The sequence below is a fragment of the Pipistrellus kuhlii genome, unplaced genomic scaffold (genome assembly GCF_014108245.1).
Source record: "Pipistrellus kuhlii isolate mPipKuh1 unplaced genomic scaffold, mPipKuh1.p scaffold_m20_p_2, whole genome shotgun sequence".
Taxonomy (NCBI): domain Eukaryota; kingdom Metazoa; phylum Chordata; class Mammalia; order Chiroptera; family Vespertilionidae; genus Pipistrellus; species Pipistrellus kuhlii.
The window spans coordinates 38,311,746-38,444,872 of NW_023425515.1; the positions used below are offsets into that span (position 1 = coordinate 38,311,746).

Sequence of the window (133,127 nt, forward strand, 5' to 3'; positions counted from 1 at the left end):
GTATCTAAAATTAAAAATTTCAATAAAAGCCTAATGAGGCAGGCAATCGAAGCTGCCTTGTTATTATAGCCGGTTGGTCCCTTAGCCTCTCTTTCACAGCAAATGTCTCAGAGTAATCCATTCATCTGTCATTCAAGCTCTGCTGGCCAACCATGGCAAGGTGGTGCCCTGTGTGAGGAGCTTCAGCAATTGTTATCTCAGGCCTTTCCCATTCTTTATCTGACCCGTAGACTTTCAAAGGTGTCCCTGAGATGGCGATGAGGAACCTAGTTTGAAAACCACTGTTGCAAAAATGGGAATGCCTCCTGAAATAGTTATTATAATAGATATACTCTGAATAGTGGTAATTCCTGACCAGCTATTTTTTTAATGAACATTCCTCCTGAACCTTCCTCTGTTTCTTCTTCACTGTAGGATCTCAAGGTGGCTCTGTGGCCAGGACTCTTTTGGAGAGCAAAAAGTTTGCTGTAAGAGCAGTGACCAGGAATGTGACTCAACCAAAAGCACTGGTGCTCCAGGAACTTGGTGCTGAGGTGGTAAAAGGGGACCTGAATGATAAAGCACTGGTGGAGGCTGCCTTAAAAGATGCCTATGGGGTCTTCCTAGTGACCAACTACTGGGAACATCACAGCAAGGAGGATGAAGTGTGTCAGGTGGGAACACCTTTGAGCCCTTTCCTCTTATCCTTCCTGGCTGCTCTGCCCTCCCTTGAAGGGGGTGGGCCTTAAGGCTGAGCAAAAAGAGCCTCCACAAAATCTCTCTGGTATTTATGAAATATATGCACTTGAAGTATTTCTTTGATTGTGAAGTCAGTGTTCTAAAGCACATGTCCACATCTCAAGATCGTGGACATCTGAGGATGACTGTGCAGTGGAGCCGGTCATTTGTCTGTAGATGACATGTGAAGGGTACCCCACAAATTAAGGTAACTCCAAAGTGAAAAGGAAAGAACAAAAATGTAATGAGTATATTTTTACTTCTGGCAGAGAATTTGGGGAGAAATGAATAATGGGTACATAGAAAAAAAAACTAAAGCAAATAAACCCAGAGAAAATAAAAGTTTGTAGAAAAAAAAATAAATTTAACCATAGAATATTTACTTGGTTCAACTTCAGCGGTGTTGTAGGCACTACTTTTTGATTTAGCCCAACATTATGATATTGGGAATACGAAAAAAGGGAATTGCATATATATGTATGGTGGTGTTTGGCTGTGTGTGCCTGTGTCAGAGAGAGAGAAAGGGGGGCGGGGAGAGAGAGAGAGTGAGAGAGAGAGAATATTAAAGATGAGGACTCATCTTTCAGAGTAAGAATTTAGTAGATGATATCTTAAACTGAAAAAAATAAAGCATTAGTAGTGCAAACCTGTTATTTAGAAATAGAGAAACAGCTAAAAGAGATGAAAGTGGTTACTTCTTGAGAGCAGTTATCAGCATGAGGGCTCAGGGAACATCTTCATCTTATAAGTTCAACTCCCCCCCACCCCCCCTCCTATTTGAAATGTGTATAAATTTGAAAAATGTGAAGATTAGATTTTTAAAGTGTAATTGATGTAATCAGTCTCTTGCAGAAATGGCATAATTCAAACAATTAAGAGCAGGAGTAAGCCATTTCAGCAATGTCTGTTAAATTAATTATACCATTTATAGCTTGTCTTTTAGTGATAAACTTTTGAATTTCTCATATTAGGAACTCTGGGTTCTAATTCTGATATCCACTTACTATGAAACCCATGGGTACAAAGTCACTTCTCTGCTCACTTTATGCCTCTACTAAACACAGATTAATTATGTCTTTTCTACTTGCTACATGGGGTTTTGTAAGAAAAAAAGAGAAGGAAACAGTGGAAAGAAAGAAAAAAGAGAGTGAGAGAAAGAGAAGAGAGAGAGAAAGAGAGAAGAGAGAGAGAGATGAAGGTGCTTTAGAAAATTTGGAGAGAGAGAGAGAGAGAGAGAGAGAGAGAGAGAGAGAGTCTTTATTATGCCCTCAATATCCAAATGATGTGCAGATATAATTAATTAGCAGAAAAAAATATTACACTGTATGAATATTGTTTACTCAGGTATCCCTGGGGCTCTTATATAAATAAATGTGGCAGTTGATCCAAAGATACTGATAGCCTAGACTTAAGGAAGAGACCAGGTGTTTCTGCCGGTTCCCACGAGGCTGCCTCTTAGCTTCTGATGAGGCTCAGTCTTGTGACATGGTGAAGCCTCTGCCCACGAACACTGGTGGCCTCTAAGTTGGTAACTTGAATGTGTTTTGATTCTGGAAGAGCTCCTTTTCTATGGAGGACAATATGAAAAGGAAGGGGGGAAGGGAAAGCTGTACCTGCCTTCCTGTCCATATGCGAATACAGCGATCTATATGAAGAATTTACTTTGTTCCTTAGGGGAAGCTGGTGGCAGATGTCACCAAGTGCCTGGGTCTGAAGCACGTGGTGTTCAGCGGCCTGGAGAACGTCAAGCGTCTGAGCGGAGGGAAGTTGGCGGTTGATCACTTTGATAGGAAGGGAGAGGTGGAGGAGTATTTCTGGTCCATTGGTGTTCCCATGACCAGCATCCACTTGGCAGCTTACTTTGAAAACTTCCTCACTATATGGAAGCCCAGGAAAGCCTCTGATGGAGATTACTACACCTTGGGTAAGTGTAATTTGCAGTGAAAGTTGGCCAGACACCTGCTGTCTTCCCTTCCTCCTCCTTTGTCCCTTTCCTCCCTCTTTTTAGTGGACGTAAATCATTTGAGTGCCTACTATGTGCTTACCTCTGTGTGAAGTGCTGAGAGGGATACAATATTGTTTTAAACTTCACAGAGAACTGGTTCTTGGACTGGAAACAAACACAAAGGACTTTACTTCCAGTCTGAACAATCGACAATCGGTTGCTCTTTATACAAACTGTCAGCTGTGCAACCTCAAGCCTTAGTTTCCTCAAGTGTAATGGAAAAGTTGGACAAGATGACCTTTTTTGTTTGTTTGTTTGTTTGTTTTGTTAATCCTCACTGGAGGATATTTTTCCATTGATTTTTAGAGAGAGTGGAAGGGAGGAGAGACACACAGAGAGAAACATCAATGTGAGAGAGACATATGGATTGGTTGCCTCTTGCAAGCACCCTGACCAGAACTGGGGATCAAGCCTGCATCAGAGGTATGTGTCCTTGACCTGAATCAAACCCAGGACCCTTCAGTCCGTGGGCTGCTGCTCTATCCACTGAGTCATAGTGGATAGTATAAGGTGACTTCTAAGGTTCCTTCTAGCTCATCCATCGGACCTATGATAGCAACAGGGAAAACATACTCCTCTTGACCTGAGTCCAATGGTCTGAATCCCTAGAGGGGCCCTGACTCTCTAGAGAAAGAATCTGATTCTGAAGGTCTGGACTGGGGCCAGGAGTGCTATAGTTTTAAGAAGGGTTCCTAATAAGTCTAATGCTCCAGTCCACTGGCTGGACTTCCTCTGCCCTTTGGAGACATTTTCTTTGTCCACAGTCCTAGGTGGCTCAGTGGCGAGGGGAGAGACCCAGGAGGCAGCCGAGGGAGCAGAGATGGGGGCATGAAGGCAAGGCTCCAGAGGCCGGATCAGCAGAAAGAGTACCCACCTACCCCAGTGTCAAGCTGACTCTAAGATTTTTGAGTTGAGAAACTGGAATGATAGACTTGAAATGGGGCAGTCTGTAGGAGGAGCAAGTTGTTGGGTGGAGGGGAGGTGGTGGCGCTATAGGAATTCATTTTGAAGCACATTGACATGTTTATTAAACAATCAAGTAAGGACGTTGAGCAGGAAATTGGTCAATAGACCCTGAAATTCAGCAGAGAAATCTGGATTATAGATTATAACTAATAATACTTTACACAAAGCAGATGCTTAGTAAATGGTGGCTTTTAAAAAATCAATACCCAGGCATTATGGTACTTGCTCAAACTAAACCTTGTAATGAATTGTGCATAGATTGTGGCCACTAGGTGTTATATTGGTTTTCTACCTTTTGTGTATGGTTAATTAATTCAAATTGGTAAGACCTACCCAGGATGTGATATAATTACCTCTCTCTCTCTCTCTCTCTCTCTCTCTCTCTCTCTCTCTCTTTTTTTTTTTTTTTTACTAGCACTGCCTATGGGGGACATTCCCTTGGATGGCATCTCTGTTGCTGATATTGGAGCAGTTGTCTCTAGAATTTTTGATTCTCCAGAAGAGTTCTTAGGCAAAGCTGTGGGCCTCAGTGCAGAAGCGCTAACAGTACAGCAATATGCTGATGTTTTGTCCAAGATTTTGGGAAAAGATATCCGAGATGCAAAGGTGAGTTCTTAGATGATATAAATGTGATAATAAGAGTCCACCTTGGCTCACACCCCACTGACTTAGACATTCTGATAGGCTCCCAATGAATTTAGGCAAGGGCTCAGCTTAGGCTGGCAGCAGAAATTGAAGAGGATTTCAGTTCCACCAATCTATCTGGTATTGGTGCATCTGAATCCCACTCTAATGGCTTTATTTCTTTAGCTTAAGGTTAATCAGCTTGTTAGAGTAAACTTACTTCTATGTGGCAAGAACTTAGAATCTGAAGACTGAGGTACAACTTTTTCATATACACTACCCAACTCTTCTCTCATAAGCATTCTTTGCTGATCATTCCAGTCTGCTAGAGCTCTTGGGTGTGGGCGAGGCACTTACCTCTCTGAGCCTCAGTTTCTTCCTCTGTGAAGTGGGGTAGAAGCATCTACCTCAGGGTGATCTTGTGGACATTAGAGAGAATATATTTAAGGGGCTTAGCACAGTGTGTAGTATGTACATACCTATTGGCATATAGCAAGTACCTAACTTTGAGGAGTTTACATTAGAGTGAAAATGTTAATGCACATGAAGTCACAGGGATCAGTACAGCTATCACACTGTAGGTGTTTAATTGTGTTGTCCACAGTCTCTGTGACCAAAGAAGGGCAGGAGAAGGCTTCATGGAAAAAGTGGCTTTGAGGTGGGCAAGACTGTGTTTAGGTGGAGGGAATGATGGGGCTGTCCTGACTAAATTCTAGAATTCTAATCTCTTGCCTAGCTAAACCCACATGGATGAACCAGAGGCAGTATAAGAAAGTGAGCAAATCCTGGCTCTGCCCTTACCTATCTGTGGAATCTTGGCAAGTTATTTAACCTCATTTGATAAAAGAAGTTATTCTCTCTCTCTCCCTCTCCCTCTCTCTCTCTCTCTCTCTCTATATATATATATATATATATATATATATATATATATATATATATATATATCTCCTAATATGCAAAGTGTCCCCTTGGGAGTTTGACAGATTGGGAGTTCGATCACTCACCATGATGCATGCTGACTACTATGGGGCAGCATGGAATGAAGGGAGGCCCCAGCTGGCAGCCATTAGGAGCCCTACCCATGCACAAATTTTGTGCACTGGGCCTCTAGTACCTAATAAGATTGATTAGAGGATGACATGATATATAAATAGCAGGCACCTGGCACTGGGTTGGCAAATAGTAAGTCCTTGATAATTGATCATGGTAAAAGTCAGGTGGGAATGGCCTAGACTAGAGCGTGGATAGGACAGACCTTATACAGAAAAGTGAGAGGAACTGATGATACCACATCACCAGCCATTTCTCCAAAGCAGGTGTTGATAAGAGGAAGGAGAACAGGGCTTCTGAGAAGGAAGTATGTGTGCCTTGCAGAGACACCCTCAGAGCTGAAAGGAGGCTCCATACCTTCTTTCAAGCTGGTAGGCATGGGCTAGCCTGCCTTTTTGCTTCCCTTGGCTGCATCCCACCATCTGTAAAATGAGTGTTTTCTGGATGATTTCTAAGGTCAGACCCAGCACATTCTCTCTATAGGAGGGGTCCACAATTAGGACCTGCCACCTGCTTTTTTAAAATAAAGATTTATTGGAACACAGCCACACCACTGTTTATATATTGTCTCTGGCTGTTATCGTGATACATTGGTAGAATTAAGTAGTTGTGACTTAGCCCATATAACCCACAAAGCTTTAAATATTTGTATCTAGCCTTCTAGGAAACATTTTGTTGACACCCACTCTAGAATGTTTCCTAGAGTTAGGCCCAGAAAGCTGATTTTTCTTTTCATCTGTAACTCTTGCTTCCAGTGAGTCTTGAGTCATGAAGGGTAACCTAGTTTCCCAATTCAGAGTCAGAAACAGGAGCTACAAGGAGGCTACGAAACCCTAAAACATTATTATAGGTGTCTTTAATGAAGAAAATAAGTTACCCCCAAACTCAGGATGACAGCCAATCACACAAAAGATGGACTCATGAGAGTACGTATCTGCAAAGTCACTTGTACCTGGTGTAAATATACTTCCCAGGACTGATCCCTCTCCAAGGGCATTTGCATTTGGGCCTTATATTTCTTTTGTTTCATGGGGTTTGAAGTCTGTACAGAAGAAGGAGAGAAAGGTGAAGGGGTGTGGGCATGTGGAGAGTGCTCATTCTCAGAGGGCCAGGTGAACGTGCTCAGGACTTTCCAAGCATCACTCAGTCGCATACTTGGTCCCCGACTCTTCTTGGTACATCAAGTTATTTCAAAATTCAGCAGAACTTCTCTAGCACCAAAAGTTCTAGGGCATTTGAAACTGGAAGTTCTACAGAATGGTTAATGCAGTGCTTAGTAACTAGTCTGACTAGAAGATGCTGCCTAGGATTCTAGAGTGGTGGGGGAAATGCTTAGGCAGCATGCTACTCTGGGGAAGGATGCATGTGGCCACAAGGTGGCGCTCCAGCACCGGCAGTCTGACTCCCCCTGCCAGTCTGGTCAGAAGGAGGCATAACTGCTTTAGTGAGTGCATGCCCTGGAACAGACTCCCATCAGGAACTCTGGTCTGCCTGAAACTGTCTGTCCAACCCCAAAAAGAACATGATCATCTCAGAAAGTGAGACACAAACAAAAATCTCTTTCCTTCAAAAATCTGCAGAAAAGAATCCCGTATTTCACTAGGAATATTAGTTGTCAAAGTTCTAGGATGAGGGAGTAACTCAAGGAGAGAGACATTTTCAAAGTCATCTTCCATGCTTTTCATGTAGTCTTCTTACTAAACATTTAAATTGTTTTCTTATTTCAAATACAAATGCTTATTTCAGAAAACACAGAAAATTATGAAAAAAACCCCAAAAATCACATACTCAGAGATAGCAACTAATAAGATCTGACACGTTATATTCTAGTCTTTCTCCAATATCTATATGTTTATATCTAGCTTTTTCATTTAATGTTATATTATGAGCATTTTTTAAAGTTCTTTAAAACATTAATTTTAATAACTACACAATATTCTTAGACTATATATAGACTAAAATTTATTCTGCCATTTCTTGTTTTTGCATAGGAACATTTTTCTTTTAAAAATATATATTTTGTTGATTTTAAAAAATATTTTATTGATTTTTTTTACAGAGAGGAAGAGATAGGGATAGAGAGTAAGAAACATTGATGAGAGAGAATCATCAATCAGCTGCCCCCTGCACACCCCCCATTGGGGTTGTGCCCACGACCAAGGCACATGCCCCCAACCGGAATTGAACCTGGGACCCTTCAGTCCACAGGCTGATGCTCTATCCACTGAGCCAAACTGGCCAGGGCAGGCACATTTTTCTTAATTTTCCATATTATAAATGTATATGACAATCATTTTTTATAAAAAAATATTTTCATTGATTTCAGAGAGGAAGGGAGATGGAGAGAGAGAGAGAAATATCAATGATTAGAGAGAATAATTGATTGGCTGCCTCCTGTACCCCGTATTGGGGATAGAGCCCATAGCCCAGGCATGTGCCCTTGATTGGAATTGTACCTTGGATCCTTCAGTCCCCAAGCCCATGCTCTATCCACTGAGCAAAAACAGCCAGGGTGACCATGAGTTGTTTGTGTGTCACAATTTCAAAGGCCAAGTGGAATAGAGTTTATTTGGGGGGCTAAAGACAGATTACACTGGATCCAATAGTTAGAAATGGTCTTAGGTAATTCAGGAGGGGAAACTATTGATGTAGTTAGTGGCAGAGGGACTGCAGGGGTGGGTTTTGTGGAAGGTGACCGAAGGCAGATCAGTAAGTGTGTGGTGAGTAGCATTTGTTTGAACCTGGGCCTGGCAGAGTCTGGGATGGTTGAAGTCAAGATGCTCACTTCTAATCAAGGATTGAAATGATGATGAAAGGACATCAGCCAGGAGGAAAGGATAGAGAGTCTGGTGCTGCATGGAGGCGGAGGGCCAGGTGGGTAGACTGTCTGAGATGGCTGCTGAGGGAATGTATATGAAAGCAGGTCAGAAAGAAACTCACTACAGATAGATTCATATGCCTTTCAGCTTAAAAAAAAGAAAAGAAAAGAAAAGAAAGATAGAAAGAAAAAAAAAACACAAACAAAGAAAGAAAGAAAAGAAAAGAAAGTAGGTCACATGAAGGGAGGACAGATCTATAGTTTTTTATCCAAAATGCTTGGGACCAGAAACAATTTGGCTTTCAGAAGCTGCAGCTTTTAGCTAGATTGTGTTCTAGATGTATTATGTAACATCACCATCAAGGGCAGGACAAGAACCTGTAATATCTCTGCAGAAAAATATATGACCATTTCCACTAAATGGCAGCATTAAAAAGCATAAATAGCTTCAAAGTTCAGCTCAGAATCAGTTCAGAAAAGTCAGTTGCTGTCAAATTGCTTATGAAAAAAACCCTCGAGAGCTTCTTGGGTTTTGGAGTTAGGCTGAAGAACGGTGGACCTATATCATCTTTAAGGTGAATCATTTATTAATCAAACTATTTTCAATGAGAGCTAAAACATTTCCTTTTTAAAAAATTTATAATAAAAAAACCCCCCAACTTGTTCTTAAAAGATCACGCCGGAAGCTTACGAGAAGCTGGGGTTTCCCGGAGCGGAGGAAATGGCCAACATGTTTCGTTTCTATCAGATGAAGCCAGACCGTGATATCAAGCTCACCCACCAACTAAACCCCGAAGTCAAAAGCTTCAGCCTGTTTGTCTCAGAGAACAAGGAAGCCTTGATGGGTATTTAACTGTTCACACAGGCCCCTCACAACTTTCTTTTCCCTGATTCTGGCCCTCTGTAGAGCACATCTTCATTTACAGAACAAATATGTTACAATGCAATTGATTGCAACTCCAAAGCTGTTCCTGAAATACTCTTAAGTAGGAAACATGGAAATTTGATTCACATATAACTTTACAGCTAGTGATCAGGATGGTACACCTGTTTGGTTAAGTAAGAAGCCCCAAACTGGCCCCTTCTGTAGCTCTGACCCCCCAACAGCCAAGTCGCCTCATCAGACTCTGGCCTGAAGAGCTTGGAGCTTCTTCCCTAACATGAATGGGGGGTGGCCACTCAGCTTTCTCCTGCCTAACTGATCCAGAGCCCTGGCTCTGAACCTCTCCTTGGCAGTTCCAGTTTTTAAACATTTTTTTTAGTTTTTCCCCCAAGTGTGTTGTCATATTCTCAGTGAACTAAGTAATTTTAATTTCTTTAAAATATATATTTTTATTAATTTCAGAGAGGAAGGGAGAGGGAGAAAGAGATAGAAACATCAATGATGAGAATCATCTATTGGCTGCCTCCTGCACATCCCCTATTGGGGACAGAGCCTGCAACCTGGGCATATGTCCTGGCCAGGAATTGAACTGTGACCTCCGGGTTCGTAGGTCAGTGCACAACCACTGAGCCACTCTTGTGGGGCTAATTTCTTTAAAAAAACAAAAACAAAAACAAAAAACGACAACAAACCAACACAACAGAAAACCTTTGTCGATAACTTTCTGGGGGAACATGGTGTTCAATGAACAAGCACAAGTATTAAAAACTCCAACATTCAGTTTTGCTTCAGGGTTGAAAGTTAACATTCTCTGTTTAATTCATTAAACCAACTATTGAATCATCATTCAATATCTGTATTCATCTATTCATTCTTCTGTCCTTCAATTAAGCCAAGGGCCTTTTTTTTTTTTTTTTTTTTTTCCCCCAAGGGCCTTTGGATATTTAGCACATCATCTGTGGGCCATACAAAATTAACAACTTAAAAATTAGCTGCTATTATATATTCGGTCAAACATTCAGTTAACTCGCTCCTAATGCCTTTGCAGGGCCAGACCAAATGACTTCATGGGCTATATATGGCCTGGGGGCTGGATGTTTCCCACCACTGATTTAGGCATTCCACAAACTTTATTTTGGGCACCAGTACTGATGGTGAATTTGGAACTTCTCTTTCCTATGTGCTTTCCTTTTTTAAAAAAAATTCTCATTCGAGGATATTTTTTTACATGGATTTCTAGAGTGAGTGAAAGGGTCAGAGGAATAGGGGAGAGAGAGGAGAAACATCAATGTGAGAGAGACACATCGATTGGCTGCCTCCCACACATGCCTCCACCGGGGCTGGGTAACTCTGCAACCTAGGTAGGTGCTCTTGACTGGGAATTGAACCCAGGATCCTTCAGTCGGTAGGCTGATGCTCTAACCAGTGTTTCCCAAAGTGTGGTACGCGTACCCTAAGGGGTACGGGAAGAGTTTGGTGGAGGTACACGTTGCAGCGGAGTTTGGTGGGCATATGCATTGCACCGTGTTTAGCTGCGCCTAATTCTACGTTCTCATGAGTATGAGGGGTACTCAACGTTACGAAAATTATAGAAGGGGTACACATATATCAAAAGTTTGGGAAACACTGAAAAATGGCCAGGGCCTATGTGCTTTCTTATCAGAGTGGTCTATGTTTTGAAAGCTACCATGGCTCCTTTTCAGTTTGTGGTTGGCTTTGTGTCATGCTAGGGCAAGGGAGTCTTCTAATCATGTAGCTCCAAGTCAAACCCAGAGGCTCTGCAATGGATGAAGGCAGGAGCTTGAGGCAAGGGTTGGAGAAAGGTAGGGAAGTGGAAAGAGGAAGTGAGGGAAGGGCCCCCATAGTATTGTTTATATCTCTGGCTTAGCATTTTCTATGCCTCATTTACTAATTTTCCTCTTGGCTGTGAGTGACTGGCACTCTTTTATATCCTGGTACTTGGCACATGATAGGTGATCAATAAATGTTGGTTATCTAAATGAGTGAATAAAGCCAATAGATCATATAATTGCAAGAAAGGGAAATTAAACAGGTGTCTAAGTTGGAGAGTGTTAAGAACCAGCAGGTAGTACTTAAAGGGCCAGAGATTGTCCACTTCTGGGGGAGGCAGGCAGGCAGTGACTGGTGTTGGGAGCCGCTGAGCGAAGATGGCGGTGCCTGTGGGTCTGACTCAGAGGAGAAGGAGCCTTGGAGATGCCAAATATCAGCCTTTTTGGTCTTTCAAGGCATCAAGTTGTATGTTTGTGTTGAAGGAAATATGTTGAAGTTATTGCATTTTGATTCTTGTGGGGAAATTGCAGTCCCAGTGCATTTGAAGACCACTCTCCTTTTCAGACTGCTCTCTGCTTACTCTCTGAGCAGTAAATTCACTGCAGCTCAAGCTCTCAACCCTAGGAAATGAGTCTGGATAAATTTCTAAAAAGGGAAAAGCAAAACAAAACCCTAACCTAAAAATAGGTGTTTTATTACTCATCTGGTGGGCCAGGCAGGAGGAATGGCTGCTGTCTCCTAAACAGGACTCAGTGTCCCCAAACTGGTGAGTGTCTGCAGGTCACATGGCTTCCTTGTGTGCTTGCTGGGTGGCTGGCTGGCTCTTTTGGCCTTTGGAACAAGGCTGGGGTAGCCCTCAGCCAGCCCTGCCATTGTTCCTACAAAGCACGAGAAGCTCTTTTGGGATTTGGAAGCGAACCTTACAGTATTTGGGTTTGGCTTGGAGCTACATGTTTTGAAGGCCCCCTTGCCTTAGCATGACACAAAGCCAACCACAAACTGAAGAGGAGCCATTGTAGCCTTTAGAGCGTAGACCACTCTGAAAAGAAAACACATAGAGCCAAAACCGGTTTGCTCAGTGGATAGAGCGTCGTCTCCAGACTGAAAGGTCTCAGGTTCAATTCTGGTCAAGAGCATGTACCTTGGTTGTGGGCACATCCCAGTAGGGGTGTCCCGCAAGAGGCAGCTGATCGATGTTTCTCTCTCATTGATGTTTCTAACTCTCTATCCCTCTGTCTTCCTCTCTGTAAAAAATCAATAAAATATATTAAAAAAAGAAAAAGAAAAGAAAGCACTTAGGCCCTGGCCATTTTTCTCAGTGGTTAGAGTATCAGCCTACAGACTGAAGGATCCTGGGTCCGATTCCCAGTCAAGGGCACCTACTTAGGTTGCAAGTTACCCACCCCGGGTGGAGACATTTGGGAGGCAGTCGATATGTCTCTCTCACATCGATGAGATGAGACGGTGTCTTTTAGGGCCCTGGTTTGCATCCCCATCACACTTGACCAATAAGAGGAAAGAAAGAACAGGAAATGTTAGCTTTAAACATTTTACATTTGTTGTCTGTAGACAAGGGACTTCCCCACCATCTTGTCGTCTCCCCCACAATCTCCAGGCCTAGAGAGAGGAAAGCTTCCTTTTGGAGTTGCTCAGAGTACACACTTGGAGACTCAAGAGGGGCACAGAGGATGGAAGTGAGGCTGTGATTCATTGCGGGGGAAAAAATCCCCACCCTCTGTTGACCACAGGGAATGGATTTGTGGAGGACAGGGGATGGCACAGAAGGGATGCAGGAGGAAATCTCTCCCTATGATTCTAGAAGTGTTCCTGGAAACGCAAGCCACAAAGTCAGATCATGCTGAATGCAATTCCTGACCTTCCACTGACTGGCTGGGTGAACTGGGGCCAGTCACTTAACTTTTCTGGGTTTCAGTTTTCTCATCCTCACAAGGGGCTGCTGGAAGGACTGAAAGATTGAAAGCATGGAAAGCTCTTTGGACAATCTTTGGTAGATAGCAAGTGCCCCATAAACGGTAACTGTAATTATCGAGACTAATTCCTGCCCTTGCAGCTTTTACACAGTACTGGAGTTCTGAGGTCCCCATGGGCTGCTCCAGGTCTCCCTCACCCACCTGCTCACCCACTGGCTTCCCCCTGCAAGTTCCTCGTGCCTTGACTGCCCTCTGCTGGTGGTCTGGTCCCTGCCCATTTTCCTTTGCTCGCCACTAGATGGCAGGACAAACCTAGCGTGAGAAAGGGTCACTCTAACCCAGTGGTTCCCAAACTGTTTTTGTACATGCCCCACCTAATCATCTCTAAATTCCTGATGGCGTGCCATATAATTCTTATTATTCGAAAAGCAAACTCCTTGGTGCATATTACAGACCCCTTTCTCTCTCAGGCTCTCTCATCACCTTCCTTGGTCATTTCAGTGAGTAAATGCTGGGCACTCCCCCTCCCCGCCATGCCTGGCAGTACAGCCCTGGCCTGACCCCTGGTAGATGGTGGGCCTCAGGTCAGAGGTGAGCCTTCCATTGAAACAGGGCCTTAGGCCCTGGCCCTGGGAGCATAGGAGCGAGGGCAGAACCTGGGTGTGCGCACTCTTACCCTGGCTTCTCCACCATCATCCTCTCTTACCTTCCAACTCTGGAGTCCCATCAGGACTGCACAAAGGGCAGAGGCAAATTTCTCAAAAGGAATTGGGGCACTGTTAGGAAAAGGAAGTGAATGCTGGACAGGTCCCAAGGTCTACTCTCCAAAGTAGCTGTTTTTTGGCAATGGAGTCAACTGCTGGACTCCTCGCAGAAGCGAACAGGAAGGCAATCGCATGAATTTAACACATCCCAGAGGATAGGTTTTTATAGCATTTCTGAAGGGCTACGCAGCAATCTGTTCCAAGAGGATTAAAAATGTGCACACTCTTACCTGGCGACGCTACCTCTAGGAAGCTATTTTAAGTAAATAAACACAAATATAAAAAAAATAAATAAAATTTCTAGGATTTTATATGGAAGTGTTATTCATGAGAGTAAAAAAAAGGAAGTAAGCTAACTGTTCAGCATTAAAGGGATGGATAATTAAATTGTTGAGTAGTTTAAAAACTACCTTAAATTTTGAAACTATTATTTGTAAAGAATTTTTACTAAAAAAAAAAAGCATTGTTTAATGTTTTAAGTGAAAAATGTTGGATGTCAAATAACATTATATCTGGCTTATTAATTCCAATTGTGTAAAGTATACATGTACATGGTAAAATATTGAGAGGAAAAGCACCAAGATGTTACTACTAGTGGTTTTCATTGAAAAATGAAATTTTGAAAAAGAAGAAGTTCTTACCATTTGCAACAGCATGAATGGAACTGGAGAGCATCATGCTAAGTGAAATAAGCCAGTCAGAGAAAGACAAATACCACATACCACATGATCTCACTCATCTGTGGAATATAATGAACAACATAAATTGATGAACAGGAACAGATCCAGAGGCAGAGAAGCATTGATCAGACTGACAGATCTCAGAGGGAAGTTAGGGACGGTGGGCGAAAGGAGATCAACCAAAGGACTTGTATGCATGAATATAAGCCTCACCAATGGATATGAACACCAGGGGCGAGAGGACATGAGTGGGGGGCGGGGGGGTTGGGGTTAATGGAGGGATGAGGACTCTTAATAAAGAAATTTAAAAAATTTAAAAAAGATAAATGAAATTTTAGTTGATCTCTATTTTCTCCTTTTAATTTTCCCTTTTCTGCAGCTTTCCATAACTAAAATGTTAATTAGATGTTTAATTTTATGCAAAAAGTTACTTTTATAATTTAATAGATATCATAGATTGTCCTAATTCTTCCCTTTGTTAGGATAACTATAATAATTGTTACTTATGAGGGTTCGCTGTGTATCACCGACCGTGCTCAGAGCTGTATATAGATTCTTTCAATAAATCTTTGCACCAACCCCATAAACAAGGCCATGTCCTCATTTTACAGATAAAGAAACAGACGTCGTAAATTTTAATAATTTTCCCAAAGTCACCTAATCAGTAGATGGCAAAGCCAGAATTGAGATTCACATCCGAATGTCTCTAAAGTTGGTGAGCTTTCCACCATACAGGAACTTGGGTCAGTGCAGTTCTCAGGTTATGAAAGGACTGGGTTGTCAGATTCATTCAGGATTCAGTTGTTTGGAATTTGGAACATATTTTTCTCTTAGAAACACTGTAGGAGATGAGACTCCAACCTGCATAAAGATCAACCCTCCGAAAACTGGTGGAACCACATCTACTCACATGCTGTGAAATCACAACTTCAGATAAAGCGCTTCCTGCAAACCTCCTCCCAGATGCACGCAGAGAATAACGAAACTGATGTTCGGGTGAGGACAGGCAGTATTTGGGCAAGTCACAAGGAGGAAAAGAAAGCATAGCCAGGAGGTGCCTCAGGGTACAGGCCAAAGCCAAGGGGTTGGGATGCATCAGGATGGGGAAGGGGGTTGCGTGTAGAAGCCCTGCATGGAAACCTGGGAGATAACAGGTGTCAAAGCTAAAGGTTTTCAAGAGCCAGGCAGTTTTACCTGAATGAAGTAGACCAGATGTAAACAACGGAATAGTGGGGACTGTGGCAGGGGGAGACTGCATGGCCCACCTACAGGTACTGAGTTAAAATTTAACAGAAACACAGTGACGCCAAACATACATTGCCTCAGCTGTTTCCTAGAAGGATGGCTTTCTGATCCTCATGTGGAACCATCCAATTTTGTGGAGGAGTGAGGCTGCAAGGACTGTGAGTGGAGGGCTTGACCACGATGAGGAAGAGCAAGAACAAGATTTGGGGTCCCCTACTTTGGCAATGGGACTGTGGGGGGAGGGGGCAGGGGGAGCTGGCTGGCAGCAGCTGCTCTGGTTTGTGTGTCCTTACAAATGAAGCATCCGTACCCTCATTGCTTCTAGCAGAGGTTGGGCCATAGAGGCGGAGAAAGAACAAAGGTACCAACATTTGCTGAAAGCTGCACTTTTCTTATAGTAGGCATTTCATTGAAGCCTTATTATCTCCCGAGAAGTTGGTATATGTGGCACACTGGCTAGATATTTACCAAACCTGTTTCCACGTCTTTCTGGGCACAGCTGGACTGCACTCCTAGTGTCTCTATCACAGTTACATGGATGCCATTAATGGCAAATTAATGGCATCCATGTAACTGTGATAGAGACACTAGTATGTGAGCAGAAGTATGTGCCATTTCTAGGCCCAGCATAAAAGTTTCTCGTCATCTGCACCCTACTTTTGGGTTGTCATCTACAAGCCTGATGAACTTAAAAGCCATGTTTAGAAAATGGTGAAGCCAAAGAAAGAACCCAGGCACTTAAGTCGTTTATAAGCCACTCAGTCTAAGACACTTTGTTATAACAACTTGAACAGACTAGGACAAGGTTCAAACTTTGAAACCTGAGATTCCAACTCTTCCACCTTTGATCCAGCCTCATCCCTAGGACCTTTCAATGGTAGAAATGATAGTAGTAATAATAATCCTAACTAATAAAAGAGTAATATGCAAATTGACTGTCATTCCCAACACACAGATGGCTGCCCCCATTGGTCAAAGATGGCCACCCCCATGTGGACACAAGATGGCCACCACAAGATGGCCAGCAGGGGAGGGCAGTTGTGGGTGATCAGGCCAGCAGGGGAAGGCAGTTGGGAGGGACCAGGCCTGCAGGGGAGGGCAATTAGGAGTGGCCAGGCCAGCAGGGAGGTCAGTTAGGGATGACCAGGCTGGCAGAGGAGGGCAGTTGGGGGTGACCAGGCCTGCAGGGAGGACAGTTAGAGATAACTAGGCCAGCAGAGGAGGGCAGTTAAGGGCAACTGGGCCAGCTGGGGAGCAGTTAGGCATCAATCAGCTGGCAGGGGAGTGGTTAGAGGGTGCTCAGGCTGGCAGGCAGAGTAGTTAGGGGCAATTAGGCAGGCAGGCAGGTGAGTGTGGTTGGGAGCCAGCAGTCCTGGATTGGAGAGGGTGCAGGCTGGGCTGAGGGACACACACCTCTGTGCACAAATTTTGTGCACTAGGTCCTCTAGTAATAGTAATAATAACAAACCTTCATTAGATTACTTATGTCCCAGACCCTCTTCTAGGCATTCTCAATGTTCACTCTTCATAGCATTCTCTATAAAGGAGGTACTATTACTATCACCACTTAGATATGAGGAAAGTGGGGCATAGGTAGGTTAAATGGCAGAATCTGGATTCAAATCCCAGTGGTGTGACCAGGCCTGATTCATATGACCATGATGACATCATTGCATATTGGTATAACTTCGGCATGTGACTTGAGACTCTCTACCATATATCCTAAATTTTCCCTGAGGGCCCTTTACTCTGGTTCTCTCTCTCCTGGGAATGCCCTTCTCTCTCCTAGCAAACCCTGTGTTTTTCCCAGAGCCTCCCTCTACGGAAAAGAAGCTGGGTCTGGACTCAAGTTCTATGTTCCAGTCCCAGGTACCAGCTGTCAAACCCCTCTGCTCTCTGACTCTCATTTCCCCCATCTCTACAATGGGAACTTTACTGTTCTTCTCACAGGGCCTTGGTGACTATGATGTGAGAATAATGTATGCGAGTGTGCCTTGCAAACTCTGGGGTCCTATACAAAGGTAAAGGAATCAACATCATTTTTCCTCTTATTTCCCAAATGTCACAATATTTTTATATAGTCTGTACTTCACTATAACAAAGTTTGCTTATATATTTTCTTGGACACATGGCTTCACCTTTCTGAGCCCTAAGTCCCACATTTGTGAAATGGGCACATTACCTTCTGTTCCATAGGGCGATCACGGGGATTATATGCATTCGTATTTTCAAAGAATTAGACACATAACAGACACTAAAAAAATGTTTTGCATGCTTCCCAAACCTTGACTTTTCTTAAGGTGCCAGGAACAAATCATTTTTGTCTTTCACTAGAAGGCAGTCCCGAGTTGTGCCTTCTCTCTTCATTCTGTAACAAATAAATGGCACCTGTCTTCTTGGAGCTTCTGATTTGATTCAGTATTAACAGTGGAATATTTACTTAGCAAAGAAAAGTACTTTTTATGCTCCTTTTGACTGTGTCACCCACACGCACACCCGCCGCCCGGTGCCTGTGCTAAATCGGCAGAACCTTCTGCGCGCACAGCGGCTCTCTGTGACCCGGGCGTGCTTGTTCAGCTGAAATTGCTTGCGTCTGGCACAGACCTTCTCTTCTGATTTTGGCAGGACTTCAGGGAGCGAAAACGCTGGGTTAGTGTTAGGGCTGGGATTAGAATTTGAGACTCAACAGATCATACTGTTAACACTTCTCCTCTTTGCTAACTTTATGAAGTTCAAGAAAAGCTTTCTGGGGAATGGCACCAACTTATTTGCCAAAAGCTGGGATGGGCCAAGGATGATGTAGTCAGCATTTGGAATCTACTTGCCTAGAATGTAACAGCCAAGGAGGGGAGAAGGATGTGCTGTGGAGCTGGAAAGTGGGGAGCGGTGGGGGAGGTGTGTAAGAAGAACTTGGAAGGAGTCAGGATGCTGAACAGGCTGGGCTCCTTGTGGTTCCACCCCCACAACATCTCCCAAGTCTCAAGCCATCTCTTCCTCTCCTCCTCTGGTGCAGCCCCTGCCCTGGTCCTCATCACCCACACCAACGACAGCCATACTTTCTGATAAGTCTCCTTGTCCCTTTTCTTCCCAAACACTGCTGCCAGTTCTTTTAAAATATAAATATGCTTATTGTTTTTTAGAGAGAGAGAGAAGGGAGAGGAGAAACACAAACACCAGTGAAAGAGGGATATCATCAATCAGCTGCCTACTGCATGGCCCCCACTGGGGATCAGCCCACAATCTGGGCATGTGCCCTGACTGGGAATCAAACCGGTGACCTCTTGGGTCCCAGTCAACATTCAACCACTGAGCCACACTGACCGGACTGCTCTCAGTTTTTATTCCTCTGCTTACACACATTCAGGGCTTTCTGGTGTTCCTCAAATAAAAGCCTCATCTTTAGGATAGTGCTCAAGGCCCTGACAAGCAGGCCCCAAACCATCCTCTGTCAGCATCTCATCCCTCTACACATGCTGGCCCGCTGGTGTGCCCATTCATCTCAGCCCGCCAGCCTTTGCCCAGCTGCCCCTCTGCCTGCTTGTTCTCCCCTAATTCTCATCATTGCCTGGGGGACTCCTCATCCCCCAGGACCCAGTTCAATGTGGCTCCTTTGGCAAAGCCTTTCTCAACTCCTCCAGGCAAAGCGAATGTCCCTCCTTTTTACTCTATGGCACTGTGGGCTGCACTTGTTTGTGTGTGCCACTAGGTGAGCTTGGGGACAGACTAAGCCTTATTTATATCTTCTCCATCCCCACCTAGTGACTTGTTCAGCATATGTAACCACTTGAATTTAAAAAAAAATATTGCTCTGGGGAGGGAGGGGATGTGTGGGAGGGAGGGAGGGGGAAAAATCAATAAAATATGTAAAAAATAAATAAATAAATAAATAAATAAATAAAAATAAAAAATATATATATTTTATTGTTTTTTTTTTTTTACAGAGAGGAGGAGAGAGGGATAGTTAGAAACATTGATGAGAGAGAATCATCGATCAGCTACCTCTTGCACACCCCCTACTGGGGATGTGCACGCAAACAAGATACATGTCCTTGACCGGAATCGAACCTGGGACCTTTCAGTCCGCAGGCTGATGCTCTATCCATTGAGCCAAACCGGTTTCGGCACCACTTGAATTTTTGAAAGCTGGTGGGATAAACCTCCTAGGATGCCAAGGAGGAACCAGAGAAATAGACTGCACTTCTGGCTGTGTCAGGCTCACTGGTTTGGCCTTTCCTGATCTCCAGGGAAGTTTAATGGTTTGGGTGAATGCCTTCCTGTTTACCACAGGAAACTGCTCCCTAAGAATGTTTTAGAAGGTGTCCCAACTGGTAGGCACTTTAGTCCAATTAGGCTTCGGACATGGATCCCCATTATGTGGCAGACCCTGTGTTGTACCCACCTATTGTGACTCTGTCCCGCCATGGAGCTTCTCATAGCTTAGTCAGGGAAAGACACATGCCATTTTAAGGCAAGGCATGAAGCTTGATGGGGTGCTCAGTCAAGTCTTGGAATATCAGGGTAGGCTTCTTGGAGGAGGTGATATCTAAACTGAACGTTGAGGGTATACAGGAGGTAGAGAGGCAAGGGCAGTGCACTTAACCAACATAGCCTCATCAATGCAGGACTGAAAGACTATTGGTGGAGTGGGAAAGAAGGTGAGATGAAGATAGAGCTATCAAGAATGAAGATGAACATCTACACAATGGAATACTATGCTGCCATAAAAAAGAAGGAATTCTCATCATTTGCAGCAACCTGGATAGAATTGGAAAACATCATGCTGAGTGAAATAAGCCAGTCAATGAAAGAGAAATACCACATGACCTCACTCATTTATGGATAATAAAGAACATTATAAACCGATGAACCAAAAGATAGATATAAAGACAGTAAAGCAACAAGCAGACTGTCAAATTACAGTGGGTAGGGGAGATAAGAGATCAACCGAAGGTCTTGTATACATGCATATAAGTACAACAATTGGACACAAAACTCTGGGGAATGAGGGTATGTATGGGAGGAGGGGCAATATTAAAATATGTAAATAGATAATAATAATAATAATAAGAAAAGAATGAAGATGATAGCATTTGAGCTGGACTTTGAAAAATGAGTTTTGGATGATGGAGATGAGAATAGGGTAGAGTCTGGAGGACAATCTGGGCAGAAGAAAAGCATGAGCAAAGCATAGAACAGCTTGTTTTAAGTGATCCACTTCAAGAAGATTTTTACTTAAGAGGTGGGTCCTGGAGGGAGGCAAGAGTCCAGTCATGGAGGGTCTAAATGGTGACACTTGTGCCCAGCTGGCATGGCTCAATGGTTGAGTGTTGATCTATAAACCAGGAGGTTATGGTTTGATTTCTGGTCAGGGCATATGCCTGGATTGGGGGCTGGATTCTCAGTGGGAGTGGGCAGGAGGCAGCCAATCAATGATTCTTTCTCATCATTGATGTTTCTCTCTCTTCCTTCCTCTCTGAAATTATATATATATATATATATATATATATATATATATATATATATCCGGGTTTCCCTGAAAATAAGACCTAGTGCATGGAAAGATAAGACATCCCCTGAAAATAACACCTGGCGCAACTTTGGGAGAAAAACACTGTCTTATTTTCGGGGAAACAGGATGATATATATATATATATATATATATATATATATATATATATATATGAAAGCCTTAGTGACTGTGTGACTGTTCAACTGTTTGACCAATAGCTATGACACACACTGATCACCAGGGGCCAGATGCTCCAACCAGTGGGTCAGCTTGCTGCTGGGGACTGGGTGAGATGGGCCAGACATGCCCTGGAGCCCTCCCACAGTCCCTCTCTGGTACTAATTGGGCACTGACCTGCTCCCTCTCGCAATCTGGGACCCCTCAGAGGATGTCCAGGCCAGGCCAAGGGACCCCATGGGTGCATGAATCCATGCACTGGGCCTCTAGTAAAAATACATTTTAAAAAATGGTGACACTCGTATATTCTAATGATCTCCTATTAACAGTGGGGTTTTCAAAATAGGGGAGGAGGACTCAGTCAGCTCTAATATCAATTATCAACTGGCAAAACTGCAGGAGGTTCCTCACTTCTGCTTTCAACTTCTCCGTTTCCACTCAGCTGATCCTCCTTCTAGCAGCAGGGTTAGGAATTGGTTACCTAGAGCCCCAAGTGCTGAGAGCAAAGCACACACCTCTCTCTGGAGACAACCACCTACACACCCCTCCCCTGAAAGAAGAGCCTGAGCACTCCTTCTGGGCTAGTGTATTCTCAGAACTTTGGGTTTTCCAAGCATTGAGCATTTCAGATAGGTCAGGGGAATATGGAAATTGAGAGGCCCCTAGCCTCCTGCTAACAGCTGAAGGAGACTTAGGTCAGAGCCCAAAGGAGTGGGCTGTGATATTGTTTATCAGCCTCCGAGAGAGATTTAACCTGTTCCAATAATTTCTCTGCTCTTAGCCCCAGGCTCTGCCAGGAAGGTGGGTCTGTTGGAACATGAGAATCCTGACAAGTTTGGGAAACAACAGGGGAGCCTAAATGGAAGAAACTACTTTCTTTAGGTGCCTGGCAGTCCTCAGGCCCTTGACCTCAGGTTTAAGATTCAGCCCTCATACAAGAAGGGCCTTGTGCTTAGTTGCACAATAAACAGCTCTTGTGCAAATTGCTGCCTTTGGGTGGGAATGGGCAATGAAATGGTTCCAAGTGAAAACTCCAAGTTGACCATTCAGTCATAACCCACATGGCAGCTTCCCTCCTGACCAAAACCTGGGCGGGCATCTCTGCTGATGACTCAGGAGGGGTCCTGGCCTTGCATTAGTAACTGCCCGGGGAAGGGACAAAGGTTCTCCTGGCTACTTGGAGCTAGGAGAAATGTCTGTGAAGGCAGCCTCAAGCTCATCCAAGAAACTCTGCTTTGGTACTTACTGTGGGCCAGACATTAATATGGCTGCTAGGGACACAGCTGCAGATAAGACCCAGTCTGTGCTTTCACACTAATTGCAGCACGAGGAGTGGGGACTCAGTTAGGACCCTTTTGTTTGCAATGGTGACAGTGCTGCTTCCATCTGACTTAAGCAAAGAAAGAGAACAGGCACAACAGCGGACAGAGTGCAGCTTTTTTTTTTTTTTTTCTGGGTTGACTCCATTCTCAGACCAGCTTTACTTTTGTTGTTGCAAGATGACTCTTAACAGCTACTGGGGCTACCTAACTGGCTCATGTCTAATGGGAAAGAGAAAAATTTCTTTCCCAGGATTATTAGCAAAAGCCTCATGATGCATCACTGGCTGTAAACAGGCCCCAGGCCCATTTCTCAGCCCAGTGTAGGTAGGAGAGAAGAGATGAAGCACTGAGGAGCTCATATCTAGGTTTCATCCTTCTTTGAGCCGAGGGTGGGGCCCCAGCCAAAGCCATCAGCTGAAGGTTAGAGAGGGGAGTAGGGTTGTGGTTACCTGAGGGTTGAATGAGAACTGATAACAAACATGAGATACTTTAAGGTAAACTAAATTAACAGTTAGGGCTCTGTGTACAGCAACCTAAAGCAAGTAAAGCAAAAACAGTAATAATATTCAATAAAATTAAGCACAATAAGAAAAAAACAAAACAAAACAAAACAAAACAGTAATAATAACCCTGGACAGCTGCTCAATGGTTAGAGCATTGGTTCACACACCAAAGGAACTCGGGTTCAATTCCTGGTCAAGGGCACATACCTTGGTTGCAGGTTCATCTCTGGCAACCAATCGATGTCCTTCTCTCTCTGTCTCTCTGGCCCCTCCTCCTTTCTCCTTTTTACTCTCTGAAAATCAATGGACAAAATATCCTCGGGTAAGGATTAAAACATTAATAATAATTCTGATGATGATGATGATGATGATGGTAATAATAACAACATAAGGTAGGAGTCACAGGATCAAATGAAGAGTTAAACAACACATTTTCTCAAAGGTTAGCTCTCAGATGCGGTGGAGATCTCTGTCAGTGACTCCATGACATAGCTTGAGGCTTGTGTAGGTTATACTCACTGCCTTTGCTTTCTAACTCCTTTGTTTCATGACATTCTTTAATGTTCGACCTCAATGATTAGGCTAGGCAGTTATGATACCCAAGGGGTAAGAGCAGAGTGATGGGGAAAACCCAGGTCTTTGGTGACATTGCTCAGTAGTTGTTATCAGCCAGATAGAGGGCCCATCTTATCTCATCTTATGTGAGGCAGGATTTTACATTTCTCTTTTCATTTTGCTCATGGTTTGAATTCGTCTACTACTTTCACCAAAAAGTATCCAAATCTGTCCAAATTCAAACAACCACCATCAAGGCTCTGCATTTCATCTGGCTTCTCTCTAATGCTGGCTACTCCACTGCAGGAGGGCTACACACACACATCTGAATGGTTCTGTGTTTGAAAAAGCATAGGGAAGGGCTCTGGTTGATCTGGCAGGAACAGATGGCCTGCACTTTGGATCAATTGTGTGCCCAGGGATGGGATATATTCTGAATGGCACAGCTTGGGTTACTTGTCTATAATCTTGGATTAATCAGCCTTTGGCAGGAAGGGCTTGAGGGAGGAACAGAATAAATGTTGCTTTGGGGAATGGGTATCCTATTGCATCTGCATATACTCCTACCAAGGTTTTCAAAGTGTGGTCCCCAGACTCCCAGTAGGTGCATCTCAGGGAGATTGTCAGAAATGCAAATTCTTAGGCCCCCACCTCAGGTCTCCAGAAGCAGAAACTCTGGTTGAGGCCCAGCAATGAGCACCAGGTTTTCTGATGCAGACCAATGAGAACTACCGGCCACAATTATACAAGAACTAACAGCAAATGCCAGGGTGGTTAAAAAAAAAAAAAAGTAGCAATAATGTTTGATCAGAGAATGAGGAAAGCTTTAAAAAAGAAGGTCTTAGAGATGGTTTATAAGATTGGATAGATTGCTTCAAATTAATATAATTTATAATTAAAATAAAGAATTTTAAAAATCCTTCTCTCAAGTCAACTGTTTACTTTTTACGTATGGTTTTTTCCCATTCTTGATCCATGAAAAAAACATATATATTTTTTGGTAACTAACACAGGTTGACTTTTCTATTTTACTTTTTTTCATTTACCAGTTTTCTTCCTATACACCAGCGTTTTTCAACCGCTGTTCCGCGGCACACTAGTGTGCCGCGATTGCCTGGTGTGCTGTAGGTGCAGACAAGACAAGAATTTTATAATTTTTCACTATTTTGTTTACTTAATATTTCATAATAAAGTAATTATAAAATACTTTCTTTGTGTTTATTTGATTCCTATTCAAGAGAATTACTTTATATATAGTCAATATAGGCACAGAGTTAAATTTTTTAACATTTTCTAATGGTGGTGTGCCTCGTGATTTTTTTCATGAAACAAGTGTGCCTTTGCCCAAAAAAGGTTGAAAAACACTGCTATACACGATGGTTTCTATCAAAGCATTTTGAACATGTACAATGACTTTGGGAAAATTTATTTAAAAAAATTTTAGAGGCTATCTCTAGATTCATCACCCTAACCCAATCATTATGATCATTTTTTTCTAGTCTTTTATTCTGTGGAAGTCAAACACATATTAGAACAATAGTAGGTATAGCACAAACATTACTGTTTATCACTGAATTGTTTAATTATGCACAAGAGGAGAGCAAATAAATTTATTATAACTTATTAAACCAATCCAATAGGGGGTGTTTTGGTTGTTTCCAGTTTCTGCTATAATAAACATTTTTGTGTATAAGTGCTTTCTCTTACATTTTGAGTTATTTCCTTAGAGTAGACTTCCAGAAGAGGAATTAAAAGGTCACAGGATACAAACTCTTTTATGGTTTTTGATGCCTTATGCCAAATTTCTTCCAAAAGGTTTATACCAATTTATATTACCACTAGCAACGTGTGTGAATGCCAGCTTTTCCACATCCTTGGCAGTTGGGGCATTTTAATTAAACAAACAAAAAATTTTTTTTTTTTCCAATTTAACAGGGGAAGAACTTTACCTTGTTTTAAGTTGCATTTTTACTACTTTACCTAACATTACTTAATAAATATTTTCCCATGTTGCTTTGATGTTCTTAAAATCTCTTTTATGATTGCAAAACCTTTTTATGGTTGGGATTTAATAAGTGAATATAAAGGTGGGCCATTCTAGTTTAGAGATCACCATGAGCCACAGTGCAGGGTCAGGAAAGGTCAAACAAGGCCTGTCAGAAATGGAATTCATTGTTTTCAGTATCCTTCTCCTTCTGGGCTCCCATCTTATTGAATAGCATCACCAGACATCTCGTCATTCAAGCCGAAGCCTGGGCATCATTGTTGACTTCTCCCTGTGCTTCATCACCTCCATTCAATCAATAATCAGGCCCCCTAAATTGGTGTGTGTGTGTTTTTTTGTTTTTTTTAAATAACAGCAGACCAGTGAACACAGTCCCCCACTACCACAAATTATGCAGCCAAGTTTCCACATTTGGGGAAATCGCAGGGGTCAGCACATCCCGAGTGCAATGGATAAGCCTTGCTCTGGGAAATACACCTTCATGATCATGGCATCTCCTCTGCTAGCTAAGTATCCCTAAATCGCTCTTGATACCTTACTGCTACTACTTGAGTTCAAGCCATATCATCTGTTTCCAACACTATTACAGAAACCTCCTAATGAGTCTTGTTTCCCTCTAAGCCCTGCTCCACACAGCAGGCATTCCTATCCTTTCCCTACCCTCACAGGACTCAAGGGCTTTAACAACTTCCCTTTACTTTCAGGATGGAGTCCCCAAATTCCTTTAGTCTATTTTGCAAACCCTCCATGATCTGAACCCAGCCCAGCTGGTTTTGAGGTGGTGCAGTCAGGAGGTTGAGTAGTTCTCTTTCTCCTGACCCTGTCCAAGACCTTTGAGGACCACAGCTATATTCCCAAAGTAGTGGACTGGAGAGGAAGGGGAAACCTGGTTCACATGCTCAGTCTCACTGACATAATCTATATCCAACCAGCTCAACAGTGCTTTACCCTGGAGCTACTCAATGTAGCTCCAAGTTTGATTCACAAAATGTTTATTACTGATTCATGATGGGGTGAGTACAGGAATAGAAAGAAGGCATTTAGAAATAGTTGGAGCAAATTGGTTGTATTTTTTTTTGTTTGTTTAGAATCTAATAATAAAACATGAGAAATTAGTTTCTATTTTGTGAGTCTTTAAAATTTCATTTGTCTATTAATGGATTTTATTGCATTATATAAATTATTGGTCTCCACTGCAATGAATTGAAAAATTTAAAATAAAAGCTCTTTGACCACAGATAGTTTGACATGCACTCTCTTGGAAAAGTTCAGTCTGAAACAATCTTCTCATAAATTTGTAAGTGCACTTTCTGGAGTAAAGAGATGTTTGAGTGCCCAGTTGGAAGGGTGTCTTTCAAAGATTTAAGGAAAATCACAGAGAGAAAGAAATCACAACTTTTGTTTATATCTTGATTTTCATAAAGAAACTGGTTAAAACCGGAAGTTCTGCTTCTGACCATCAAGTTAGGATGTAACAGTACTTGACATATTGGAGGTGATGGTAATTTGGGACACTTAAGAGGGGGGATTGGTTTCAAGCAAGTCTTTACTTTTCTGGTCTGTAAAATGAAGGGGTGGGAAGAAAAAAAAAGACTTTCAATGTCCCTTTCAGCTCTAATACCGTGCGCTTTCATAACTCTATGATTTACTATTTAGTTTAGAACTTTTCTAATAAAGACAATTGCTGATATGTCACATGGAGAAACAGGAGAGATTGAAAGAAGATTCTTTCTCTCTCTCCCTCCCTCCCTCCCTCCCTCTCTCCTTCCCTTCCTTCTTCCCTTCCTCCTTCCCTTCCTCCCTCTCTCCTCTCTCTCTCTCTCTCTCTCTCTCTCTCTCTCTCTCTCTCTCTCTCTCTCTCTCTCTCTCTCTCTCCTTCTTTCTCTCTCTCTCCCCCCTCTCCCTTTCCCTCTCTCTCCCTCTCTCTCCCATTTCCACAAACTCACCAACTTTAATGGAAGAAACTATCAACACTGACTCATCTTTCAGAGACCTGGTTCTCACCACTACCTGGCTGTGTCACTGAGGACAGATGATCTCACTTGTTTGTGCCCTCTGCTACGTCATGAGGAGACTGGTTGTCAAGGGATCCCACAGGGGGTGGAAGACAGAAGGATGGAGAGAAGGAGCCAAGTAGGTTGTGTACTTCTTGGGGACACCCTCAGACAGAACAGTTCCTCTTTTGTCTTTTGAGATCAGGCCTTTGTGTAAGATTTTATTAGAAGAAATACTTAATTGCTATAAAAAGGTTGGAAAAGCTATCAGGCTATATGATTGCCAAAGTCCCCTTTAGGTTTTGTTTGGTTATTGGCATTGTACAATTAGTGGCAGATGCCTGGCACTAATTGTACAGGAGGCAGGCAAGTTATAGAAATGGAGAGGTTGGGTGTAAGCCTAGCAGGGAGCAGGGAGGACTGTGATTAATATGGAAGTGCTCCCCCTGTTTACAGGGGACCTTAGAAATTCAGCTCCTGCCGTTGTTGCCATGTGGGGATGTGGGCCCTGCTCTAGGGCCTGTGCATCCAATATGTATTCAGGGAGCTCAGTGTGACTCATCTGCCTCCATACAGACTGTGGCTCACCTGAAATTCTTAGAATTTTTTTTCAATCCTAAATAACCAGCACACATGAACTAGCAGGCTGGTAGGCTGAATCATCTTGCTAATTGTTTAGCACCATATCTGGCTCATGGTACACAGACTGTGGATATTAGCTATCATTATTATTATCATCATCATTATTACCTCATAATGCTATGGCAGACTTGGACCCATTAATAATTGCAACTGAATTGTAACATAATTATACAATTTTGTGCTATTCAAGCTTAATTCCTTTAAAAGTCATATCATAAAACTGGAGCATTTTGGAGAATTACTGACAAGAGGAAAAAGGAAATAAATGATGCTTCACTATGAACTTGAGTCATGTCCAAGGTAGGTTCTATGTTGTTCTGCCAAAGCGGCCTTGCAGACTCATCACGGCTCACAATGAAAACTGTGTGGCTGCCCAGCACGACTGAATACTTGATGTACTAGCTCTTAAAGGCAAATGTTCCAGTGACAATAAAACAACACAGTCACACTCAGATAGGTGTCTGGATTGCTGGCTTCTTACTCACATGATAGTTTTAAAGGAAGTTATAATATCCATAGAATAAGGCCTCCTTACTTACTTTTTTTCAAAAATGTCTTGGCTTGTCTATCAAGTTTATAAATTTATTTTTTTCCAGATAAACTTGCTTACTTCTGAATGTCCAAAGCCTGATTTCAGATACCATGGTGAAATCCTCTCCAGGCAACTGGTACTACCTATACAAAAATAAAAATAATTTTAAAATGTTGTAAAATTAAAAAAAATTAAATGCTGTCTCAGTTCTACCAGCTTAGCAAAATCATTATCATTACTTCGCATTCGTCTCAAATATATTTGTACACTGTTAAGTAAATTAAATACTCATGATTTCATTGAATTTGTTAGCAACTGGCAAAGGGGTAGGTGGTTACAAAAAGGAGTAGGGCAGTTTCTACATTCAAAGGCGGAGTACACAGAGAGGTAAGGAAGAATTCTAAAATGGAATAAATAAAATAGAGGATGACTTGAATGGGAGGTGGCTAGGGAAAAGGAAGAAAAAGGGCTGATTAACTCTGACTGTGGTGTTATCTCGCTTAAAATTCCTAAATCACTTTGAAACCCATTTTAGCAGAGGGTTTCTGATGCTGAGGTCCCAACTGAATCTGGGGGATAGAGTTATATTTATTACTATGGACAGTTTGTGTTTTCCTTTTATTAAATTTTATATTAAGAAGTAAACTGACTCTGGCTGGGACGCTCAGTTGGTTAGTGTTATCCCAATACACTAAGGTTATGGATTCAATCCCAGGTCAGGGCACATACAAAAATCAACCAATAAATGAGTGGATAAGTAGAACAACAAATCTACTGAAACATTACCTTTACATTAGTATGTGTGATGTATAGTCTATCACTATGATGAATAACAGTGAAATAATAATATAAATAACAGTGACAAGTATATTTATATATATAGTATTTTTTCTTCATTACAATTATTTCCTTAGGGTAAATTCTGTGGAATTGGGAATATTGGGTTTAAAAAGATTATTATTTTGTCATATTGTTCCATTGTCTTCCTAAAGGTTTGCATGAATTTGCCTTGCGACCAGATTAAATGGAGTTTCAATTATTCTGTAATAATTCTGAGAACTAGATTTCATAAGTTTTTGTTTTTATTGTTTTAACTTTTGTGTCTTTGAAGACCAATAAAATAGGGGGTCTGTTAAAACTGATTGTTTATTATTTTTTCTTTTGTTAATTACCTGCTGATATTTTTCACCATTTGTCTAATGAGGTTGAAGTAATGTTCTTATGTATGTTTTACCCACTTTTATACAATACTAGAGGCCCTTCCTTCCTAGGACTTCCTTCCCTTGGCTGCTGGCACCATCTTCCCTCTGGCACATAGCCCCAGCTTCTTCTGGAAGGTTGTTCGGAAGGATGTCCTGTCTAATTATTATATTATGCTTTTATTATTAAAGATAAATAAAAGCTCTTTGGGAATAACTTTTACTAATATACTGGTCAGGGAAGAAACTGACCAGCGCATTAGTAAAAGTAATTCCCAAAGAGCTATTATTTATATTAGCTGAGTTCATGCCAATTTTGCTCTGGGCCTCTATGTACTTTGTTCCTATCTCATTACGATATCATCAGGTTGGCCTACAATGATTGGTGTGCATGTCTCCCTCTTTCCTATTAAGCTATGAGCTCCTTTCTATACGACCAACACCTTATGTAGCATCTGATACATAATATTTGCTCAAAATTGCTTGTTAAGGCTTGTTAGAAAAAGAACGTTTGAGGGAAAGGATTAAGGTAGGGAACACACCACAGTGATACCACCATTTTGAATTTCTAGAATTAGAGAGAGACCTGAGTTCTCGTCTTTCAGTGAGGAAGACATAAGGAAAGCCTCTGGCTGACCCTGTGCAGAGCAGTTCAGCAGTTGAAGAGCAGGCCTTCCTCTCTGCCCTGGAGCCTCCACCAAGACTCGGATCCCATTTGGAGAGCCCTTGGGGGTCGAGGTGGGCAGCTGCTTTTCTTTGGCGCCACTTTCTGGGCAAAAGGTTCCAATGTTTGGATTTTATTAGCCAATAAAATTAAGGGAAAAATGCTGGGGGGGAAAAAAATCACAGCACACTGTTGCTACTCTTGAGAATGAGTAACATAACTTGCAACTAGACTATTAATGTCTAAATGGATTTTCTGTGCTCCAAGCCAAAACACATTTCATAAACTTACACAGAGATGGATGGAATCCCAGTTAATAAAAACAGTCGTGGGAGGAGGATGCGTGGTCTGTCGGAAGGGGAGCTGATGGATGCTGCGATGCCGGATTGTTGTATTTAAATGTGGTATTATTTTTAAATAGAAATAAAGCATTTTATTAAGTAATTGAACTTATACATTATTACTAAACTGTAACGCAAAAAAAGTGAATTTATTGAGCAAGTTTTTGGAGGTATAAATATGTAGATGGTATCTGATGAGGGATCTTGAATAGTTTCCAACATTGTATTGTCAGCCATTTTACTAGTAATACAATCTTGTTTGTTCCAAGTCAGAATGAGGGATGTTTCTTTTAAATTTACATTTATTTGTTGGAGTAATATTCCTTTCAGGATTGATGCACAGTTCTAAAATTTTAGTTAATACTTGAAAACAAAAATAAACGACTCTACAGACTCTGACAGCTGTGTATGCCTCAAAGAATGATTTCTGTGATCAAGTTCCTTCACAAGCTACTGTGGTAATATATTTCACATTTTCATTTCTTCAGAGCCTCCTTTCTAGTCAGATGAAGAAGGAAGAAAAGTATACAAGTGGTTGCACTGAAAGCCTAAAAGAACCCTAGACTTTCATCTAAAAAGATAACATTTCATTCTATTCTTATAAATCTTCCTTATCCCATTAGATCTCATTAATGGTGATCAGTGGCTGGTCGCCCGGTGTCACTTGAAATTGCAACTGCCTCTTTCAACAATGCCATTTGTAACAATGGCTGGGAAACATGGGGCACAGGACACAAACTGCTTGGACAAAGAAGTCACAATCCTACATATTGTCTTCCTTTTTTCATGTGTGTGGAACAGATATAATGTAGAAAGCGATAAAACATGAAAAGTACAATAAATATTATGTATATGTAGAATTATACCAAATGTGAAGAGGGTCACGGAATTAAGAGTGGAATTTATTTATTGTTTGTGTATTTTTTTCTGCAATAAGCCTACCGTTCTTATAGCAGGTAAAAAGAAGCTATTTTTCCTTTTTTTAAAAAATTTTCTGGGAAAATTTAAACAAATGTAAAAATATTGTAGCAAGACCAGACCAGTACACCTAGACTATCACCCAGACGATTGCACTGGGTTTCAGACTTGCTTGGGATCCATGACCCCTTTTTCCTTCTTTTTCCCATTTGGACTGGGAGGACCTGGCCCATGGCTGTCCTACCATTATATTTTGGAAGCAGATAACTTGTTTTTTTGGTTTTACAGGTCCATAGATAAAGAGGAATTTGGCTCTAAGCTATACCAGACCCTAAGTTTCAACTATAAAAGACTTAGATGATGAAATGTGGACCTTTTTGACTTGATGACATTTAAATGAGATTTTAGATTTAGAGTTGATGATGGAATGACTTAAAACTTTTGAGGATATTGGGATCAGGCGAATATGTTTTGTAGATGGGACAGAGGTGAATTTGGGGGGACTTTAGTTAGTGTTCCCACAAAATTCATATCCTTCCTGGGACCTCAGAGTTTGACCTTATTTGGAAAAAAAAAAAGAAAGAATTTGACCTTATTTGGAAATAGGGTCATTCCACATATAGTTAAGATAAGATTATATTGGAGTAGGGTGGGTCGGTAATCCAATGTGACTGCTGTCTATGAGAAGATACACAAAGACACACAGGGAAACAACCACGTGGTAAATACAGCAGAGATCGGGGTGATGTGTCTAGAAGCCAAGGAACACCAAGGATTGCCAGTTACGCCAGAAGCAAGGAGAAGGGTATGGGATAGAGTCTCCCCTAGAGACTTCAGAGGGAGCAAGGCCCTGAGGACACCTCAACTTCAGGCTCCCAGCCTTCAGACCTGTGGGGACATGCATTTCTGTTGCTTTAAGCCATGCAGTTGTGGTGCTTGGCCACAGTAGCCCTAAGAAAGTATTACAACTTGTATATGTGCTACTGTACCGGTATATTATGCACATTATAAAGCACCCACAGAAATAGATACAGAAAAATGTGTAGAGATGAAAAGGTCAATGTTTAAACAATTATTGTATCTCATTTACTTATAGTGTGCAAAAAACCTGAGAGCAATGATATTGAATATTTACTGCTTTTAAATAAACTTTTTAAGTTTACAGAAAAGTTGCAAAGTTAGCACAGAAAGTTCTTCAGAGCCATTCCTGGTATGGATGGGGGAGGGAGAGGGACGGATAATGCCTCCCAGGTCACCAGGCAGCTGTGATAACCTTGAAGGGAGAACTGACCTTGGAGTTGGAGACCAAACTTAAAGTATAATCCTGCCACCCATCATCTTCCCATAAATGATTCCTCATCTGAAAACCGGGATGATGACACCTACCTCCTGGAATTGTTGGGGAGATGAAGTAAATCCTAGCTCTGTCGAATGCTGGCTCAATGACTCAGGGGAAGACATTTGACTCTCGAAGGCGCAGTTTCCTCCTCTGTGAGGTGGGGAGAGTCTCACCTTTCCTATAAGGTTATACGGGGTGAGAAGTTGTCCAATTGTAGTCCATCGTGCCATTATTCTTCCCTTTATCCCTCAGCCATGTTTCCCAGGCTCTCCTTAAACTGAGTTCTTTTTTTATTTTATTTAATATATCTTATTGATTTTTTTACAGAGAGGAAGAGAGAGGGATAGTTAGAAACATCGATGAAAGAAAAACATCATCGATCAGCTGCCTCCTGCACAACCCCTACTGGGGATATGCCTGAAACCACGGTATGGTATGTGCCCTTGACTGGAATTGAACCTTGGACCTTTCCACTGAGCCAAACCGGTTTCGGCTAAACTGAGTTCTTGTTTGCAGTTATAAAAACAACAAAAGGCAAATCAAATAGCTATATGGTTTGTTCAGACGCACCACAAAAACTTGCTCTGAAACATACAGCTTGTGGCACTGACAGTGTTGAGCTGTGTGTGTGTGTGTGTGTGTGTGTGTGTGTGTGAGAGAGAGAGAGAGAGAGAGAGAGAGAGAGAGAGAGAGAGAGAGAGAGTGGGGGGGGAGAGAGAGAAAAGAGAGAGGTTAGTGACCCCTTAAGGCCTTCCAGTCTTGAGATTCTTTGTGTCAAGATAAGCAGAATTTGCGCTTGATGCTTTTATGCTGGGAGTAGTTCTCAGCTCTCTGGAAAATTCCAGGAGGAGGCTTCTTCAGTACATATGTCTGAGAAGAGCTGATTTGTGCTAAAACGGGCAAGTGCGTGGGTTGTTCTGCACCATTGCTCCCCAGCGCCGCCCCTCGTCCCCCCTTTTACTAACGCCAACGCCAGTCTTGTCTGCTGCTGAGGAGCCTTGCCACCCCTGCTCCTTCCTCCCAGCTTCCCCCGGGGGAGGGGACAGCCCAGGCTCTTGACTTCAGTCCTTTTCCATGAGGACAGAGATCACAGAACACCCATGTTAGAGCGGGTCATTCTTCGACCATTCAGTCTATGTTCCCCAATCTTGCCTACCCCTCAGAATCTCTTGGGGAGCCTTTAAAACATACACACTCCCAGGCCCCGGCCTTGGCGATTCTGGAGAGAAGCCCAGGCTTTGGTATTTTTAAGACAAGTTCCAGCATACCTGGCGTGGCTGAGTAATTGAGCATGGGCCCATGAACCAGGAGGTCACAGTCAGAATCCCCGTGGGGGCACAGGCCTGGGTTGTGGGTTTGATCCCCAGTGTGACGCATGCAAGAGGCAGCCAATCAATGATTCTCTGTCATCTTTAATGATTCTCTCTCTCTCTCTCTCTCTCTCTCTCTCTCTCTCTCTCTCTCTCTCTCTCTCTCTCTCTCTCTCCCTCTCCCTCTCTCTCCTCCCCCTCTGAAATCTCTCTCCCTTATATACAAAGAGAAGTTCCAGAAAGATTTGAGAATTAATCCAGGCTTTTCAGAGTACCTCCTGCTCTAGACAGAGAATCTTGTCTGAATTTTTTACCACAGCATCTTCAAGCAACACAAGCATTTGTTCAATAAATGCTCAAACTAACTTCTCAGAGCCCAGAGAGGTTCCCCAGATGCCATGGAGGTCTGGGAGAGAAGAGCCACTTTATTAGGCTCCAGGCCCATTCATATTTCAACTCCAAGCACTCACTTTTATCCATTAATTTTTAAATAAATACTTCCAGGTAAGGTATAGAAACCCCAAATTTACTGATAAAGTCTGTTCTAGACAAAAGAACATGGAAGATTTCTCCTGACGCAGCCCAATGGTGTCCTCAATACATGTTCATTAAAAAGTGAAAATTTGTAGTAAAGGAATAATTTCACTATATATTTATGGAATTCAATATAACACTGTAGCCATTTTTTCCTATAATAAGCTTTCTTTGTTAGAATGGTTTTAGATTTGCAGAAAAGTTGTGAAGATAGTACAGAGTTCCCGTACACCCAGTTTCCAGTTTACCCCTATTTTTAATATTTTACATTAGTCAGGTGCATTTGTTACAATTCATGGAGCAATATTGCTACATTATCATGAAGTAAACTGCATATTTATTCATATTTCCTACGTTTTTACCTTATGTCCCTTTTCTGTTTCAGGACTCTATCCAGGATAGCACATTATATTTAGTTGTCTTACACTTTTTCAGTAAAAAAGTATTCATTTTATTGACTACTTTGCAGCTTTGAGGAGAATGTGCCAGGTTTACAGAATACTACTGAAATTTGTCTGTTTTTCTTATGGTTAGATTGGGGTTATGGGTTTGGGGGAGAAAGGCCACAGAGGTAAAGTGCCATTTCATCACATCATGTCAAGGGCATGTGCTATCAATGTGGCATCACTGTGGATGATGACCTTGATTGCCTGGCTGAGGTAGTGCTTGTCAGGTTTCTCCACTGTACAATTACTGTTCCCACCCCACTCCTTCTCTACTGTAATCTTTGGGAGGAAATCACTGTGTGCAGCCCACAGTTAAAGAATGGGAGTTATATAACCTCCTTGAGGGGGCAGTATCTACTACATAAATTATTTCTTGAAATTCTGCTTGAAAGATTTCCTCTCTCTCTCTCTCTCTCTCTCTCTCTCTCTCTCTCTCTCTCTCTCTCTCTCTCTCTCTCTCATTCAGTCATTGATTTCTATGAATATGGAGTCTGGATGTTTATTTTATACTGTGGGTTATAATCCAATGCTTCTTTATTTATTTTGTTCCTCAGATTGTTCCAGGTTTGGCCATTGGGAACTCTCTCAGCTCCCGTGTTCCTCTGACATCTGGCCATGGCTTTTTAGCACTTCCTTGCTTTTTGGCCCTGCAGCATGCTGAGGCTCATGGTGCATATTTCCTGCCCCAGGTTGTAGCCATTTAAAAGTGTTTTGGCCTGGCTGATGTAGCTCAATGATTGAGCATCCACCCAGGAAGCAAGAGGCCCCTGATTTGATTCCTAGCCAGGCTGTGGCCCAATCCCTTGGGCAGGGGTGAGGGTAGGGTGGGGGGGAGGGACAAGTGCAGGAGGCAGCTGATAGATGATGTTTCTCTTTTATTGATGTTTCCATCTCTCTATCCCTCTCCCTCTCTTTCTAAAAATTAATTTAAAAAACTTAAATAAATAAATAAATAGTGGATTTGAATTTTTCTTGTGTATCTCTTAATTTAAGGTTAATGTATATTTTTCTCAGAATAATTGAAACATTTAAAAAGTATTAGGGAAGTGCATCAGGCACTTAGGGATTTTGTGATGTTGGTCAGCTTTGTTTTTAAAAAATATATTTTATTGATTTTTTACAGAGAGGAAGGGAGAGAGATAGAGAGCTAGAAACGTCAATGAGAGAGAAACATCGACCAGCTGCCTCCTGCACACCCCCTACCGGGGATGTGCCCGCAACCAATGTACATGCCCTTGCCCGGAATCGAACCTGGGACCTTTCAGTCCGCAGTCCGACGCTCTATCCACTGAGCCAAACCGGCTTCGGCAGCTTTGTTTTTTAAAAAATATATATTTTATTGATTTTTTACAGAGAAGAAGAAAGAGGGATAGAGAGAGAGAAACACCGATGAGAGAGAAACATTGACCAGCTGCCTCTTGCACACCACCTACTGGAGATGTGCCCGAAACCAAGGTACATGCCCTTGAGCAGAATCAAACCTGGGACCTTTCAGTCTGCAGGCCGACACTCTATCCACTGAGCCAAACCGGTTTCGGCGATGTTGGTCAGCTTTTAAAATTTGTGTTTAGCTGATTTCTTTTCTTGGTTGAAATAATTATTATTTTATCCCTAAGTAGATATTCATGATTTTGTATATTACACTTTAAAAAACTCCCCCTAATTATAAAAATTTTAATTCCTGGGGAACCCCTGCTGCCCCTTAAGTGCCTCAGTGAGCCCAAACACTTAGGAGTGAAGTCCTCAATAATCAGGGTCACCCTAGCTGGTTTGGCTCAGTGGATAGAGCATCAGCCTGGGGACTGAAGAGTCCCAGGTTCCATTTCGGTCAAGGGCACATGCCTGAGTTTCAGACTCAGTCCCTAGTGGGGAGCATGCAGGAGGCAGCCAATCAGTGATTCTTTCTCATCATTGATGTTTCTATCTCTCTTTCCCTCTCCCTTTCTCTCTGAAATCAATAATAATAATAATAATAATAATAATAATAATGATAATAATAATAAAAATATATATAGTCAGGGTTAAGAGAGAGTGACAAAATAAGGACATAGGAAAAAGCTGGCTCACTGCATAGGCCAGGACAGCTGAGCCTTTCCATAAACTTGTTGCTGGCCATGGGCCTTAGCTAACAGTCCTTCTTTGCCAATTTTACTAAGCGCATGGTATTAGTAATTTATTCAGTGAGAACATTTATGTGTTATGCGTCTTGCTGGGCACAGCTGGAGATAATAAATCCCCAACCTTAAGGAACCTACATTGCAAAGAGAGATAAAGATAGGAGGGTATATGGGCAGGTGTTCTGGGTCCATAGGGTTCTCCAGGAAAGACTTATTCTTTCCTGCGGGATCAGGGAAGGCTCCACAGAGCAGGGAGATTTGGATTGGGTCTTGACAGATGAGCAGAAGTTTTCCAGGCAGAGAAAGGGTCAAAAGTGTTTTGAAAGGGACTTTTGGGCACACAAGGAACCCTAAGGAGTCCAGCAAACCCCAAATGTAATCATAATTCTTTCAGTATTCTTTCCTAAATTAACAGTTCTTGAAGCAGATTCATCTTTGTAACTCTGGCACCATGACCAGTGGTTCCCAACGTGGGGCAATTTGATGTTTAAGAGGGACAATTCGAGAATGAGTTATTAACAGTGAATTATTTTTGCATTTCTTATGGCTCTAGGGGCCTCATATACAGTATATAAATATATATTGTGACATATTTATGTATTTCAGTTCTCTATTATGTTTTGAAACTTTATTTGCTATTTTTTTATATCACTTCATATTATTATTATTTTTTCTAACAATTTCTTAGTGATTTCTTCCTCAGTACTTCAACTGTCCTTTGGTTTTTTTTATTTTTCTCTTTCATGGATGCCATGTTCTTTGGAAGCTTGTTTAGACCAAGTTAATGGCCTTTCAGGCTTCTTCTAAGTGAATAGGAGTTCACTTTAAAAAATTTATTGATATTTTAGAGAGGAAGGAAGGGGGATAGAAAGTTAGAAACATTGATGATAGAAAAACACCGATCAGCTGCCTCCTGCACACCCCCTATTGGGGATGTACCCACAACCCAGGTACATGACCTTGACCAGAATTGAACCTGGGACCCTTCGGTCCACAGGCCGACATTCTATCCATTGAGCCAAACCAGCTAGAGCTCACTTTGAATAATAATAATTATATGTAACAGGGGAGGCATCAGGATTTTAGAGATACTTAGGTGAGCCATGGACAAAAAATGGTTGGGAACCACTGACCTAGGCAGTTTTCAGTGAATGGTATGTGCTCCAGAGCAGTTGTTGAATGAATAAAATAAGATATGCAACTCTCCTTTTGCATAGATTTCTTCAATGTATATGAACATTTGGCTATAAAGATGTCCAGTATAGCATTATATATAATAATAAAAATCTCAAAGGAACTTACATTCCCAACAAAAGTGGATTGGTTAGACAAAGTATAGTACATTTATTAATACATTAGAATTCTATGTAACAATTAATGACAATAAAGATGTTTATGAATATGGAACTATATGTAATATGCTGAGTGGAAATAGAAGGTTGCATAAACAATATATAATATAAGCTCAGTTTTATAAATTATATATGTGTTTATATAGACGCATAAACACATGCATGTGTATACCCATATACACATATTATACATTTGGAAATTTGGGGAGGATTTTGCAAATAAATTATAGGTTATTTCAGTTTTCTCCTTTTTGTTTATTTACTCATCCTAATTTTTCTATAATGTGTTTACATTAAATATGTAACAAGAAAAATGTTTTTAGAAGACTCAAGTTTTGAGAAAAATTATTTACTGAAATGCCATAAAACAGTAATCAAAAAGAGTTCCCTACTGAAATGTAAATACTTGTGTATGCATTGGTGCACACAAGCAAGTGTGTATGCTTGTGAGCATGGTGTAGGTTCGTTAACATTTTTATGAGCATGGTGTAGGTATGTTAATATTTTAACTCCTCATTGCCTCATATTGAATAGTCTTTTCCTTACCATTGTCTCAATTAATTCTCATACAGTCTCATATTGTGGGTGAGAAAGTGTAAATCCTGGGAACTGAGGCTCCCAGCTTGTCTTGCCTCCGTCATTATGTGCACACAGTTGGCAACTGGCTGAGCTGAAACTCATTCACAGGCCTCGACTCCAGGGGCCAGAGCAATCTTCTTTTCTTTTCTAGAAATTATCCCGAGAGAGGCAAAAACAAAAACCAAAACCAAACAAACCCAAAAAATAATCCAGCCATAGTAGTACCCCAGGGCTTTTTTCTTGGCATTGTATCCTTTAAAAGTTATACTCTAGAAAAATTATTTGATGATATGCAAGCATGTCCATAAAAATTCTTAAACAAATAAGCATGTTACAAAAAGTATGATCCCATTTTAATGTGAACGAGGATATATTTTCAAGTGCAAAAAGCTAGATGTAGTATATGTAGTATGCAACCTTTCGTAGTAAGAAAGGTATAAAATCAGAATTTATGTTTGTACTAGAAGGATACATACAACTCAAAAGAGGTCCCCCGGGAGTTGGTGGGAAATATGTTGATGGGGGTCTAGTGGAGACAACACTTGTCAAAGAATATCTTAATGATTTTGAACTATTCCAAAATTTAAAATGAAACTTTAACAAATACAGTCATGCCCCACCAGTGTGACTCAGTGATTGAGTGTCAACCTATGAACCAGGAGGTCATGGTTCGATTCCCAGGCCGGACACGCGTGCCAGGGATGTCACTGGATCCCCAGAGGGGGTGTGTGTAAGAGGCAGCCAATCAATGATTTTCTCTCATTATTGATGTTGTTATCTCTCTCCCTCTCTCCCTTCCTCTCTGAAATCAATAAACATATATTTTTAAAAAATCTAGTAGACATACTAAAATGCTTATTTTTTTGGGGGGGGGTGGATAAACAGATAATATTTATTTCCTGTTTTGGGTGCATTTGTATTTTCTCTATGTTTTATATATATAAGAGGAGTTATTTTAAAACCTATTTTTTCTAAACATTCAAGTGTACCCATGGTTGAAAGGGGTTGACTGAAATTTCTAAAGAATTTTTGGGAAAAAAGGCATTCTATTGGTTTTTGTAAATGTGAATCCCTTTTTATTTATTACATTAATAATCCCTGAAACTATTTAGTATACTAGGTTGCCAGACTGCAAAGATAATTCAGGACCTGGTTTCCATTGTAAGAACACCAGTAGTCCCCAGAATTCCCCTCTGGAATTGCGTTAAAAATATGCTCCGGTTAAATGATGAAGTGCCGATTTCCCATTGGAAGACCTGTTCTTCCCACCCTCCACCCCCAAATGTTGATTCAGATAATGCTTTAAAAAGAATCCCACTTTCAGGGAAATGGAAGAAGTCTGGTCTAAAGATATTCTGTGGGCCTTTAGCATTTTTGACTGATTGTGAATTTAATATATTTTTAACTCAATTCAAGTGCTTTTCTCTCAAGAGACTGCTCCTCTGTTTCTCGTCTCTGATGCCTAAGTTGTAGTGGGGAAGTTTGGCTGGGTGTTTGTTGACACATTTTCTGTACAAGGCTATTTGAGAAATACTGACATTTCCCCTAACTTCCTCTTTAGGCATCAACCCAGCTTGTCTCTCCATCCCTGTTGGGGCTCCAGTCTTTTTCTTGGAAGAAAAGAATCTGCTTCACAATCACTTTAAGAGTTTTTTTTTTCTTTCTTTCCTTCTCCAGACTTGATTCTGTTCCACAGCCTGGTCCTCTGCCCAGTCAGCTTCTGAATCATGCTGTCTCCCTAAGCACAGAGTCCTTTGCTCTCAAATTTGGAAGGGACTTTAGAGATCTTTTGCGTTTGCAAATCAGGAATCTTCTCTACCACATCTTTGCCAGATAGTCACCCACTGTCTTCTTAAACACCCTTGTGACAGAGAGCTCACTGCCTTATAAGCAACTGGAGGCCCGATGCATGAAATTCATGCAAGGGGCTTAGCCCTTGCAGCCGGTGGCTTGCCTTGGTCCTTGCAGCCCCGGCTTCTTCTGGAAGGTCACCTGGAAGGATGTCTGGAAGGTCGTTTGGCTGTCTGGTCTAATTAGCATATTACATTTTTATTATTATAGATTAACCATCTATTGTTAGTGTTAGAAAGCTGTTTCCTAAGGAATCTAAGAGCAAGCTTGTGGTTCTCTTGCTTGCTCTCCAGTCAATTTCTAATCCAAGTGAAAATAGTGACCCGAGAGAAGGAGGATGGGGAAGTGGAAATCATTGCACAGCCTGGACCAAAAGGAGCAGTTAATAAATAAATAAATAAATGAATAAATAAATAAATAAATAATTCAGTCAAAACCGGTTTGGATAGAGCCACGGCCTGTGGACTGAAAGGTCCTGGGTTCGATTCCTGTCAGGGGCATGTACCTTGGTTACGGGCATGTCCCTAGTAGGGGGTGTGCAAGAGGCAGCTGATCGATGACTCTCTCTCATCGAAGTTTCTAACTCTCTATCCCTTTCTCTTCCTCTCTGTAAAAAATCAATAAAATATATATTTTTTAAAAATCCAGCATTTGCCCTTAGGGCATGGAAAGGGGCTGAAAAGTGCTTTAGATTTAGCCTCAGAAGATAGGCCTTTATCTCAGCTCCATCTTTCAATTACTGACCCAGTTATCTGAGACAAGTTATTTGTACTCTGAATCTAGTTTCTCTCATTTATAAAATTGGAGCTGTAATAACTACTTCACAGGGCAAATGGGAGAACAATGAAATAATGCAGGCGAAAATGCTTTATAATACTATCAAGAGTTCTACAAATAAGAGCACATTTATCTTCTAAGATGCTAGGTATCTAGCTAAGCTGTGAAGCCACTGAGCCCAAGGGACTGACCAAGTGAAGGGCTTGGGGATTTACTCTGCACCTGTGTGTCACTGCAGCATCTGCTGCTGACCACTATTGGCTTCCTTTGAGGGGCCAACCAAATGTGATGACAGAATCTGGCAAGTCAGAGGCTGAAGGATGTGAGTTCCCATCTGATATAAAATGCTGATTTTCAAAATGAATGAGGAGGATTGGTGACTTGCCCAGTCACATAGCGCAACAACAGTGGGCTGGACCTGACCCCAGAAGCTCCTGTAAGGGTTTCTAACATCGGTGCAGTTGGTCTTTTGGATCCTACAGTTTTCAGAGTACAGAACTTCCTGGATCACTATGGAAAGTTTAACATCTTTGCTCTCTGTTCACTCAAGGACAATAGCATCTGCTTGTCCTGTAATAATCAAAAAGGCCTTCCTCATCACAAGAAAAGCTGTTTAAGAAATTACAAGAATAGTGTAAAGAATTTCCACATACTTTTCACAGAGTTTTCTCAAATGTTTACATTTTACCACATTTATGCTAATGCAATCTCTTATTTAATAAAAACTTATAAATATATACTTTATATTTTATTAGAGGCCCAGTGTAAGAAATTCATGCACTAAGGGGGGAGGTGTCCCTCAGCCCAGTCTGCATCCTCTCCAATCTGGGACACCTTGCAGAATGTCTGACTGCCATTTTAGGCCTGATCCCTTGGAGCGGGCCTAAATCAGCAGTTGGACATCCCTCCCCTCTCACAATCCAGGACTGCTAGCTCCCAACCGCTCATCTGCCTGCCTGCCTGATTACCTCTAACTGCTTCTGCCTACCAGCCTGATCAATGCCCATCTTGCCTTTCCCTGCTGGCCCAGTCACCCCTAACTGCCTTCTCCTGCCAGCCTGGTTTCCTCCAATTGCCCTCCCCTGCAGGCATGGTGCCCCCCAACTAACCTTCCCTGCAGGTCTGGTTCTCCCCAACTACCCTCTCCTGCTGGTCTGTTTGCCTACAACTTCCCTCCCCTATCAGCCATCTTGTGGCGGCCATCTTGTGACTACATGGGGACGGCCATCTTGTGCAAGGGCATGATGGTCAATTTGCATATTACATCTTTATTATGTAGGATCCTTTTTCCTTAATTTATTCATTGCTCTTATTTATTCTTATTCCTACTATTTTTCTGTTTTCTAAAACATTGATTTATTATTTTTGCCTACTCTCCTATAGTTTATTTTGTTGTTCTTTTTCTAATTTTGAAGCCAAACATTTATAAAGATATGAAATTTCTTCTGAACAATGTTCATAGGTCTTAATGTTGTTTTTGTTATTATTATTTTTAGATATTATTTTTACAGCTTTAGTTATTTCCCCTTAAATCCAAGAAGTGTTTGAGACAGAATTTTAAAAATCTTTTTATTTTCTTATTATTACTGGTTTTATTGTACAATATCTGAGAATGTCTTTTTATGGCCCAATACATAGTCACGTTTTGTGAATGTTTCATGGGCCCTTGGAGGAAAGGGGAATGTATTGTTTTTTATTTTATTTTTAAGGTAAAGAGTTAGAATTTTATCTATCAGAACTTCCTTATTAATAATTATCTTTATAAAATCTCTCTCGTCATTTATCCACTTTATCTGTCACTAAAAGGATGAATTAAAGTTTCCTACTAATGTGTTTGTGTCTCTTTCTTCTTGTGTCTTTTATAATTTATGCTATATATGATGGTCATTGTTACATTACTTGGTGTATAGATTTTCATAACTATTATATCTTCATTGTAAATCTTTCTTATCTCATTCAGTGTGGTATTTTTTATGTAGAAAGCTTTTAAGACTCTATGTGGCCACATTTTATCAATATTATTCTTTATGGTTTCTGTGTCATGTGTCATGCTTAATGAGGCTATCTCTGCTTCTACCTTTTAAAACTATTTAGTCATGCTTTCTTCCAGTACTTTTGTGGTTTTGTTTCTTACATAAAAATGTTTAAATCATCTGGAATCTATTGTGATGTAAAGAGTTAGTAAGTGCCTAGCTTCACTCCCAATTGTCCAACCTTGGTCTTTACAGTTGGCTTATCAGATGTCTAAACTGAATAATCAGTTATGGGAGACATCTGTTATTTTCACCTCCTGACCAGAATCCTTTGCCTCTTCTCTTAATAACAGTCCCTTTATTTTTCTTGAGTAGCCACTTCTCTGTCCATATGGTTTTTTGGAATTGATACTACTAGCTCCTGCTCCAGGGTTGAGTAAATAAATAAACAGTAGCCATAGTCATTGGTTCAGAAATGGGGCATAACCAAAGCTAGGACAATCAGAGTCAAGAAGACTCAGCTCTAAGACTTTGATTGGTATTATTTCAAAGGAGATAGTTTTTTTTTTCTTTTTATTTTTTCCTTCTGTTGAACTTGAGGTTATAAGACTGTAAGCTTAGGCTTCCAGGGACTACTGCCATGTGTAGCGCAAGAATGAAGCAAACACAATGAAAAGGAGAGCTTTGAATAATGCAAAGACACTAGGTATTGGTGATCACATGAGTCTTTGGATACAACTATATCTTACCCCTGGATTTTTTGGTGATGTGAGCCAAATATATACATACACACACGGATGAGCAAAAGTAAGTTTATAAAGAACTCTGCCAAAGTGTGCTTGAGGATAGCAAGTAGCCTACAAGAATCTATATATATAAAAAGCCAGCGACCAGAATGCCAGAACAACCAAAACAACTGATTGCTGTGATGCCCACTGTGGCCAGCCAATCACCCCAACCAGGGGTGGGGCTGGCTGGCCAACCTTCTGTGATCCCCCTCCCCTCCATTACTCCCTTGTCTAGCCTGGCCCCGATTGACTCCTATTGGGGTGGGCAGGCCGCACCCAACCTGTGCACGAATTTGTGTACTGGGCCTCTAGTATATAAATAATGAAGGCTGGCAATTTGAGCACTTAAGAGATTGTACCTAAGTGCACTGTGCTATTGTGACATTCTTTTGAGTTAAAAATCACAATTTGCATGTCTTTTTCCATATAAACAACGATAAACCTATTTTTGTCCACTCCTGTATATACAAACACACACACCTGGAGTTGTTGACTAACTTAAAAAATAATCCACTGACTTGAAATGTTTTTATTATATGGAAAATTATTATATAAACTTATTCCTCTAAATCTGTTCCATTGACTTATTTACTTATTCCAAGGGTTATACATTAGAGAAACTTGGTTTTCAGATATCTTTTGTTTAGTTAACTTGGTGTTTAAAAACATTTGAATTTGAATGTTGCTGTGAGCATGGCTGATAACAGTTCTTAGCTGTCTTCTTCTTTAGGGAATTGGTGTTGCCCATACAGGAGCCTTACTACAAGGGAGGCTATGACTCTGACCAACCCACACTCTGCCAATGAGTGACTGGCATGGAATGAAAAAAGGCCAATTCACTTTTCTCAAAGTGGGACTGTATTCTAGAGCCTTCTTGCTTAACTTTTCCTCTTTTCCCTTCCCTACTCCCTTTATTTCCCCCTCTTCTGAGGATATTTTCCAATGAATAGGTTGAGCAGAATCCCAATCTCAGACTCTGCTTCTGGGGAATCTCGCCTAAGAGGGAAAGAATTCTTTTCATCTAGTCTCATCACTCATCCCCAGGAGCTGTCACTCTCTGGAAGGAGTGGCCTCTCTTAACAATTGAAGCAATGTTAACTGTATCTGCAAGTTTTTTTTGTTTTTTGATCAACTCATCTTTCAAGATATACCAGAAAATCAACATTAGGCAACCACCAATGTGTATATTTATTTATTCAGGCAAGATCATCAGCAGGTGATAAAAACATTGTGTAAAATTTAGTTGAGGAACAGGTTACTTATTAATGTCATGGGGGGTACTTTTATAATAGAAAGAACTGGAATCACCACTTAACAAGTGATCAAACTCAGCATCACTAATACGGGGGCAAACTGATATCACGCTCCTCTTGAAGTGATGTGCTAGGAAGTACACAATAACTCTTAAGTCATATTCCTGCCAAAAAAGTTTACCTGAATCCAATCATGAGAAAGTATCAGACAAAGCTAGCTTGTGAGACATTATACCAGACAATAGGCTTGGAGAAATGTCATTGTACTTAGGAGCTTGCATTTTATATTAAAAAGTATATAAATAGGAGGATAGATGAATTTAAGGGAAATGTTTGCATGTGTTCATTATTTTATTCATTTGAGCTTTCGTAGACTTGAAATAAAAAAATAAATAAATCTGTAAACAAAATAAACTATCCTTCACACAAGCACACAAAATATACAAATCTCATGTGCTTTTGAAGTTGTTGTGCATCATTCAATAAAATAGTTCAAACCTATTCTGTCAAATCATATTATGAAATGTGCATTACAATTATGGTCAATACTCATCTTATTTCAGCTTATAATAAGATTTTCCAGTTCCTATTAACAAAAAATAAAATTATATGCTAGCTGCTGGACCAATTAGTTTTAGCAGTATATACCTTTCTTTTTCATTAAATACATGGGAAATTTAATCATAAAGTCTAATGAAATTAATGGAGCTATTTTGGCTTTTTAAATGCATTATCCCCAAAGCTGTCCACCAGAGTTCAATACCCACATGGACACCCATTTACTGAAGGAGTACCTTGCCTTCAGTAATACTCATCACATTAATAATAATTGATAACTTTAGCAACACATAATTTTAAAGCAATGAAGCCTACTACTATCATATTGTTTTGGTAACCAGAATATGATGAGCTATATTAGATCTGCATCAGTTTGATCTTGACCTGACGGCTTGAAATAATTTTTTCTTACATATGTTGCAAATTTATTATTTTAAGTTTTGTATATTATTCTTTTAAAAAATATATATATTTTATTAATTTTTTACAGCTAGGAAGAGAGAGGGACAGAGAGTTAGAAACATCAATGAGAGAAACATCAATGAGAAAGAAACATTGATCAGCTGCCTCCTGCACACTCCCCACTGGAGATGTGCCCGCAACCAAGGTACATGCCCTTGACCAGAATCGAACCTGGGACCCTTGAGTCTGCAGGCCGACGCTCTATCCACTGAGCCAAACTGATTAGGGCTGTATATTATTCTTTATACTAAAGTATTTACTTGGATTAAAAAATAACATCAGACACTTTCCGATGGAAAGTAGGTCATGGTCTGTTTTGACTGATTGGTTTGAACATGAGGCCCAACTTTGCCAAATCTAGTAAACATTTTCCAGAATGCTTATTATTGAATGTTCTAAATGGAATCTCTGAAGTTTTGGTAAAACTTGGTATTATTTCAAAGGAGATAGTTTTTTATTCTGCGGGATTTGAAGTTATAAGACTGTAAGCTTGGGCTTCCAGGGACCACCACCAGGTGTAGCTCAAGAATGAAACAAACATAATGAAATCATGTGATAAAACAAAGGCATTTAAACAAAAACTACTTCATAATGTGGCAGACAAGGTCTAAGAGGGTACCAGTGATTCTCACTTCCTGGTATTCTCATCTTTCTGTTATCCCCTCGCCCTGAGTGTGGGTGAAATCTAGGAGTTACTTTAAATAAGAGAATACGGAAAAAATCATGGGATGTATGGAATGTCAACACTTTTGGAAACTATCAGATACAAATCCAAGGGAAAGAATTACAGGCAGCGTGTTCAGCAGTGATTCTCACACTTGAGCAATGCATCGGAATCACATAGAACAGTGGTTGGCCAACAGCGGCTTGCGAGCCACATGTGGCTCTTTGGCCCCTTGAGTGTGGCTGTTCCACAAAATACCACGGCCTGGGTGAGTCTATTTTGAAGAAGTGGTATTAGAAGAAGTTTATGTTTAAAATATTTGGCTCTTAAAATAAATTTCAATCGTTGTACTCTTGATATTTGGCTCTATTGACTAATGAGTTTGCTGACCACTGGTCTAGAGGGCTTGTTCATAAAACAGATTGCTGGTTCCCAGAATTTCTGATTCGGTAGGTCTGAGGTAGGGCCTGAGAATTTTTATCTCTAACACGTTGCTAGATATACTGACTGCTTGCCTGGAATCCACACGTTAAGAATCACCAATATAAGAGTCATTTGGTAGCTAATATGTGTTAAAATCTTTTGGGTATACTTTTGAAAATTGAAAAATGATTAGATTCTAGTGATTGGTAACTTCTATTTTTGTAAGTTAAATAATTTCTAATCTTTTTTTTCAACAAAATTGAAGGGGCACATAATAGAGTTGTCAATTGATAGGTCATTTAAGATAATCTATAATGATAAAAGCATAATATGCTAATTAGACCAGACAGCTGAATAGCCTTCTGGATGTCATTCTGGACCAAGAAGGGTTGGAGCGGGGTGAGGGTGAGGCAAAGGCGGGTAGGAGCAATCAGAGAGGCAGGCAGGCGAGCAGTTAGGGGTGATCAGGCAGACAGGTGAGTGGTTATGGGCAATGAGGCAGGCAAAATGGTTAGGGGTGATGAGGCAGGCAGGCAGGTGAGTGGTTAGGAGCTAGAGGTCCCAGATTGTGAGAGGGTGCAGGCCGGGCTGAGGCACCCCAACAATGAAAGATCAGTATGTAAATTTGGCACAGAACTTAGGACTTTCAAGAATGGAGTCGCATTTGTACATATACATCACTCCTTCCATCCCTAAGCACTTGTTTACGTGTACAAGATATGTTAGTTAGGGTAGGTTACACGGGTATTACAAATAGACTAAAAAATGGTTCAAACATAATCAAAGTTTATTTCTTAATCGGCAGATGCTCTCCAGCAGGTGGTGAATCAAAGGCCCAGGCTTGTGCTTCCACAATCCCTCAGGTCTTGTTGTCATTTATATCCAACTGGAAGAGTGCACAGTGGTGGTGTACCTGCTTTCTTAATAGCTCAGAAATAGCACACATTATTTCTGTTTAGAGAGAGCATGTGACATGACCCCCGTGTCTATCTGGGTCCAATCTGGAGAGAAAAACCACAGAGTAATTTGAATAGGGAAAGTTTAATATGAAGAATCACTAACTGTAATGGGAGATTGATATGACTAGGAATCGGCAGCTCAGAAATAAAGGGATGGCAGATATGTATAAGGAATGAATATTGACTCAGGGCTGGGACAGAGTGCCTAAGGAAGAGTCTCTACTTTCTCCTCTCTTCTCCTCTCAAGGCTGAGATGCAAACTTTTGAGAGAGGTGTATCACCTGCAGATTCAATGATTTTGTGAGAAGGGCACAAATTCAGAAAAATATGTTTTTTGCTTGTTTGTTTTCTTTACAGTAAAAGGATACAGATAGATTAAAATGAGCAAAGCAAAAGGCACATAGGGTGGAGTCAGTTGCAGCTTCCATTATTCCCTCCCAGTGGAGTCATATGGACAGCACTTATTCTCCCAGCAATGATGTGTGAAAACATCTATGAGGTATTGCCAACTAGGGAATCTCATCATGCCTTGGTGTTTAGGGCTTCTACTGAGGGCTGGTCCACATGGCTGACCTTAGTTACTTAGTCTCCAGCCCTTCCAGAAGTCAACTGATACCATGTGGCCCAAGTCCCCCTACCATAAACCACATTGTTAGCATAGATTAACATGGCCTAGGCTCAATACACTATTCCCGGGTAGGATATTCCAAGGGCTTAACAGTTATCTCCCAGGAGCCAGGCAAAGGCCAAATTCTTTTGGAATGTGCAGGATTTGGACAAAGTGAGCCTGCTAAGTTAATCCTTTACTATGTTAGACGGTAGGGCTATGGCTCACTGGAGGGCAGGGAAATGCCTGGCTGGTGGAACTTGCTGGAAATCTAAGCTGTTCAAGGTACTTTGCTACAAAACTATCTGGGAGGGAAGCTGCTGGCTGCTGGGGACTACAGGAGCTGGACACTGAAGAAGCTGTTATCACTTCAGGAACCTGCACACAGGAACTAGTAAAACCCTCTTCTCCTCCCAAGTCACTCCAATGCCTTCTACTGACAAAGCTTCAGTGCCAGCTAGCAAAGGAAAAATGTTTAAAGGGCCCAGGTACATTTCACAGAGCAAACAAAAAGGGTGAATTTGAGCTGATAGGCAACCTATTAATATTAATAACCAGTACAGCTACACTACAAGGGATGCTGGGGATAATAGCCAGTCACACATTTGGCTACAATCTTATTGCCAAGGGAGAAAAGAAAAATGATTTTGGTCAACAGTTAGCTTTCTCTGTCACATGGTATAACTTAGCACTTATTTAAAACTGAAATTAGAAGTAGAACTAGTGGTGAGCCCTATCTCATTCTTGTAGTGAATGTATGGGAAAACCAACAACATGCCCATACCAATGAGATCACTGAGAGACTCATTTCTGTCAAATTTCTACTTTTTATGTTTAACAATTACATATCAGATTTGGTTATATATTTATGCTGTTTTGATCAATTATGAACTGATAGTTTCAATAATCACTCAATATATATTAATTTTTAATTTGCAAAGTCATCATCAAAGGAAATGATTTAAAATAATTTGTGTATAAAACTATGTTAGAGCAAGATAAAAAAGTAGGATAACGACTTCCAAACACAAAAATGTATTGTATTAGGATAATAATCTTTTGGGAACATACATGAAAATATGGGTTTAAGAATAAAAAGGAGTGACAAAAGTCTGTTAAAGAAATTGTGAAAAAAGGTAAAACATTTAAAAAAGAAGAGGTTGTGTGTTTGGTGATAATTAATGGTGATAATTTAGTGATGGTAATTAAATTGCTAATGTAAATGGAGTCCATTGTTAAATTGGAATAATTATATTTTAAAAGACAGAATTTGCAATAAATTGAAAATTATACCATTTTCAACTTAAAAAAATCCTCACCTGAGGATATGTTCATTGATTTTAGAGTGAGAAGAAGGAAGAGAGAGAAAGAAAAAGAGAGAGAGAAACATCAATATGAGAAAAATATTTACAGGTTGTTTCCTATATGTGCTTCAACTGGGGATTGAACCTGAAACCTAGGTATGTGTCCTGACCTGGAATTGAACCCAAAAACTTTTTGGTGTATGAGATGACACTGCAACCAACTGAGCCATCTGGCTGGGGCTATCCTTTTCAACTTTAAAAAATATAATGGGAAGTTTTTAATGTCAACTTAAAATAGTGATAAAGGATACCTAGCTTTTTAAAATTCTTTTATAGGGTATGTAAGTCAAAAATGTGAAAACTACTGCTCTAATTCATTATTGAATTCTCAACATCTGGCTTGGTACATAGTATTAATAGGTACCCAGTAAATAATGTTTGAATTAAGAAAAGAAGAGAAGGAAGGAATGGCAAATAGATGTATAAACATAAATAATGACCAGTGTAGACAAAGGTTGTGAGAATCAGTAGTCTCCTGCTGAAACAAGTACAAATTAATACAGACTTTTTGGTGGGCCTTTGCCGTTCATATAAATAGTCTTGAAATGTGTCTACCCTTTGCTGAAATAATGTGTCTTCTTGGAATTTATCCTGATAGTCATAAATAAATAAAGATATTCATTATTATATTTATTCATCCAATAGATATTTCTTAATTACTTACTTGAGAGATACAGCAGTTAGCATAGGGGCATGGACCTGCCTTTATGAAATTTACAGTCTATTGGAGCAGACAACTAACTTTTCAAATATGTGAATAATTAAGAATTGTGAGATGGGCTATGAGAAAGCACACACAAAACTAAGGAGTACTGAAGAAGAGCCCTATATATTGGGAGACAAGATCATATCTAGGAAGGCCAGGAAATTAAAATTATTCATTTACTTGCAAGATTAGTTGATTGTTTTCCCTGGGGTGACTTTTGAATTGAGGTTAAAAGAATGTGTGGGGGGCCAAAACTGGTTTGGCTCAGTGGATAGAGTGTTGGCTTGCAGACTGAAAGGTCCCAGGTTCTATTCCTGTCAAGGGCATGTACCTTGGTTGCAGGCACATCCCCAGTAGGGGATGTGCAAGAGGCAGCTGACCGATGTTTTTAACTTTCTATCCCTATCTCTTCCTCTCTGTAAAAAATCAATTAAAAAAGAAAAAAAAAAAAAAAAAAAGAATGTGTGGGGGTTGAGCTGGATTGACTTAGAGGCAGTGTAAAGTTTCAGGTCTAGGGAACAGTTTGTGTCAAGGAGGAAGCAAGGTATAGTTGAGACACCAGAAGAAGGCAGGGTGCTAAACATCATGTATAATAATAGAGGCTCAGTGCACAAAATTATTGCAGGAGGGTGTGTCCCTCAGCCCAGCCTGCACCCTCTCCAATCTGGGACCCCTCAAGGGATGCCTGACATCCCCTCTCACAATCCAGGACTGCTGTATCCAACTACTTGCCTGCCAGCCTGCCTGATTCCCCTATCTGCTTCTGCCTGCAAGCCTGATCACCCCTAACCACTCCCCTGCCAGCCTGATTGACACCTAACTGCTCACCTGCCAGTCCCATTGCCCCTAACTCCCCTCCCCTGCCAGCCTGGGTCCCTCCCAACTGCCCTCTCCTGCAGGCCTGATCTCCCACAACTGCCCTCCCTTGCTGGTCATCTTGTGGTGGCTATCTTGTGTCCACATGGGGGAAGCCATTTTGACCATATGGGGGTTGCCATATTGTGTGTTGGAGTAATGGTCAATTTGCATATTACCTCTTTATTATATAGGAAAGCCTAATATGCTAAGTATCCAGTCATCTGGTCATCGTTCAACCAATCAAAGCGTAATATACCAATGATATGCTAAGGCTGCTCGCTATGGTGTGCACTGACAACCAGGGGGCAGACGGTCTACTGGTAGGTTATCTTGCCTTTGGGGTCTGGCCTGCAGCCCTCCTGCGGTCCCTCCCTGGCTAGCCAACCTCTGGCATCCTTCCCTGGCCCTGATCATACACCAGGGGGATCCCTCGGCCTGGCCTGTGCCCTCTCACAATCTGGGACCCCGTTTTCAACCCTGTAGGCCAGGCTGAGGGACCCCACTGGTGCATGAATTCATGCACTGGTCCTCTAGTATAGCATAAAGGAGAGAATGTAGCAAGATGAAGCTGGAGAGATAGGCAAGTATTCACCCCTGTAAGGCCAAAGTAAGGAATTTGGTTTTATCCCAAGAAATGACTACAAATGTTATTTGGAGGAATAATTAACATAAAATAAAATGCACAGAGTTCAGGTGTACAGCTTGCCAAGTGTTGCCAAACATACATATACCAATCACCTAAGCCAAGAGGTAGAATATTTCTATCACCGCAGAACCTCCCTCCACCCCTTTCCAAATAGTTCCTGCCCACCAATTCCCTGATACCACTTTCTGATTCTATCACCATAGTTTGTTCCTTTCTTGTTATGGAGTAGTACAGTATTCTCCTATGTGGATACCACAACTTGTCTAGCTTATCTCCTGTTTATGGACATTTGGGTTGTTTTTGGTGACAATTGTGAATAAAGCTTCTAAACATATTCTTACAGAGGTCTTTTTGTGAACACATGTTTATATCTGTCTTGAGTAAATATTTCATATTGAAATTGTTGGATCATAGAGTAGATGTATGTTTACCTTAATAAGAAACTGCCAAACAGTTTTCCAAAGTGGTTTGTTCCATTTTATACGCCCCCAGGGTTGTATCTTTGCCAACATTTAGTATTGTTAGTCTTTTTTTAATTTTAGGTATTCCAGCGGGTATCATGAAAAGTCTCAGGCGTGGGAATGACTTGGGCTTTTAATAAGTCACTCTAACTACAATATGGGGAGGGGTTGGAGTGGTTGTGATGAAACCTGCTAGATGGTGATGGAAATAGTCCAGGTGAGAGATGATGGTGGTGATGGTGGAGACAGATTCAAGAGACATTTAGAAGGTAAAATTAATAGGGGAACATAGGGAAAGACTGAAATTATTATTTGTTTGTTTGTTTGATTTTGGATGGAGATCACTTGGTTTGGTTTTAAATATATATTTGTGGTTCCCTAAATCTTCAGGAAAGGGAACTGCTAAAATATATTATATATGTACTTCGGAATAGCATGCAGTTAGGTTTTGTAGGAGAATATTTCTTAGTATGGAAAGATGTTCAAATATATTATTTAAAAAGTAATTTACAAACTTATGTATGCTATAAATATGACCACATTTTAAAATTTAAATAACAATATAGAAAAAAGCCATCTGGAAAGATGTGCAATAAAGTGTAAACTATGATCTCTAGTTGAATTTTTAGAATAGTTTAAAACTTCGCTATGTTTTCTTTTATGTTTTTCTATAAAAAATATGCCAATTGTATATCATAAAAAAGAAAGTTATTTAAAAAACACATTTCCAAAAAAGAAATTTGAGCATAAAACAAGAATAGAGTCTCTTAGAGATGAGAAAAGTGGTGATAACAGCATCTTAATTGCTAATTTATCCTAAAAAACAAATACCTCTCTGTATACCTTCTGGACAGAATACCTGGCAGGGTTTCCTGGGCCTCTTTCAGATTTTAAGAGAATGAAAATGGAAGGGCTAGTAAGAGGCTGGGCTGAATTCAAATCCAGGATTTTGGAACAATGAGCCTTCTCTGATCCCTGTCCCAAATTGAGAGTAAACTCAAACCTCCTTTGGATCCCAATAGTATTGATTAGTTCTGTATATTATCTCTCTCCCTTTATGGAAATGGCTTGTGCAAGTAATCTATGACCTTCATGTTACTAATTTAGTCCCAGTCCTCACCCTTCTTTACACATCAGAAGCGTCTGTCATAGTTGTTGTCTCCATTCTCCTGGAAATAGCCTCCTATTTCATTAGCCATTCTTCTTCAGTCTCCTCTGATGGTTCTTCATCTCTCCGATCCTTAATCTTGGAGTGCCTCAGGGCTCAGTCCTGGAAACTTTTTTTCAATCTATTCTTATTCCCTAGTGATCTCATCCAGTCTCAGCTTTAAATACTCTTTACACATTGATGACTCTTAATTTCTATTTCTGGCCTGGATCTCTCCCCTCAACTCTAGACTTGCATATCCGAATCGCCATTCCCATTTGGATTTACAAGAGGCACCTCCAAGTCAATATATCCCAAACAGATTGCCTGTTCTTTCCCCACTCCCACCCCCAATTTTTTCTCCTCAGTCTTTTTCTTCTCAGTAAATGGAAACATCAACACTTATGCTCAGGTCAAAAACCTTGGAGCCACAACTGACTTCCTTGTCTCTCCACATCCAAAACCTGTTGGCTCTACCATAACAATATATCCAGATCATGACCTCCTTATGCCCGGAATAATGCTACTGGCTCACTTCACCAGGATTGCTATAATAGCCTACTAGGGGGTCTTGCTCCCTTACAATCTATTTTCAATTCAGGAGCTTAGGCCAGGATGGCTCAGCAATCATCTAGTTAATCCAATCAACCTCAGAGCTGGGGCCAGAATCCGTGTCTTGCCTCCCAGGGCCTAGTCCTCTTTCCCAGTGTAGCCTCTGTGAACGCTTCAAGAAAGTAATTTTGGAGGCTAACAGCCATGAGTATTTTCAATTTCAACAAAGTGTTACCATTTAAGAAAGTCTGCCAAAAAGATAATGGGAATGAAAAAGTGCTCTGTAAACTGTAAAGTGCTATCCAAAGGTTAGCTATCAGAGGTTCACTGCCAAGGTCAACAAACCCAGGCGGGTGTAGAGCCAGCTCTTAAATTGGAGGAGCTAAGGGAAGGCTGGCCATGCAAGGAGCCCCTCCTGAATGGGACACTGGCATTATTTGCTGAGATCAAAAGGACTCCGTGGCTTATCTGTGTGGTAGTCTTATCCCCACCCCCTATTTTAAGTACAATATATATGCTGAATAAAATTAATGCTCTCATATGTTAGAACGGATGATTTTTCTCTCTGCTCACGACTCCCCTTTTGCCTGTTTAAGAGGCCACACACTGAGCTCCAGCCACCTGTACCGCTGGGCAACAAACTTCCCAAGGTTTCCAACCGACTGGAAACGTGTTTTTCTCCCACATTCGTTTACATTTGTCCCAGCTGCATTAGAATTTAGATTCTACCCATAGCTCTGGCTTTCAAAAGCACATTCTTCTGCCCTCACACTACCTCTTTGTCATTGAACAACTGAATAAGCATTGTTTCCTTGGCTTGGCTGGTGAAAAGGGACCTCGATGAAGAGTAAACTTCACATTTTCTGGGCTTCCTTATCCTAGCACCCCACATGAAAAGGGCGGCCGTGTTTGGTGACCTCCCGCGCGTTAGGTTAACGATCTGGGTCTGGGCCCAGCGTGGATAATGAGCCCGTGAATAATGGGACGCTGATTGTCAGAGCCTTATCATGGTGAAGCTGAGAGGCAGAGCTGCTTTGTCCCGGGCTCCCCTGCCTTCTCCCCAAGCGTCTTAATCTGTCTGAGCTAATGGGCTTATGTGGCAGACATTCATTCCTCACAAGCTCCCATTCAGGTGGCTGTGCACCCGTTCGGTCTCAGATGTTTTTACACTTAAGGGCTTGTAAAATGGTCAGAGAGAGAAACTAGATAAACTTACAGAAAGCCTTCTGTTATGGGCTTGAAAAAAAGGCTCTTCTTATTTCTCTACTGTAATAGGAGTCCTGAAAAGCCCAAGGTAAGCTGCGGAAAAAGGATGAAATAGGAACACTAACAGGCACAATACTGCACACAACCCTGCAAACTTCGTTTTGTTCCAGACTTTGTCCAAGGGAACCCATGAGAAAAAGACAAATTTGGGAGATTTTTGCACTGCTGCAGGGTTAGAAAAAACAAAGCAGGCAAGTTTTTGCTGTTGTTGTTCTAAGGACCAACTATTACTAAAACTTTTACTTTTAAGATCAAAACTTATTTCGGGAAAATTAGGAAATAAATGTCTTCTCAAGTTGTTACTGGTTTTCAAAAGTATCTGTGTAAGAGGCTGAGCTAGAATCACTCAGGAACTCTTGAGTCCTGGCTAGTTATCGGGTCTAGTAATGATTAATGTCATTTTTAAACATTCATTTAAAATCTTGCTTGGCGTTGACTTGTATTGACATAACCTTCAAACACGTGGTATCTACAGAACGTGTGAAGTGCAATTAACAAGTTTTGCTTGAAAAAGTTTGTGTTTGGTTTGGTTTTTGTTGCAAAACTAGGGCTAAGAAGATGGCGGATGAAGAGCATATTCGGCACTGCATGCTTTACGAGTTCCAATTAGGAAGAAAAGCAAGTGAGGCTGCAAAAAACATCTGTAGTGCTCTTGGTCAAGATGAGTTAGCGCCAGAAAATGCCGGCGTTGGTTTGAGAAATTTCGCGAGGGAAATTTTTCGTTAGATGACAAGAGTGGTCGAGGCCGTGTGTCCAATTTTGATCAAGAAGCTCTTCAAGCTCTTTTGGTGCAAAATCCTCAAATTACCCAACAAGAGCTTGCGACAACTTTAAATTGTTCACAAAAAACAATTTCCAGTCAATTGCGTGCACTTGGCAAAGTCCAAAAGTTTGGAAAATGGGTTCCTCATGAGTTGACCGACAACAACCGTAATCAAAGAGTCACAATTTGCAGTTCGCTCCCCTCTCATCAAAACCGTTTGCCGTTTTTAGAGCAAATTGTTACCGGAGATGAAAAATGGGTGCTGTATGTTAATTTGAAAAGGCAGCCTCAATGGTTGGACAAAAATGAGGCCCCGCAGCCCACGCCAAAATCTGACTTGCATGCGAAAAAAGTGATGTTGTGTGTTTGGTGGAATTTTAAAGGAATTCTTCATTATGAACTTTTACCATCTAACCAAACCATTACAAGTGCAGTGTATAGTGCCCAATTGGAAAGGTTAGCCCAAGCTTTAAGAGAAAAAGAACCCGTGTTGATTAATCGGAAGGGCGTAATTCTTCACCACAATAACGCACAACTGCATACTGCAAGAATCACTGCTGAAAAACTGCGCCAGTTGGAATGGGAAGTTCTCCCTCAACCTGCATATTCTCCTGATATTGCCCCTTCCGATTACCATTTGTTTCGTTCTTTGCAAAACTTTCTTCTTGGAAAAAAACTTAATAATGAAGAATGCCTCAAAAATGCATTGACCGAATTTTTTGCATCAAAATCACAAGAATTTTACAACAGAGGGATTAAAATGCCTCCTGAGCATTGGGCACAAGTAGTAGAAAACAATGGCAACTATATTGTTGATTAAATTTTGTTGTATTGTTTAAATAAATTCGATTTAAAAAAAGGTATTAGAAAACGACATTAATTATTACTAGACCTAATAGTAATCTTTCCACACAACTCAGAGCCCAAACATGAGCTATGTTTTAAAAAATACTAAGTCTTGCCTGGCTGGCATGGCTCAGTGGTTGAACGTCGACCTGTTAACCAAATCATGGTTCAATTCCCAGTAAGGGCACATGCCCGGGTTGTGGGCTCAATCCCCAGTGTGGGGCGTGCAGGAGGCAGGCAATCAATGATTCTCTCTCATCATTGATGTTTCTCTCTCTCTCCCTTCCTCTATGAAATCAATAAAAATATCTTTAAAAAACACTGAAGTGTGGGTGAGCGGATGGGCTCAAGGGGATGGGGTGGCTTCAGCTCATCACTGGCTGGGGAAAGGACCTCTTTCTCCTCTCCTTCGTGTCACATTTTCAGCCAGAGTTTAAGAGGTGAGGCCAAAGAGCAGCTGTGTTCTCTATTTCTGGGTAAGTTCCCTAAACTACTGTCACCTCCACAATTGGGGTAACGCTCAACAGTGGAGAGACAATGAGAGGGAGAGAGGGGGAGAGAGAAAAAGAGAGACATAGCCAGGTGGCTTCTGCTTGCTTTAAAATCAGACGCTGAGTGCAAGAAAGAGGCGGTTTCAGGCGCTGGATAAACTGAAAGCGAACTTCTTTATTGTACACAGTACAGAATATAACGCAGCTTGGCAGGATGCATACGGCCCTGCGCAGGGGGAAGTTATTTCAAATCGACTGGCAGGTTAAAGCCTTTCTGCACTGTAGACTTTCCACACTCTGGAAAAGAAGCAAACCCAAACAAACGAACAAACAGAAAAATAAAACCCTCCGGGAGGTGCATGAGTCCGATGGGAATGCAACGGTGATGCCTCCATCCTACGCCCCTGACAGCACAGGCCACGCGGTTACAGCAGGGAGGGGGAGCTCAGGCCACGCGATTATTTTCATTCTTGCTAAGATAGCGTAAACCCATTAAAAAAAAACACCAAACCAACCCCCCAAAAAACCCCAAACCAGGATAAGCCAAGAAAGGAAAAAAAAAACAAATCCTATACAGCATTTACAACAAATAAATCTCTAGCCAGCCAGGGATAAAATAGGCATCTATGTATATAGACTATGTGTAGGTTAGAAAAAAGAGTCCTTTGATTAGAGTACAATGCTAACGAAGGCCCAAGCTATAGCTTCAACACCTTTGTACGTTTGAATAGCTTCCAACAGAGGAAAAACCTTATGTTTCCATAGCTATAAAATACACCCCTGACCCCAGTGACTGTCTTCACAAATGTGCTGCCGGTCACAGGGGGTGTCATTTGGGACTATGGAGCGCCCCATCCGTAGGAAAACAATTCAAGGCGGGAGTCACCCTTGCGGAGCCCACGCTGTCCTTTACGTGTGGAGCAGCACAGTGGTTCTCAGCGCTAAGTGTCACGGGGGCACCGAGCGCTGTCAACAGAGCAGGCCGGCAGCAAGGTGTTACTGCCTCCTTCCTAATGAACGTTTCCTCTCCTTTGAGCTCCATTTCCACATAGCTGTAGCTGGGCTGTTGAAAATGTTATCAATATAATACAGCAACCAGGTAAGCTTTTTATTTACTTATTTATTTTTTTAAGGTGGCGGGAAACTAAAATGCTAGCACTGTTTTACCTGTCAGTGTCACATGTAAGTCTCAAACCCTATGGAATCATATGCAGGGTTGAAAGTCCAAGAAGGAAAGGAAAAAGGAAAAACAAAACGAACCGATGGAACGGAAATTGTCATCCGTCACACCCAGGGACGAGTCCCCTGGGATCCCACCAGGTGACCGGGTTCCAAATGGACGTGACGTGTATTATGTACATCTGCTTTCCAGAGAGGGCGTGTTAAGAGACTGTGGGGAACTATACACATAGGATCTAAGCGGTGTGTTCAGGCCGCCCTGCACACCTCGAAAATGTACAACTCAGGTGCAAGTGTTCCGTCAGGCCGTCTGGTGCAGAAACCACAAAGCGGGCAGCAAAGGGGGCTTGTCCTCGGCTGAGGGGAAGCCCCCACCAAGCCCCTTTCAAGCTGCAGCGTCTTCATACGTCGGCACTGCCCCATCGAAGGGATGCAGTGCAGGTACCAAAAGGTTTGGTTTATTTTTATTTTTTGCTTTAAATACCAAAACTACAAAAATCAGTTTATAAACTGTTTTTTTCCAAAACCACCGCCAAAACAAAACAACCCCCCAAAATCAAAGCAAAGCAAAATACTGTCAAAGTGTTAATCGCCCTTCTCCCGAAATGAAAGCCATCCGCACGCAGCCCCGTGGCGGGGAAGAGAAGAGGGGGCTTGTTCTACGTGGTGACCACATGGCCAGAAGGTTCCCAGGAGTAGCGATGCTGATTATTTGAGAACCATGGAGTGGGTGACAGCTGTTCTGACTTTCCCCCATCTTTCTAGACTGAGGGGAAACATTTCAGAGGGAGCTAGATGAGCTCTCTGAAGTTTAATGATATATGTTTATCCCTTCCTGGTTTGAGCCTCCCCAACTTAGCCTACCTACTACCCTATGGGGTTGTGGTTTCATTTTCATTAAATTGTGCAAATCAGAGCCCTTCTAGGTAAAGGCATTTAGTAGTCCACGATCGATGCAGATTGTCACACTCTCCCCCAGTTGGTGGGTGCTAACCTGAACAAGGTATTGCTTTGCATATATTGTCCATGGGAAGGAGGTTCCGTTGCAAATCACTTCCCAGAAACCCTGTCAGGATTAGAGCTGAGGCACCAGCCTTTTGGAGGTTTCTCTGTCCCTCCCTGTTCCCACTCCCCAGCCAAGGTATATCTGTCTTTAAGGGTGCCAATCCAGAGATAGCTTGGGTCCTCCAGATAATACTCAAAGGGCAAGTTTTAGGAACAGCCAAAAACACAAACAAAACCACTGCCCTCGTTTGCCTGAATGGGAACTGCTAGCTCTAGGGTTTGGCCGCTCAGCCACTCAGAAACTTAGTAAGCGAAGCCTTCAGCATAGGGGAGGCTGCTGCAGCGATCCATGTCCAGGAGGTAAGCGGGGTTGTCTTCAAAGTGTGTCAGCGGCAGGGTATCCTCCTCGCTGAGGTGGCACTCGGACTCTGCTTTCAGGAACGGGCGCTGGTTGTCAGGGAAGGCCATGGAGAAAAGGGCATCCGGGTCACAGACAAACTTGTAGACATATCGCTCCCCAGCCACCTGAGAGAGAAAACACCCAGTAAGGCCCAGCTGGAGCAGGGCATGGTGGGGACCAAGCAGAGAATAATGAGATAGTTGTAAGTTACCAACCTCTCAGGAAGCCAGGGACCAAAGGAGACCCATTAGTAACTGATCACCCAAATCATTCAGATTTATTTTGATACATCTTGGGGACCTGCTACCTGCCAAGTGTTGGGTTAACACCACACCTCAGCAGCTGAGATATCTGAATTTCAAAGTCACACTAGATAGGCTCAATACGCTTTGTTATTTTGAAGGGCTGGGGCAGTGGTCGGCAAATTGCGGCTCTCGAGCCACATGCAGTTCTTTGGCCCTTTGTGTGTGGCTCTTTCACAAAATACCACGTGGGGGTGCGCGCGTACAGTGCGATTAAACTTCGTGGCCCATGCGTAGAAGTCGGTTTTAGGCCCTCAAGAGAAATTTAAATCGTTGTACTGTTGATATTTGGCTCTGTTGACTAATGAGTTTATCGACAACTAGGCTAGGAGTTTGATCAGACGGCCTATGTGGAAATTTTAAGTTTGTTCCAAAGCCAAAAAGAATTGCTTCTTGGCTTACCTGCAGCTTTCAATTGCTCATTCCCTGGTTCTGTTACACTGAGGAATTGATAACTGCTTTATTTGGATTTACGCATCATAACACTAAGCAGCACCAAAAAGTCTGGATTATTCCAAGGCCTCATGATGTAGCTGACGAGCACTCTAGGTCATTGGGAACCACTCTCGGCTGGTTGTTTAGCATCACATACCTCCCAAAATCACACTTGAAAATCAGCTTTGCTCAGGGAATGCAGGCATACACTTAACCATCCCTATTTAGTTCTTCTAAGCCACACGTTTACATCAAATCTCTGGTTCCCCACCTCAAGAGTTGGTTACTTTTCTAACACTTTTGAGAACATTAAACCAACAAATTTGAAGGTCCAGATGCTTTAACAACTAAAGACTTCAATGAAACTCTTGTGAGAGTGGAGAATTCAAGTCAATTCCCACACATGCTCCTTTATGGACACAATAATTGGCCTAAGTGTCTGGACATTTTCGTAGAGGCAGTTTAAGCAAAGCAGAGGAGCCTAATTTTCCCATGATTTGTTCCTCACACAACCTCTGGTTTTCGTGTACACACTCAAGAGCAATAAAGGTACTCTTTATATCTCACTTGACTCTTGTCTTAAGTTTGCTTTTCCAAGACTTTCCTACCACAGAATCACTTATGAGGCTGGCGTTTTCTCCAGTTAAGAACTCGAGAAGACCATTTATTTTCCAATGTTCTCCAGCCAGCCATTATAAACAGCCTTATTGCAGAAGCCCTTGACATTCTCTTTGAATGTGGTCAGAGCAGTTTGCGTCTCTTATAACTTCTCACCTTCTGCATGATGCCCTTCTCATAGTAATAGCGTAGAGAACGACTGAGCTTGTCGTAGTTCATGGCTGGCCGGTTCTTCTGGATACCCCAGCGCCGAGCAACCTGAAGAGACAGGGAAGCAATGGAAACTCATTCCGTGGGCCTAGTGGTTTTTCTCCCGACCCAAGAGAGCCAGTTCTGTACTCTGACTGCCCTGGCCAATGCTCCATTTCCCCGACCTGGAAGGAAAAACATTTCAATCCTTCAAAACTAAACATCCCACAAAGGTGACGATTCAGTCACAACGGCTAAGAGGTGAGACCTGGAGGTGGAAGAATGCTAGTACTGTCGATTGCAGAGGGCTTGGCTAATGTCCCAGAGGAAGCGGGCCCTCTACTGTGTCTCCACATATGAATTATTGACCAATACCCATAGACCATTAACATGTTGCCATTAAGTGCTATAGTTTCTGTAGCAGTCAATAAGGAATAATTAGAATGGTCATTCCTGAAACATTAGAAACACACTAGTGAGTTGCTAATGGGCCAGCAGAGCAAAAGTTCAATTCTAATAAGATTGGAGAGGGGCTGGGAGATGTTTACTTATTGCAGCTCATGGAATAAGGGGGAATCAGATCATTTCAGTCTGCTGCCATCCAATCCCCAGCTCCCAGAGGACTTGCAGAATGGACATTAAAACATGTAGCACCATTATCCACTTAATGAAAAATTAACAGGGTTTCCCAAACAGTTCTGAAGTGCATTATACCCACACAGTCCACCTGAGGTGCAGTGATGGGGAGAAGTAATTGGAGCTCTGGGCAAAAAAGTCTCACAGCCAGAAAACTTCCTAGTAGAGTTTACTCAATTCTCAGGACAGCCAAGCAATTTCTGTTCTCAAGTATCTCAAGAGCCCAAATCCTGCCTATAAAGATGACTGTCAAGGCAGGGAAAAAACAACCCTAGAAATATGAGTTTTCTCAGAGGTCTTTAAATATATGCAAACCAGGGGTCATGTTTTGAACATTTTAAGTCTGTTTGGAAACTTTAAAAAAAAAAGCAAAATAACTATATTAAAACAGCAAATGTTAAATATGGAATGGGAAGTAGGGAGATCGCAAGTGGAACAGTAAATCATAAGACAGCATTTCTTGCTTAAAGTATTTGGGCAGAAGGAAAACAACATCTGAATTCGGGATTCTAAAATGACCTTTAATAAATACCAGAAATGATCTGATAAGTAAGGAGGAATGCATCTGTCCTAATTACATTAGAATAATTTAATAGCCATGATTCCACTCTGCCTTGCAAGAAACTGTGAAAGTTAAGTTTCCACTCATTTACTTCCTGCCCCTATGCACACACGATGTCCTGGCTCTCCTCCTTGCTCCATAATGCATCCATTCAGCTCTGCCTTTGAAAATAGCCAAAAGGGGCAGAACGAACCAAAAATGACATCTGGAAATAGTAGTGTAAAAGGAAACCTGCTAACCTAATATATGTTCTTCTACCCTGGCTCAATAGAAATGGCACCATGAAACCGTACTTCCAACTACTGTCAGCCACAAGTGACGCAGGGACCCTTACAAGAAGCCCAGCCTCATCACTTCAGTATAGTTAGTGGTGGAAAACATTCTTGAATATTCCTCCACTTCTGCCACAACCTCTCTTTGCAGTCGCTTGCTTATGCAATAGCTTACTGGAGAGAGGTTCTGTATAGGCACAGACTTCAAAGCATCTGTGGTAGCCATAGTTACTGACTCATCCTCCTGGGCCAGAGCCCTGTGATTCAGTAGCCCTCACCGGGGCTGTTCCTTCTGCAGTAATGCATAATGTGGCCCAACTGCAGAGCAGCTGGGAATCAGGGCTGCCTCATTTCTGGGGTGAGGGGGAGAAGGGAATGGTTGGTTACCAGCTCTTTCTGCCTTTCATCTTTCCCAACCATTTACTTTGATAGCAGGACATCTTGAGGATGGAGGCTGAAGGAGTTAAAAAAAAATAAAAAAATCCACATATCTGTTCCTCCCTTTTCAAGAGAAAGCAGCCACAGCACGGGGAGTACTTCTTTCTGCAGCCCATCCTTTTACACCTCCCATGGCATCAGTTATCTGCCACATGTTCAACAAACAACCCTACCCCCAAAATATTCATTAATGCAGATTCACAGTGAAAATGGCTCCAGATTAAAGCCGAGTCAGTCATAATTGAGAGGGTGCTAAGCTGGACGACTATCAAAAGACATTTGATTAGGGGGCCTGCCAAAACGCAGTTCTAAAACCACAATTTCCATGCACAGTGTAATGGATATTATGGATAATTACCCAGAGTGCACTACTCAGCCACACAGCTGCCTACAATTACGTCCCAAACAGCTTCCTCCTCCGCTTCACCCTCCAAGCTCTCCCCACATGACGACTTCTTACAGCTTTTCCAAGGAGTTGGTATCTTCCTGACATTAGCGAGAGAAGGGCCCACCAAGAGTACAGTGGGGGAAAACACACTACAGATGCTGCCTGTCCTGAGGGGAAGTGCAGAGATGGACCAGAACTGTCCTGGGTAAAGACATAGGAACATTCGGGGTTCATGGAATGCCCGAGATTGCAAGGTAGGGTGGGAAGAAGCACTTCCTGGAGAAACGAAGCTATCTAATCAGCCGAGGGGGGCTCACAGCCACCACAGGCCTCTCATGTGACTTGGGCGCTTGGCATTTAAGAGCATTCTGGATTAATATTAGTTTCTTTATTGAGAAAGCAGGGGCCCTTTGCCATCTGTTCATCATTTTCTTTACCACTGGTAGGAGAGCAGAAGATTCAATAACAGCTTTACAAAGGGTCATAACCAGGTTCACCTGCAGCTGTACAGCCTGTGCTTAGGCCCGAGGCAGTGGCAATAAAGTAATAAAAGCTCCTGTTTGTGAAACAGGATAAATCAATAAGGGCTGCCACAGGACAGATTTACTGTCACAAAGCCTCGGAGAGTCCGGGTGACATGCTTTCCTCAAGCCTCACATAAACCAGGCCGCGTTATGAGGAACAGAATGTGGGCCCACGGCCCCCCAGGATGGCTGGACGGCGAAAACATGGCTCCATTTCCACATGACTTAGCCATAAAGAAACACTTAGAAACACAACAGTACGGGACTCTGGCTTTGAAGGTAGGTTGAGTTCTGACAGAAACCATTTATAACATGGAAGGTTGACACATTTCCATTTTCGTGAGTGATACAAGGTAAGGAACACCATATGTGCATCTCCTTTTATCACTGCCTCCAATCCACATATTCTCCTCTTAACTTCTAGACCATTTTCTTCTTCCAAATCAAGTGCCAGGTTGTTAACCTTCTGCTGTTAGCCCTCGTACCAACTGAACCCCTTAGTGTGCTAACATGAGCCCTGGAATTAATGGAACAACATTTAAAACTCCAGTTCTTGCTCAAATGATTTCTAAGAACATTGTTTTCATTTCAATGACACATACACAAAGATACTTATGCTCTGCTGATTTAATATATAACACCTAAGTACGTGCTACTCTGCCGAAGCACATGCAAAATTTTCAGGGCTGTTATTTTTTCTCATTTATAATCTCTCTAGAATCAAAGCCAAATATAAATTAAAAATCAATCCCTTTGAAATATGCCAAACTGAGAGTCTAATTTAATTTACTTTGCTATGTGATATTCAGGTAATATCCCTTCTATAATTTTTGTAACACTGAGTACCCCTCGTACTCATGCGAACGTAGAATTAGGAGCAGCTAAGCATGGTGCAGTGCATATCCCCACCAAACTCTTCCCGTACCCCTGGGGGTACGCGTACCACACTTTGGGAAACACTGAGGTAAGGGGTTCTGTAATATGTCTTCCTCACTGAAAAATGGTACTGGTTCTGTGCATAGGCCTTTTTGTCAATAGTTCTGAGCAACAGACAGTAATAATGCTAACGATATTTCTTTTTGTATTAACAAAATAATGAAGGTTTTGTCATCTTCCAACTATTGTGATGTCACATAATATGCTAAAACAAACAAACAAAAAAAACAACAACCCTAAAGCTCATAAGATTGACCTATCTGATAATTGTATTTCTTTAGATTAGAGCCATTTGAAATATGTATCGGGGTAGCTGCATCCTGTAACAGATGACCAAAGCGTCATACAAATATTCTTTGCTCCACATATAGGCTGGGACACATAAGGGCCGACACAAAAACAAGTTTATCACTGAAACAACACTTGTAAACAGCTTTCCAAGGTGAAAAACTGGCCCCATTTAGATCTTTATGGCCTCCCTCCCCGGACTTTGCAGAAGTGATACTAATGCTTTGTAATATATTTTACAGTGGTGAACGCTACCTGTTGGTGAATTGTAAACTGACCTCTGAATAATAGAAAGGGCACCGCCAAGCCCAGATCTGAATGAGAAGAGCACATTTAACAGGGTAACAGCCTCAATGGAGAACTCAACAAGAGCAAACATCACCACCATCAACAAATAAAACATCATTCGAGCCCGGCATCCAGTGCTCACCTCCTCAGGTTCTATCAGCTTGAACTCCATGCCTCGGCCTGTCCAGGCAATGAAGTGGGCATTGGCCGGGTCATCCAGAAGGGTAACCAGGAACTGCCACAGCTGAAGGGAGCCTCGCCTCTGGTAAGGGGGCCCCTCACGATACATGGTGGGCTCTTGTTTGACTTTGCCTGTGTGGGACAAAGACACACATGCAATACTTTAACCTTAATTATTTCAGGCGATTCGGGCCAAAAAGAGTTAACGCTAATCTGCTATTCATAAGACTGAGGGAAGTGCTCTGACATCCCTGAGCCTCCAGCTTAGCAACAAACTGGATAGGGCCGCTCACCTTCCAGTCTCTCGGGAACAACACAAGTGTCATCGAAGTACAACCGGGGATCTTTTTCATATGGAAAACCTGAAGGAGAAGTTAAAAAAGAAAGACCACGTTGCTTAACAAATCCTCTGTGTGTCCTATTAAAATTCTGAATCTAAGAACTAAACTGGGGTTCTATCCTTTTGGGGCCTAAGCCCTACGAAGGGAAATATTGATACCAGACTGAATGTTGGGGGACTTCAAAAGGACTTAGGCCTTTGCGTTCTGATGTAATCGCCAGAGCTTCCGAGCGGCCCTGCTCTGAGAGCTAAGACTGCAGGGAAGCACTGAGTCACCAGAAGCCCCTCCGCATCTTGTTTCTGATGTCTGTATGGATCAGTGTTGCTGTGACTAAGCCTTTACATCTGAAAAGACATCTCATCTATTTCAGCCGGCCTAGCTACGTGGATTTGGTTGATCTGTGCATAGTCTCACCATTTTCAACCTTTCTTTGTCGAGGCTGCCCATACACCTCACTCAATTATGAAAGCGTTTGGAGGGAAGAGAGGGTCACCAAATTGAATCAAGACTTGGGCCTGGGAAGGATTTCACGGAGTAATAATTTTAAAAGCAGGTTGCAGATATTGCCAGGCACATGGAAGGAATCTGAAGAGATGTTCTAGCAATAAAACTTATTCATTTTATAGATAACAAGACAGAAATCAAGAAGGGGGAACTGGCTGGCCCAACAATACGTGTACGTGGAAATGAAAGGAAGCCAGGGCAGAAAGTAAAGAGGTCAAGAAGGAAGGAAGGAATGTCCTGTATTGGCAATTCACAAAAACCCTTCATATGCATTTCATGCTGACCACCACGTCACCAGGCATCCTGACAGGATCGGCGGTTCAAATCAAAGCCACTCAATAGACAGGCTTGATGGGGACCACATCTCTCCCCGTAGTCTGGCCTGGTCCCGGGTGTGAGCACTCCAGTGCGCCCTCCTTCTCAGGAGAAAGCACCAGGGGCTCTTGCCTGGTGAATGATGCTCCCTGTGCCCAGTTCTCGGGTCCACTCTCCTGGCTCTGCAGGACAGGTGTATGCATGCCAGGTCTGCAGTGGGGACAGGTGGGGAGGAGGCACTCTGCAGTGAAGGGCTATCTTTCATTTTGAGAGGGATTTGCTATAACTTGAAAAAATCCACAGATAAAGGTGCCAAGAAACAATCTGCTGTTCTTTCTTCGTGATCAGTCCAGACCAAGTTCTTGGCAGGACCAGCCCCATTTTTAAGAGGCCTGGAACTGGGAAAACACTGCCCAACTTAAAGGAAACCGAGATTTTTTTTTTTTTTTTGAGGTTTGAATTATTAATGTTTGTTTCCTCAGCTCCAAGCACTATTTCTCTGTTTGCTTAACTACCTCAAAGGCTGTATAATTTTATTGTTATTTACTTATTATTTAATTCAATAACTATTTTTTGCCAGGTATTCTGCTGGAAGGAGGTAGACCATGAGAACACTATGCTTGTTCTCATGGTGCTCACATCCCAATTGGTGGAGACAATTAAGTAGGAAAAAAATAAATAAATGAGACAATGTGTAGTATGGAATATTTAAAGAGTGTAAGCCCTAGAGCCAGACTGATGGGCCTAGATTAGCTGTGTGACCTTGAATAAGTTAATAAATTTCTCTGTGCTCCAGTTTCCTTATATGATGACTAGGGAAGATAATGATTCCTACCTTATAGGGTTGTGAAAATTTAATGAGCTAATATATATTCCATGGATCTAGTTATCTTTATACCAGAGTGCCAAGAATAGCTCCTGGTAGATAAGTGTGCAATAAATAATTTAAAAAAGTTAAGATAGTTAATTGCACATTGTGATAAGAACTATTAAGAAATTGAATAATGTGAGAGCTTTATCTTCTATTCTCTCTCATAGATTCTAAATTCCTTGAGGATAAGAATCATGTTCTGAATATCTTCATATATTCATGACACCTGATACATAAGTGCTCCATAAGTATTTGAAATGAGAGAATCTATAGTCTCCATTAAAAAAGACAGAAATACAATGTTAACTTTTAAATCAGGAATTCAATGACTCCTATGATACATTTATTTTCCAATTTGATTAGAAAACTTTTATGACAAACTGCAATACTTTATATCATCAACAAGAGTTACATCATGCTTTTTGCCTTGTTTGCCAGGAAACTATAGATTCCTGATTTTCCATATGGATTTTGATAACTCCAGTGGTGTTTGAATGGCCTTATTATAGTCATTATAAGTATACTACTTCAAAGTTCACACACCTGTTACACTTACTGTGTTATTTTTAGAGCTTTTCTTCCTCTGACGTAAAGATAACGCAGTTATAATATACCGGGAGAAAATGTAAAGCTAGATTACCTTCTAGGTTTGTTTTTCAAACTAATCAGATGAAGGCCTGCCTGTAAGTATCGTTTTGATGTATTTTGTGGTTTCTAGTTATCACCACATGTGATTCTCTAAAACATCTGGAAGATGCTGTTGGTTTAAGTGAAATGTAAGTCAGTTGAATGTGCGCCAGCAATTACATCAGTTGTGGCTACAACTATCTAATCACTCAAATAAAGGTGGCAGGAAGGAAGGACCTGTTTGAGGAGCAAAGTAGAAATGAGAGATTCAAAACAGCATGCAAAGATTCCAGGTGAACCCTAAGGCAAGAAGGCTATCTTAGTAATCACAGATGCAATCAGAAACACTTGTTCCACTAACTGTTTCACAGGCATCTGTGGTCAAGCCTGTATACCGAGAGAAAAACCATGTCAGAATCATTTTCAGCAATTAAGAACGCAGGTCTCGTTACAACGAACTTCTTCACTGTGTGGGGGGCGGGGAAAGGAACACAAACTCACCAGGTATTTTGTGTGGAGTAAGCAGCCCAATGCCTTACTAAAAATATTTCCTTTATGTCTTTAAAGCATGCTCCTTTCTAAATGTTGTAATTATGCAAACTGTTCTCCTCCCTTGTCCCCCCTACACTCCCTTTTTATTTTGCCTGCTGCAGACATGAATTGATTCTGTAGAAACATTTGGGAACCTGGAAGAGAGCCCCACACAGCTGTGCCGATCACAGCCAGAGGTCCAATAGAAGCCCTTCCTTCCCAGGGCTGGACACTCACTCTGAATATACCAGTGCCCAGTGCATCGTCTGGTCTCCCCTCCAACCAAGCCAGCGGGAAATAATTTCTCACGGGAACCACTCTTGTGAACCAATCACTTACAAAAACCAGCCAGTGTTTCGTAGTGCTGTTTTATTAGTTCTTCCAAACCTTTCTCTAAAACTAGAGAACAGTGGTTGTCAATTTTGGATGCACATTAGAATCACCTGGGAAGTTTTAGAGGCTACTAAACCCCTGGGTTCCACCCCAGAATTTCTGCTTTAATGCTCCGGGTGAAGCCTCGATAGCAAATGTTTTAAAAGCTTCTCAGGTGATTCTAATGTGGAGCCAAAGCTGAGGCTCTCTGATCTGTAGTAGTTCTCAGACTTGAATGTGGATCAGATCACCCAGCTTGTTAAAACATGGATTTCTGGGAGTTTCTTATTCATTTGGGTCCTGAGAATCTGCATTTCAAACAAGTTCCAGATGAAGGTGATGCCCTGGGTTTGATGCATCACTGCTCTATATATTTATGCAGTGATTAATTTGATAGAAAATAAGACATACTTCTGGGGAAGCTGTTGCAAGGAAAAGACTCTCCCGTGTTTCAATGTTCAGAAGAGAAGTCCTGAACCTACCACCTCAAGTCATGACATAATTCCTAAATTCCAGTTTAGGCCGAATGTCTTATATTCAGCTGTGTAACCTCCTTGTATGGAAATGTGGAAACCTGGTTGGTTCATCTTTTCTTCAAGTTCTCCCCTGAACTCCTAAGGTTAGGGTCATTGCTATTAAGATCAGACGAGATCCTTTGCGTTCAGGGTGGTATGGCCGTAGACAGGGTCATTGCTATTGAAAATGCTGGCAGCCCTCACTGTGCTCAGGAGCATGCCTCAGACCCTTCATGCAAAATAACGGAAGAATATGATCAACTAGGCCTCATATTCATGAGCTAAGGATGGTTTAAACAATGATCTCAAATCTTAGCCTGGAAACTGAGCAATTTCAAGCTTCCTTGAATACTTTTTTTTCTTTTTCTTTTAAAGTTACTTACCTTCATGGCTGTTGGAGAAATAGCCCCCTCTCATGTAGGCTGACTGGCAGTTAGGCACTTCTGAAAGAGAAATACAGACATACACACTCTCATCAATCATTTCTGTGGTGAGTCATCACAACAATTGAACTGCTGCTCTGCCGTAAAGCCCTAACCTTCTCCTGCTCCAAGGTCATGTCATTTTGGTCTTGTTTTGGAAAAGAGGTACCACCTTAATAATCAACATGGAAAACATGATATAACCCACCATCTGAAAGTAGGACTCTGGACTCCTAAATCGAGAACTGAGAGAAAAAAATGTCTTGTTCTCACAACTCGCTCATTTAGAAATTAGTTTAACACCAAACTTGATGAGAGAGTTAATGGTAGAAGAAACTGGCTTTTAAAAGGCCAAGGTTGGACTTTGCTTATAATGCTCTGCAACTTTGGGGTTTTAGACAGGGAGGAGGGTCACTAAGATCTCTCCAATTTACTCTTTATAGCTGATGGTCACATCTAGTTCTGCCGTAAGAGGTGAAGGTATTTTTAGGCCAAAGAGATTAGGGGCTATGAAGCTAGGACAAGAATTGGCAGGAGTGGATTTGGCAAGAATATTTGCACCATGCTGGACCTGTCAGAATGGAACCCCTGCACAGCCATCTCTTCTTCTGGCATCATGTTTTCAAGACAGTGAGTTGAGTTGTGTCTATGCAGGACAAGCCTACCTGCATAACAAGAAACCACTAAGACCAAATAATTACAAATATAGTAAAACATCTGCTGAGTGTCTTGCTTTAAGGGAGTGGGATGGGGTAAAAAAACTGGTCAGGACAGATTAAAATGTCAATCCCAAAGAAAAATGTAGCTGTTCATGCCTACTCCTGAGAATAAGTACATCAAAGCCTTCAGGAGAAACACCAGTGGGAATTTTACAAATTATTGATACCCACACTTGGTAATTTTTCTATCATAAAGCAACAGATGTCTCCCTTCTGCTTACCTCCCCAGCCTTTTCCACAACCAATTTCTGCCTGACTTTAGCAACCAATGTATTATCTCATAAAAGGCCATCGAGTAAATTCTATAACCTATTCTATTTGCAAAAGCCATTCAAGTATATACTGCCCCACCTGCCCTTCCCTAGGGTCTTCAAGGAAAGCATATCTGGGGAAGGCTGAAAACCTACCCACCAACCCTCAAATTCCTTAGCACCAACTGCAAAAAAAGAGTGAAAACTTAAGTCATTTTTGAAAGAAGGAAAAACTAAGCAGAGAAACAGTTTTTAAATGTGCAAGCTACAATCCAACCCTCCTTTTCCCTGATGATCTCATTTAATAAACCTGACTCTAAGATATGTAGTCAGTGAATGAGTGTGTGTGGAGGGGAGGGGGACAGCAGGGCCCCCAAGTACAGCTTAAACTCTTGATATGCTTAAGGTTCCAGACAAGAGTAACCTGTCTATATAAAAGCCAAGCAAACAGAATGATGGAACTGGAACGACCAGTCACTATGATGCGCACTGTGGTGGTCAAGCGGCCCGGTGGGGGCCTGATGAGCTCCCCTTCCAACCTCCTCCAGCCCCTTCCCCGGGCTGGCCTGGCTCTGATCGGCCCCCGTTGGGATGGGCCAGCCAGACCCCACCTGTGCACGAATTTGTGCACTGGGCCTCTAGTAACCAAATAATAGGAGTCCTAAATTATTTATCCCTGGGTACACCAGCAGCCACAGAAGGACACAGAAACTTTTCCAGATGAAAAGCACTGCAATAGAGCAGTGAATCCCATGAAGCAATCAAAAAAGACACATTTTCCATGGCGCACCCAGAAACCCACAGAGCTATGACACACCAGGTGCTTTCTTGGAATGCCATTCATTTCAAGAATAGAAAGAATCCCGTCCCACATTTGGGCTCTCTTCCATATTCTTATATTGAAAATTTATGAGTCCCGTATTAAGAAAGAAAGTCACAGAACTAGGGACAGGACTAAGATGCTGAAATAATACTTCCTGTGTTCAGTGCCTCTAAGATAATAGGTCTTAAAAAGGGCATCATCAAGATTGGACCCCAGGCCTGGCCAGCGTGGCTCAGTGTTGGGCATCAACCTAGTAACCAGGAGATCATGGTTCGATTCCAGGTCAGGGCACATGCCCCAGTTGCATGCTGAATCCCTAGTGTGGGGTTTGTGGGAGGCAGCCAATCAATGATTTTCTCTCATCATTGATGTTTCTATCTCCCTCTCTGAAATCAATAATAATAAAAAGAAGATTGGACCCCAGCAATCTTCAGGCTTGGCCTCAGAGGTAATCTCTGCAGCACTTTTAATTGAGTTGTAATTCTGGTTTGGTCCCAGAGTAGGTGACTGTAGCTTCCACCTACTCACTACCACCTTGAAATCTCCCTGCACCACTTTTGACTGCCTCCTGCACTTCCTACCATTTGTATGGCTTTTGTCTTTTATTCAGTTATGTATAAACACGCCTGCTTTACTAGCTCCTAATTTCAGGACTAATTTTATGAAACTATTCCCCAAAGCCCTACAGGAGGGAGACATTCAATAACGTCCAGAAAGACAGATGAGAGAATGAAGAAAGAAGTGGCATGGCTTCATACTTACCTGAATCAACGCAGTAATCCCGGGGCTCCTGCTTGATGCCCATTGGTGACTGGAACCCATGTGCTGGGGGGCCTGGCATGCCTGGGACCCCGTGTTCATAGAGTGGGTCATGGTATTCCTGTTTGAATCCCTGAGGGGGTGGGGGAGCTGCAGGGACAATAGGTTCTGACATCTGCCGGTGGTAACTGGGGCGATTATCTCCAGGAACTCCTGACTGAGGAGGGAAGGGGTGGCAGGGTTCAGACAGTTGTCTCTGAAATCTGCAAGAAAAAAGTAGTTATATTGTTTAAGTAAGAACATCACGGATACCTACTATAATTTAGCATTGAGGATTAGATGTTCACGTTAAGGAAATTATTTGTAAAGTAATGCCCCTCCAACCAATTTGACAAAATGTTCCTAAACTTTATTTAAAAGATAAAACGATTTTGAAAAAAGATAATGATCTATTCATCACTGACAAATATTATAAAGCCATAATAATACAGGAATAGGAGAAATGAAAGATAGGCATGTCAAAGGAATTGAATGGAAAGCCAGAAACTGTCAATTATATCCCAAAATTTCTTAAGATAGGCATTTCAAATTAGTGGGGGGGAAAGGCTGAACTTCTATTTTATACCATATGCTTAAATGAATTTAATATAGAATAAAGATTTAATGTAAAACCATAATAGTAAACATACATGAAAACATAAAATCTTGGAGAAAAACACCTTTTTATACATTTTACCAACAGCAGAAATCACCAACATAAATATGAACACACCTCATTGTATAAGTTTCTACAAGTCAAAAAACATCAGAAACACCACCAACAAAGAAACAACAAACTGGAGGGGGGGAGGGGGGATCTGTGACCGAAAATACCAGAATCAAATTCCCAAATTAATTGGAGGAAAATTCTCTAACAAATATTAGCAATGTTAATATTGTTGATATAAAGGGGTTTTAAAAATCAATAAAACATGAACATCCCAACTGAAAAAAATGGGTAAACAACATAAATCAGGAAAAATTACTAAAGAAGGAATACTAGCACTCATAAATAAACAAAAAGTTTAACTTCATTAATAATCATAAGGAGAGACAGTTTTTCCCGATTACTTAGAGGATGAGCAGGCAGTTAATAAATCTGTGTCTATAAATAACATAAAAAACAATACACACATTGAAATCATATAGTTAAATATTAGCTACGAAGATGGTCACCAATACAAATGTTTAATAAAGGAACTGGCTAAGGCTGTGGTAATACAGGCATTTAATTGAAAGGAATCATAAAAAATGATGCAGTATACAAATGTCTGAGGACCTGAAAAGGTATTTTGGATATTATAAGGCAGGCTGTGAAAGAGTAAAAGAGCATCACATTTTTTAAAACATAAGGAAAGTGTGTATAGTGTTATATAAAATCCTGGATTTGTAACTAAACATTCATATTGCTTATTTTGGGTGGTAATGATTTTAGGTGACTTTCTTTTTTGCTCATCTATAGTTGAATAAATATGCATTACCCTTTATAATAAAGAGGTAATATGCAAATTAATGACATGCTGTCACAAGATGGCTGCACCCACAGCGGAGGTGGGGTTCCCATAACAAGTGATCAGTAGGGACCTGAAGCTGCATGGAGCTGGGCTAGGGTGGACGACCTGAGGCTGCACCCCCCACTGAGCGGGGCTTGACTGGGGACCTGAGGCTGTGCCCTCCACCTGGTGACAGGCCAGGGGATCTGAGGCTATGCTCTCGACCCCCGCTTCCCCCACCCCGCCCAAGCAGGGTTTGACAGGGGTGGGCCAGCCAGGTCTGGGTCTTGCACAATTTCAAGGTGTGGGTAGCCGGGGACTTGACTCTAGGTCCTGCAGTGCACCCTAGACTCTGACAGGTAGAAGATTTTCATATACATTTTACTAATTTTCTTTCATCTCTGACACTTCTATTATAGAGAAAGGGCAAATAACAATATTAAAATATTTCCTCTAATTAATTCCCTTTTAATGTACACAAATCTCGTGCACTGGGCCACTAGTCCTATATAATAAAAGGTTAATATGCAAATAGACCAAATGGCAGAACAACCGAACAACCAATCAAGATATAATATGCAATGACATGGTAAGGCTGCTCAACCACTCACTATGATGTGCACTGACCACCAGGGAGCAGATGCTCTGACTGGTAGGTTACCTTGCTGCTGGGGTCCGGCCGATCAGGCAGAGCAAGATGGGCCAGACATGCCCTGGAATCCTCCTGCAATCCCTCCTCGGCCTGATCGTGCCCTGGTGGGATCCCTCAGCCTGGCCTGTGCCCTCTTGCAATCTGGGACCCCTCAGGGGATGTCGGAGAGCCGGTTTCAGCCCGATCCCACAGGCCACTCCCCTTGGGAAGGGGCTAGACACAGGGCTCAAGGCTGGCGGGATGAGCAGGAGTGGCTAGTAGGAGCTGCAGGCAGTTTTGGACGGCAGATTTTGGCTGGGTCCCTACAGGCCACCCAGATGGACCCCCACCAGTGCACGAATTGTGCACCGGGCCTCTAGTTTTATAATAAGACAGAACAATAAAAGCCTTTGTTATTGTTATTTAATGAGTATCATTAACATTCTTTAGCTGTCAGAGAAACCCAAAGGAGTGCTAACTGCCCTTGCCCTGTTGCGAAGGCGGAGCAATAAAAGGGAAAGCCTGGGGTCCTAAAGTGAAGCCACTTACTAGGGAAGTGATGGGAGCACCTTTTCTTGGTTTCAGTTTCCTCATCTGTAACATGGGGATATACTATCTGACCAAATGCTACTGGAGAGATGAAATAATGTCGTGTCTAAAAAAACATGGTTTCTGGCACAGCTGTAACCACCGTGGGACTGGGGTAGACATCAGGAAGGTGAGTGCAAAAGTTAGAGATGGGAACCCTCAATGTGAGGCCTCAGTCCATGAAATGTGCATAATTTATGTGTATAAAGGAAAGCATTTGTGAATATATACCCTCAGGTAAAAAAAAATATGAGCCAAGGTTCAGGGGGAAAAAAGAAAAGATATTAGGACAACTAATTTTTTAAAATCAACAATATAATCCTGTAAAATTAAGGTCTTACTCTCTCCTATTAGTTTGAATCCTATTAATAGCTTTAATCAAATCATCTGAATTTGATTTGAATCAGTCTGTGGCAACAGGTGGCCAACAGATTTCTAGGACATCAAGCTTTCAAATCTTAAACTGAAAAGATTGGGTGCAGATAAAGTACTTTTTAGATCAGGGCACAGCATGGCTCTGAGTCTTTAATGCCCTATCAAAAGCAGCACCCTATGCCCTGGCGGCATAACTGTGGTCAGCCTGCACAACAGAGGGTGGGTTCGATTCCCCGTCAAGGGGGGAGCATGCAGGAGGCAACCAATCCACATGAGAGACATCAATATTTCTGACTCTCCCCCTCTGCCCTCCCTTCCATTCTCTATAGAAATCAATGGGAAAAATATCCTGAGGATTTTTAAAAAAGCAGCAGCCTAAGATCATTTTACAACATAAAGATCACCAACAATTTTACATATAACGTACCTTTTTATTCCAGAACTAAAAGCATCAGAATCCGCCTGGCCAATGTACTTTATAAGTGTTAAAACTATTGAATATATAAGGCCCAGTGGGTTGAGAGCCTTTCACTGAGGGACTGAATGCATTACAGTGGAACTTCATCAGGAATGAGATTTTCTAGTATGCTGTTATTTAGGGAAACACTTGCAGAGTCTTTAAACAAGTGTAAATTTAAACTTGGGGTTCCACCTGACATTTAGAATTTAACCACACACACACACACACACACACACACACACACACACACACAAAAAAAAAAGGAAAGGAAAAAAACAATATAGGCACCAGCAGCACACTGCAAACCTGAATTTTGAAGCAGGGACCCCAAAAGAAAGATGAGGATATTCTCAAGGCCTTATTTTTATAAAGGACCCACCCTTTGGCTAGCAGGAAGGAACAGTGATAAAGGCGCTGTTCTCTATCTTTCCCCTCTGCCATCGTCTCAGCACCTTCAAAGGTGACCTGCACAAATCACTTCCTTTGATGGCTCCGGGACAGCAGGAACCACTCAGTTCTGTAACCAGAGCCTCTGCAGCTGGCAGGCCCGACCACTCCACTTCCGCTCATCTTCTCACCTTTCAGGGTGAAACTCCAGAGCTGTCCTGGGACAGCCCCATTCAGGAAAAGGGACTTGCAAACGGGCATCAGGCAGTAACTTGACGGGTTTGTGAAACTTGGGGGCCTGGGATCTGCAGATAGATTCTGTCATTGGGATTATTCTTAGTTTGTTTGGAGGGAGTGGAAGCAGCCAAGGGGATCTTAAGGGTAGTTCACAAAACCAACGTATTTGGCTTCCGAGATCAGACGAGATCGGGTGCGTTCAGGATGGTATGGCTGTAGACAAAACCAACGCATTTGGAAGAGTCTCTCAGAGCTTGTTGCTGATAACGGCTTTTATTTGCTGAGATTAGTAAAGTAATTCAGTTCTTCTCCCCTAAATACATTCTGTGAACTTAACTCACTGACCTTCATTTGAACCCTTTTCCCAGTTCGCCATCCTTTGAAGTACCTAAGAATGTGTTGTATACATAATACAGCTGTGACAAAGATGCCTCGAGTTTACTGAGGCAGGCAAGCATTTTCAGTGGAAGAGGGGCCTGGTTCCTAACAAACCTCTGCCCCCTCATCCCCCATCCCCTCTGACCTGCACCCCCAAACTCAGATCCCGACAGGGCCCAGGTGGCAGTGAAGTCACAGTTGGTGAGCAAAAAGACTTCCGACTACCGAGGGATTCTAAATCCAATAGGTTACAGATTAAGGCTTTTTCGGTGCCAGTTTATTTACAGAACCAGTTATTTATTTATCTGTCAGATTTATATAGCGCCTTTTCCTCCCAAGAGCTCACCCACGCTACCAACATTTGGTTTACGTTATGAAAACGGTTAGATGCTTTTTCTGCATTTCCTTTTCAGTTTCTGCTGCCAACTCAGAGTAAACACAATGCTTAGAGGAAAAGGAGAAAAGTGTGGATTCAATGAGGGCCTCATAGTGGCCCTGGGTGCCAGGTGAGGCAGTGATGCTCAGGGGTCGTTGAGAGATGATGTGTAAGATCAGCTAAGATATCAACACCGAGTATTTAATATTTCTGGTAAGGCTAAGAGCAGATAGAAAACAGAGAAGCAGCATAGCTGGGTGAGAGGCTCTGGCTGTGAAGTCAGAACATCCTAGGTTGAAACCCAATCTCTACCCTTATTAGCTGTGTGACCTTGGGCAAGTTATATAACTGCTCCGCGCCTCAGTTTCCTCTTCAGTAAAATAAGGACAACCAGGGGATCTGCCCCGAAAGTCTGTTGTAAAGATTATATAAGGTAATATGAAACAGGGCCCCACACTCTGCTAGGTTCTTTTTTTCTTTTTTAAATTTTTGTCTTTATTTTTAATTTTTATTTTTTTAATTAAATTATTATCTGTGTACACCTTTTACCATTACCACCCCCCGGTCCCCCCCCGCCCCCCCCCCCCCCGTACCCTCTCTCCCCATAGTTTTGTGTCCATTGGTTGTACTTTATGAATGTTTACAAGTCCTTCGGTTGATCTATTATCTCCCCCAGATCTCCCTACCCTCCCCGCTGTAATTTGACAGTCTTCTTGTTGCTTCTGCTAGGTTCTTGATAAACATTATGTTTAAACATTGCTATCAATAATTGTACCAGCCTTCTGCAATAAGTCAAATTCAGCAGTTATGCAAATGTAAGGAAAGACCCTAAGGAACTGGGAGAGAGTACTATCACACACACCAAATAGAAGAGCCCACTAGTTGCTGACCCAATATCTAGTTTGCTTTCTCAGAAAGAGAATGCTGATTTATATTCTGGGTGGCAATGTGCTACCCAACTTCACACTAATATTTTATTTTTCCTGCCGTACACCAAGCCAGACACTGTTGCAAAACAAAACCCAAACACGGTCCCTAAAAGCAAAGGAGAGAATTCTGAAACAGCTCTCAGGGCTCTGCGAGGCCTGTCAGCTCTGCTTAGACTCAAGTTGGCCCATCTAAACGGCAATAAAACACTGAGTGATAAAACTTTAAAGGCTTAGAAGCTTATCTGATTTCTCAAGATCAAATATGGAAGGAGGTGATGTAACCATGAGATGTCCCCAATATAAAATAGTGAAAGTTTTAGTTTTATATGTACATCATTAGTAAACAGAAAAGATTAGGGATAAAAGAGGGATTTAACATTTTCAAAACTTGCAATTTCTAAAATTGTGGTAGTAGAGTTTCCTTTATGAAATATAAGAGTGCTTTTTAAGCAGTGAAATTGTCATAAAAGTTAACATTTAATAAGTACCTTCTCTGTGCCAATATGATTTTTCATTTTACATGTGGTATCTACTAGTCTCCATTTTCAGATGAAGAAACCAACACTGAGAGCAATTAACTGCTTACCTGAGGTCATACAGATTCAAAACCAGGTCTGTCTGTCCAGCTCCAAAGCTACTGGTCCATACTTTTTCTACAATTGTTTTTATAATTGTTTTTAAATACTATCTTATGACACTTAAATAAAAATAAAAATATAGTCCAGGCAACTGGAAAACTCTCATAGGTTTGGAAATTAAGAAATACATTTTTTAAAGAACTCAAGACTAAAAGAAATAATAGCAAACAGTTGAAACTGAATTTTTAAAATACTATACATCATAACTTGTGGGGACAGCTTAAGCAGGATTTGGGCATGGAGATAAAATAAGTGATTGTCACAGCCACGATATTTTGGGGATTTAAAGCAGAAGCTATTAGCAATTACATCCAGACAAGACATGAACCATACAGAACATGGGAAAAACTAAATGTATGGTCACCGAGCCTTAGGAGTTCTATTTGGTTTTATGTTTATATTATAAAGAAAAAAAGCTACACATTAATGAGGTAATCATCCAACCAAAGAAGTTAGAAAAAGAAAAACCGAATAAATGGAAATAAATAAAAATGAGATATTTTAGTAAAAGCAGAAATCTGTGATATAAAAAACACCTGATAGAGATGATGAGTAAAGCCAAAGTTGATTTGTTATAAAGACAAATGAAACTGTCTGCTAAGACTATGAAAGAAAAAAAAAAAGACCTAGATAAATATCAAACATGAAAAAGGGATATTTACAGATGCTACAGAGGTTTTATTAAAAAAATTATAAACAATTTTCTGGCAGTTAATTTAAAAATTCACACAAAATGAAAAAATTCCTAGAAAAAATAATTTATTAAGTTCATTCAACTCAATAGAAATCCCAGAGCAAAACTATAAAAAGGCAAAGATGCTGAATCAGTAACTAACCATCTTCCACCAAGATAATATAAGACCCACATGATTTTACTGACAAATTCTTCCAAGAATTCACAGAATAAAGAATGCCAATTTCACACAAACTATTCCAAAATTTATAAAAAGGAGGATACCCCCTACTCATTTGATATAACCTAATGCTAAAACCCAACAAGGACAATATTAAAAAAAGTATATATTTATCTCACTCATATTGATGCAAAAGTCCTAAAGAAATATTGGAAAATCAAGTCCAGCAACGTATAAAAGATGATACATAACAGGTAAGCTAGGTTTATAAAGTTGGGTCGAAACCAGTTTGGCTCAATGGATAGAGCATCAGCCTGTGGACTGAAGGGTCTCAGGTTCGATTTTGGAAAGGGCATGTACCGTGGTTGAGGGCACATCCCCAGTTATGAGTGTGCAGGAGGCAGCTGATCGATGTTTCTCTCTCATCAATGTTTGTAACTATCTCTCTCCCATCCTCTCTGTAAAAAATCAATGAAATATATATTTTTTTAAAAAGAATACAAGGTTGGTTCCATATAAAGCAGTGTAACTCTCTATAGTGGGAAATTGAAAGAAAAGTTTCCTTTGATCTTCTCAGCAGAGGGAAAAGTGTTTGATAAGAATCAATATCCATTCTGTTAAAAACTCTCAGTAAACTAGGGATACTAGGAAATTTCCTTTAGCCTAATTAAAAGGTAACAAAAACCCTATCGTAAACATGGTGAATTGCTGAAAACAAACTCTCTTAAGATTCAGAACTAAAAACACCCACACTGTAACCATCAGAAATAGATTCCTGAGTCAGTTAAAAAAGGTTCCATTAAGCATCTATGAAACGCAGTGAGTTTGTGCTGCCATTCGTAACACGCTATTAGCAGGAGTACAGGGAAAGGAGACGCATCAGACACACTCACTTCGTTCCAGTCCAGGCTAACAAATGAGGCTCAGTCAAGTTCTTCCCTCTCTAAAACCTACAAAGTATGACAGACAAAAACCGAACAGCACTTTACTAGGGATGGGCTTTAAAAGAGAAAGTAGAAACAAGAGAAAAACTTGCACATATTAACTCTCTTACTACCCAGCATTTTTAGAGAATTGAGTAATATCTAGTGAATCACAATCCAGGACACTTAAGCCCCTCCTTTCGAGCTCTGAAGCTTTGGTCATAACCACTGAGGGAGAGAACTTAGCAGGGTAGGCCATTGGTCCTTCAGAAGATGCCACACGTGACTGATCCTTTCTAAGGGACTCTGGGGCACTCACTGTCTTCTATCAATATCAGCAGGACAGCCTATTACAATTCTGATGCCCTCGGGTCTCAGAATCCTCAAGAAGCAGAGGATGTTTCCAACAGCAGCAATATTTTAAAAAATTTTGTCTTTTCTTGAGTTTTTGCTTCTTGATGTCAAATGAGAGAGCAGTATATTCTAAAATTCTTAGATGATCAAGTTAAAAAAATTTTTTTTAATTGTTTTTTTTTATAGGGAGGAAGGGAGAGGGATAGAGAGTTAGAAACATTTATGAGAGAGAAACATCAATCAGCTGCCTCTTGCACACCCCCTACTGGGTATGTGCCTGCAACCAAGGTACAATGCCCTTGACCAGAATTAAACCCGGGACCCTTGAGTCCACAGGCTGAGGCTCCATTCATTGAGCCAAACCGGTCAGGGCAGATGACCAATTTTTAGTTGAGCCTAAACTGAATTGTGGAGTCTCAACTCAAGATGTAATGAGAAATGGTACAGTGAAAGACAGAACCATATCTGGCCAGTACTATGGGCTTAACGTAGGAATATTTTCTAAGTTCCAGCACCTAGTCATGTAAACGTGGTAAACAGCGCGATGAGAAGCCATGTGAGATTGCAACGGATGAATGAAAAGCACTCTCCTCTCCTCTTCACGAGCAGCTGTGGTCTTTAAGGATAAATGGAACAGGTCTGAACGTGCCAAATTACAAGGATTTGTCCTCCCTGAGGGGAGGAAATAGTGATATAAATCACCCTTCCAAGCAAGTATTTATCTTCTAAAAATAAATTTTGAGTTGGGAAGAATAATATACTAAGATTGCATAAAACATGAAGAATGTACTTTTGACTAGATTATATTTTAGTTGTTTAAAGTGTAATCTTAGCAAACTATTACCATTTCATCAAGAGACATACCGAAGACAAGTAAGATAATGGGTTAATAAATGTGGTCTAAACAATGGGGTCTAAATCATGGTTTTAAACCTCAACGGGCTTACTCTATTCTGAAGCGATAAGGCACAGAATGAGCAAAACAAAAACAGATACATATTACAACACGTCTGTAAGTGATGAAGGAATCTAGTAGGATTTTATAGTTTAAGAGATGGCTTATGTTCTGATAGTTTAAGAATAAATAGATGAATAAAGTTCAAGAACAAATTTCTCAAGGTCACTTGATATTAGTAAATGTTAGCAACCTGCCCCCCACACCTAAATCATAACCAAAACGTAAGTCATAGCTGTGAGTTAACACTTTGGTTTCTAAATGGGGGACCGTGCCATTTGGTTGGCTACGTGGTATTTAGGAAGTCCTTTAGTTGCTGAGCCTGATTTTCTTATCTGTAAAATAGATTTTTTTTTTTTAAATCTGCCTTGTTTACAGAGCTGTTACAGGGCTCCAATAAGACTGCATTTCCTTCTATCCTACAAAATACCGTATCTTTTTGTTAAGGGAGTTAGGTTTTGAAGTAATAGTCCCTCTAACTTAAATAAAGAGTTAGCAGAGAACAAACTACAATTACTAACAAGAGTAATCTGCCCCACTTTCTGGCATGCATAAAAGTTATTAAATATGGTATTATTAAGCTTATTATCATACATGCCTGTGATTACTGCTACCGTTACAAAATCAGACCAGGGATTTCAGTTTGTCTCATTTTGCATTGTGCTACCCAGAATCTATAAGCAAAATTGTTTGTTGTTTTTAAAATGCATTTTGCATCACACATATATCACGTTATCTCATTAGTCATAGACCAGGGCAATAAGAAAAAAGTTCAGAGTACTGAGTACTTGATGCTGAAAGAAAGGGAGGGATTGCAGTAGAGATGGGGATAAAGGAGAGGATTGGATCATGATGTCTCAAAGTGTGACAATAATATATCCAGGCCTTGCTCCAGACCCACTAACTCAGTCTCTGGGGTACAGCAGGAATCTGCATTTCTAATAAGCCCCCGTGGGAACTCCTGTGTACCCTCAACTTGGAGACTACAGAGCTCTGGTGTGTAAGCATAAGTGCCCCAGTGTTTTTTATTTATCGATTCAGAACTTCACCCTTCTCCCCATTTCTCTCAAGAATCTTTGCATCACACCCAGGGAATGTGAGGTCTTTTTATTTTAGACTCATCATTCCTAATGGCAGAGGGGAAGCGGAAGGGAAAGTAAGTCCAAGACGAACAGACAAAATTCAGGGAAGAATCACCCTTTAAAAGAAATGCTTACTTTCTGGTTCCTACCTCTTTACCTCTGGACACTTGAGGTCAGAAACTTTTAACTATCAGGGACCAAAGTTCCTCCTTTTGGGAGGAGGCTGGGCAGCCTGGAGACAAGGCCCCCTCTCTGCCAGGCCTGCCTGAGGACAAACAACCTCCAGCTGAATTAGGGTATTTATTTCCCTGGTTCAGTTAACCTTGAAGACAATTTGATAAGCAATAGGGATTGAGAGAGAAATATGGCATGAGCTGCTTAATGATTTCAGTCAACAATGGAAGTGACCCCAAAAAGGTGGTGATCCTGTAGGATTATAACAAGGCTGAAAAAGTCCTAAAAGCTGGTGATGTCACAGCCACTGGTTCGTCACAGCATAACACGTGACTCATGTGTCTGTGTGTGATGCTGGTGCAAACAAACCTACTGAGCAGCAAATCACATTAAAGTATAGAACATACACTTAGGTGCAGTGCTTTTGATTAGATAACAAAAAGTGACGATGTTACTGGTTTATGGTTTACTATACTTTGGATCCTCATTTTAGAGTGCACAAAAATAGCATGCTGTGTTACGCCAGCATCAGCTTCACACGTCTCGTGTTTATCCCGCTACTTGATTACATCATTCCTCTTGTGCTTGATTTAATCTTGTGTTGTTTTGTAAATTGAGCGGGGCCTACGTGCACAGTGTTTATAGAGTCCATAGTAGTGCGCAGTCATGTCCCAGGCCTTCACGCTCACTCACTGCTCACTCACCACTCACTCACGGACTCACCCAGAGCAACTCCTGCTCCTCCAATCATGGTAGATACCCAAACAGGCAGACCATTATTTATCTTACATACATTTTTTTCTATCCTTTTCTACGTGTAGACGTTTATATACACAAATATCATTGTGTTACGATTGCCTACGATATTTAGTAACATGCAATACAGGTTTGTAGCTTAGGAACAATAGGCTACAGCCTAGGTGTGTAGTAGGCTAGACCAGTGGTAGGCAAACTCATTAATCAGCAGAACCAAATATCAAAAATACAACGATTAAAATTTCTTTTGAGAGCCAAATTTTTTAAACTTAAAGTTCTTCGAATGCCACTTCTTCAAAATAGACTCTCCCAGGCTGTGGTATTTTGTGTAAGAGCCACGCTCAAGGGGCCAAAGAGCCGCATGTGGCTTGCGAGCCGAAGTTTGCCGACCACGGGGCTAGCCCATTTAGGTTTGTGTAAGTGCACTCACTCTATGATGTTCACACGTGCCAAAACTGCCTAACAATGAATTTCTCAGGATGTATCTGCTGTTAAGCAGTGCACGGCTGTATAAATAAGATTTTCTTTTATACATGGTATGACAAATACAAAGTTTACTAAGTATTTGAAATACTGAATATATGTCCAACTCCATCCCTTCCCCTCAATTAATAATCCCTGCAGAAAATCAGGAGGATACTATTTAAACACACACACACACACACACACACACACACACACACACTATTGGAATAAAAATGGTATCCAGGCCTGAGTTCACAAACTGGCAGGCTTGCAGGGTAATTTTGCCCACGGAGAGATTTTGTTTAGTCTGCAAAGTGTTGCTGTTGTTTTTAATTTGAATTAGTTGCCAACTTTAAGAAAGGCAACCTGGAATTTTTACATAAAAATCCAAATTTCCAAATTCTCCTGGAAAAGTGCAAGGCTGTTAACAAGGTAATAATTGGCAAAGCTTGGTGGTGGCTGCTTCCTTCAGATGAGTTCTGTTTAAATGGAGGCCCACTATGGAGCCAGCCCCCAATCAATGCTCACCCCTGGGGCCCTGTGTATCACTGGTGTTTGTGGCATTTGGCCTCACCAGGGGAATGAGCACTACCAGCCAAATGAGGTAGTAGTTCTTTATGGTGAGTTTCACAGCAAGGAGGTAAGGGGATTAGAATCAGAAAAGAGTGCTAATGTTTTTCTGCATCTCATTTAGAAATAAAGAAAGTGACCTCTGAGTAAACACGGGGCAGCATTTGGGTTGGACCAGGCCTGGGGGAGGTGCACTCATACATCCTCCCTCCTCTCCTGCCTCTCACCCTCTTACCCACCCAGTGCAGAGCAAGACAGACAGGAAGGAAATGCAATGGCCACCATCTTGCAGCCCTTGGTAAACATCACTGACAACTTGCCACCTCCATTACCTCCTCATCCCAGAGAGACTTGAAATGAAAAACCTAGACCCCGACCCTCAGGTCCTACCCACCTCTCCCCGCAAGACACCCTACATAAAGGGAGGCCACAAGCAGCCAAAATTCTAGAACACAGCAGATAGCAGGCTGGGAAGGCCGGGGCCTAAGTTTCAGGTTTGCAGAGCAGGTTCCCTTAGCACGTTGGTTTGTTTGATGAATATGTGACTCTGGGCGAGTTCCTCCTGGTGCATTAGCTTCCTTATTTGAAATGTAAAACCATTAGGTTTCTATCTCAAGAGTAGGTAATTATACAATAAATAAAGTCTTTCGTTCATCTCTTATTGCTGAAATCTGTGAAAATCAGATGAGTAATAATGCCTCCTATCAGCAAGTTTCCCCAGTAGTTAAGTGTTAATAAAGGATGGATGGGTAGCATAAACCAAGGTTCAATTCTAGTATCCAGTAAGCTGCCCTGAGTGAGGGTCAATGACAGGGTGTCCTGGGAAGTCACCCTTCTCCGAGCTCTGTAATGGGGGGGACAGTAGTAATTATCTCCCCATTCCTGCTTCCAAAGGATGTGGTAATGCTTATAAACCACTTGGAATAATATCTCAGGAACGGGCCGACATGTAAACAGGTCACATTCATGTTATTATTAGTCTTACCTCACAAGACGCCGCACAGGAATGAGAACTTTATAGGCACCTGGTAAATATGACTAACGGCCTCCGGATCTCCCAGTGAGGAAAAGGGAAGGGGGGGACGGAGGCATCGAAGGAAGCCCGGATTGGCACCCACCTCTGTTCTGATGGATACTGGTTTTCAGGCAGCATCTTTGGCATCTGCAGGGGCTGATGTGGTGGCCGGGGGACCGCGAAGGTTTGCTGCTGTGGTCCAGGGTCTGGAAGCGAATGGGGGGTGGAGGCCGGGCCCACCCCTTGCACGGGGCCCGCTGCAGCAGGGTGCACGGAGGTGGGCAGAGTCGCCTGAGGTGGGGGAAAGAGGGGGTTCTGATGGGTGGGCGACAGGGGGGTGGAAGGAGGGGTTAATGGCTTGAACCCAGAGGGAGGCTTCCTATCGTAGGCACTGCAAACAAAAAAGAGAAGGAACCAGTGAGCTACAATGAAGCCATTAGCTGGGTCCCCAGGTCCAAAGCAGAACGTTGCAGCCCTCGGTTGCCAGGAAATGACAGCATTAACATAGTTAAATTGCTGGCAGCCCTGAGGGAGTATTTGTACCTCTGAAAAGTGACAAACACACTGCGTCACAGGGACTATTTAACACTTCTAGTGATTCTTCTCAAAGATAATTTTAGCCTCTGCTTCCGGTTTCCTTTCTTTCCCCCCCTTCCAACTGAGCTCTCCATGCGTGTGTGTGTGTGTAAGGTGCCCGGATGGGGCAGAATTTGTGTTGGGAGGAATGTCCCAGATCCTCTCCCAAGGATTCCAGGGTTCCCAGAAATGAGTCAGAATCTTTGTTGAAGACGAATTTCTGCTGCACCATCACTTGAATTAACAACTCTTGTCCTCCCCATCTCCAATAGGTCTATGTTTATCTCCTAGAGCAAAGAATGATTTAAAAATAAAGCTTCGTTCCTGAGCCTGGATATTCTTAAGTAAAGGGCACAAGCATCAGGGCTTGTTCACATATTCTGATTTGAAGATTACCTCTTTGGTGCTTAAAGTTCACATTAACATATGATAGACACGAAGGAGTCTATATTCCCTCCCTCGAAGTCACAGATCAAATATCCCAGGATTCAAGGGTTTTTCCCTCACAGGGGGCTCAGGACCCCACGCACTGAGTCCTCTCACCACCCTAGCCAGGTGAACAGTTTTGCATTTCATGCTCAGTACAAAGAAAGGCCAGTTTGAATGGCCTACACCTAGAGGATTACACTGCAGGAAAGATGGGGTGTGCCATCCTGAGTGCCTGCTGAATCATATTTGAAACAGTCAGCTCGAAGGATACTTCCTGGCCAGCCTTCTCTGGCTCCACTTACCAATAGTTGTAGAGGCACTTTTCTCCGTAGTTAGCACCGAGAGCCTGCTCATGGCTGCAGGATGACAGCTCGGAGGAGGGGCTGTGCAGCTCCCGTTTGATCTTGGTTGGAGGTGGGGCATGAAGCACCACTGAAACGAGAAGAGGGAGGACAGCCGGTTAACAGGGAGCACAGTGCTTCCTTCTGCAAACCCTGAAATGAGCTGGTTGTTCTTGGAACTCATGTCAAGTCACATGCCAGAGAAAGCCAAGTGCTTAAATATAGAGTTTTCCATCTAAAACCATTGAAAAGTTCTTTAAACTCAGAAATGATCCATCATATGACACTTTTTAAAAATTTCATTGTTTTTTAAATCCTCACCCGGGGATATATATTTTTATTGATTTAGAGAGAGAGAGAGAGGGAGAGGGAGAGAGAGAGGGAGAGGGAGAGACAGAGAGAGAGAGAGTTCTCCAGACTGGGGATCGAACCCACAATCTAGATGTGTGCCCTGATGGGAACCTGCAACCAGCTGAGTCACCCAGCCAGGGCCAAGTGTCTTTTCCAAATTTCTTTGTTGTTGGGTCTGCTTCCCAGAGGCTCTGAAACACTTAAAAAATTCTGCAGGTGATGCTCCCCCTTCCTCCCCAATGTAGGTGTGATAGAAAACCAAGAATTGCAGGCATGAAGAATTTTGTACCCAAAAAAGGACAAAACAGCAAAAAAAAAAACACATATTGGTAGACATTACACATGAACTCATCGAAGACTTGAAATTCCTCTGGCAAATACATTTCATATTTGGAGGCATATTTATAAATTAAATACGTGACTTTTTAAAAGTCCCTCCACAAGCAACTCTAAATATCAGGTCTGAATAGGAGATATTCAACTTTTAGGGGCATTTTAAGCCTTTTAAAAGCAAAGGAGTATAACAAAGGACCAGACCACAACCGAGGAAAAGCTAACTGTGTACAGGAAATGTCCTGGAAACCTCTGTGCTTATGTCTGATTTTCCTAGTGACCCACCGGGAAGGGCAGGTTTTTATAACTCATCCTTTCATGGATGGTGCCAATTATTTTTCCTAAGTTAATGAAATAGCGCACAGAGCTGTTGCTTTCCATTTAGAAGTCAACTGCATAGTCCGCATGTGATTTTGAGAAGCCAAAGTAACAAGAGTTTTTCAAGTCAAGGTGACCCTGTTTCCCCGAAAATAAGACAGTGTCTTATATTAATTTTTGCTCCCAAAGATGCGCTAGGTCTTATTTTCAGGGGATGTCTTATTTTTCCATGAAGAAAAATATGGTACACATTTATTGTTAAATGGAAATAAAGGAAATTTATTACCTGTATACGGTACAGTAGTACGGTAGTTGTCAACACAAACCAGACAAACTGTGAATCCTACAGTATCAAGAATTTACTCATTTATTCAATGACAATTATGTCATCATCTTCTGGAACATCATCATAACAATCCAATTCCTGAATTTCCTGGTGAATTTCTTGTGACTCCATTTCTTTCAGAATCAGTGGACCAAATCTCTCATGTTTAGCCTGGGGGGAGAGGGCTTATTTTCGGGGGGATGCCTTATATTTCACTCAGAAGGAAACCTGTAAGTAGGTCTTATTTTCGGAGGATGTCTTATTTTTGGGGAAACACGGTAGTAGCCAAACCCAAAATGAACTAAATCAAACCAGGTTTGCCTTTTCTGCTTATCTAGGCGCTACTCATTTTAGAGGAAGCATTTTACCCAAAGTAGGACAAACTTTAAAGATACTGCACTGTGAAGGCTGTTTTCTTCTTGTTTTAGGTCAGAATTGCTACTTTGTCCCGCTATCCTGGAGGGTGGGGGAGGCGAGAATGAGTTAAGCATTTGTGTTAACCACTTTCCAGTGTATCAAAGGTCTCATTAAATAGCTAACCACAGTCAGCGCCCTGGGATCCCACGAACATTTTGTTTGACTTAGTGTTTACTCCTAAAATATTTTTCAGGAGATTGGTAAATTCTTTGTGATTAAAGGAGGTAGACTTATAGCTAAACAATCCTCCCTTTTCTGTCTGGTAAGAATGAACAATCCTCAGGCCAACTGGTTTTCCAGTGCCTCCTCCAACCACGAATTCTGGTCTCAGAAGTGAGCAAATGAGACAGGTGAGTCTATCACTAATGACACATTTATAAAGCAAAGTCCTGCCAGTGACTGACTGGAAAGGACAGGTTTTCATAATTTCTTTCCTACAGAAAGCTAACTGCTATTCCTGAGTGCATGAAATACGTTCAGAACTGGAAGATTATATTTAGAAGCCATTAGAGTCTCTCCCATGATTTTTTGATGGTGACATCATGGCAGCCATTTCTCAGTTGTTATCCAATGTTTTGAGACATCCAGACACAGAAAATGGAGAGGCTTGTTATTGTTAGCATCTCGTTGGTAAACGAGAAGGGAGAGTCAGACAACTGGACCCAGAAACCATTTCTCCAAGGCAGCACTGCCCCTTCGTCACAGTCTCTTCTCCTACTACCGTATTTTTCGGACCATAGGACGCATTTTTTCCCCCCCAGAAGTGGGGGGAAAAAGTCCCTGCATCTTATGGTCCAAATATAGCCTACACATATACTTTAAAAAAAAAGTTTTTTTACTTGCCTGGCTCTGTGTGGTCTCTGTGTGCTTGCCCGGCTCTAAAATGGTTCTAAATGCTGCTGTTTACTTTACAGGGTTGATTACATGTGTTTATGACTGTGATGTTGGGTTTTAATGCACATAAAATATTTTAGGACACTATTTGTTTCAGAATCTTTTTTTCTTCATTTCCCTTCTCTAAAAACTGGTGCGTCTTATGGTCCGAAAAATACGGTAGTTTTCGCCATAACAGTTTTGGGAACACAATGAGGAAAGGTGACGGTGCCCCAATATGAACAAAGGTTCTGTGTCTGCTTTTCTTACTTTATCTAAAGAAAAGAATTTGCAACCCCTGTTTTACCTAAGTTTAGAGAGTAAATGATTATGGTACCATTCAATTTTCTCATTTCAGATTTTAGAAATGTCTTGACATTTTCACGATATTATTATAAATATTATCAGTCCTGCTGAGAAGACTAATACCAGGAGGGTAAACCAAAGCTACCCGAAAAAAAAAAAAATTATATGGCTTCAGGAACAGTGCATATCTACTTTGCAAGAGAACAGAAACTGCCAGATAATTCCAAGTCTTGATTTTTTTAAATTTACACAGTACTCCTAGTGTGGACCGCACCATTTTAGCTCTAAATTATTACCTTCTCTGACCCCCAAATTGTCTTATACCTGGGATTCTATGTTCTCTATACAAAGGAGTAGTAATTCAAGAAATATCTGGCGAGTGCTATGGTCTGAATGCTTGTGTCCCTTTCAGATTCATATGTGGAAATCCTAATGTCTACTGTGATGGTATTAAAAGGTGAGGGAACTTTGGGAGATAATTGGGTAAGGAGGGCAGGACCATGCGAGGATGCCAACTTTCTAGACTCTGAAGAGAGCCCTCACCCAACCATGCGGGCACCCTGATCTCAGACTTCCAGCCTCTAAAACTGTGAGAAGTAAACTTGGTGACTTTTTTTTTTTTTTTTTTAAATAAGCTACCCAGTCTATGGTATTTTGTTATAGCAGCCTGAATGGATTAAGACAATGAGTGACTGAATGGATTAAATTTCCAATTAATTCTTAACCACATCTAGCCTACAAAGCTAGACACAATGATAGTCATGAATATTTCTTCCCCAGGAATCAACCATTTGTAGGAGAAAGAAGAGAGTGGAACACAGCAGGAATGAGAATTGGAAGTTTCACAGACCACTGATAGGAAAGCCATTAGGGGCCCTATAAGCAGTAAGAAAGAAGGCTCAGCTCTCCAAAGAAACTGCTGAGCTGGGGGATGTCTAAAGGATTCTGATTATGGCACGCGTTAGTCAGAGATAGTGATGTATATTTAAAGCAGGAATGAAGAGCCCAAAGAATGCTCCTTGGCCTTTAGTCTGTTCCTTCCTTTGATAAATGAGACATGTGATGCTGCCTTGAGAAATAAAGAAAATGGCACAGCACCTTGCAGATGGTGCTACGATATTGTGTAATTATACACTTTGCTTTCAAAAATAGTGTCTTTACTTCATACAGGCGACTTACTGAACGGTGATGAGACCGAGAGCTATAAAGCATGGCAACAAATTGAAATTGAGAAAGAATCATGAACTCTAAAATATTTATGAAGTTTGAAAATAAATGCTCAAGGAGTTGACTATGTGAGTTGATAAGCATTTTATACAATTAAGAGATTTTTCTCAGAGTGATAGAAGATGGGCCCATAAAGCCCATGGTGCTCTGACAGCAACTCCTGGTGAATATGAACCACATTCCTTATTGTAAAGATGCCAATCATTCATTTGCTGAGCATATTCTATGGGCCAGGCATCCTGGAGGCGCTGGGATATGATGATAAGCAAAACAGACATGATTCTTCATGGCATGTATAATTTAGTGAGGAATCTGACTTTTAGCATCTTCTCACAGATACAATTAGAATTAGGTTAGGGCCTCACAGTCCACTTAATCTAGTCCCTTACATTAATAGGTAAGGACCCCGTGGCCCAGAGGCGTTAAAGGAATTGCTCAAGGTCTTGGAGCTGCTGCTAATAGAAGGGAGAGGAGGCAAGCATTCCCCACTGTCATTTTGGTAATCAACCACAGGGAGAGAGATGGGAGACATTTCACTCACCCAATTTGTACATTAAAAAATAGAGGACATAAAGCTTTTTTTCAACTAAAAAAAGAAAAACACATTACACTTAGTTCAGGGGAAACATGCATAAGAACTAATATCTCTGGGAAAGAACAAGGGAGACAGACCAAGAGAGAGGCAGCCTGACAGGCCCTTTAGCATCTAGTACTTTGTGCCGAGTTACGCTTACATACATTAAACCCAATAAAAAGTTATGTCCACTGCCTCCATTTTATAGATAAGAAAACCAAGGCTTAAAAAAGGCAAGTAATCTGTTCTAACCAGATTATATCTGTTCATAGCTGTAAGTGGTCAGAATTCCCACCTAACTAGTTCTCAGCCATTCCGTCACATTGCCTCCCCGATGAAACCTGACAGATAAAGACTATATCATAAAGGGTTTAAAGGAGACAGGGAAAGAAATGGAAAAGGAAGACAACCCGGAAGAAGAGAGGGGAAGAATACATTTTGCCAGCTCTCAGGGTCTGTATCCTCATGTTTACTAAATCTGCACTCTCCAGCTGGAGGTACACCTGATACACCTGAATTCACACAAGGACTTAACACTTTCTCCTATCGCTAGGCCCAGGATCCCTCCCCCCTCCTACGGGCAGCAGACATCTCTGGCCTCCAGCAGCTTCTACTTCTTACAGTGCTTGCCTCCAGTTTTAGTGTTCCATCTAAAAGATATATCATTCTCCCTTCTATATGCTAGCTGACCAAAATAGTCTGCTCTTTTAGACAACTGCAGGCACTTTGAAAAACTTGGTATCTTCTACAGACAGACAGTAGCTTGCCAGACATGGCACCACTGCCATGAATACCATCTCTCCACAAGCCCTGACCTCCTGAAATGGCTTCTTGACAATACTCTCTTAATCCCACCTCTGAAGCAAGAACATTTTCAGTGAGCTATTTGGACCTTATTGGACTACGAGACTCTGAAGGACCCAGGCACAAATATGAGATGCTCTGCTTGTCTGGGGTAGGAAAGACAAGGCTGGCTGATAAGATTTTAAATCCTTATCTGTGGGTGTGCACAACAAAGAACACGGTATGGTGGCTTTGTAGGCCATTATAACACCATTTTAAATTTAGATATGATGTTCATGAATCAACCAACTTAACTTCATAATTACTTTTTTTTTTAACTAGGGAACTCCATGAAAGAATTTTCTCTCTGACAAACTGAACAAAAGTCACGTCTGATGCTAACCAATGCAATAAGTCAAGTACAATAAATAAAAGGCAGAAGAATTAGAATGGAAGAAATATATTATAAGATCATTATTTACAGATGGCCTGGTTGGGTTCATAGAAAATATAAAAGTATCCACAAATATATATACAAGCTAATTTACCACAATCATTAGGCCAATATATAAAAAGAACTATTTCCATACACTGTAACTAAAACACTGTGAAATTGAAAAAAAAAATGCATCTACAATAGCAACAAATAACATCAAATACCTAGGAACATATCTAATAAAAAGCATGTAAGATACCTCAACTAAAAACTACAAAACCCTAAGAACAATTAAAGGACTCTCAATAAAAAGAAGGATATGGCATATTTATGAGCTGAAAAGCTTATTATAAAGATATGAATTCTCCCCAAACTTATGTATAGGCTCCAGGTAACCCCAAACAAAATCTCAGCACTACATAGGAATGAGAATGAAATGTAAATTACCTTCAACATGGAGTTTCCGAAACATGTTGAGCAAAAGAAGCTAGACACAAAAGGGAACCTACTCCATGGGTCCATTTGTATACCATCCAAAAGGAGACAAAACTAATCTGTGGTGTTTAAAGTCAGGGTGAAGGTTACTCTTGAGTCTGGGGGTAGTGCCAGTTTAGGGGGCACAGGGAATCTTCTTGTCTTCAGTAAGTTCTAGGTCTTGATCTAAATGTTTATGCAGTTGGTGAAAATCTATCAAACTGTACTCTTATGATCGCTATGTGTTATTTCCAATTAGGTTTCTATTTTTTTGTTTTGTTTTTTTGTTAAGGAGCCCAATCCATCATCGAATTAAGATGTCTGAAATTTTATCAATTCTTCTGTGATGGTATAGAGGCAATCTTTCAAAGAAATACCCCACTTGTTTTAAAATAGAAAAAAAATAGACAAGTTGGCCCATTCAAGAGAAAGAGTAATTCCCTTTGCTGCTAAAATCTGTTCCCTGCCCACAAGCACAGGCCTATGGAATCTATAGAAGGAAGCTACCCCATGCCAGTGCTGGCTGTGAACTTCACTGCTACAGCCTCAAGGATCAAAACAAAGGAAGACACTTTTGTCAAGTGTTACGATGAACAACAATTTAAGTCACAAGAAATTGTTTTGTTTCTTTTCTTAGAAAGACAAAAAAACACCTTGTCCAATAAACCTTTACTTTGGTGTTTCATAATCATCGAAGTTGTAACATGTCGCAGACTGTTGTGAATATGTACAGCATATATGCAGTTGTCAAATGTTAAAGAAGTTGCCAACCCGTTACACTGCAGTGTGAGAGGGAGGAAGACCAAGCCAGTCCTTATTTGTCCTGCTTCATACACGGGCTTTGCCTGCCTTCCACCGGTTGTCGTTCAGATCTTGTTTGGGGGGGTTTCCCTCTTCTCTTCTGCAGTTTCATTACCTTCATGTGGGGCAGACTCCTCTTTCGCACACCAGCTGTGCAAGACTGACCTTGGGGAGGACCTTATTTGGTCACACTCGACAGCATGATCTTCTTACTTTACATGGAAAGTTGCGTCTCGTGCGGAAGTTGACTAGAACGGCATGTCCACGAGGCTACGTCTCAGGTGGCCAGCCTCAGTCTGCAGAGCCTCATGGCACTTTGGAACAAACATGATGTGGAACTTACATAGTCGTGGTCAGAAACTTCTCAGGATTCCAGGGACATAAACCTGAAGTGAAGGTCTATTCCTAAGCTTATTACTCTCTTTGCCACCAGCTTTAGCTCACTGTTCCTTTCTTAAACCATCACCACCCATCCTCATTTCCCGCCATGGTAGGAAATATGTGCTGTGTAGTTCAAAAATGTGAGGATGAAGGAGCCTGAGGCATTTGCCCATACTATTCTTGGGATGGGACAGTGAGTGGAACATGAGGAAGGCAGGCAAAGGGGAAGACTATCGAGCAGACGGACATGTGAACATAAAAGTGACACTGGCAAAACGGAACCGAAGAAGCCACCTGGAAGGCAGGTATGGCTTCTTCTCCCCTGACTTACCCCTGACTTGTCAAAGTACCCATTGCCAAAGATCAAAGGGCTTAAGCCACCAAATGCAGCATCCCTTGGTTTCTTCAATTTGAAGAATAAAACAAAGCAAAAGGCTTACTTCCCAACACAAGTCTGACTGCCCTCAACTCTGTCCCTTTTTAGGACACAGTTTGAGACAAAGTTCAAATAGCTAATCAGTAAGAAAAAAAGAGGTAGACAGTATGAGGCTTATTTTTTAAGTTGTCCCATATTACCGGAAGAGGTCAGAAATGTTTTTATTCTAGGGCTGAGAAGATTAGAAATTCATTTCAAGCATGAAATATATTATTAACAGCTCAATATTCTTTGTGATTGCTATAGCAGCACTAGTGAGTGACAGGGATATGGCACCCTGTTCTGGGAAACAGGGAAGATAAAGTACTAAGTGGTTCTGGCACTTAACAAAGAACATCTGGAACAGGAGAGGCCTTTTGGATTTCCAAACCAAAGAAGAGACGTGCTCAAACTCGTTTCATGGTTAACACCTATTCTGCCTGGAAATTGTTTCCAAAAATAAAAACTCTTAAGTGTTATCGAATTTAGTTAGGGGGCACAGATTCTAAATGAAGAATTGGAGGAGGTATAGGGGAGGAGGTATGCCATCTTCTTTAATATCTGACACAGCTAAGATTTGAGAGCATAGATTCAAACATTGAATAGAGTGAAAAATCACCCATAAATCAATTATTTAGTAAACTGCTACTCCTGAACATGCACAAGCTATCTCTGACCCAGTTATCTCCATCTGACTCAATGTTTTTACCAGTGTTTTATTTTATTTACTTATTTTATATTTATTTTTATTGATTTCAGAGAGAAAGGGAGGAGAGAGAGATAGAAACATCAATGATGAGAGAGAATCATTGCTTGGCTGCCTCCTGCATGCCCCACACAGGGGATTAAGCCCACAACCTGGGAATGTGCCCTAACAGGGAATCTAACAATGACCTCCAGGCTCATAGGTTAACACTGAGCCACACTGGGCTGTACCAGTGTTTTAAAGTCAACACAATAAGAAGGATATCAGCTATGAGAATAGACTACAGGGGAGTTCCAGACTTAAACAGGAGAGGAGACTTCCAGACTTAAGGTTAGCATTCTGTATTTTGCACTTCTATATATCCTTTTAAAATGTATCTTAAAAAAGTCAAAAATACAAAACAACCAGTCCTCTTAAAAAACCTCAGTGTTATGGAGGAGGGGGGCGGGAAAAGGTAGGCAGATTGTTAAAGATTGAAGATGGAAGAGGCATAAAAATAAATGCAATATATGGTTCTTAATGGAATCCTAGATAAAAAAACAGTATCAATATCAGCTATAAAAGACATGTGGGGACAACTGAGGAATTCTGAATATCAGTGAATAAAAATTAATTTCTATGTAGAAGAATGTCCTTAATCTTTGGAGGTAAAATATCAAAATGTCTGCAACTTACCTCAAATGATCCAGAAATTTAAAAAAAAATTATACTTAGAGAAATGAAACAAATGTAGCAATGTTTTAAAAATAAATCAGTAAAACAGGTATAATATCACATCTCTGAGATAGAGGAAAAAAATCCTTTATCTATGGTTGACTAAAAAGGTCACAAGTAGATGTGTGAAGAACTTCAAAACCATGCATTCACACGTGAGGAAAGTCACCCAGGCCTATTGCCAAAATGAAAGGATACTGATTTGTTTATTTGTACCTTTACTATGTTTGGATAACATAGCCCTAGGAATCTAAAATTACACAAGAACAAATGTTGGTCATACCCTAATTTCTAAGCCAGTGGTTCTCAAATTTTGTGTGTGGCTCTGGCCCATTTAGGAAAGAGAAGGGAACACCCAGGAGCAGACAAAATGAAAACTGCTACTTCTGTCAACATGACTATTGCCCATTGCCCCCTCTGCCAACCGATGTTGTAAAATGACATCAATTACATAAGTACAAATATTAACGAAACCAAAATCTATTAGCAATCCTATATAGATATTAATGTAAATAAGCTAAAACATACATCCAACTCAAGAACACAAAGCATTCTTGGGGCAAAACATGGAGAACACCCATTTTTTGTGAATATATATGCCCAAGAGGTTTAGAACATTACCAAAACAGCTGGACAACTCATTAGATTTCATCCCAGAGTATTTAAGAGGATATAATGCAACCCCGGCCAGTTATTCTAAATGGTTAGAGCCTTGGTACAAGCACTCAAGTGTCACAGGTTCAATTCCCAGTCAAGGGCAGGTACATGGGTTGCAAGTTCAATCCCCAACTCTGGTGAGGTGAGTGTGGGAGGCAACCAATCGTATATCCCTCTCACATTGATGTTTCCTTCTCTCTTTCTCAAATCAATGGGGAAAATATCCTCAGGTGAGGATTAACAAAAAAGAAAAAAAAAAAAAAAAAAAGAGGGAATGATGCAACCATCACCAACCTGTGAAGGTTGACAAAATTAAAAATAATAGAAGTTTTCTTCCTTGAGGTTCTCCTTTATGCTCTTCCCTCCAAAGCAGCTGGTTTGGCTCCACCTGCCTATAAAGGCTGAGCAGGGCCAGGGCCAGAAGTTGGAAATGGATGGCTGTTGGTGAGCACACAAGACTTGGTTGGAAAGTTTGTAAGGAGGACATTCTGAGAAAAGGGAACTGTGCTGAAGGCGGCCTGCCCTGTTTATTGGAATCCCGAATTAGGGGAGTGCCAAAGGCAGCGCTCCTAATTATTTCTTGACCTTTCCAAACAAGCCTTGTGTGCTTCCCCAAATCTCGGTGCCTGGGCTTATCATAGGTGCTCTGAGCCTTAAGGAAAAATGACAAGTGTTTCTGGGGGCTCCAACTGGTCCAACCTCGCTTGTCAGCCTAAAAGATCGGAAAGGAATGTGGAGCTGAAGACCTACACTGTGTGGGAAGAAAGTATGTGGGAGAATCCTCTGTACATTTATATTCTGGGAATCAAGGATGGATGTAGGACTCTCATGTGGAATCAAGGCTTTCTGTGTAACTCGCGGTAAATATGACAAACATCTCGTACAGCCAAAATCTAGGTAAGCATACCACATACAGGGGCAGAGATTCCGGCAGGCACATTCTACAATCTCAAACTACAAGAAAAGCTGAATTTTTCCTGGACAAAGTCCTACAAGAAGCAAGCAAGGGGTAGAATTTGGTATCAGTAAGTATAGGAAACGACCTCTTCAGGACTGATGGGAGGCAATAGAATTCAGAATTTTAGGTTGGTGATTAACCATGGTGGTGGTGAAGGGTGGGTGGGGTTATGGTGTGGATTACTCCAGGTAATTTCCTCCTTGTCCTGTTTTCTCAGTAAGGACCCAAATACTATCCTGCTAATGGTTTATTTCAGGGCCCTAGGGGTCAGTTTCAACATGAGGAAGCAGAATTCATTAGTTAACAATTCTAGAAGGCCTTCCTATAGGGTCCAATATCATCTGTACAAGAAATAACAAAAAAGCCAAATTAGCAACTGATAAAGCTAGTTCCTGGAACATTTGGTTCCAGGAATCAGATTTCTCCTAAGCTGTGGTAAAAACCTACAGTCAGCAGGAGAGAGGCTTCAGGAGTTGATGTGTGAACAACAACAAAAAACACACTCTATTTTTCATGATTTAGAGCTAGAAACTTGGGATAATATAATTAGCTTAAAAAAAGAACAAGTAAAGAAAAAAGGCTTTGAACTTCTGACATAAGCTATGGGAAAAGATAGAGCGAACCAATAAGGTTAGGGTTACATTAATATAGAAACAGGATCAACCCGAGAGCGAGACTTAAGACTTGATGATCCTGCATAAAAATGCTGAGGAATACCAGAGTGAAAGAATAACCAAGGAGACTGGAGCCAGGTCTTGGTCCAGTGGGAAAAGAGGTGAGGGAGGAAGACACCTTTCTTGCCCATCAGAATAGATGGAAATTTATACCAAGTATTTGGAAATTCAAGAGCTGGAATCTGTTTTGGGATGCAAGCCAGGAATACCATGTTGGTGAGCTCTAATTATAAAACTTATTATAAAACTGGTGCACGAAATTCGTGCTCGGGTGTGGGGGGGATTTCCTTTAGCCATCCTGCACCCTCTCCAATCTTGGACTTCCCTCTCAGTCTGGGACCACTGGCTCCTAACTGCTCACCTGCCTGCCTGCCTGATCACCCCTAACCACTCTGCCTACGGGCTTGCTCACCCCCAACTGGCCCCCCATGTTGGCCTGTGCGCCTTCAACTGACCGCACCCTCCCCACCCCAGCCTGATCACCTCCAACTACCCTCCCCTCCTGGTCTGATTGCCCCTAACTGCCTCTGCCTCGGCCCTGCCACCATGGCTTTCTCCAGAAGGATGTCTGGAAGGTTCCTGGTCTAATTAGCATATTACCCTTTTATTAGTATAGATGATAGGTACTTACTTGATAGTGTGGAGACTGTCTTCAGAGAGCCCTCTTTCAACTCACAACGGGGATGGTAAAAAAAACAGGCTTAGTAGGGCCATGAGAAGATCCTATATAATAAAAGCCTAATATGCTAAGTGTCCAACGGTTTGTTCGACTGTTCGGCCAGTCGCTATGATGCGCATTGACCACCAGGGGGCAGATGCTCTGACCAGTAGGTCAGCTTGCTGCTGGGGTCTGGCCATCGGGACTGGGCAAGATGGGTCGAATACCCCTGAGCTCTCCCACAGTCCCTCCCCTCCCCTGACCGTGCATTGGTGGAGTCCCTTTGCCTGGCCTGTGCCCTCTCATAATCCGGGACCCTTCATGGGATGTTGGGGAGCTGCTTCAGCCCGATCCCTGCAGGCCAGGCTGAGGGACCCCACCAGTGCACAGATCCATGCACAGAGCCTCCAATTATTTCAGAATCCTGGTAATGGAGATCCCAAAGCCTTACATCTCACAATAGAGAGCAAGGGGAGCTTAGTTCTAGCAGGTATGGCTCAGTGGATAGAGCATTGGCCTGTGGACTGAAGGGTCCCAAGTTCAATTCTGGTCAAGGGCACGTATCTTGGTTGCAGGCTCCTTCCTGGTCTGACCCTGGTCCGGGCTTATGCAAGAGGCAACCAATTGATGTGTTTCCACATCAATATTTCTCTCTGTCTTTCCCTCTCTCTCTCCTATTCTCTCTAAAAAATGAATGGAAAAATATCCTTATGTAAGGATTAAAAAATAAATAAATAAAAATAAAAGTAAAGGGAGCTTAGAAAAATAGTCCAATATAAAAAATTCGCAGGGATGGGCAAAAGTAGATTAAATTACCAGCCATCATTACCTAAAAGATAAATTGTAAGAATATAAAATAATAATAATATGGCAAAGAATACAAGTAATACAATAAGTAATAAATAATAATACAAGTGTAAACTGTGTTTTGCATACTGACAACTGTAAACCTACTTTTGCCAACCCCTGTATAAACAGCATTAGTAGAGAGCAGTACCTGAAACAACTCTAAGAGGCCACCTGCAAAGGCAGCGGAATTTCTCCCAGAAAACAGGAATTAGAGCTCCCGATAGAGTTTCTCCCACCCGGGTTTTAATCAGACAACAGGATCGATACCACGGAGGAGTTGAAACCACAAGGCTGTTCCCTGTAAGCCTCTCTTCCATTTTCTGTTTATCTCGGATAACCCTAAATCTCTGCTATGGACTCGAGCTGACAACAGCAACATGGGTCTACATGGAGCCACAGATAAATGTATTGGGCTTGTAGAACTTTCCTTTCTCTGGGGAAATGCTGGCGGGACGTAGGACTGGTGCTTGGATGACAAGATGCGTCAGTGCTCATGTTGGCGTGGAGAGGGACGTGTCTGGACATTTTGTTTGCACAAGGCTGGTGCTAGTTTATGCCCTCGCTGCTCTCTGGAATGTGGAATATGTGCTACAAGACAGACTCGACAGTGGAGAAGCCCAGCTCCAGAGATGCCAAAGCACATTAGCGGTTTCAGCATAAGGTGTACCCCCCCACCCCCCACCCCCGTTGCAGCTCCCATTGAACCTCAAAACAAAGTCCTTCTGGCTAAACGATAGAAATAATGGTTTTACACGTATAACGAGACTTTAATTTCTCTGTGGGAAGGGGTGGGGGCTGACCAAACACGGGGATTATACTTTACAGGGCCTTATTCGGGCATTCTTCACACTGCTGGGATCGTACAATTTAAACTGCAGTATGTTTATATTATCTAGTGGCTTCATAGAATGGGGAGGAGAGGAGGTGATTTAGAGGTTTGCTCCTACTAGTCCCAGCTCAATGATTAGAACACCCCCCCCAACATTTCCTCTCTCCTTCGCTCCTCTCCCCATTGCCTCTTTCAACAATAGTAGCAGCTGGTTGGCAGGCCAGCACATGGTTATTTCAAAATCAAATTTCCCCCATGAAAGTCAGCTTGGGAAGTCACTGTATCATGTACAACTGCGACTCAAAAGGTGGAATAGTGCCGCTCAGGCTTACCACTTGAAATGTCGGGGGTGGGAGGGTGTCCTGCCCTTCATGGGAGCTCGAGGCTTCCCCTACCTGTTCACTCCCCCTCCAGAGAGGAATGTGATCCAATTCAAGGATGACACCCCGGTCCTGGTCCTGGAGGACCTGATGGGACAGCTTTGGCTAAAAGAGCAAAACTGGCCCTCAAGGCGGTTCCCCTCTCAGCTGCAAGGAGCTTGGAAGCTGCTCCTCAGCCGGGGAAGAAGCGGGGGTGACAATGGGCCTTCCGAAAGGAGAGTCCTCAAGGCTGACCAGTGGTCCAAGGACAAGTCTATCCGGGGAAAGAATTTGGCTGGTCATGTTCTTGGTCATCCACTCGGAGGACCAGTTGCTAAATGGGATTTGGGATGCTGGCCTTGTCCTCACTTCACCTCTATCAGTACTAACAATAATGACACGAGTGATTTTTTTTTTTTTTTTTTTTTAAGATTTCTATTCTAAGTCTGGCTAAAATAGAAGGAAAGAGATTCTTTGTATTAATGCTTCTTCTCTCCTCCTCCTCCTAAAAGAAGTGGCTGTGCTAGGAAGAGGGGCCCAACGAGGAATGTATGCACCAAACCAGGAATGTCCTGACTCACAGATGGGGAACTGGTTAGAAACGAGCGTCTATCACGGAATAGCTGCATCTCATTCTTGGCACGAAACTGCAAACCTTTCAAATAGTCCTTTCCAAACAGAAAACTCTCTGCTATCAATTAAAGAAGATAATTTCATACCAATGGTCGTAGAGAGGGTGTTTTTTTGTTTGTTTTTTTTTTGTTTCAAACTCAGATAAACTTCTTTTAAGAGCACACCGTCTCCACACTTCAGAATTATTTTGGAAGTATAGGTTAGATTTGTGCAGTGCCTTTTCTTCAAAGAACTCATTTATGCTACTAATTGAGGCTTGCTACTTCAGAATTCTGAACAAGGAAACCCAGAGGCTTTGAATGTGAGAGCCAGAAATTAAAAGGAGGAAAAGGAGCTTAGAAAGGAGGCAGGGCTCGTGTATTCATAGACATGGGGCTCTTTCACACAAACACCGTGTACAGGACGAATATTTCTAATTGTGTAAGATGTCACCCCCCCAAACTTGTGGGTTATGGAGACACCCAAGCATTTGATAGTCAAATAAAAGGCTTGTCCGCCCGTACAAAGCTGACCTCGAGGAGAGTCAAGACAGAAGGAAGTGGTTCCTCTGGTTGTGAATGCACCGCCCCTTTCCACTGCCACAGGCTGGATGGATCTTTTCAGACCTGCAGCTGCGAGACCTTGCTTCCACCTGGGGTCTTTGGTTACCTTCCAGCTGAAGTGATTGCTGGGACGAGAAGGTGACTGACTGGCCTGTTTAAGCCAAAAGGAGGGGCCAAATGATACATACCATCTACTTTCCTGGGGCAGCTGTTCAAAAAATTTTTTATTTTTTATTTTTTAAAAAAAGTATATTTTATTGATTTTTTTACAGAGAGGAAGGGAGAGGGATAGAGTTAGAAACATCGATGAGAGAGAAACATGGACCAGCTGCCTCCTGCACACCCCCTACTGGGGATGTGCCCGCAACCAAGGTACATGCTCTTGACCGGAATCGAACCTGGGACCCTTCAGTCTGCAGGCTGACGCTCCACTGAGCCAAACCGGTTTTGGCTGCTCAAAAATTTTTAATAAATGTTCAGTCTTTACCAATAAGATAGACAACTATTTGTTTAATTTTCACAGCTGAGAAAGAGGCCCAGAGAGCTCTGTCCTCCCCACTGGAGTGCTATTAGAGATGACGGGATGGCTTCCCCTACCGTGGGCCTTGGGTGAACCTTAGCGTTTCCCACGGAGGGCTGCTCCCGGTGGAAGGCACCATCAGGTAAAGGGGAAACAGGGCATTTTTTCCTGAAAAGGGGGGGGGGGGAGGAAATGCAAAGACGAAACCTTCTCTCACATCCCTTCTATAATTTATTTCCAATTTATGTAATTCTCATTTACATTGGCAGTAAAGGGAATACTTGAAATAGGATCTAAGCACTGTGGAAAAATTTATCTTCCAATTTAAAATTCATCTTTAAAACCTGACAGGAGAAAAATCCCAGGGAGGGGGGAACCGGCACCTCTCGCCATTCCTTCTATCTATAGCCCTCCGCCCAAAGCAGCCACTCGAGGGTGTCAGGGTGCCTGAACTGTGGCTGTTCTCCCGCACATGCTCCTTCTGGGAAACACGGCATTAGCTGCACGAAGGCTAAATGTATTCCTAGGAAGACTTGGCTGGTGGGTGTGTTTAAAAGGAGCATCGGAAAAGGAGCAGTAGCCCTCAGAGCTCTTTTCTATTTATCTCTAAGGTAATCCCAAGGACTCTCAGCACTCAGGTCTTGAGATCCCCCTACAGAGTTACTTCCCTACCAGCTAGAGGCTGGACTTGGGGGCTGTTGAAAGATGGTGTAGGAAGGGAACATTAAATAGAGAATGTGGTAGGGTGCAAAAGACATCCACTAGGTACTGGCTGTGTACAGAGCAGGTGCAATGGTTGGGACAGGCATGAGGAAACACAAGGCAGGGATTCTCTGCTATTGGAGACACTAAGAGCCAAAGAGAATTTGTTTCCTGTGTCAACAGAATGGAAATTGGGAAGCAGGGACGAAGTTTAATATTGCATCAAGATACCCAATACTGCACATTAAAACCCTATGCTGCTTTCTCCCTAATCCTCCAGATTTCTATTCTAAGAGGCAACCACTTAAAGTTTGAAAGAAGATTCCAGGCTGGTGGGTGAGGAAAGGAATTAAAAGGGACTTGAGGAGGGGCAGAAATGTTCTAACTCGAGGTATCCCTCAACACTAAATTATTCTCTACCAAAGTTCAGATTAGGAAATTTAAGGGGAGGCATTCCAGGATCTGGTCTTTACAGCGGGGTGGTTACATAGAACAGACCCCCCCTCCCTTTTCTAGTCTACCCTTTCTATGGGAAAAGCATGAAAGACCCTCATTAAGTGCCCTTTCAGGCAATTACAAAGCGCTTCCAGGCCCTGGGCTGAAAAGTGTTTATGTAAGCTGAAGTCCTCCTCAGCAGGCACAAACACCAGCATCCTCTCACACAGCTGATATCTAGGGTTACCTCCTGAGAGGTTTCAGACTCTCTCACAAAAGGACAAGCTGCCCAGGCCTGTTACTCTTTTAATAGAGAAGGACCAACTTATACGGAGGGAACGATTTCAGAAGAAAAAACCTCCTTACGGCAGAACACAGATGCAAATTTTGGTGGCGAGGACAAGGATTGGGGACGAAGAAGAGCCCTCTACAAAACCCTGAGGAAATGGCACTGATTAACATGAAGTTTTGTTTTGCTGTTTAAAGGATTGTCCCTTCTATGTGCATCGTGCAGCTCTTCGGGTAGTCTGTGAGGCGCTAGCCAAGATCCTGGAGGATGCTTAGGGAGTGTTACCTTGGCTAGTGTACCCCTAGAACCTGGTTTCATTCTGGGGTGGGGCTACCCTGGCTTTGGGGTTGCTGCTCAGAGGCTGGGCTCTTTCTGGTACTGGATATTCATTTGAAGAAGCAGCCATGGTAGGGCTCCCCTATAGCTGAGTACTAGTCTGGGACGCGTCACTTTAAGATGACACCTATCTGACCACAATGGGAAATTAATGAGGAGAAGGAAGGCCAAAGAGTAGAGAAACTACAGCTTTGTAGCTTCCATGTTAAAGCGAAAGCCTGAACAAGAAATACCTGCACGGGAGGGTGGAGTGGGGGCAGGCAAACAGCCATCCTGCAGGCCCAGGGAACACGGGAGCCTGCAGCAGGAGAATGGGCGGGAAACTTCACTGGGAAGCTAGAGACCCAGCCCCAGGGGAAGCAGGAGATAAAAGGGTAATATCCTCAGATCAAGTCTCAACACCTCTCCCTCTAGGGAAGCTAAACCACCCACTCCTATTGTCACTCCTTTTAGACAGCTACAGTCTACCAGCATCCTGGGAGACCATGAAAGGGGGGGGGGGTGGAGGGGAGAGGCCCCCAGATTGGCCAGGAGCAGCCCTTCCCCCATACAGCCCCCAGCCCGGCAGTGGAGGGGTTAAAGCCAGCGCTTGAAAGAAAACTCCAAACTCCATTAAAGCCCAGGCTCAGGCTCGGAGCACAGGGAGCAGCAGCAGCAGCGAAGCCAAAGGAAACTCATGCTGGAGGTCCTCCAAGCTGCCAATCACAAGCATATTTCCAACAGTCCCAGTGTTGTTCGAGTTGGTTGTTTTTCCACAAGGCTACACAATGGGGTCTGGTTATTCATTGAAAAAAAAGTCTGCGAGGGAGCCCCGCCCTCCATTCACAACCAATTTGGAATGCTCCATTCAGCAAGAGGGGGGCTTGCAGCTCGGCTCGCTGGGGCGGTCGGAGCAGAGCCCAGCTGTCGCCTCGGGGACGCTTGCTCGCCCAGCGAGCTGTGTTTATGTAAGAAATTCAGACGCTGCAGGCGCCTGCCCGCTCCGCAGCCTCCCTCCCTCCGATTCAGAGGGCTCTCAGACCGGGGCTGAAATCTGCAAGGGTGTGCAAGTCTGCTCCCAGGGGGGCCGGCGAGTGCCCCCAGGCAGAGGGGGAGGAGGGGCAGGAGAAAACTATCTTGCACCACAGCCCGGTTCCTAATCGGACTGTCGCTACTGGCCCAGAGAAACAGACTTCAGCGGCATTTCTCCTGCCCCCGGGGGAGAGCTGGTCTGCATCAGAGGACAGCTTTCTCTAGAAGCTGCTGGCCTTTCCAGACTCCTGGCTGGTGCACTCGTTGCCAACTGCTACGTCGGGAGTCACCTGGTCCCCCCCCCCCCCCCCCCCCCCCCCCCCGGCCCCCGGGGAGAGGTCTCTGGGGACTCTGCTAGATTCTCTGGCTGCGGAGGGGGAGGCTGCACGCTACCTACTATGAACACATCCATTCCCAGTTTCTTTTCCTGGCTCCTCGTCCAGCCTGGAAGGTTTATAATCCCCTCTGAACACCCAGGCGACATCGAAGGGGAAGAGCAGTGGAGATCTAGGGCTACACCAAGGACAATGTAAGAGAAGGTACAAGGCTCAAAACTGGTTTGGTTTCTTCGATAAATTTTTTCCAAACCTTCAATAACCGCCCTGAGAGAGATCGCATGAAGCCAGTCTGCCAATCTGACTTTTTTTTTTTCAAGGAGAAACACACTACTCTGTGAAAATTAAAGCCAGGAAATAAATGTTCGTCGTTTCCTCTTTTCATAAAACATCTGCCTATTTTCCCAATGCCCTGGGCTAAGACCTTTTCTCTCTGCCGCTGCCACCCCCGCTCCCTGAACTGGGGAGGTGGCTTGGGAAGCATTTCTCTCGAGTCCTTCTGACCACAGAATCGGGATCAATGCCCGGACTGTTCTGCAGATCTGCCTCAAACACCTGGCCCTTTAAAGGCTAGATCTTATCCTGCTCCCTGGCATCTCGCAGCCTCTGCCTTAACTTTCCCCTGGATGCTTTCTCCTTCTAGGCATGGGCGCCTCCTGGATTTGCTAAGCAGGGTCCTTTCCTGGGAGTGGGGTGGGGGAGAGACCGGGAGCTGAGAGCCTTTTTCCCTGAGGAGAACTGCTAGCCCATGACCTACCTGCCAAGCCCAAAGGTGTACTTATATTATGGCCACACACACACACACACACACACACACACACACACACACACACACACATTAGGGCCTAGGATTTTGTCCCTTCTTCAAGCTGAGCCCCTAAGAGGAATGGGACAATGATAGAAACTGACGACCAAGGCCTCTGTTAAATGAGCTTGATGAGTTCACAAAATAAATTTTTAAAAAAGCAATCTAATCCGGTACTGGCATCAGCATGCCTGGCACTTGTCCAAGAGCCGCCGGGAGCTGCAACATGACGAGACTCCGCGCTCCTCGGATGGCAAGCCGAGGAGCTGTGTGTGCCAGGGCGCAGATGGGGCCGGAGCAGCCTCAAGGGCAGCCGGGTGCCCAACGGGCCGTCTGCCTCGGGGCCTGGACGTACTTGACCACCATTAAAACCTAAGAGACATGTGGAGGGAACCACACACCCCACCTAACTCCACCACCAATGACACTACTAGAAGGCAGAAATGGCAGATAGCTTTATCAGACTGCTTGTCTTCATCTTATAAAAGGGAAGAAAGAAGAAAGATAGGGGACAGATGGTAATTTCTTGAGGGATGACAGGATTTTGTTACCTGGAATCTACCTAAGTGACCCACCAGGCAGACCTGATGTAATCCTCCATCCCAGGTGGTTCTCACCAAACACAAAGGACTGGGAAGGTTCCTAGGTTTTATCAGAGGACTAAAAGCAGGAAGACATCTGAGAGGCAGAGAAAAATCCATCGTTTTTAATAAGCCTAACTGAGTTAAAGTTAGAGGAAAACAGATTTGTATAAGCACATGGCTCTTCAAGTTAAATGGAAACTCTAGGTCTTGGTTCCTTAAGAGACTTGGGTCTAAGGATCTTGGACGCTATCAAAACGGGAAGACACCAATCCTTTAGCACCCTCTCAGCGGTCAGAACTAGCTCACAGAGACTTTGAAAATACACTGTAACCAGGAGTGAAATAATCTCCCTTTACCCCACATTTTCCTCCGGCTTTCTTCAGCATTCTTCCTTCTCCCTACCTTCCAACTACTGGCTTCAAAAATGATAAATTGATACCCTTGCTTCTTCAACATTCTCATTTAAAAAATATATATTCTTATTGATTCTAGAGAGGAAGGGAGAGGGAGAGAGAGATAGAAACATCAATGATGAGAAAGTCATTGATAGGCTGCCTCCTGCACGCCCCCTTACTGGGTATGGAGCCTGCAAGGTGGGCATGTATACTGACTGGGAATCCAACAGTGACCTCCTGGTTCATAGGTTGATGCTCAAACCACTGGGCAACACTGGCCGGGCAACATTCTCATTTTTAAAGTGCCTACAGTTTTCTTCCTTACTTTCTATAACAAAAAATACTTTAGGAGGATCCTTTCAAGTGGAAATGGTCTAGGACCAGAGAGCAAGTAAACCTAGAGTTTTGCTACAGCACCTCTCAGTCCAATGGTTATGTTCTCTCCAAAAGGAAGGCACTGCCTCTACCACATCAACCTCAGATAGTAAAAAAAGAAAAAAAAATCCCACTGAATAAGCTCACATTGAAACAGGACTAAGATCAATGTGTTTTCGGCTCAAGGGCTGTCATAATAGTTAATCCTATTTCCCCAGCCATCTATGAAAAGTATTTATGAAAAGTCAATTTCACAGGTTAATTAGATAGTCCTTTGAAAATTACTCGTACTTCCTCCAGTCCAGCCATTCTTTTTGAGACACATATTTAAAAATAACAGTTCAGGGGGGGAAAAGGTCACTTAGATTTTAAAACAGTTCTCTAAATTATACTTAGTATGGAGGCCATGTTTTTAAAATAAGATTTTTATCATGCCTCTGCCCAGCATAAAATATCTGTTATTTGAGATGTTGGTAAACATTCACAATATCACAAATGACATAAATAAGATAGAAAAAATTGAAACCTACATTTAAAAAACACGATTTGTACATGCTAAAATCCATTAATACCCTTAAATGCTCAAGCACTCAGTTCAGAAAAATCAATATAACTCCCTCCCACTCCAAATCTATGGGTTTTGAGTCTCACACTTACTTGTCTATGGTTTTGATTTGTGGTTAATTCTGTGAAAATGTATAGTAAAAATGTGTATGCATCTATCCACTGACCCAGATTCCCTGGTTTGGTAACTCTATGTGTTAATTCCCATATTGAGCCACATGCATTTATAATGAATATATATATAACACAGTTTTATCTATAACTTGCTAATATGTCTTCTAGGAAACATGTCCATTTTATAATTTTCCTGTTTTATAATTTTTCTCTCTCTTGTAGTCCTGGATGAAAAAAACTCAAAGCACTGAGATATTTAATAAGTTTCTCAGGATCACGGAATAAAGAGAACCATGGTTTTGAACCAGGCAGCCGGCAGTCTCTCTATGGCTCTCCTGAGGGCCGTCTGGAGGTATTTGAAATAACGAGGGCGAGCCCTGGGCACACCTGAACCCGCCAGCACCCCCTGCCTCGGTAGCTTTTGCTTCTTTAAGGATATTATTGTATAATTTCTTCTTATCATTTCACCTAACCCCTGCTATTGGCCTAACACTAGTCAGTCTCTTCAGCTAGCTAGTATTTATACGAGACCCTCTGTAAAATGAAGGGATTGGACAAGAATTATCTTTGCAAGAAACCTCCAGCTCAGACAATCTGGGTTTTTCAGGATTACTTCTCAGGACCAAGGGACACTGGGGAGACCTTGGCAGAATACCTATAGGCTATAGGTTGCACTCTTTCTTCCCTTGGATTTGACCTTTAAGAGTTTCCAGGTGGGAGATACTTTACTAATGTTTGTATTTGTGAAGTAAGGCTAGAAATAAGCTGGGCATCTAGATAAGACCTAGAACAATGGTTTTATTTATTCAAATCACACTTGTGGATGGATGCTTGTGGGTAGGAACCTAGAGCTAGAATACTTAACAAAATATCATCTCTTTAGAAGTGGACCTCGTAAGTGCTTCTGAAGAAAGTACACCATAGTTTCCAAAACTGAATTCTAAAGTAAAGACTATTACCCACATGATATTTCATTTCTGTCTCTCCTACAGTCTCTCACACGCACAACAGAAAATTAACCAAATCGGCATTACCAGCGAAGGCAGGCCATTCCAAGGGGCAGGCCACGGGAGAGTGCTTGTTTCAAACGATCTGCTGGAGTAGGGAAAGGTTTGCTTTAACAAGCCAAGTGCAGGCTTGTTTCATAGTTCACAGACTAGTTGATGCAAACCAACTTATAAAGTTTCATGAAATCTGAATGAATGAGCTTCTCCCACTCCCCTGGAATAATCACAGGCTCCTCCGGAAGGAGAAGTGACAGGAGCAGAAGCGGATCCTCAGCCCAAGGCTGTGAGATACACTCACAGAGGAGTGGGCCCAGCCTTGGGCTCTGCCAGCATCCGTGCATCTACACTGTTAGTTTCAACAGAAGTCAAACCAGTCACACCAACAGCAAGGATGATGAATGAAGGATACACCATTCCAAATTTGTGTTCTTCCCTAACCTCTAAAGCAAGCGGATCTGTTAAAATCTATTCTTCTCGAAGGTCCATCTCCAGAAATAATAGAGAAGGGGAAAGAATTATTAAAATACCTTTCAAGGCTACTCAACCATCTGTCTTATCCTTAAAAGACAGCAAAGCTCAACCATAAGAAGTTAAAGCAAAAAGCAAACATGGTAAAAAACACAGCACACTTCGTGAGCAGAAATGTCTCCCAAAGCACCTCCATTTTAGGTATGACAACTTAATGAAAGAATTTAGCACTTCCTACTCGCTTCTAAGGAGCCAGAAGCCATTTATTGATTCTTTCCTTTCAGCTTACTCCTGCAGATAAATATCTCCCCGAATATAAATCCTGGTGGCTGACATCTTTCTCTAAAGAACGCACCTCTGCTCTAGCCCATGAAATCAATTTGAATGCAGTCATCTCACCTCCCTTTCACTCTTTTGGGTTATAGTGAAACAAACAAAAGTGTCATAAAAGCATTTCAATGAACCTCTGCCAAGAAAGCCACCTCCCAAACAGACTGCGATTTATGCTGCTCTGAGCAAGAACTGGAAAGGCTGGGCCAAGTTAGCAACAAGGAACAGAGTGGGATTACAAATCTTGCCTTTTATCTTATGTATGCATTCATGCATGCATGTGCACTCACACACCACACACACACACACACACACACACACACACACACACACACCCCACTTTGGGTTATTTTTATTTCAGTGGCAAATTTCTCAATCAACTTAAAAGCAACCAAAGGGCAAAAATGAACATCATTTACTTTCCTAAGCAAATATCCAAAGCAAGCTGTGACAGAGCTAAGGTAACCATGCATCCATGGGTTATAGTTTATCCCCTTTTAAAGTCTCATGGCATTATGCCTCGACTATGAGACCTATCATTAAAAAATGTTTAGCTGGTGCCTCTGATCTTTCATCGAATGGTTTAGAACACCCAGATTTTACCAAGACTCAGAGACACCCTCTCTCCCAAAGCATTTTCTCTCTCTCTCTCTCTCTTTATGTCATTCATTTTCTCTTGTTCCCTCTCTCTAAAACAAAGCCGGGAAGAATTTGTTGGAACAAAATGAGAAATTGAATCTTTGCCTGCCTCAGGTGCTTGCTATTATAAACTATGACTAAGAGACATGAATTTCTCAATGATGCAACTCTCAAGAGAGGCAGCATTTTCTCCAGGCCTCTCTTAAACCTGCTCATTCGCCAGTGACTAATGCTCTCTAGAGCTGCCCTGTGCTGCTCAAATTTCATCAGCCAGCTTTGTCCTTGATAGCTCTGCCTGGACCATAAAAGCTCCCCAAACCTGTTGAGGACAGCTCTGAAAGATCAGTGCAAAGCTAACCACACCCCTGCCAGCTTGGAGAGCTGTCTTTTTAGATGGCCACCTTATTTCTTATCTCAATGACATGATTACTTAACGACCTTTTTAAAAGTAGTTTTACTCTCCTCTGAACTGATAAAGTACTGACAACACGTGAAAATTAGGAGTCAATCAGATCACCCTGCGACCATCCCTTTTCAGCTTAGAAGTAGAAAACAAAACTGACAACATGGTAGGCGAAGCCACAATGAACTGAACCTTCCATTAATTATTTTCTGCACCTTGAAAAGAAAATAAAATGTCAGGCTCATGATGTGCATCAAGGACTTAATTCATAAAACAAATAAAAAGCATTCTAAGATAATGTCTGGTTAATGGATGTTTGGTCCAACATCTTATATACCATGCCAATTAATTTATAACCTTGAGCTTGAAGCCTTGCAATATTCTTAGAGAATAAGAAATTTAGGGTTAAATTATGTTCGGTAAACCTTACCTGCAATAGGATAAAAGCACTTTAGAAATAATTTCAATAAGGAATGAAACCAATGTTTTGGGGTTAACTTTATTAAAAGAAACAAAATGCATTCCACTGTCCAAAAATGCTGTCTATACAGCTGGAAAAAAAAAAAAAAAAGCCATCTAGACATGGATAATCCAAGACCAAACAATTTCAGAACAAATCAGCCACAGCAGCCAGAAAGGTACTCACAGTTATCAGACTGAAAATCTGGGACAAACTGTTCATCATCAGGAACTTGTGCTGAAAAAGAGATTTTTTTTTATTTTAGACCTTAACGTTTTATTAAAAAGCACAGCAAAATGTTTTACATGGAAAAATAGGACAGCCAAGAAACTTGCCTTCAGCTAACCAAGCCTCTTGAAGTTGACTGAGATCCTGAAACAACTCTAGAATTTAAAACAGAAGACACCACAATGAGAATTTCTCTGTTGGGGGCGGGGGGAGAAGGGGAGATCTACGTGCAGCTTTCCCTCGGGGGCCACTTGAGGAAGCCACAACACAGAGGGGAACGCTTCGCTACCTTCAGAATCATGGGCCAAATCTGTGTCCAAAAACTTCCTCTTTCTGTCAGTCACAGGTCGCCCTCTACATTCCTCTGATCTAGATTTCTGAAAAAAAGGCAAACAAACAGTGAAGACTCAGGTGTAAAAAAAAGGGGTCTTGAAAGGGGGTGGTGTTACTAAATCAATAAGGAGAAGACTGGAATTTGAAGAGGGAGGACAAAACAAAAGCCACAGAAACTTACCCCAGGGACCATAAAAGGGACTTGCTGGTCATAAAACCCATCCATGGTGCTTCCAAGGTCTTGAATATCACTTTGAAAGGTTTCAGCATTGAGTAATTTCTGGGGGGAAGGGGTCCTCCTGTAATATGAATTTGGGAGATTTTTACTGAGAGGGGGGAGAGAAATGAAATAATTTTTCCATCCTTTCTTTAGGGCCTATGTAAATCACTACCTTTCTTTGAGGTACGTGAAGCCCACTCAAGGTGCTAGCTTTACAGACTAACGCTGGGTGTAAGGGCATCAAAGGTTCATCGTGTACTTAGCGCAAATCCATTTATTCATCCTTTTCTCTCTCTCTCTCATTAGAGTATAGGTTTGCTATTATCTTTCCTTTGTTTTTTTTAAAAAAGGAGGGACACCTTAGTTTCATTATAAAAGGGTGATTTAAAGTTCTCTTCAATAGAAGACTCTCCAAGGCATTTGTAGTGCTGGGATTGTTATATATATAATCTAATTCTTCTACTACCGTGACAGGAAGTAGAAAACTGGGTTTAAGCATTCTAAATTATTGGCAATTAAGAATCTGACATACATAGTGTTTCTAAAAGTATTTTGTAGGTCAGTGGCAAAACACTATATATAGTTCCATGAATATATCCACCAAAGGTATACTTATCTTCACATTGCTCTTTACTAAAACTTAAACCTTCTGTCCAAACAGGTGTGTGTCTGTAATGTCACAAATAATCTCCATGGCAACTTACGGAGATATCTATGATATCTCTAACTTCTAAAAGAATAAAATAACTATGAAAAGTAATGGATAAAGGAAACTAAGTTCCATCGTACAGATTTTTTTTAAAAAGCAAAAGATCCATGAAAAGAAAATTCAATATTTTCCTTATACTGATGTCCATTCTCCTCCCCCTTCCCAAACATAAAAATTATAAAATTAAACTTGTTTCAGTACTGTCAAATCTTGGGGCTGGAAAGAGAAATTGGGGGTTAAAATGGAGAGGAGGGAACTTTTTCTAATTTGGGAGGAATAAAACAACAATTTTAGGAAGGTGCCATCTTCCTGAACAATGTTTTATTCTCCAAATAAGAAATACACAGTTAAGTCAACAAAATGGGAAAAACAATTCCACCCTCTCGAACTTTAAACAATGTAAAATGCGTAAGGGTAACACTTGTTTATCTTGTATATAAACTTTAAATAGGGAACTTTTTCTCAGTGGACAATTCCATCCGATTTGTTTTTCACACTGTGTGGATCATATCAAATTTTGGTGAGCGGGATGGAAGGAAACCCTTCACCGTCAGCCTCCTCTCAGCACTTTGGCACAAGTAATCAGATATTTTCAGTCAAAGAGAAAGAGGGAGAGGAGCAAAGCTGCAACCAGTTCATCACTTCCTACAAAAAAAAAACCAACAACACTCCTGCTGGCCTGCTTGCGTGCCTTCCAAATATCGCTAAAACGTTCAGAATAAAAAGCCCCTTTATCAAATGTCACCAACCCGTATACAAAACCCGAGAATCACCAGCACTGCGTTGAGGGGCATGGAAATGAGTCTTCTGTGCCCTTCAAAAACCTGTCCGATTAAATCCTGGCCTTGGAAGTTCTGTAAATTTCTACTCGGGGTAGGGGACAACGGGTAGGAGATCGGAGGGGGAAACCGGAGGGGGAAGATATATTCAGAGACTCGAGATAAAAATACGCTGCAAAATACTTCACCATGACGAGCAAATATATTTTTAAAAATTAAATAGAAGAAAGAAGGATGCCAAAATGCGAATCCCAGAGGCATTGAAGATCTTTAAAGTAGCCCTCGCAGTTCAAGGGCTAGATAAATCGTGTTCAAAGTACATATATATATGTATGTATTTAAACCTGAAGGGAAGGTTGGGTTCATCCAGGAGTTTAAACCACTTCCTTTGCTCCCTTCCTCCGCCCCCCCCCCCCCACTGTCCCCCCCGTCCCTCAACCCCCGCGTCCTCCTCGGTGCCCCCAAGAAAACTTTAACGCGGAGCAGCGGAGCGGCCCAGGCCCCTCCCCCGCGGCGCACAGCGGACCCGGTTTTATGAATGGGAGAGCGAGCCGCGGCAGCCACATCAGGTACAGCCTGTAACTGGATCCCTCGCGCTGGGCCCCATTCACAAAACAAGACACACTTCCACCCAATTCCCAGCCTTCCCCATTCATGAAAACTCCTTCGGCGGCGCCCCCGCCCCCACTCCCAACGCACGCCCAGCCTCCGACGCAGGCCCCTCACCCCAGCGTTTTAGGAAGCAGGCTCAATGCTTCATTCACAAAAAAGGGAGAGGGGAAAAAAAAAAAAAAAAAAAAAAAAAGCCGCAGGCAGGGAGCAGGAGCCAACGAAAGAAACTCGCTTCATTCATAAAGTCACTCACATTCATAAAAACGAGCTGCGGCGCCGGAGCTACCAACCGCCCCCAATCCCACCCCTTCCCCACCAAAGACCCTCCGAACACCCCTCCTTTGGCACCTCTTCTCAACGAGGAGTTCTACCTCCCCCCGCCCCCCCCCCCCCCAGAGGTCCCCTCTCCTCTGAAAATGAGGTTAGATCCCTAATCCTGCGCGAGGCTCCAGCATTGCTCCATCCCCCCCTCCCCCGCCCCCATCACCACCGCACCCGTTTTTTCTCCCCACCATCTCCAGGCCGCTGTTTGGATGCTCCCGGATTTCTCGGGAATCGCTGTGCAGCTTGACGCTCAGTTCGCTGGGGGCTTGGGTGTCCACTTTCCACACCCCGAAACTTGCAAGGCCTGCAAGTTCCGGGCCGACCTCCAATCCCGCAGGCTGCACAAGCCTAATGTCACTGAACTGCTCCTGGGGTTCTGGGACATCACCTCCCAAATACATCCCCCCCACCCCCATGCTGTTCTCGGCCCCCTCCTCCCCACTGCAAAGCTCCGCCGAGCGTCTCTTCTCGCGAGCCTCCAGGTCCCCTCGGGGCTCTCAGACCTCCGGAGACTATAAAGCCGGGCGACTCCGCGCCCCCATCCCCGCCCGGGAGCCCCCGCACTTCGCGCTCCCGAGCGCCTTCCCCGAGGGGTGCGGAAACCCGCTCTCCACGCGCTCCGGAACCGTTAGCCACCCCCGCCGGAGCCTCCCAGAAACCGAACCGGACCGGGTCGAGAGAGGAGGGGGCAGTCAGAACCCGGGGGCGGGGGGAAGGGAAACTCATCTCAAATAAAAAGTGCACCCCGATGTGAAGATTATGAATCAGCCCTTCCGACCCTCGTTCCTGGACTCCCCCCTCGTAAGCCCCCCAACGCGCCCTCACCTGAGGCGGCGGCTCTCCCCGTGCAGCGGCCCCGGGCGCAGGCGCGCTCACGCACGCGCGCACCGGGCCTGGGCGCCTAAGCAAATGGCTGGGCCGAACCGCTCTGGCACAGGGAACCGCTCCGCGCACCAGCCGCTGGACTCTGCGCCGCAGCTGCCAGCCAGGCTGGAGCACTGGCCCGGCCCCCCCGCGGCCCACTGCTCCGCCCGTCGCCATTGGCCCCTCGCCCTAGCCCTGCCGCGTTCCCATTGGCTTAAGGCTGCTCCCTTAGCTGTCCATCACCTCTTGTTTACCCTGTCTGCGGGCAAATCCAGCCTGGCCGCCCCATCAACTCAGGCTCCCATTGGTCAATGGGACGTCCCTCCCCACCCCTCAGGGATCTGTTTTACATAATATATGCACCGGGGGGCCATTGACCAATCAGCACAGGCTTGTTTATATAATGAATGTAAGGACGTTTTTCATTCATAAAAAACACGACCTGAGGGGGGAAGCTTAGCTGAGTCAGTGAAGCCCTTAAAGGGGCCGAGGCCCGGAGGAACTGCGGTTGCTTGTCTCCTCGCAGGTCTCCCAACTTTTCACAGTGGCACGGCCCTTCTTCCCTCTTCTTCCCCATTCACCCATTTCTCCCACTAGTAGTTACCCGTTACCGCCAGGATTGGGGCCCCATGGGCAACAGACATTTACAGCTGCAGAACCAAGCAAAAATGAGCATTTTAGAATTCAGGCGAGAGGAATTCGTCATTCCACCCAGAGAGAAACTCGCTGACCGACCTGGGCGTTCGGCCCACAGAAACACGGAGAATGGAAACCGAGCCCTCTAATCTTAGTTACCTTTAAGAGAGGCCTTAATTTCCTTTAACCAGGTTTCCAGTGGGGGAAGAATAAGCAGCATCTCCCTTTAAAATCTGAGCTCTTGTGAACAGATTTTTAGTTACTATTTTATACTGGCAAGGCCTAAGGCCGAACCCAATCCCGTTTTCTATCCATGTTTAATGGCCGTGTATAATCCCCCCCGCCAGAGTGGGGTTTAGGATCCGAGTTGAGAGAGAGAGGGTCGTCGCTCCACGAAATCCTCTCACGGGAGGGGGCACCAACCAGTCAACCGACCTAGCGACATAAATCCCTCGGAAAAGCGCTTGCAGAGTTAGACCGCCTGCCTCCCTCCCTCCCGGGGGCTGCTTGTTTTCCATTTAAGTGTTGAATGCAAGATGGTGCGTTTGCGAATTAGATCCCGTGCAGCTGGGGGCGAGGAGAAGCTACTCTGCTTGCCAAACGATGGGGCACTAACTGCAATTGCCGAGATTCTTAACAGGGCGTTCCGGGAAACAAATAAACAGTCTTCTCCCGGCTCTCTCTCCCCCCGCCCCATACCCTCTCCTGCGGGGAGGCTCTGCTCTACCCTAGGATGCCAGGCTTGTGAGGGAGCTCTGCCCTGCCTGCCATTCATCCCCAGTGGGGTGGAAAAACGCCAAATGTTAGGAGAGAGCCTCTAGAAAAGGGGTCCCCAGGGTAGCAAACTCTGGGGTTGCTCCTCGATCCCACCAGAAAGGATGCAGTGTGGATTTTTAGAGGGGGGGGGGGGGAGAGGGGGGGGAAGGTTATTTTTAAGTCAAAATTTGCCCACTTTTTTTCTTCTTCCTGTTTCCACTCCTGTGTATCTTAAACAGAGCCAGCAGGCACTTGGTCTGTCGTTTAAAGCTCAAGAAAGGTGGGAGTTCACCCAAGGGGCCTGAAATACCCTGATTGAATCCTGGGCTCAGCACTGACCAGGCACGCGCTATATTATTGATTTTGGGAGACCCTGAGGTGGGCACGAGTTGATAGGTGGGAAAGTGCTCAGCACTTTTAACAAGCAGCTCCATGATATCTAATTTCCTAGTAGAGCATTCTGCTATTGGCCCCAGTTCCAGTCAAGTTTTCCCTTAATGCTTCTTCTCCTTCCCCAGATAGCACCATTTCTGTTTGGGGACTAGAGGTGTTACCCTAGTCCAGTTGTGTTCCCAGGGTGTTGCTGACATCCCTGAAGCTTCTATCTCTCCAGCTAGACTCAGGGCCCAGCTTAGCTCCTGGATCCTCCTCCTCCCCAGCCTCTCTGCCGGAATCCTGTTCCACCTCTTCTCATCTTATCTGCCATCTGATCTAGTTTTTCCAGAAGAGCTTTGTACTTCTCTTTGCTTAAATCTATCTGAGGCTCTAGCCCTCTGGAAGGCCTGCAACCCATGGGACCACATGACCTTTTCATACATATAAGCCATGACACATTGATCATACTTATATATATTAGGGATGAAAGAAGAGGGAGAGAGACAGGTAGAAACATCAAGGATGAGAGAGAATCATCAATTGGCTGCCTTTTGCACACCCCACACTGGGGATCGAGCCTGCAACCCAGGCATGTGCCCAAACCAGGAACCGAACTGTGACCTCCTGATTCACAGGTTGATGCAGGCCAGGCTCAATCATACTTTATAATTCTACCTGCAAGGATACAGGGCTTTCTCCATGGCTTGGCACTTGATGCCTGGAGTGTGGCTCTTGTGACTTTTGCCTCAAGCCAAGGTTCCCCATCCCATTTTGGAAGAGAAGTTGGTATTTCTGGATTAAGTAGTAATAAATAGTGGCTAAATTGAGGGCCCAGAAGGAGTTGGGAATGGGTTCTTATGAGAAGACTGTTACAGACATAAGATTATATGCTGGGATTTACCTAGAATAGAGATCTAGTCAATTAATTATTTTTCGTTCAGTAAAAAAAATTTTTTTGTACCAAATACTCAGTCAGCTCTTGTGCTAGGCAATAAAGTTACAGAGGTAAATATGTTCCAGTCTGTGTCTTGGAGGAGCCCACAATCTATGGTACGATTTCAGCAGCTGAAGTTTACTGAGCACTTATTACTAAATATGATCTGTTCATATCATATATAATTATCTACAAATTACCTTATTTAATCCTCATAACAGCACTGAAGTGGTCTCTACAATTATCTGCATTTTTTTAGACAACAAATAGAGGCACAGAGAGATTAAGTAACTTGCTAATGGATACACAGCTTGCAGGTTGCTGAACTTGAAAAAGCCATAAGGCAGGAGATCTAGCATATGCCTCTGTTACTCAGAAAACATTGGTTGAATCCCGTTATCCAGTAGAGGACAAAACTGGCTGGAGTTACAGGGAAGCAGGTTTTTATCTCGTATAGGGTTAGAAAGAATTTCAGAATGTTTGGATTGCCCCAATGAATGAATGTAATGAGTCTCCTGCCACAGGAAGCATTTACACAGAAAGATTTAGAGAGAGTGCACAGGGGCTAGTGCACCGGGTAAGAGAGATGAACTCAGAGGACTGCTCCAGCTCTAACAGATTGTGATTCTGAAAATTTGGAGCTTGTATTGGACAGGGAGTTCAGGTCCTGGGCCCTGGCTCCTTGGCTCTGAGTTGAAAAGTGTGGGTATATCTCCTGACGACTAATCTTGACAGACTGACTCCTGGGCCCAAAGCTGCTTCTTTGCTGCCTCTTCCTCCTCCTCCTCCTCCTCCTCCTCCTCCTCCTCCTCCTCCTCCTCCTCCTCCTCCTCCTCCTCCTCCTTCTTCTTCTTCTTCTTCTTCTTCTTCTTCTTCTTCTTCTTCTTCTTCTTCTGTTTTCCCTTCTTAGGGACTTACTTTCCTTACTCCCATCTGCACCCTACTTCCCATCTTCTCTTGCTCCCTTTGTAAGAAGTGTCAGTAGTTAGAAGTTCTTTGTCCAGTACATTGAGTCTTTCCTCCTAAGAACATTGCTTACATTGGAGTTTTTGTCTGGCATGGGTTCTAATGTACCCCCTCCTCCAGGAGAGAACTGGACTGGAAAAGATAAAAAGACAGGCCTGCCCTCTGGAACATTCATCTAGAGTCAATCTAGCCTTTGTCCTCCGGCAGTAGCAAAACTCACTTAATCACAGTAGGATAACTGGCCCCTTGTCCTTCAATTTGCAGTGTGTCTACAGAGAAACAACATAGAAGGAAAGAAAAACAAGTCTCTTGCCCCAAGCCTGAAAGCTTCCATCTCCCCTTAGGGGACCACGTCTAAAGTTTTCCCTTAAAACCCCCAAAGTAAGTTAAAATGCAAAGCAAGCAACCTGCCTTGAGCTGATGACCATCAAAATGGCAGTGGGAAATGTGGCAACCTCATGATCTTGGTTCCACACATTAGGAAAATGCCCCGAGTCCGTGTGTTAGCAATGCTGTCTGTGGTTAGTGCAGCCCTGTCGGGAGGCTGAGTGTGGGCTACATGATCCCAGGAGTCCTCTCCCATTCTTGTATCATAAGGAGGAAAGGACTTGAGGATAGTGTCAAAAAAGTATCCAAATGTTTTTCTTGTCTTCAAGAGAAAAAGGATTCTATCTGGCTGGCACAGTTTTCTTTTTAAAAGTCAGAAATAAATACCCTAAAAATTGAGGAGAGAAACCGGTTTGGCTCAGTGGTAGAGCGTCAGTCTGCAGATTGAAAGGTCCCAGGTTCTATTCCGGTCAAGGGCATGTACCTTGGTTGCGGGCACATCCTCTCTCCTCCTCTTTGTAAAAAATCGATGAAAAAAATTTTTAAAAAAATAAAATCCTTTAGATTCAATATTTCTTTAAGCAAAGAAGGGCCATATCATCTTCAGGGTTCCTTAGAACCAAGGAATAATAACAACTGACATTTGCTCATTGCTCAATACAAGTCAGACTCTTTTCTAAACACTTCATATTTTTAAAAAATATATTTTATTGATTTTTTTACAGAGAGGAAGGGAGAGAGATAGAGAGCTAGAAACATCGATGAGAGAGAAACATCGACCAGCTGCCTCTTGCACACCCCCTACCGGGGATGTGCCTGCAACTGAAGTACGTGCCCTTGACCGGAATCGAACCTGGGACCTTTCAGTCCTAAGACCAACGCTCTACCACTGAGCCAAACCAGTTTCAGCAACACTTTATATATTTGAACACATCTTGTCCCCAACAACAGCCCTCTGAGGGAGCTAGTATTATTATTACTTTCACCTTTTCCAGGTGGAAAAAAAAAATGTAGGTACAGGAAGGTTACATAAATCGCTCCGGTCACAGTGCTAGCACACTGTAAGAGAGCGCGTGTGCACAAGGGGCCCCCTCCGAAGTCTGGCTAGGAACCACTCTGCTGGGCTGCCTAGTGAAACCCTGTGTGCATAGTGACAACGGCAGACACTGAAAAAGCACTTTACAGAGTCAGGCCCATTAGGGGCCTTGCTAATATTAACCTACTTGATCCTCCTAACATCCCTGTGATGTAGATACCATCACATTATCTCTTTTATCGCTGAGGGACGGAGGCACAGAGGTTAGGTAACCTGCCCAAGATCACATAGCTCGTAAGATCTTGGAGTCCAGTGCAGATCTTGAACAGAGACCTTGCTCTGAAACACTGTACCCTGTGGTACTCGTTCGTGCAGTCTCCCACTCTATCCATTTCCCTCATCTTGCCTTTGGGGCCCTGGTTGCTTATCTTTCACTCCCAGGAGAGTCACAGTGATTCCTTGGGAATGTGCTTCAGCAGCTCCAGCCAGATTTCTGATTTAGTATCCGGGGCAGCTACAATTTGTCTTCATTAAAACCACGTTAGAAAGAGAAATTACCTTTACCGAGCATCCCCTATGCCTCTATATGCCAGGCTCTGTGCTAGATACTTTACATACACTGTCTTTTTTTTTTTTAATTAATATATTTTTTTTATGTCAGAGAGGGATGGTGAGGGAAAGAGAGATAGAAACATCAGTGATGAGAGAGAATCCCTGATTGGCTGCCTCCTGCCCACCCCACCCTGGGGATCAAGCCTGCAACCTGAGCATGTGCCCTTGACCAGAATCGAACCCGGGACCCTTCAATCCACAGGCCGATGCTCTATCCACTGAGCCAAACCAGCTGGGGCTACACACACTGTCTTATTTAATATTCCCAATTATTCTTGGAGACAGTAATAATACCCAATTTGATTTTGTATAATTTGAGGGTCAAAGTGAGGTTAAAAATCATGTCCGAGTTTTCCATTAAGAAGGAGCAAGCCATGTTCTTGGCCATCTGACCTTCTGACCCTCTGACCTCGTTGGGCCTTATTCCTCTCCTGGCTTCTTTCCTGAGCTTGAGGACATCCTTTCTCCTAATTTTCAACTCTTAGATTTAATAAAATATCCACTATAAAAAAAAAAAAAAAAAAAAAAAAAAAAGCTAGTGACACATAATACATTTAGATTGCTGATGTTTTGAGAGGTTTCTTCCTTAAGCCCCAAACCTTACAAAAACATTAGGGTGGAAATCTTTGGGAACTTCCCATGGCTTCCCTTTACCTTCAGAAGAGAGTCCAGCTCTGCAACAGGATCTTCACTGCGGCTGATAACCCTGCAGTCTCTCCGTGGCCCTCGGGTCTGGCCATGCAGGACAGAGTCACCTGTTCCTCAAGCCAGTAAGATGCCAACAACATCCTGCTCTACCTCTAAGGCTATGAAAGACTGCTTGTCCCCACAGGAAGGAGCCTTAGGCTACTGGGACTTGGGGGACCCCATGTCTGGTTTTTAGAGTTTTCTTGCTTCTTTTCCACGTGAACTTGTCCATCAGAACTTGATATATTAAGAACATGCTTCTCCCAAAGCCCCTCAGGTCTGCTGTAGTTCTCTGCCTCTGCTCTGCCATAAGCTTGGAAACCAGCAAACCAAGTGGGCTTGAAATGGGCTCAGAACTAAAGAGACCCCTCTAATGAGGAAGTAGATGGACTCAAATGTGTAGACTTGGCAAAATCTATTTTGACCAGTTAGAGTCCTTTTGCTTCCTTTTATGCCCTTAGTGGAGAGACTCCTATGGTTAACCCTTGCTGCACTGTGCCCAGACTTTGGCCCCCAAAGTCAGAGTATCAGGCTAACTCAGAATTGCCTGTTTGGGGCTGCAAAAGGCCTCACTTTGGCATTGCCAGGCAGCTCCCCTGGGTGACTTTGGAAACCAGTTTTCAGACACATTACAACAGGTCTGGGGTCTTAAACTTAGTCATTAGGGGAGTGATCATTCATATTTTGGAATCATGGGATACATCTCACAGGTGCTTAAAAATCACCAACCAAAGGGCATAGAAAAACTTCCAACATAATATGCCCTGTGATGGCCTCAGTTGCAGCATCGATCACATTGTTCACATGTCTGTGTTGCCCACCCAACAACTTCCTCTAATAGGGACCCTCTCAGATGCTTGTCTCTATTACCCAGCCCCAAACATAGCTCCTGGCACTTAGCAGGTGGTCACCAAAGGATGAATGAATATGTGAATGAGCAAGCAAAGCATTGTACTTGAGAAAGGGGGGTGGCTGGGTTACCTTCTCTTTGTGGGTTGTATTTATGAAGGCCCAGCTCCTGCCTGCCCCAGGGTGGGAGAGGAATGAAATGCTGGTTGCCTGGCCTCTGCAGTTGCTCAGGCTTCACACCAAAGGAAACGCTTCACTTCCTTAGCAGCCATACCCGTTTCATTTCACTCAGATTTGGGATGGCATGGAGCTTGGTGGGATCCTACAGCCTCATCTCAGCTCTCAGCCACACCTCTGAGAGGAATTCATCCTGCACCAAAATGCCCACACCGCCCATCTCCACTTCTGAAATCCAGGCCTGTGCAGGAGGGAGGGACCACCTCCTCACTAACTCATTCAGCTCATATCCTCCCCAGAGGTGCTGCCTGATCCCCTGGGCTGGTGGTCTTGACTAGGTTGAAAGAACCACTTTCTATTTCTCCTCTAACCTTCCTGGTTCTCCTAAGTGTGGCCAGCGACCTGGGATAGGCCCCAGTGCCCCTGGAGGATTTTGTTGCTTTGACAGCCCAGAAAGATCAACATTTTGGCTTGATCGCTGAGAAGTTTTCTTCATTAAGTAGTCTCCTGGTTGGGGGAATTTCACATGCCCTTTGACTTGAACCAACTTTGAAATCTTTCCTCACTTTTTAAAAAAATGTATTTTATTGATTTTTTACAGAGAGGAAAGTAGAGGGACAGAGAGCTAGAAACATCGATGAGAGAGAAATATTGACCAGCTGCCTCCTGCTCATCCCTACCAGGGATGTGCCCACAACCAAGGTACATGCCCTTGACCGGAATAGAACCTGGGACCTTTCAGTCTGCAGACCGATGCTCTATCATCTGAGCTTCTCGGCTTCTTTCCTCACTTTCATTGCTCCTTTCTCCAAAACCTAATTACTCTGTATATTCATCTGGCTTTCATTTGGACCTTAGGAATGCTCATCTTGAACCTGGAAACTGAACTTAGGGCCTGTTCTGACAGGGCCTTCTGAGCCACGGTAGAATGTAAGAGCTAAATATGGTCTTCCTCTTCCTCCTTCCGTGTTCAAGCTGACTTCAGTGACAAGATGTAGTTTTTCATTACAGAATCCACGTTTTACCCTTTCCAACCCACACATTCCGGGCTGGAATGCAGGTAGCATTCATTTACAACTATGTGTACACCTCACAAATGTAAATGGTAACGAGGTAACCCATATGGTAATATGGTAATAGCTTTACAGACTCATGTCTGGATGAAGTTCTTTATTTATTCAAAGATTTTAAGACCTACACCCTCCTGCATTCCAGATTTATCGCCTTCTCTCACAGCTACTGAATGACACCTGTGCTCCGCTGTGTTGTGAACAGAACAAGAACATGGACTGAAAGTCCTTCTCATGTCTCAGTTTCACCACTGGTCCTGCTCATTTCACTTCTCTGCTCATCAGTCTCCTATTCGAAAAATGGGTATAATAACTCCTGCCTCACAGAGTTGGCTAGTGTGTGTGCACAAGCGTGCATGTGTGCATGTGTGTGTGCGTGTGCATGTGTGTGTGTGCGTGTGCATGTGTGTGCGTGTGTGTGTGCGCGCAGGGGGGGTGGAGGGGGAATCGAGTGCCCAGTGCGTATGGCAGTGGAACTAGGTTTCCATCGTGGCTCTGCCATTTCTAAGTGGGTGAATTTGAGCAAACTTGATCTTTCTGGGCTTCAGTTTTGTCATTTGTAAAAGAGGAGTAATAGTGCAAACTTTAAGGTTTCTGAGGAGGAATAAATAGAACATACCAAAAGCATTGAGCAGAGTGTCTGGCATAGAGTCAGAACAGAATACATTTTGCTTCCTCCCCTCTTCTTGATATGCATTGAGGCGCTAGGTGCTAACATTTCATGACTGCTACTGACCTTTTCAGTATTCCCTGGGATAAATTAAAGAATTCCCAACATCTTGCTTCTCGATGTGATATTTCCCCCTTGTAGATTTCACTTAGTGTTTGCTTCTTAACCAATTTTCTCTGATGCCCAGTGTTTCTCTCTTCTTCACTGATTTCTGAAGGGAATACAGGAATTCTGTTGGATCTCAGGACAGAGGGCAGAAAGCCTTCATGTGCTGTGTGAGTGGGAGCATGCCGGGGTATTCGTTGTCAGAAAATGGGATGTGGAGATCACATGCAGATAAAGGCACGTGTGTGTGAGTGTGTGGACACTGGGGGTAGAGGGTTGTAATGTGTCTGAAAACTGGTTCCAAAGTCATCCAGGTGTCCTGGCTCACAGCAATAATAATTTTTTTAATAGACCACCAAGACGTTTTTAAAAGGACTACCACAAAAGCATGTGGTACATAATTCTATCCATGGACCAAGGACACTTTTATTAGTAGGAAATGGGAATTTATTTTAATTGTACATATAAAACTACAACCATGAGCCTGTGTCTGTGAAATAAACAAGCTGTTGAGACATGGGATGGGCTGTTGCTGAGGCTTTTCCATGATTTTTCACCAGGGGCTTGTTTGCCCCCTTTGCCATCTGCGGGCTGTCACTAGAGACAGGCAGAGCTGCTGATACCAAAGGTTTGACAAAAGCTGAGGGGAGAAAACAGAACACTGAGAAAATTGTACCTCTGAGCACCATTTGGACAAGACTCCATTATTCTATTTTAGTGAAGGAACACTTCTTTCCAACTGATGGCACTTCTGAGTGTCACTTAAGTGTAGCTCGCAGGAAAGGGAAGGCTGAGCTGAATGCTGGGGTGCAGTGGAGGGTAAGGAGGATGGGGGCGTAGGGGTGGTGTAGGGCAGAGGAAGGCGCGTTTGGAGGGAGTAAACTGTGCATGGGGATCTGAGGAATCTGGATCTGATTCCTTGGGTAAGAGGGAGTCAAGGTAAGTTCTGGAATAGGGAAGTGACAAGTGGAAAGGGGAAATTTGAGGAAGACGAATCTCATGGGTGTGAAGGGTAGCCTGAAGTACATTGGAATAGAGAGGGGAGGGAAAAATCGTGTAGATTGTGGATGAAGAGATGGGGGTATCAAAGAAAGCATTTGTTAGCCCCCTCCTCATCCTGGCTTCAGCACTCTGAAGTGTACATGAGCAGGATTGGGTCTACAGAAAAAATGCCGGAGGCTGCCTATGGACTACTGGGACTCTGAGGGCCTCAGAATGATTGGAATCAACTCAGCAAATCCTGGCATTGAGGAGGGAGAACAGAGTTCTAAATGCCTTCAGTGAGTGACTAAGTTCACTCCGGGCTGGGGAGGAGGCTCATGTCTGCTCCTCCCTTTGCCTCCTTTCCCACCTTCACACCTGGGATTTCCTCTAAGAGCCCTTCCTCCCACTTGGCCATGAATGGTAGAGGTTAGTTCAAGGCATTTGGAATCCAAGGGCTGACAAGTAACAGAATCCTGCAGGCTGTTACATTTATTTATTTTAAAAGGCTCGGTACATTATTACTTGTAAAGGAGCAGGATCAGAAATAGGAATTGTTCTTGCCTCTGGCAGGCGTGCATGTCTATAGTGACACTTCAAAAAAATTTTAATTTTTGCCTAATTCCAGAGAGTTTCCAGATAGGTAATAGTATCACTTTTAAATAATTTTCACAAATTTGTTTTGTTAATTTTAAAAATCATTCTTAATTCACCCGAACTGGGAATTTTGTTTTTGCAAAGTTTTAAAAGTATTTCAAATCATAAAATCATATACACATTGTGTGCAATTAGGAAAATATGAAACAAAAAAAACCATTAAAAATAAACTAACAAGCACCTATTTCTAGAAATAATTAGTGTTAACATTTAGACATATTTCTCTTCTGTCTTTATTCTTTGCTGTTTGGCATATTAGCCTTTTCTGTATATATGTCAGCTTATTATGGAAGGTTCTGAACTTCTAAGAATTCCTCAGGAGGAAGCAAACAAAATACAAAGATCCCTTGCTATATATAGAAAAGGCTAATATGCAAATAAACTGAATGATGAAACAGCCAGTCACTATCACTCACAGTTGGTGGTGCAGTGGCGGTGGTGGGAGCCTCTCCTGCCTCTGCAGCAGCAGCACTAAGGGTATCTGACTGCCGGAGAGTGAGAGGGTGTAGGCCAGGCTGAGGGACACCCCCGAGTACACAAATTTTGTGCACTGGGCCTCTAGTAATGGAAATATGTAATGGAGATATATTTTTTAATGTGTAAGTTCACATTGTGCCCAGCCGTATATTACAGGCTTGTTCCAGGGCATTAAACTATCTTCATAAACTACTTTTTTTTTAATAAACTAAAATTTTAAGGTTTGACTGATATGCCTTTTTATGGCTATAACAACATTTATTTGTTTCACTGTTTTCCTTCTGTTGGGTATTAGGTTGTTTCCATTTCTTCTGAGGCTAAAAACAACACCATCATCGACGTCTTTGTGTGTGCAAGTGTATGCCTTTGTGTGTTTTAATATAGGTGTGACTGTTTGAGATCTGGCCAGACTTTGTTGCCTGTTTCAGATGAGGGTCGAGTTAACTTCCCCCTTCCCATTGTGAATGACAGCTGTCAGACAAAGGGAGGACTGTACCATGGCATCCATCTAGCTCCTGGGAGAGACAGTAACACTGAGCACAGGGGTGTTGTAAACACATCACAGGGGGCTTGTGATTCTACTATGTAATGGGGAGAGGGGGGAATCTAAAAGACAATTCATTTTCAAAGGAAACAGGTTTTCAAAATGTCTTTTGGATTGATTGGGTTAATTCTGTGTGGCTTTAAAATTACATTGCATGTGTTAAAAAGTAGGATCTAATGAGGTAGAGAATAGCAGTTGCTTTGAATAACAAATGAGTAGGAATAAGCAGACAGTGGCTTCTTATTCAGACAGTGAAAGCTGGCTCAACTGGTGAAGCAGTCCCCAGAAAAGAGCCTTAAAGTCATTAAATCAGACTTCGGGCCCTAGCTGGGCTATCTTGGGCAAGTTGCTTGGCCTCTCTGAGCCTCAGAATCCTGACTTACAAAATGAGGTAGATGGTGACATCAATATTTTTTACCTGCAGTTTGTTGAGAGTATTTAAACACCAAGAAAGAGGGCAAATGGAAGCTGAGATTGCCTTAGGAAGTAATAAAGACTTGCTCTTGGCCCAGAATTCTAGACAAATGTGCCTGTTCTCAGGACAGCTCAACTCAGAAGACTCAAGCTTATCAGAGAGTGGAAATGAGGGGAAGGCCAGGGTTATATTTTCAGAATCCACTGTGGGGATCTTAAGTGATCTCTCTTCAGGCATTTAATAAGTGTTTTAATTTGCACTGGATTTCCATATCTGATAGTTCAATATTGTGTGTGTGTGTTGTTTTTTGTTAATCCTCAAACAAGGATATTTTCCCATTGATTTTTAGAGAGAGTGGAAGGGAGGAGGAGAGACAGAGAGAGAAACATCCATTGGTTGCCTCCCTCACATGCCCTGACCAGGGATTGAACCTGCAACTGAGATGTGTACTTTTGACTGGAATTGAACTTGAGACCCTTCAGTCCACGGGCTGACATTGTCCCCTTAGCCAAACCAGCTAGGGCTGTTGTGTTGTTTTGTTTGTCCCAGACTGTAAGTAGGGACAGGGCTGGGCTAAGGGAATGCTGAAACATTGCATTTCTCGGTCAGACGTTTTGAAACCTGCAATCAGACTTGAGACTGTATTCGGAAACAACTGTATCCGATGTCAGCTTATTATGGAAGGTTCTGAACTTCTAAGAATTCCTCAGGAGGAAGCAAACAAAATACAAAGATCCCTTCCTAATTTTCTGCCACTGGGAACTTTTGTCCTACTGACTTTTCTAATCATTCAGCCCTTTTGTTAAGATGTTGGCACGCAGATCCATGGCCTGTGATGCTTGGGTGGCAGAAGGCCAGCTTCTGTGGGACTGGAGATAAGAAGGTTTGGTTCAACACACATACACATTTCTTAGCGATAGACTTCTCCATTAGTTAGTTAACCCTGGGCATTAAGGAAAGGGTTCTGGTGCCAGTGTGTTTTCAAATCACAGGTATGGCACTTCTGAATCTGTGGAATGGTAGGGAAGAGAATCTTGTGATCATCTGTCACATCTGGGATTCTGACAGGCCTACAGGTTTTTATTTAGAAATGTTCAAGGGGGAACTTGTCATCCAGTCTTCATTTGCTTCTCTCCGGGAAGGAAAGGGTTACACTCTTCCTGCCCCATGTGAACATTTTATTCTCCCAGTTCTTTGAAGTGCCCTCAGAGAGTTAAGCATCAGGCTGAAGGCAGCTCTGTGTATCTTTGCAGCAGATTAGAACATATTCTCATTTTATTTGTTCACAGAACAAATATTTCCCTTGGAATGAAACCGAGGCAGTGGAGCAGGATCAGGCAGGACCAGCCACCAAAGGCGGCAGCCCCCAGCCCCCAGGCCAGGCCAGCTCAGGGCCTACATGATTAATGCCCTGATTGCCTCTGCAGGCCCTATGGACCCATCTGAGTATATTGAGTCATTTATTCAGTCAGAAATAACTCCTGAGCTCCAACCATACCTCGATCATTGTGCAGGGTACAGAAATAAAAAGAGAAACAGGTTCTGTCCTCAAGGGGCTCATCGTCAAGTTAGGGGAGATAAAAGATGTTCGTGTATGAATGACTCTAATCCAGGCAAGAAAAGATAAGTCTTCAGAGTTCAGAAGATCACATGTTTTGAGGTGGGTAATTATTCTGTGTGTTGGATGTGTGTATGAATGGTGGGACTAGTGGGAGGTGTGTGGTGGAGATGTCCCTCTGTGTGTGGGGGTTACTTGTATATGGTGTGTATATGTGTG

At 42.5% G+C, this 133,127-nt stretch overlaps 2 protein-coding genes and 1 non-coding gene across 5 annotated transcripts in view; 1 reads left to right on the forward strand and 2 right to left on the reverse strand.

Moving 5' to 3' along the window:
* LOC118723867 (nmrA-like family domain-containing protein 1) overlaps window positions 1-9,505 on the forward strand; it is a 16,081-nt gene extending 6,576 nt beyond the window's left edge. The window contains exons 2-5 of the mRNA XM_036446671.2: window positions 415-653; window positions 2,392-2,641; window positions 4,104-4,294; window positions 8,854-9,505. Of these exons, the coding sequence (XP_036302564.1) occupies window positions 415-653; window positions 2,392-2,641; window positions 4,104-4,294; window positions 8,854-9,033 (860 nt within the window). The 3' untranslated portion in view covers window positions 9,034-9,505. The remainder of the gene's footprint in view (window positions 1-414; window positions 654-2,391; window positions 2,642-4,103; window positions 4,295-8,853) is intronic.
* Window positions 9,506-25,898: 16,393 nt separating this feature from the next.
* LOC118725202 lies at window positions 25,899-26,059 on the reverse strand. The gene has a single exon (XR_004989928.1). It is a non-coding gene; the product is annotated as a U1 spliceosomal RNA (small nuclear RNA).
* Window positions 26,060-59,082: 33,023 nt separating this feature from the next.
* ETV5 (ETS variant transcription factor 5) lies at window positions 59,083-119,220 on the reverse strand. Of its 3 annotated transcripts, XM_036445548.2 has the most exons (13): window positions 119,038-119,217; window positions 115,750-115,867; window positions 115,525-115,612; window positions 115,343-115,390; window positions 115,194-115,244; window positions 89,604-89,733; window positions 88,400-88,687; window positions 74,621-74,880; window positions 72,027-72,086; window positions 67,861-67,929; window positions 67,530-67,699; window positions 63,023-63,124; window positions 59,083-61,636 (listed from the first exon to the last, which is right to left on the reverse strand). In XM_036445548.2, exons 2-13 carry the CDS (start codon window positions 115,792-115,794, stop codon window positions 61,415-61,417), a joined length of 1,533 nt encoding a protein of 510 aa, XP_036301441.1. In that variant the 5' UTR covers window positions 115,795-115,867; window positions 119,038-119,217; the 3' UTR covers window positions 59,083-61,414. The 3 variants fall into 3 exon arrangements, with proteins under 3 accessions (XP_036301441.1, XP_045439723.1, XP_036301442.1); XM_045583767.1 differs by lacking the exon at window positions 63,023-63,124 and having other exon boundaries at window positions 119,038-119,220; XM_036445549.1 differs by lacking the exons at window positions 88,400-88,687; window positions 115,194-115,244; window positions 115,343-115,390; ... (1 more) ...; window positions 115,750-115,867; window positions 119,038-119,217.
* Between the last annotated feature and the right edge of the window lie 13,907 nt (window positions 119,221-133,127).

Bases quoted from the DNA above. Each gene is read 5' to 3' on its own strand.
- ETV5 (XM_036445548.2), bottom strand. From the start codon at position 115,794: ATGGATGGGTTTTATGACCAGCAAGTCCCTTTTATGGTCCCTGGG. The intron at 88,688-89,603 runs GTAAGTGGAGCC...TTTTGTTTGCAG, and splicing joins AAGTGCCTCTACAACTATTG to TGCCTACGATAGGAAGCCTC. The intron at 63,125-67,529 runs GTGAGCACTGGA...CTGTCTCTTCAG, and splicing joins AGCTGATAGAACCTGAGGAG to GTTGCTCGGCGCTGGGGTAT.